The 144,179-nt window shown below is 40.1% G+C and overlaps 1 protein-coding gene across 1 annotated transcript; it reads left to right on the top strand.

Annotated features, from left to right (window-relative positions):
- Positions 1–47,955: 47,955 nt before the first annotated feature.
- Positions 47,956–116,966, top strand: RRAGC (Ras related GTP binding C). Its single transcript, XM_053707170.1, has 7 exons — positions 47,956–48,490; positions 51,620–51,823; positions 75,604–75,803; positions 81,133–81,247; positions 95,212–95,354; positions 112,641–112,789; positions 113,984–116,966. The coding sequence occupies exons 1-7, from the start codon at positions 48,305–48,307 to the stop codon at positions 114,133–114,135; spliced, it is 1,149 nt and encodes a 382-aa protein (XP_053563145.1). The 5' UTR covers positions 47,956–48,304; the 3' UTR covers positions 114,136–116,966.
- Positions 116,967–144,179: the final 27,213 nt, after the last annotated feature.

Below are 144,179 nucleotides of genomic sequence, written 5' to 3'. Positions count from 1 at the left end.
AAATGATTAGCTTCTAGTCACATTTAAAGGGCTATTATACATGTAAAAAAGAATCATAAATACATAATAGAAACAAAGCATAGGAGCTCATGGTTACAAAGTTAGTCTAGATATATGGCAAATAATATTATTACCTTTGTAGCAAAAAACACACCTAGACAAAATATTAAAGGATAAGCAATCATAAAGATACATTAATCCTAATTCATTTGAAACATTGAGTTTGCATATGCTATAAAGATGCTACAAAATGTGTAAATACATATATCGCAAAAAGAACCCATTTTCTTAGAGCATAATCTATGTTTGTCCTATGCTATGCTTTTCTTTTTACTATTCACTTAGGATTCTGATCAAGTTACTAATCAAAACACTGACATTAAATTGGCACTGCATTGAGAAAATTTCAAGAAGCAAAAAATAACAAATAAATGTTGTCATTTCTCGATACAATAGTGTCAAGAAAAAGAAGTGTCTCAAGGATACAGTATTAATTGTTCAAAAAACACTGATGAAAAGCCAATGTACATTGCTGAATAAACACCCCATAAGTATATTAATTCATAATATTGTAGTTAGACCATACTTTGAGGCCTATTTAACAAATGTCTTGCGGACCTGATCTGACAGTGCGGATCAGGTCCGCAAGACATCGCTGAATGCGGAGAGCAATACGCTCTCCGTATTCAGCATTACACCAGCAGCTCTTGTGAGCTGCTGGTGCAACGCCGCCCCCTGCAGACTCGCAGGGAGGTGTCAATCAACCCAATCGTATTCGATCGGGTTGAATTCCGGCGATTCCTGTCCGTCTGTGCTGCTCCATAACTTGTGTTTCTGGCAGGCCTGCAGGCTCGCCAGAAACATGGGGCGTCAAGCTCCATATGGAGCTTGATAGATAGGCCCCAAAGTATAGTACGTATACAGGATTAGTGTAGAGTGTAAACATTGGCATATACCTTCTAGGCTGGTCTACCTATATTCATGTACTCATACTTATACTTAATTTGTGGTATATGAGTGTTTATGTTTACTCTAGACATCAACCTATTCAAAGTCATATTTTTACAGAGAGGATGAGCTGGATATACAGTTGCAAGAAAAAGTATGTGAACCCTTTGGAATTATATGGATTTCTGCACAAATTGGTCATAAAATGTGATTTGATCATCATCTAAGTCACAACAATAGACAATCACAGTCTGCTTAAACTAATAACACACAAAGAATGAAATGTTGCCATGTTTTTATTGAACACACCATGTAAACATTCACAGTGCAGGTGGAAAAAGTATGTGAACCCTTGGATTTAATAACTGGTTGAACCTCCTTTGGCAGCAATAACTTCAACCAAACCCCTAGACTAATGACATCTCCAAGAGCTAATTGGAGTGAGATGTCAGCCAACTGGAGTCCAATCAATGAGATGAGATTGGAGGTGTTGGTTACAACTGCCCTGCCCTATAAAAAACACACACCAGTTCTGAGTTTGCTTTTCACAAGAAGCATTGCCTGATGTGAATGATGCCTCGCACAAAAGAGCTCTCAGAAGACCTACAATTAAGAATTGTTGACTTGCATAAAGCTGGAAAGGGTTATAAAAGTATCTCCAAAAGCCTTGCTGTTCATCAGTCCCCGGTAAGACAAATTGTCTATAAATGGAGAAAGTTCAGCACTGCTGCTACTCTCCCTAGAAGTGGCCGTCCTGTAAAGATGACTGCAAGAGCCCAGCGCAGACTGCTCAATGAGGTGAAGAATATTTCTAGAGTGTCAGCTAAAGACTTACAAAAGTCACTGGCAAATGCTAACATCCCTGTTAGCGAATCTACAATACGTAAAACACTAAACAAGAATGGATTTCATGGGAGGATACCACAGAGGAAGCCACTGCTGTCCAAACAAAACATTGCTGCACCTTTACAGTTTGCACAAGAGCACCTGGATGTTCCACAGCAGTACTGGCAAAATATTCTGTGGACAGATGAAACCAAAGTTGAGTTGTTTGGAAGAAACACACAACACTATGTGTGGTGAAAAAAAGGCACAGCAAACCAACATCAAAACCTCATCCCAACTGTGAAGTATGGTGGTGGGGGCATCATGGTTTGGGGCTGCTTTGCTGCACCAGGGCCTGGACGGATTGCTATCATCGAAGGAAAAATAAATTCCCAAGTTTATCAAGACATTTTGCAGGAGAACTTAAGGCCATCTGTCTACCAGCTGAAGCTCAACAGAAGATGGATGTTGCAACAGGACAATGACCGAAAGCATAGAAGTAAATCAACAACAGAATGGCTTAAACAGAAGAAAATATGCCTTCTGAAGTGGCCCAGTCAGAGTCCTGACCTCAACCCTATTGAGATACTGTGGCATGACCTCAAGAAAGCGATTCACACCAGACATCCCAAGAATATTGCTGAACTGAAACAGTTCTGTAAAGAGGAATGGTCAAGAATTACTCCTGACCGTTGTGCACGTCTGATCTGCAACTACAGGAAACATTTGGTTGAAGTTATTGCTGCCAAAGGAGGTTCAACCAGTTATTAAATCCAAGGGTTCACATACTTTTTCCACCTGCACTGTGAATGTTTACATGGTGTGTTCAATAAAAACATGGCAACATTTCATTCTTTGTGTGTTATTAGTTTAAGCAGACTGTGATTGTCTATTGTTGTGACTTAGATGATGATCAGATCACATTTTATGACCAATTTGTGCAGAAATCCATATCATTCCAAAGGGTTCACATACTTTTTCTTGCAACTGTAAATACATTACTGAGAAAACATTCAGCTAGATTACGAGTTTTTGTCGGTAAGGCTTGCGGGGCTAACAAGCCTTTTTTCCCACCTCTTACTTAAGACAACGCTGGTATTACAGGTTTTTTTAAACCTGGCGTTAGCCACAAAAAGGTGAGCGTAAAGCAAAATTTAGCTCCATATCTCACCTCAATACCAGCGTTGCTTAAGTCAGCAGTAAGCTGGCTAAACGTGCTCGTGCACGGTTAATTGTAATTAATTGTAGGTAGTTTAGGTAATTAGTTTAATTATAGTGTAGTGTTAGGTGTAATTGTAACTTAGGTTAGGATTTATTTTACAGGTATATTTGTCTTTATTTTAAATAGGAAGTTATTAAATAGTTAATAACTATTTAATAACTATTGTACCTAGTTAAAATAAATACAAAGTTGCCTGTAAAATAAATATAAATCCTAAGCTAGCTACAATGTAATTTTTAGTTATATTGTAGCTAGCTTAGGGTTTATTTTATCGGTAAGTATTTAGTTTTAAATAGGATTAATTTATTTAATTGTAGTAATTTTATTTAGATTTATTTAAAATGATATTTAAATTAGGGGGTTAGGGTTAGGTTTAGACTTAGGTTTAGGAGTTAATACCTTTAATATAGTAGCGGCGACGTTGGGGGTGGCAGATTAGGGGTTAATAAATGTAAGTAGGTGTCGGCGATGTTAAGGACGGCAGATTAGGGGTTAATAAAATTTAACTAGTGTTTGCAAGGTGGGAGTGCGGTGGTTGAGGGGTTAATATATTTATTAAAGTGGCGGCGATGTCCAATCGGCAGATTAGGGGTTAATATATTTATTTAAAGGGACACTGAACCCACATTTTTTCTTTCGTGATTCAGATAGAGCATGCAATTTTAAGCAACTTTCTAATTTACTCCTATTATCAAATTTTCTTTATTCTCTTGGTATCTTTATTTGAAATGCAAGAATGTAAGTTTAGATGCCGGCCCAATTTTGGTGAACAACCTGGGTTGTCCTTGCTGATTGGTGGATACATTCATCCACCAATACAAAAGTGCTATCAAAAAGCTTAGATGTCTTCTTTTTCAAATAAAGATAGCAAGAGAACGAAGAAAAATTGATAATAGGAGTAAATTAGAAAGTTGCTTAAAATTGCATGCTCTATCCAAATCACGAAAGAAAAAATTTGGGTTCAGTGTCCCTTTAAGTGTTTCCGATGTGGGGGGGGGGGGGTTTAGGGGATTAATAGGTAGTTTATGGGTGTTAGTGTACTTATAGCACTTTAGTTAAGAGTTTTATGTTCCGGCGTTAGCCCATAAAACTCTTAACTACTGACTTTTAAATGCGGTAGAAGTCTTGACAGGAGAGGGTCTACCGCTCACTTCTTCCAAGACTCGTAATACCAGCATTAGGCAAATCCCATTAAAAAGATAGGATACGCAATTGACGTAAGGGGATTTGCGGTAGCTTTGAGTCGCGGAAGAAAAGTGAGCGGTACACCTGTACCTGTCAGACTTGTAATACCAGTGTTAGGAAAAAAGCAGCGTTGGGACCTCTCAACGCTGCTTTTTAAGGCTAACGCAAGACTCATAATCTAGGCGATTGTTAATAAATTCAGAATAAAAATATACTATGTAACATATACTAGTGATGTAGAATGTATTATTTATTCTCAGTAATTGATAATGTCAAATACAGAGTTGTAACTCTTAGGTGTATGTGTACCTAATGTAATTATCCAAAACGCCTCTCTGTTGTGTAATAATTTCACTGTCACTACCTCGTGAGGGCAGATTAGTTTTTTCAATAACCATCCATTTAAGGGTATCATTTTTGTTGTCTTGTTTGGTAATGAAGTTAGTGGCCAGTTCAGAGGATTGGTGGGATCTTTTTATGTCGGACAGATGCTGTCTAATTTTTTCCCTGACCTCTCGCGTGGTACATCCCACATACTGTCTAGTATTGCAGGTGCAACAAATGAGATATACTACATTCTTACTTCTACAATTCACATAATCCCTGACTGTATATCTTTTGCCATTATCCAATTTCTCAAAGTAGTCTGACATGGTACTGAAACTACAGGGTATGCATCCCTTAGTAGTCAACCATGTTCTATCTCTGTAGTTTGTTGGTAATTCACTCGGAGAGATAATGTTTCCTATGGTAGCGCCTCTCCTATATAAGAAGCGACATCCTAATTTGGTGGCTTTATATAGTCTGTCATCCGCAACCAACATGGGGATGTGTTTGCGTATGATTTTACACGCTTCCTCATAGTCTGAGGAATATTGGGTCACAAAGGTTACTGGTTGATCTCTACTATCATATCCTGACCCTATTTTCCTGATTTTGTTTTTATTTTTACTTTTATCTTTAAGGAGTGAAGTTCTATTTATGGCATCTACCTCAGTCTTAGCTTTTGAGATCACTTCCTGTTTGTAACCTCTTTTTATTATATGTTAATTCTGTAGCTTGTTTGGTATAGTCTGATTAATTTGAACAATTCCGTTTTATTTGTATGAATTGACCTTTAGCTATTGAGTATGGTACCATCTTTGGGTGATTACTCTTCCCATGTAGTAGTGTATTGTCCGAAATGGGTTTACGGTATACTGATGACTCAATACAACCTTTCTCAGTGTCAGCTCTAAGTGTTACATCTAGATAGTTAATTGTAGTTGGATGGTACTCATATGTAAATCTAAGTCCCCACAGGTTGTCATTCAAATATGAAACAAATCTCTCAATGTTTCTGTGACTTCCAGTCCAAATAAAAATAAGGTAATCTATGAAACGATAAAAGATACCTATATCAGCTATATCAGCTCCATAAGGGTTACTATCTCCAAACACGTAGGCACACTCCCACATGCCCATGACCAAATTTGCATATGAGGGGGCAAATTTCGCCCCCATAGCCGTGCCCTGCATCTGGAGGTAGCAACCATCATTAAAGCGGAAAAAATTGTGAATTAAAAGAAAATGGGTTACTTGCAATATGTAATTGACAAATTCTTTACTATAGGTAGTTTGTGTATTTAAATACAACTTAATAGCCTCCAATCCCATCTCATGGGGTATTGAGTAATAGAGTGATACTACATCTATAGTGAGCCACCCATAATGAGATTCCCATTTAATGTGTTCAAGTTTCCGAAGAAGATGTTTAGTATCTCTAAGATAGCTCTCAAGTCTGACCACCATAGGCTGGAGTATGCTGTCGAGCCATTGTGAAAGTCGCTCACAAAGGGAACCAATGCTCGACACTATTATGCATCTTGGGTAAAATGTGAAATATTGGGATGACAGGTTTATCCACATAAATATAATTGACAATTTCTCTGTCTAGATGTCCTAGATGTAACCCATCATCTAATAAGGAATACAATTCTTTCTGAAATTTTAACATGGGGTTATAGGGTAATATTCTATAGTCATTGGGATTGGTAATTTGTCGCATAACTTCTTCTACATATGAGGACTTGTCCCATAGGACCACACTTCCTCCCTTATCTGTAGATCTGATCACTAGATCTTTATTATTTTTTAATTTCTCCGATGATTCTCGCACCTCTTTTGAGAAGTTAGAATGATTGTGATGTCTGGGTGTTTCTGATAAACTGATAAGGTCAGCCTCAACCCATTTTTGAAAGCTGACCAACGTATCACCTCTGTCTTGTACAGGATAAAAGACGGACTTGGGTTTAAAACCTATATGAGAGTTGATGGTAACCTCATCCATATACATTTCCATTTCTAAGGCTCTCAGACTAATTAGATCTCATTGTTCATCAAAGCTTAGAAGAACCTGTAGAATCTTCAGACTGTGAATAATAGTGTTTTTTCAGTGTGAGTGATCATATTAATCTATTGACATCAACTAAGGTCTGGAATAGAATAAACCTCAAAGTTGGAACAAAGCCAAGCCCATAACTCAAAATTTTAAGTTCTGTTTCACTAGCAAGATCACGCCGAAACATGTCAGACACTTCTGGCTAAACTTTTAAATTGGTAAAATAAATTTAGTTTTTTTTAATATGTAATTTAGTTTATTTAATTGCTAGTTTAATTTAATTGTAGTATGATAGTTAGGGTAGGTTAATTAATAGTTTAAAAACAGTTTATTTTAATTCTACAGGTAAGTTTAAATTTATTTGAAGATCAGGATGTTGTAATTTTAATTTAAAGTTAGTGGGTTGTTAGGTTTAGGGGTTAATAGCTTAATTTAGTTTATGGCGATGTGGGGGGCTGGCGGTTTAGGGGTTAATAGGTTTAGTTAGTGGTAGTGATGTGGGAGGCCAGAAGTTTAGGGGTTAATACGTTTATTTAGTGGCAGCAGGGTCAGGGAGAGGTGGGATATGGGTTAATAAATTTATTTAGGTTGCGGCGGGGTACGGGAGCAGCGGAATAGGGGTTAATAACATTATGTAGGTGGCGGCGATGTTGGGGGCGGCAGATTAGGGGTGTTTAGACTCGGGGCTTATGTTAGAGTGTTAGGTGTAAACGTTACTTGTTTTCAACCATATAAATCAATGGGATATCTGGCAGCATCGAACATAAGCTTTCGCTGCTTTCAGACTCCCATTGATTCCTATGGCATCCGCGGCCTCCAGGGTGGCGGATTGAAAACCAGGTACGCTGGGCTGGAATAGCCACGAGCGTACCTGTTAGAAATTTGATAAATGGGAAATGTGTAGTCGGAACATCTGTAATGACGTAAGCATCGATCTGCGTCGGATTGAGACTGGTGGATCGTATGTTATGTCACAAATTTCAACTTTTGCCGGTCTGTAGGCTTTGATAACTAGGTCGGATCAAGTTCGCAACAATTACACTGCGGAATTCCAGGGCGTATTTGCGGTTGACGGCTTGATAAATATCCCCCTAAGAATTCCAAATAAAGATCTCAAACTACTGAACAAAGGAATTAGGAATTTTGTCTGGAAAAAGAACAAATCAAGGATTAGTATTTCCAAATTACAAATGCCAGTAAATAAAATGGGTTGGAGCCTCCCAAATATAAAATATTATAATTGGGCAGCTCTAGCAAGATATAATCTTGAATGGATAACAGGCGTGGAAAAAATACACTAATATGAAACTAGAAAAAAATTGACTTATCCTATGACAATATCTTATTTGCCTCATGATGATATAGAAGAGATCCCCAAAAATATAAAAAAAAACATATTGCACCTATATACAAAATCTGTCTGATACCTTTTGTAGAAGTCTACGGTTTCTTGTCCCTCTTTTAACACAACTGTCTGGTTTCCACAAGCATTGGACATACATATCTTGAAGTGTTACAGGGACAAGAAACCGTAGACTTCTACAAAAGGTAGAAAGTTTTTATATAGGTACAAAACAATGCAGGACAGCGTGTGTACTAATCTGTACCGCACAATGCCAATTGTACTTGGCAGCTGTTAACATGCAGTGTGTGTACTATTATACAATAGTTGTATTGCGCTTGCTGATTGATGGCTACATTTAGTAGAAAGTCAGTGTTATCCAGCAATCACGCCAATGGTGTAAGCTCCAGGGAGTAACTACCAACCTCCCATGTATCAACAGAAGAAATAAAGGATTGAAGCTCACCAATATGCCAAAAAGTAATTCACTTTATTGTAGAGACAGGCAGGGTCCAAATACCACGACGTTTCGGAGCAGTATGCCCCTTAATCATGTGATAACAACCTATACAGGTACACCTGTTTAAATAGCTTACCTGGGATTAACCCTTACAATCTTTCTAACAATACAATAAGAGAGGGACAGCGCCATCTGGCGGCCCCCTGAGTGTATAATTTACCTAGAAAATAGTCAATACAAAATAAAAACAAAAAACAGCTATGAAGCCCTGATTACAGATTCAAACTATGTCAAAAAAGATTATTTTATTTATTATTTATTTTGATGGTTTTAACCCATCAAATTTAATCCACTATACAACTGTAGAAAATGGCAGAATCTTTTTTGACATAGTTTGAATCTGTAATCAGGGCTTCATAGCTGTTTTTTGTTTTTATTTTGTATTGACTATTTTCTAGGTAAATTATACACTCAGGGGGCCGCCAGATGGCGCTGTCCCTCTCTTATTGTATTGTTAGAAAGATTGTAAGGGTTAATCCCAGGTAAGCTATTTAAACAGGTGTACCTGTATAGGTTGTTATCACATGATTAAGGGGCATACTGCTCCGAAACGTTGTGGTATTTGGACCCTGCCTGTCTCTACAATAAAGTGAATTACTTTTTGGCATATTGGTGAGCTTCAATCCTTTATTTCTTCTATTGATACATGGGAGGTTGGTAGTTACTCCCTGGAGCTTACACCATTGGCGTGATTGCTGGATAACACTGACTTTCTACTTATTGTTTGACTACCATATCCGTGCACTGCCAAGCCATCATAAAGAAAATGACAAGTGAAGAGGATGTTGCAGGGTCCCAAACTTTCACCTATACAGAGTTTGAAGCCTCTAGAATTACAACTCTGGTTAAGGGCTCACACAATTTTTTACATACAGCCCCCAAACAAGTTGCAAGCAATCAATATGAGAAGTTCACTAAAAAACAACTGGCTTATGACCTGCATGCAACCACCCTGGCTGAATATCATCGGGTGAAAAGAATCCCCAGAGGATTACGAATGAATATTAGACCCACCTTGTTGAAGGACAATCCTGAATATTGCCGTAAGTTTGAGCAGATTCTCAATAAGTGTTCCTTTGACCTAATCGTTCTGACTGTGGAATATCTTCAGATCGATTTGGATAAATTAAAAGGAGAGATTGCTGCTTTAGAGGAGGAGATCCGGCAAACAATGTCATCAACTGATTCAGATAAGCTGCTTACGGCAAACAAGGAGTTATTGGCAGAGATGCGGTCGACCATTGAGGAGAGGAAACGGTTAAAATTTCAGAGAGACTCTGACGACTACTCCTCCAATAGAGTCTATAGGTGGGTCTACGATCCAATGGGGAAGGAGCGCCGCGTCACTTCCGGTTCACGGAGAAGGCAGCAATCTCGTCATGCAGTGTCAGGGAGCAGCTCCGATTCATCCACGGATTTTTCCCAGGGAGAGGGCAACGACAGCCCAGGAGAACCGGCCGCAGACACCACCGGGGCCCAAAGGGGAGTGAAAGCAAAATCACAGGTAACAGCCAAATCGGGCAAGGCATCCTCACAGAGGGTAACGCGGGCCCGCAACAAAATATAGTCTTTAATATCTCGGACTGTCCACTTGTTGAGAGAGAAGCATCTGTTCTCCAGAAGGGACTGTCTTTTTGTCCATTTAAAGACTGTGATTTCTTCCATTTGAATAGAGACATTCACAAATTTTTCCGCAATATAAGGTTAAAATTTTGGCACAATAACAAGACAAGTAATGTTTCTCAAATTGGTACAAGGTTGAATTGCAGTGAGTCTGTTGGGTCTAATACTATTGGAGATAATAAAGTTAATAACTTGAGCATTAAACAACTAGGGTTATTTAATAAAAGTTCTTTTTTTCCCTCTACCACTGACCACAGTATTGAGACCTTTGAAAAGTTGGTACTGTCCGATTTGAATGATTTGCAGGCTAAAACTAAGTTATGTAAATCTAAAGGTAAACCTAGGTTGTTCAACTTTACATCTGCAGATCATTCAGCCTTAAAATCATTAAAATCTAACAATAAAGTGATATTGAAGCAGGCTGATAAGGGCGGAGCAACAGTTGTTTTAAATAAGACCGACTATAGAACAGAGGTCTATCGTCAACTTGGTACTAAGGAGGTATTTAAGGTAATTGCAGGTAATCCAATTAACAAGATTTCCAGAGAGATTCAATCTATTGTCATATTTGCATTGAACAATGCTTTGATTGATGATAAAACAGCTAAATTTTTAATTGTGACTGATCCAATCACACCTGTGTTATATGTGCTGCCTAAGATTCACAAGTCCTTGACTGCTCCACCAGGGCGTCCTATTGTAGCGGGTACCAATTCCGTTTTTTCAAATATTTCCATTTTTTTGGATAGAGTATTGAGACCACTGGTGGAACAGTCAAGTACCTTCATTAAAGACACTAATGATTTTTTGATCAAGCTGAATAACTTGCAACTCCAGACTGATAAGTTTATTCTTTTCAGCTTGGATGTTTCCAGTTTATACACATCTATCACTCATGAGAGTGGCCTGGGAGCTGTGCAACATGCTTTGCTCACTGCTGGGTCACATTCAGAAACTCAGGTTGAACTTATCTTGCAACTGTTAGAATTAATTCTTTACAATAATTATTTTCTCTTTGAGGACTTATATTATTTACAGTTGCAGGGTACAGCTATGGGCTCGAACGTCGCCCCGAATTATGCCAACATTTTTATGAATCTTTTTGAAGAGAAGTTTGTTTTTGAAAATGCCCAATTTCGTCAGTGTGGCGCCACCTGGTGGCGCTACATTGATGATATCTTTGGGGTTTGGCTGGGCGACATTGGGGCCCTTGAGCTCTTTGTTTCTGAATTAAACCATTCAACCAATAATATCAAATTCACACTGACTTTCAGTGAGAGTTCTATTGATTTTTTGGATGTGACCGTGATCAAGGACGGATTCAGTTTTAAAACTGATATTTTCAGAAAAGAAACTGACAGGAATAATTTATTAATGTATGACAGTGCTCATCATCCCTCCTTGATCAGGTCACTACCTAAAAGTCAATTACTTAGGGTTAAAAGGATTGTCACAGAAGCATCCAAGGTTCCAATAAGATTGGCAGAGATGGGTGACAAATTTTTGGAATGTGGCTATCCACAAGATCTGATTTTGGACACCATTGATATGGTGTCCCAGTTGGATCGTGATGCCCTTCTAAAATCTAAAAAACTCTCAGATAAAAATCAAAAAAGGATGGTATTTGTATCTGAGTTTTCTAGACAGAGTGATCAGGTGTTGAAAATCATACAGAGACATTGGGGCATCTTGAAAAGATGCAATGTGGACGTTGAGGAGTTTGACAAGTTTCCCATGCCAGCCTACAAGCCTAGTAAAAGCCTTAGGGATTCACTAATACGGGCTGACATTGGTTCTGTCAAATCTACATCTCAACAGTTCATTACCAAAAAGAATCTTGGTTGTTTCCCTTGTCTCGGGTGCAGCAACTGCAGTTGCATAGTGAAAAGTCCCTATTTTTTACATCCACATAGTGGGCATAAATTTTATTATAGGGATTTTTTCACTTGCAACAGTAGTTATGTCATATACATGATCAAGTGTCCATGTGGGAAGGCCTATGTTGGCGAGTCCACTAGGAGGGTCCGTGACAGAATAACTGAGCACAAGAGCAACATTAGGTGTGGTAAAGTGTCAGCCCCAGTGGCCTATCATTTTTTGGCAGCAGGCCATCAAATAAGCCAACTTAGGTTTCAGGTGATTGAACAGGTGAAAGTCCCTAGAAGGGGTGGAAATAGGGAAGTTTTGCTTAAGCAAAGAGAATCCTTTTGGATTTTTCACCTTGACACCTTGGAACCAAAGGGGCTTAATAGAGAGATAGATTGGTCTGTTTTTTACTGATCTATCCCTCTATTATGTTCATACATAATGAGAAATCTATTCTGCCATTTTCTACAGTTGTATAGTGGATTAAATTTGATGGGTTAAAACCATCAAAATAAATAATAAATAAAATAATCTTTTTTGACATAGTTTGAATCTGTAATCAGGGCTTCATAGCTGTTTTTTGTTTTTATTTTGTATTGACTATTTTCTAGGTAAATTATACACTCAGGGGGCCGCCAGATGGCGCTGTCCCTCTCTTATTGTATTGTTAGAAAGATTGTAAGGGTTAATCCCAGGTAAGCTATTTAAACAGGTGTACCTGTATAGGTTGTTATCACATGATTAAGGGGCATACTGCTCCGAAACGTTGTGGTATTTGGACCCTGCCTGTCTCTACAATAAAGTGAATTACTTTTTGGCATATTGGTGAGCTTAAATCCTTTATTTCTTCTATTGATGGCTACATTTAGACAGCAATTAGCAAGCACTACCCAGGTGCTGAACCTAAAATGGGCCGGCTCCTAAACTTACATTCTTGCTTTTTCATAGATAATAGAAGTAAATTAGAAAGTTGCTTAAAATTGCATGCTCTATCTAAATCACAAAAGATTAATTTAGACTAGACTATCCCTTTAAGGAGCTGCACGGCAGCACTAGTAACGCTGATACTGAACCTGGAGATCTGGATACACCTCCAACCTTAGACACTGAATGAAAATCACAGTATAATTGGTTTCCTCTTAGAAACTCTGCAAAAGTTTCTAGAACGTGCTTAGAAAAATAAAGCAACTGTTAGCACTCTACTAATAACCTATAATAATAATAATAATAATCATCAACGTTTTATTAGAACAGTTAAAAATACTAGGATAACCACTCCACATACTATAGCTGTATAAAGTGATTACACAGCTATAGTGTGTGGAGTGGTGATTCTTGTATTTCTAACTACTCTAATAAAACGTTGCTTTTATTTTTCTTAGCAAGCTCTGGGAACTTTTGCAGGTTTGTTGTTCCTTCCTTTTACAGAAGCTGCATTTTCTTTGAGTACCATAATTTCTCATTTCCCTTTTGAGTCTGAATAAACAGTCCAGAATGCATTGCAGGTGACAATCTCAGACTTATTGGTTTATGCAGGGGTCACGTCCTACAAAAAAAAAAGTGTGGAAAGTCACCAAGAGTGCCACCCCCCTCACAATTTAAAGGGACACTGAACCCAATTTTTTTCTTTCGTGGTTCAGATAGAGCATGCAATTTTAAGCAACTTTCTAATTTACTCCTAATATCAAATTCTCTTCATTCTCTTGGTATCTTTATTTGAAATGCAAGAATGTAAATTTAGATGCCGGCCCATTTTTGGTGAACACACTTGGTTGTTTTTGCTGATTGGTGAATAAATTCACCCACCAATAAACAAGTGCTTTCCATGGTCCTGAACCAAAAAAATAGCTTAGATGCCTTTTTTTTCAAATAAAGAAAGCAAGAGAATGAAGAAAAATAATAGGCGTGAATTAGAAAGTTGCTTACATTTGCATGCTCTATCTGAATCACAAAAGAAAAAATTTAGGTTCAGTGTTCCTTTAATATTGTTTTATACACACACACACACACACACACACACACTGTATGTATATGCATATAATCCAAAAAGCTAACACCTAGATTACGAGTCTTGCATTAGCCTTAAAAAGCAGCGTTGAGAGGTCCCAACGCTGCTTTCTAACGCCCTCTGGTATTACGAGTCTGGCAGGTACAGGTGTACCGCTTACTTTTCTTCCGCGACTCGAGCATACCGCAAATCCCCTTACGTCAATTGCGTATCCAATCTTTTCCATGGGATTTGCCTAACGCTGGTATTATGAGTCTTGGAAGAAGTGAGCGGTAGACCCTCTCCTGTCAAGACTTCTACCGCATTTAAAAGTCAGTAGTTAAGTGTTTCATGGGCTAACGCCGTAACATAAAACTCTTAACTAAAGTGCTAAAAAGTACACTAACACCCATAAACTACCTATTAACCCCTAAACCGAGGCCCCCCCACATCGGAAACACTTTAATAAATATATTAACCCCTAGTCTGCCGACCGGGCATCGCCGCCACTTTAATAAATATATTAACCCCTAAACCGCTGCACTCCCGCCTCGCAAACACTAGTTAAATATTATTAACCCCTAATCTGCCATCCCTAACATCGCCGACACCTACCTACATTTATTAACCCCTAATCTGCCACCCCAACTTCGCCGCTACTATATTAAAGGTATTAACCCCTAAACCTAAGTCTAAACCTAACCCTAACCCCCCCTAACTTAAATATAATTTAAAATAATCTAAATAAAATTACTACAATTAAATAAATGAATCCTATTTAAAACTAAATACTTACCTGTAAAATAAACCCTAAGCTAGCTACAATATAACTAATAGTTACATTGTAGCTAGCTTAGGGTTTATTTTTATTTTACAGGCAAGTTTGTATTTATTTTAACTAGGTACAATAGTTATTAAATAGTTATTAACTATTTAATAACTTCCTAGTTAAAATAAAGACAAATATACCTGTAAAATAAATCCTAACCTAAGTTACAATTACACCTAACACTACACTATCATTAAATAAATTACCTAAACCACCTACAATTAATTACAATTAAATTAAATAAACTAAAGTACGAACCCCCCCCCCCCCACTAAATTACAGGAAAAAAAAAATTACAAGAATTTTAAACTAATTACACCTAATCTAATCCCCCTAATAAAATAAAAAAGCCCCCCCAAAATAATAAAATTCCCTATCCTATACTAAATTACAAATAGCCCTTAAAAGGGCCTTTTGCGGGACATTGCCCCAAAGTAATCAGCTCTTTCACCAGTAAAAAAAATACAATACCCCCCAACATTAAATCCCACCACCCACACACCCAACCCTACTCTAAAACCCACCCAATCCCCCCTTAAAAAAACCTAACACTACCCCCCTGAAGATCTCCCTACCTTGAGCCGTCTTCATCCAGCCGGGCACAAGTGGACCTCCAGAGGGGCAGAAGTCTTCATCAGATCCGGGCAGAAGAGGTCCTCCAAGCGGCAGAAGTCTTCATCCAGGTGGCATCTTCTATCTTCATCCATCCGGAGCGGGTCCATCTTCAATCCAGCCGACGCGGAGCAATCCTCTTCAAACGAAGTCCAAGAGGATTCTATCAGCCAATCGGAATTAAGGTAGGAAAAATCCTATTGGCTGATGCAATAAGCCAATAGGATTGAAGTTCAATCCTATTAGATGATTGGATCAGCCAATAGGATTGAGCTTGCATTCTATTGGCTGTTCCAATCAGCCAATAGAATGCGAGATTAATCCTATTGGCTGATCCAATCAGCCAATAGGATTCAACTTCAATCCTATTGGCTGATTGGATCAGCCAATAGGATTTTTCCTACCTTAATTCCTATTGGCTGATAGAATCCTATCAGCCAATCGGAATTCAAGGAATGCCATCTTGCCCCGCAAAAGGCCCTTTTAAGGGCTATTTGTAATTTAGTATAGGGTAGGGAATTTTATTATTTTGGGGGCTTTTTATTTTATTAGGGGGATCGGATTAGGTGTAATTAGTTTAAAATTCTTGTAATTCTTTTTTTTTTCTGTAATTTAGTGGGTTTTTTTTTCGTACTTTAGTTTATTTAATTTAATTGTAATTAATTGTAGGTAGTTTAGTTAATTTACGCCTAGATTTAGAGTTCTGCGTTAGCCGTCCACACCAGCGTTAGGGGGTCCTAACGCTGGTTTTTACCGCCCGCTGGTATTTAGAGTCAGTCATGAAAGGGTCTAACGCTCACTTTCCAGCCGCGACTTTTCCATACCGCAGATCCCCCTACACCAATTGCGTATCCTATCTTTTCAATGGGATCTTTCTAACGCTGGTATTTAGAGTCTTGGCTGAAGTGAGCGTTAGAAATCTAACGACAAGACTCCAGCCGCAGAGAAAAGCCAGGAGTTAAGAGCTTTATGGGCTAACGCCGGTTCATAAAGCTCTTAACTACTGTGCTCTAAAGTACACTAACACCCATAAACTACCTATGTACCCATAAACCGAGGCCCCCCCACATCGCCGCCACTCTATTAAATGTTTTTAACCCCTAATCTGCCGACCGCACACCGCCGCCACCTACATTATCCCTATGTACCCCTAATCTGCTGCCCTTAACATTGCCGACCCCTACATAATATTTATTAACCCCTAATCTGCCCCCCCAACATCACCGCTACCTACCTACAATTATTAACCCCTAATCTGCCGACCAGACCTCACCGCTACTATAATAAAGTTATTAACCCCTAATCCACCTCACTCCCGCCTCAAAAGCCCTATAATAAATAGTATTAACCCCTAATCTGCCCTCCCTAACATCGCCGACACCTAACTTCAAGTATTAACCCCTAATCTGCCGACCGGACCTCGCCGCTACTCTAATAAATGTATTAACCCCTAAAGCTAAGTCTAACCCTAACACTAACACCCCCCTAAGTTAAATTTAATTTAAATTTAACGAAATAAAATAAATCTTATTAAATAAATGATTCCTATTTAAAGCTAAATACTTACCTGTAAAATAAACCCTAATATAGCTACAATATAAATAATAATTATATTGTAGCTATTTTAGGATTAATATTTATTTTACAGGCAACTTTGTATTTATTTTAACCAGATACAAAAGCTATTAAATAGTTAATAACTATTTAATAGCTACTTAGATAAAATAATTACAAAATTACCTGTAAAATAAATCCTAACCTAAGTTACAATTAAACACTACACTATCAATAAATAAATTAAATAAACTATCTACAATTATCTACAATTATATCAACTAAACTAAATTACAAAAAAAAAACCCCACTAAATTGCAAAAAAAAACAAACACTAAATTACAAAAAATAAAAAAAAGATTTACAAGAATTTTAAACTAATTACACCTACTCGAAGCCCCCTAAAAAATAACAAAGCCCCCCAAAATAAAAAAATGCCCTACCCTATTCTAAAATAAAAATGGTAAAGCTCTTTTACCTTACCAGCCCTTAAAAGGGCCTTTTGCGGGGCATGCCCCAAAGAATTCTGCTCTTTTGCCTGTAAAAAAAAACATACAATACCCCCCCCAACATTACAACCCACCACCCACATACCCCTAATCTAACCCAACCCCCCCTTAAATAAACCTAACACTAAGCCCCTGAAGATCTTCCTACCTTGTCTTCACCACGCCGGGTATCACCGATCCGTCCAAAAGAGGGTCCGAAGTCTTCCTTCTATCTGGCAAGAAGAGCTCCTCCAGAGGGTCCAAAGTCTTCATCCTATCCGGGCAGAAGAGGACATCCGGACCGGCAGACATCTTCATCCAAGCGGCATCTTCTATCTTCTTCCATCCGGCGCGGAGCGGGACCATCTTCAAGCAGCCGACGCGGAGCCATCCTTCTTCACCGACGGACTAACGACGAATGAAGAATCCTTTAAGGGACGTCATCCAAGATGGTGTCCCTCAAATTCCGATTGACTGATAAGATTCTATCAGCCAATCGGAATCAAGCTAGGAAAAATCTGATTGGCTGATTGAATCAGCCAATCAGATCGAGCTTGCATTCTATTGGCTGATCAAACAGCCAATAGAATGCAAGCTCAATCTGATTGGCTGATTGGATCAGTCAATCGGATTGAACTTGAATCTGATTGGCTGATTCAATCAGCCAATCAGAATTTTCATAGCTTAATTCCGATTGGCTGATAGAATCCTATCAGCCAATCGGAATTCGAGGGATGCCATCTTGGATGACGTCCCTTAAAGGAACCTTCATTCGGTCGGCAGATTAGGGGTAAATAATTGTAGGTAGGTGGCGGCGACGTTGGGGGCAGCAGATTAGGGGGTAATAAATATAATATAGGGGTCGGTGGGGGTTAGGGGCAGCAGATTAGGGGTACATAGGGATAACGTAGGTTGCGGCGGTGTACAGAGCAACAGATTAGGGGTTAAAAATAATATGCAGGGGTCAGCAGATTAGGGGTTAATAAGTGTAAGGTTAGGGGTGTTTAGACTCGGGGTACATGTTAGGGTGTTAGGTGCAGACATAGGAAGTGTTTTCCCATAGGAAACAATGGGGCTGCGTTAGGAGCTGAACGCTGCTTTTTTGCAGGTGTTAGGTTTTTTTTCAGCCCAAACTGCCCCATTGTTTCCTATGGGGGAATCGTGCACGAGCACGTTTTTGAAGCTGGCCGCGTCCGTAAGCACCGCTGGTATTTAGAGTTGCAGTGGCGGTAAATTATGCTCTACGCTCCCTTTTTGGAGCCTAACGCAGCCCTTCTGTGAACTCTAAATACCAGCGGTATTTAAAAGGTGCGGGGGGAAAAAATACACGCGTAACAAACGCACCCCTTTGGCCGCAGAACTCTAAATCTAGCCGTTAGTTAATGATAGTGTAGTGTTAGATGTAATTGTAACTTAGGTTAGGATTTATTTTACAGGTATATTTGTGTAAGATAAATTGTATCTTTTAGAATTGTAGTGTGTTGCTAGTTGCAAACGCCAAGAGATACAAATTATAACCTGGCAATATGCTTCAAGCGTTTTGCTAAGAGTGAACTCACAGGAAATGCTGCTAGACAAATATGATTCTATTCAGACAAACAAGTGTGCAAGTCTGATAAATTCACAGAGGCAAATATGGATAGCTAGATCAAAAATAGAGTTCTTTAGCATAAGATTAATTGTTAATATAAAGACTGAGTAAGTACGGTTGATAATATGAACTAGAAACAACTTGAGAGAATCTGATTAGCAGAGTTATACTTGCGGTAGCCTGTGCTTGGCTTTCCCTTGCAGCATGGAACGCTGTAATGGCGGAGTGAGACCGGAATTCTTCCTGAGAGCTGAGTGGCTAGTTGCAGTACTGGTCAGGCTGAGAGATTGTTCTGTAGCTTCCGGAAGGAAGGTGAGTTGAAGTCCTAGCGAAGCAGGTGAATGAATCAGCTGCGGCTGGAGACGTGAGAAAATCCTCTGTAATACTGTGGTGGAGCTGCACTTTAGGAGAGAGACTGACAGGCAATCTATGAAATGGATTCAGATGGCTGTGCAGATTAAGTGTCTTTAGTAGAAAGCAGCAATTAGTTAGAAAGTTCCTTTTTGAGGGTTAAATTCAAATAAGCAAAAGTTCAATATCACTCAGTTTGAGATGATAGCAGGAGTGACTTGATTTCTGTGAAGTATTCCAATCAGAACAAACAAAATAATCAAGCAAAGTAGATCTCAGGAAGTGAGGTTTTATAGGCAGGTGAAAAGGTGGAAGTGGAATGTCTTAAAGGAACAATACAATTTGTCTTTATTTTAACTAAGAAGTTATTAAATAGTTAATAACTATTTAATAACTATTGTACCTAGTTAAAATAAATACAAAGTTGCCTGTAAAATAAATATAAATCCTAAGCTAGCTACAATGTAACTATTAGTTATATTTATATTGTAGCTATCTTAGGGTTTATTTTATTGGTAAGTATTTAGTTTTAAATAGGATTAATTTATTTAATTATGGTAAATTTATTTAGTTTAATTTTAATTATATTTTAGTTAGGGGGGTGTTAGGGTTAGACAGGTTTAGGGGTTAATAAATGTATTATAGTGGTGGCGACATTGGCGGCGGCAGATTAGGGGTTAATACATTTAATATAGTTGTGGCGACGTTGGGGGGGCAGATCAGGGGTTAATAAATATAATGTAAGTGGCAGCGATGTTGGGGGCAGTAGATTAGGGGTTCATAAGTATAATGTAGGTGGCGGCGGTGTCCGGAGCGGCAGATTAGGGGTTAATAATATAATGTAGGTGTCAACGATAGCGGGGGCGGCAGATTAGGGTTAATAAGTGTTTAGGGGTGTTTAGACTCGGGGTTCATGTTAGGGTGTTAGGTGCAGACATAAAATTCATTTACCTTATAGGAAACAATGGGGCTGCGTTAGAAGCTGGACGCTGCTTTTTTGCAGGTGTTAGGTTTTTTTCAGCCAGCTCAGCCCCATTGTTTCCTATGGGGAAATTGTGCACGAGCACGTTTAGCCAGCTCACCACTGACTTAAGCAACGCTGGTATTGAGGTGAGATGTGGAGCAAAATTTTGCTCTACGCTCACCTTTTTGCGGCTAACGCCAGGTTATAAAAAAAACCAGCGTTGTCTTAAGGGAGCGGTGGGAAAAAAGGCTCGTTAGCACCCCACCCCTGTTACCGCAAAACTCGTAATCTCGGTGTAAGAGCCTTATTAAAATTTTAGATGTTACTCCCTGGCTCTCAGATCGTGTAAGGCTCTCTAAGGTAAACATATGATATGATCTTGATAAGGTTTGTGTGTGCCCTCACTCTGCAGTAATAAACAATGATAATGTGATTTAAAGTGAAATTGTGTTTACAAGGCGTCTGAGTCTAAGGCCTCTATTTATCAAGCTGTCAACCGCAAATACACTGGAATTCCGCAGCGTATTTGTGGTGAGCCTGATTCGCCTTAGTGAACAAAGGCTAGAGACCGGCAAAAGTAGAATTTTGTGACGTAACAGACGATCCACCGGACTCAGTCCAACACAGATCGATGCTTACGTCACTCCAGATGTTCTGAACGCAAGCTCGGCACAATCTGACCACTTTTGGAAGTTATCAAGATCCTACCAGGTACGCTCGCCACTCTTCCGGCCCATCATACCTGGTTTTCAATCCGCCGCCCTGGAGGCAGCGGATGCCATAGGAATCAATGGGAGTCTGACAGCAGCGAAAGATCATGTTCGCTGCTGCCCGATATCTCATTGATTCCTTTGGGAAATGTCTACACCTAACACACTAACATGTACCCCAAGTCTAAACACCCCTAATCTGCCCCCCCTACACCGCTGCCACCTACTTTATACTTATTAACCCCTAAACCGCCGCTCCCGGAACCCACCGCTCCTCTAATAAACTTATTAACCCCTAAACCGCCGCTCCCGGATCCCGGCACAACTAAATAAAGTTATTAACCCCCTAATCTGCCCCCCTACATCGCCGCCACCTATATTATATTTATTAACTCCTAATCTGCCCCCCCTACACCGCCGCCACTATATTTATTTTATTAACCCCTAAACCTAAGTCTAACCCTAACCCTAACATCCCCCCTAACTTAAATATTGTTTAAATTAATCTAAATAAATTTACTATTATTAACTAAATTATTCCTATTCAAAACTAAATACTTACCTATAAAATAAACCCTAAGATAGCTACAATATAATTAATAATTACATTGTAGCTATCTCAGGGTTTATTTTTATTTTACAGGCAACTTTGTATTTATTTTAACTAGGTACAATAGTTATTAAATAGTTATTAACTATTTAATAACTACCTAGCTAAAATAAATACAAAAGTACCTGTAAAATAAATCCTAACCTAAGTTACAATTACACCTAACACTACAATTAAATAAATTAATTAACTACAATTACCTACAATTAAATACAATTAAATAAAATAAAATAAAGTACAAAAAAAACAAACACTAAATTACAGAAAATAAAAAAAATTTACAAGAATTTTAAACTAATTACACCTACTCTAATTCCCCTAATAAAATAAAAAAGCCCCCCAAAATAATAAAATTCCCTACTCTATACTAAATTACAAATAGCCCTTGAAAGGGACTTTTGCGGGGCATTGCCCTATAGTGTTATGACTGTTTTTATAATTCAATAAAATATTGAATTTGTAGCTGCTCCTTTACTTCAACTCACAATGTTTTTCTTTATGAGTGAAGACAATGTTAGAACAGCACTTTTATTTGTAGCAGTGAAATGTCAGCAAGACAGACTTAATTAATTTCAGTGAAGTTATTTGTAGCAATGTTTGCTTAAGATAGCTTGTTAAGGATATGCAGCAGACAGGAATTACAGAAAATAACTAAAAAACATTGTTATTAGCAACTGATGCAAGTAAGAGTAAAGGTTGCCTTTTAACACAGAAAAATAGCAGTCTCTTTTAAGCACACAGGTGAATGTGGAGACCAGTGTTAACCTCACAGAACAGCAGTGTTAATTGTTGCAGACAATGATTCAGATATAAACAAGGTAATGCTAGATGTATTTACAAAATCTATACAGGCTGTATCCAGAAGTTATTATAAAGAAATACTTGCGGTTCAGGCTGCTAGCAGTGTGAATTTAGTTGGCAGTTGATACAGGCGGCTTTAAATGTAGAAAACAAATGCAGGGCGGCTTGATGCTGTGGTTCAGCTGCAGAAATCAAGTAGCAGGCTTTAAGTAAAATAACTTCACTCTAGAATCCAGACCGGCAGAAGTCTTCATCCAGGCGGCATCTTCTATCTTCATCCATCCGGAGCGGAGCAGGTTCATCTTCAATCCATCCGACGCGGAGCATCCTCTTCCATCGACGTCTTAACGAAGAATGAAGGTTCCTTTAAATGACGTCATCCAAGATGTCGTCCCTTGAATTCCGATTGGCGGATATGATTCTATTAGCCAATCGAAATTAAGGTAGGAAAAATCCTATTGGCTGATCCAATCAGCCAATAGGATTGAGCTTGCATTCTATTGGCTGATTGGAACAGCCAATAGAATGCGAGCTGAATCCTATTGGCTGATTGGATCAGCCAATAGGATTGAACTTCAATCCTATTGGCTGATCCAATCAGCCAATAGGATTTTTCCTACCTTAATTCCGATTGGCTGATAGAATCCTATCAGCCAATCGGAATTCAAGGGACGACATCTTGGATGACATCATTTAAAGGAACCTTCATTCTTCGTTAGGACGTTGATGGAAGAGGATGCTCCGCGTTGGATGGATTGAAGATGGAACCACTCCGCTCCGGATAGATGAAGATAGAAGATGCCGTCTGGATGAAGACTTCTGCCGGTCTGGATGTCCTCTTCTGCCCGGATCGGATGAAGACTTCTGCCCCTCTGGAGGTCCACTTGTGCCCGGCTGGGTGAAGACGGCTCAAGGTAGGGTGATCTTCAGGGGGTTAGTGTTAGGTTTTTTTAAGGGGGGTTTGGGTGGGTTTTAGAGTAGAGTTGGGTCTGTGGGTGGTGGGTTGTAATGTTGGGGGGGTTGTATTTCTTTTTTTACAGATAAAAGAGCTGATTACTTTGGGGCAATGCCCCGCAAAAGGCCCTTTTAAGGGCTATTTGTAATTTAGTATAGGGTAGGGAATTTTATTATTTTTGGGGGCTTTTTTATTTTATTAGGGGGATTAGAGTAGGTGTAATTAGCTTAAAATTCTTGTAATTTTTTTTATTTTCTGTAATTTAGTGTTTGTTTGTTTTTTATTTTAGTTAATTTTATTTAATTGTAATTAGTTTTATTTAATTGTAGTTAATTTATGTAATTATTTTAATGATAGTGTAGTGTTAGGTGTAATTGTAACTTAGGTTAGGTTTTATTTTACACGTAATTTTGTATTTATTTTAGCTAGGTAGTTATTAAATAGTTAATAACTATTTAATAACTATTGTACCTAGTTCAAATAAATACAAACTTGCCTGTAACATAAAAATAAACCCTAACCTAGATACAATGTAACTATTAGTTACGTTGTAGCTAGCTTAGGGTTTATTTTATAGGTAAGTATTTAGTTTTAAATAGGAATAATTTAGTTAATAATAGTAATATTTATTTAGATGTATTTAAATTATATTTAAGTTAGGGGGTGTTAGGGTTAGACTTAGGTTTAGGGGTTAATAACTTTATTGTAGTATGGGCGTTGTAGGGGGGGCAGGATGGGGTTAAAATATATAATTTAGGTGGCGGCGGGCTCCGGGAGCGGCGGTTTAGGGGTTAAACGTTTTATTTAGTTGCGGCAGGGTCCGGGATCGGCAGGATAGGGGTTAATAACTTTATGTAGGTGGCGGAAGGGTCCGAGAGCGGCAGGATAGGGGTTAATAAACTTTATGTAGGTGGTGGCAAGGTCCGTGAGCGGCGATTTAGGGGTTAATATATTTATTATAGTTGCGGCGGGGTCCGGGAGCTGCGGTTTAGGGGTTAATATATTTATTATAGTTGCGGCGGGTCCGGGAGCGGCAGTTTAGGGGTTAATATATTTATTATAGTTGCGGCGGGGTCCGGGAGCGGCGGTTTAGGGGTTAATAAGTTTATTTAGTTGCGGGGGGCTCCGGGAGCGGAGATTTAGGGGTTAATATATTTATTATAGTTGCGGCGGGGTCCGGGAGCTGCGGTTTAGGGGTTAATATATTTATTATAGGTGCGGTGGGGTCCAGGAGCGGCGGTTTAGGGGTTAATAAGTTTATTTAGTTGCGGGGGGCTCCGGGAGAGGCGGTTTAGGGGGTAAAACTGTATAGTATAGTGTGGGTGCTTAGTGACAGTATAGCAAGAAAGCTGCAAATAAGCCGAAGAGCAGCGAGATCGATGACTGTTAGTTAACAACAGTCCGCTGCTCATCGCACCGTACTTAGTGTACGGCTTTTTGACAGCTTTCTTGATAAATTTGGCAATTGTATTCAGGTCCGCGGCGGCGATCTTAGGAGAGCGTATTGGGGCCATCGAATTCAGGTAAGTAGACAGCTTGATAAATAGAGGCCTAATTTTCTTTTACCATTAACACATATACCAAGTAAATGTGAAGCAAGTTACATTGGCAGAAGAAGTAGGAGGCATGAGGGCACGGTAAAATTGAAAGCAAACTAGGTCACTTTGCACATTGAGATGAAACTAGTAAGGTTGAATCGAAAGCAAATACATTATCTTGCACAGGTCAGCATTCTGCAGAGAATCTGGCCTGTTGACCATGAATTGAAAGACATACAGACACCAACATAAACACAAGATAAACAGACTGTACATACTAATGGTGTATGAAATAAAGTAATTGGGCTTATCCTACTACAAGATGTTTCACAAACACCTTTTATTGCAAGGACTATTTTCCTTTATGTGTACACTGTCAGCCATAAAGGATCAGCCCAGGATTCAACTCAACTGCTAGCGTGAAGAAGTAAAACACACGCTAGCACACTGAGAAATATCCAGGACGTGACCTACTCAGGAAACAAAATAAGCAGGATACAATGTATTCACAAAAGAAGTAGAATCTCTATAATTTCTAGAGGTCTGAATTGATACACAAGAGATAGCGAACTTTAAGTAGTAGAAAGGTAAAATGAAAATGTCCGTTAAAACAGGTTTGCAACAAACACATGATAAATGACCCTTTAAGCAGGTTTGTATCCAATAAATGATAAATGTCCCTTTAAGCAGGTTACAACCAATAAATGATAATGTCCCTTTAAGCAGGTTTGCAGCAGACAAATGATAATGTCCCTTTGAGCAGGTTTGAAGCAAACAAAAGATAATGTCCCTTTAAGCAGGTTTGCAGCAAACAGAAATAAATGTCCCTTTTAGCAGGATTGCAGCAAACAAATGATAATGTCCCTTTAATCAGATTTTGCAGCTAACAAAATATAAATGTCCCTTTAAGTAGGTTTGCAGCAAACAGAAATAAATGTCCCTTTAAGCAGGATTGCAGCAAACAAATTATAATGTCCCTTTAATCAGGTTTTGCAGCAAACAAAATATAAATGTCCCTTTAAGCAGGTTTGCAGTTTAACAAATGATAATGTCCATTTAAACAGGTTTTGTAGCAAACAAAATATAAATGTCTCTTTAAGCAGGTTTGCAAGGGTTAAGGCAAAAGCAAGGTCAGGCAGGCAAGGGTCAGTATATCCAGGCGACAGATTGAGGGACAAGAAAAAAGCAAGGTCAGGCAGGCTAGGGTCAATATAACCAGGAGTCAGTTTGAGGGACTAAGCAGAAGCAAGGTCAGGCAGGCAAGGGTCCAATATCCAGGAGACAGTTTGAGGGAATAGACAAAAGCAAGGTCAGGCAGGGTAAAGCAGAGTTCGTAGTCAGACAGACAAGGGTCAAATTCAGGTTCAGAAATAGTACTCACACAGCACCGGAGTAAGCAACACAAACGGGCCCCCGAGTAAGATCTCCCGCCAAGATTTAAAGGCAGAGAGAGAGGCTGATGTCAGGGAGGAGTGTGCTGAGGAGCGCGTCACGTTGCTAGGCAACGTGACGTGAGACACAGGAGATCCGGGAGCCGCGGCGACACGGCGATGAGCGGATCGAGTGTGACATACACATGTATTTCCCTTGCAAACCTCATCCCAGATATCTCTGGAAGAACTAAAAGAAATTCCAATCAGAGAGAAATCAGGAAGCTAGAAGGACGTGCCTCTTCCCTGCTTGATAAGCAAATTTGTTCTTTGTTGAAACACAAATTTTTTTGAAACAACTTTAAAATAACTAAACTAGACACACATGAACGCCTGTTGTTTAGAGATCACTTTTAGCACCTGCAGTCAGAATTTATCAAGCAGAGGTCAGCAGAATGCTGCTTCCCTTCCCTGTTCCCAACCTCCTGCCTGCATGTGAATGTCAAGATCCAGGGTGTCCATCCTTTTTTTTTACTCACATGGTGCATTGCCAGCTTAGCTTTAGTTCGTCACACCCTCCTTCCTTGCCAGGGTGGGCTGAAACCTCTGTGTCTGACAGCAACTCCAGACTCCTACTCTATCACAGAGTCTCACCCACTTAAGGTGCAATAGTACTATTTCTGCTAAGGGGAGTTAAATAACCCCAGAGCAAGCCACACAGAAATGTAAGCACCATGTGTTTCACACAGTGCAGGGTGATCACACTGCAGTATCGCTGACAGGCTTGTATTTAGTGTATTGTAGAAAGTATTACTGCCCATTACTAGAACATCTCACTATCCCTCTAACCAGACTGTGCTCCAGCTCCTCCCACCAGCAGCAGCAGTGTTTACTGAAGCGTTTCTGCTCTCTCTCCAGAGGGAACTTGGTTCCACCTGCAAAAATAGTGCAGGAACTCCGTTTCCACTGGGCTTGACCCCTGGGTTCATGACTTGATATCTGATATTTATTCAAGCATAAAGACAAGTAAATATGCAACGTTTCCCTAACGTTTTTGTATTACAAGTTGGGAGCTTATGCCGTTGTTCCAGTCTAATGTGTAACTATCCAGGAGGTACCAGGTGCTGAGCTGTGTATTATCTTATTGACAACTTACTGTGCTATGGGTGACAAGTGGACCCCACTTCTGCTGCAGGCCTACGTGCTAAACCAGCCACAAAATCTATTATTAACAATAAATAAAAAGAGAGAGGGGGGGCGGAGCTAGCCTGAGCTGTGAGCGGTCGCATGTTTGCAGAGCTCCTGCATACTTATTCTTAAAAACGGATTAAAAGACACTTTTTTCCCAAACTTTCTGCATTTTACTGGCTCATTGACACCGCAGAGCCGTGGGAAGCCGGTCACAACAACAACTCAAGGACCTAACATCAGCTTTCCAGACTGAGAATCTCAGCACAGGAGAAGCGGGAGCAGAGCATACTATCACCTTAGCCCACAAACTCTCCTGGGCTAGGTGCGGAACACCAGATAAGCAGGCAACCAGAATCGGAGACACAGGGTGAGCTACGGAAGCCCCTTATTCTGTTTTTCTCTCCTAAAATATCTATAAGCCACACTTAGCTACCGACAAGAAAAGGCGCGAAAACACGCCATTGCCTGGTGACGTCATCAGGCGTCTGCGGTGAAGAAGGTGCCCCCTGCCCTGAATCTGAGACACAGTGACCCGACAAGCTACGAGACAGGGTGAGACATTCTATATATATTACTACACGACCAGGACGGGGGTGTGCACCTAATCCCCCCAAAGACATAGTTCAAAACCAGCACTTGGATGGCAAGGTGTCCGAGAAGTGCACGCAGTCAGGACACACCAGTCTGTTCCGGAGGGTCGGGGCTCCGCTCCGGAACACTGTAAGAGCTAATCATTAGCTGAAGACACTGACTTTGCTCTGACTGCTGGCACTGACTATCTACTTACAACTAAGCGTAGGCCATAGCGCAAATACTGTACACCTACTCAGGCCTAGTTCTTCTTTGTTGCGGTACGGCTGCCACAGTAACCAGTAGATAACCTTTAGTGCCTCATTGCCCATATCTACCAACTTGACCGGCTGTGCAGCCCTAGCCTATGATCTGCTGGAGTGGCACATTAACGGAAATTGATCTCATATGCTTTTTGGGGAGTTCTGTACTTAAATACATTGTTCAACAGTGCCCTTCACCTCCTGTCCTTCATAGCCTTTACCATGCCACAGGGCTCTAGGAGGAAAACTGTTAACCCTCCAGAATACAGGAAATCAGTGGCAGATCATTTTAAAGCTAAACCTACTGCTGGGAGACCCACAACCGTACTTAATACCTCACAATCACTGCTAGATAGTGGTACTGAAATAACAGAAGCTTCAGAAGTAGAAAACAACATCTCGGGCTCAGTGGCCTCAGACATTGTCACCACTCTCACTCAAAGGATGAACTCCCTACAGGAATCTCTCACTAAGGCTATCAGGGGTTCTACTGCAGATCTCAGGAGAGATATTGGTGTTATCAGTGAACGTATTGATGTTCTAGAGAAAAAGCAAGAAGATTTAACAGTGGAGCAGGGGAATTTGGCTAGTCACTCACAAGTGCTTGTAGATATACTAGACTCTATCGAAGCTAAGATGGCTGACATGGAAGATCGTTCCAGAAGGAACAATTTGAGATTTAGAGGTGTTCCTGAAGAGGTGGCCCCGACTGAGTTAGGCAAATATCTAACTGAGCTCTGTGAAATTCTGCATCCTCCAGGATTCCCTAATGAGATCTTGATAGACAGAGTACATAGACTACCCAGAGGAAGGAATGTCTCAGCGGAAAAGCCAAGAGATGTGATTGCTAGATTCCACTATTTTACATACAAGGAACAAATCCTGAGAGCTATGTTTCAACACCCCACATTGCCCACCAGATTTGAGTCTATACAAATATTTCCTGATCTATCTCGGTACAGAAGAGAGCCACCTTTCGTGAGGTTACCAAATCATTGAGGCAGGCAGGCATAAAGTACAGGTGGGGATATCCCACTAAATTACTCATTCAAAAGGATGGCCGTTTCTACACTGCAGACACCCCGGAAAAGGGCCAACTTCTCCTCAAAGGATGGATCTCTAATATCAACCAAAGCAGGGAGAATGTCTTCCTCACTCCTAAAGCTGCAGAACAAAGCACCACATCATCTTCTGTTTTGAGACCCACAGCATTTGAGTGGAGACCTCTTGCTCAGAGGCTCACCTCTTCTAAAAGACAGAACTTATCATCTCAGCAGCTGCCATCTGATCGCACAGAAGATCCCTCAGACGACGATGACTGATAAGTATATGTTTCACTAATCACTGTTTTTTGTTGCCATACTTTGGAAAGGGGGAGGTAATTTTTGTTCATCTCTTAACTGCAACCCTACAAAAGGGAGGAAACGTATTGCTCTAGGACTAGAGACATTTAGCCCCACTCGAGGAAGTGGGACAAAATCATGGATACACCATGAGGGACTTTGCACTCCAGTTGTTATGTTCCTAACATGTTACCTATGATGAAAAAGACTTAATGATATGTCTAAGTTGCAATGTTTACAGTTGTTATTTTATTTTTCAGAAGTTTGCCACCTATAGAGGTCAGCCTTGCTTAACATATATATGGTAACTTAGGGCTAGGTATTGCAACGCTCCGACTTCACCTTGGTCTTAGCGACATACATAACTCACACATTCCCTTATTAATTGATGAGACTCCTACTTCTGATGTAAACACGACACTACGTGACAATAGCTAAAGCAGCAACACGCATACCTACTGGTAGAGATTTTAGATATTTGAATATGACACATTGACACCTGCACACTAACGGGCGATAGATTTTAGCTTTGCTGCAGTTACGATGGGACCTACCCTTGAGTCTAAGAGGAGACTGCGTAGTCACTAGCCAGAACATATTTATACATGACTGATCTCAGCTGCTATACCAAATAATATCTGCCATTCGCTTTAACTAATTAAGTTATTTAGTCTTATGCCCCCTAGTCTACTTAGATTATGATGGACACTTTGAGACATTACACTTTATTAACAATTCAGGGGACACCTGACAATAGTGACAAACCCTAGCAAGGTTGATTATGTTTTAATATTGTTGTTGTGGGCACCTATGTTTTTGGGATCATGCTGACGTCTTACCAGTTTTCTTTTTCACAGTCATTTCTAGTAAATGTTGTTATGGTCGACTATGTTGTTGAAGCCCTGAAGATATCACGCTAATTTTCCTAACATTTCCTGACACTGCTACTACTAACCAGACATGGTCAGATTTTACCTGTAACTCACACACGATCCTTACCTAACAGACTGCTACTTCTGTGACAATACTCCCCTATGCTCTGTGTCGTTTGCATAAACTGTTCTTTAACTTGCAAGATCCCTGCCTCTGCACTTGGAAATACAGGCTAGTTATAATAAAAATATTGCTTACACAGTCATATTTGTAAAAGGTCGTCACGGTCAAATACAGTGTTGCAGCTTTGATGACATCATACTAGCTTACCTATCATTTACTTTTACTTTTCTTGACACCTATACTACTGACCGGGTACAGACAAATCTTGCCTATAACATACGTACGGTCCTTACCTAACGAACCGCTGCTTGACTGACAATGTTCCTCCATGCTCTCTGTTATTTGCATAAGTTGTTATTTAACTTGAAATGTTTTTGTTTTTGCACTCTGGGACATAAGTTAGTTATAATAAAAATACTACTTGTGTTATAAATAGCTATGTATTTGAAATATTAGTGGCACCATGCAGGTTTATTTCACTGCCATGTTTGAAAGATGTCGGTGTGACGCTAACCTATCTAACATTAACTCTTTCTTTCACCAACATTTACACTACACATTAGGCACCGACAGATCTCACCCATAACCTACATATGATCCTTACCTAACGTAGCCACTCCTTTGACAATACCAACCTACTCATATACATGGATCTAATGGAGACATATGACATAAAACTGATACAATTTGGAAGCGAGCTGCCCTGCCGCATGGTTGGACAGGACTTTTCTTACTTCCATGCTCACAATCAGGGTAACAGATGGGAGCTATAAAATGAGCATATTGGACGATACGGACCCTCCTCCCCCCCCCCCTCCCTGACTACAGACTCATGCCCCGGCCCGGACCTTAATCCCTCCTTTCTATTTTCCCTCTCTTTTAAATATTAGTCTAGACGGTCGCTAGACTGTAATTTTCCGCCCCCCCCCGGGTAATACCATAGCTTACCGAAAGTAAGCAAGAGAACACAGATTCACTCGAACCCACAAGGTGACTCTTTGACCACATTCTCATCTCTGCGGGTCAAACAACAATTAGAAGAACACACTGGTAACAACCACCTGACCCCTTCTTCCTGGTCGTTACTGTGCCTATAATTTACACTTACCTCTCTACCCCCATCTCTCTATCTCTTACTCTTTTTCCTCCTCTCTTCCTCCCTCTTCTCCCCCCCCCTCCCTGACTACAGACTCATGCCCCGGCCCGGACCTTAATCCCTCCTTTCTATTTTCCCTCTCTTTTAGATATTAGTCTAGACGGTCGCTAGACTGTAATTTTCCGCCCCCCCCCGGGTAATACCATAGCTTACCGAAAGTAAGCAAGAGAACACAGATTCACTCGAACCCACAAGGTGACTCTTTGACCACATTCTCATCTCTGCGGGTCAAACAACAATTAGAAGAACACACTGGTAACAACCACCTGACCCCTTCTTCCTGGTCGTTACTGTGCCTATAATTTACACTTACCTCTCTACCCCCATCTCTCTATCTCTTACTCTTTTTCCTCCTCTCTTCCTCCCTCTTCCCCCCCCCCTTTTTTTTTTTTTTTTTTTGGACTGGTCTCCCCGCTGCAATGTGCCCTGATCTCAAATTTGTTTCCCTCAATACAAAGGGACTTAACTCGCCCACGAAGCGAAGTATGCTACAGTCATACTTGAGGACACTTCGATGCAATGTGTCCTTTCTACAAGAGACGCACTGGCCCTCAGTTAATACCCCAACCCTGAAATCTAAGCACTACCCAGTGGTACTCAGTTCCACTTATCATGAGAAAAGTAGAGGCGTCTCAATCTGTTTTAGTGCGGCGGGGCATATCAACAGATACATGTAGAGACAGACCCGGAACGGAGGTTTCTCCTGGTGATTTGTAAACTCAACTCACACCTCTATACCTTCGTAAACCTCTATGCCCCAAATCAGGGCCAGATAGCCTTCTTGCGCACGTTGTTGCACTTTATAGAAGGCCTAAAACAAGGTATGCTGATACTTGGTGGCGACTTTAATTTAGTTTGGGACCCCCACTTGGACAAGAAAATCCCTGACGGTAAAATCCTAGATACCTACTCTAAATCCATGGCCCCTAAATTTCGAAACCTTATTTACCAATCTGCATTGTATGACGTGTGGAGAGCATGCCACCCAGAATCGAAAGACTATATATTCTTTTCGCCTCCTCATCGGTCATACTCAAGGTTAGATTACTTCTTTGTAGATTCCTGGTCCATGAATAGTATCACCAACTCTAACATCCGCAGCTGTCCGTGGTCGGATCATGACGCTGTCATAATGTCCATTGACGTCCAGGGTACTGCACTGATCAGACCGTCCTGGAGGCTCCCCAAGTTTCTGTGGGAAGATGCCTCCTTTGTCCCTGAATTGACGGATAAGATTGAGGAATTCCTAGAGACTAACAAACCCAATCAGACTTCACACCAGATTAGGTGGGCGGCATTGAAGGCCTATATTAGAGGATTCTGTATAGCAAAGACAACTAAACTAAAAAAACAATGGGGCGCCCCACTCGGAAAGTTGACCTGCGACCTGAGGTCAAAGGAACAACAAAATAAATTGACCCCTACAGCTAGCCTGTCAGCTGAAATTCTGGACTTAAAGTCGCAGATTAAAAACCTGGAAACGGAAAAATTTAAACGTGCCCTTTCAAGATTTAAAATGGTCCTGTACTCCAAAAGTAACAAAGCTGGCTCGATGCTGGCGAACAAACTGAAACAGAAAGTAGCTGACTCCCGCATACCATTCCTCCATCACAAGGGGCAAAAGATCACTGCCCCGGACGAGATAGGGAAGGCTTTCGCTGACTTTTATGAGCGCTTATACAACATTGAATCTCATGAGAGTCCTGAGGTCATGCCCTCTCAGGCCATTTCCTCCTTCTTAAGAAAGTTGAATCTCCCCACAATTCCAGAGGAGGAAAGAGATAAGATTGCTGAACCTATCACTGAGATAGAAATAGGACTAGCTATTAAGCAATTAAAAACGGACAAAGCCCCGGGCCCGGATGGGTTCCCGGGACAACTCTACAAAAAATTCCAGACACAACTTAAACCTGTTTTATGCCACACATACAACGAAATTGGGTCGAGAGGTCAGATACTTAAAGAATACCTAGAAGCAACTATTGTTGCGATACCTAAGCCTGGTAAAGATCCATCCCACTGTAGCAATTTTCGCCCTATTTCACTGATCAACGTAGACATAAAACTGTACTCTAAGGTTCTTGCGGACAGATTGGCCCCCCTGTTGCCTTCCCTTATTGATACAGACCAAGTTGGCTTTGTATATGGTCGGCAAGGGCCAGATAATACCAGACGTCTGATATCTATTTTCTCCGAAACAAAAAGACAGGACACTCCCCTTCTGGCCCTGTCGTTGGATGCCGAAAAGGCGTTTGACAGGGTCAGATGGGAATATATGTGGAAGGTTTTGGAGACATTTGGCTTTCCACCTGAGGCTATAACCATGATCAGGGTCTTGTATTCTAATCCAAGCGCCAAGGTCAGAGGGATGGGCTTTTGTTCCCCGTCTTTAAACATCTCTAATGGAACCAGGCAAGGCTGTCCATTGTCCCCCTTGCTATTTGCGTTAGTCATGGAACCCCTGGCAGAAATGATACGCACGTCACCTACTGTTGAGGGACTGAAGATGGGCTCGACTCATGAGAAAATCGCACTGTACGCAGACGATGTCACTCTTTTTCTTACAAACCCTGCAAGCTCGGTCCCTGCGGTCTTTTCCATCTTAGAACGGTTTAGTACCTTGTGCTACTACAAGGTAAACCTGTCAAAAACTGAGGCATATAGTATCAACCTGCCTAGCGACCAGCTCTTATTCCTACAGGAAACGTATGATTTCCACTGGTCCACAACGTCTATTAAACACTTGGGGATCCACCTAAGCGCAGACCTGGAGAGTATCCTATCATTAAATTTTGGTGCACTAATTGCGGAGCTACACTCTCTGACACGCAGATGGGACTTCAGAGAGATATCTTGGATGGGACGTATAGCTACGGTGAAAATGTCGCTACTCCCTAAGGTATTATACCTGTTCCGATGCATCCCGTTGAACATTCCACACAGCACCCTACAGCAAATCCATCGACTCTTTTCCAAATATGTTTGGATGGAAAAGACACCCCGAATTAGCTATAAAGTCATGCAGAGAGAATTTTCTAGAGGGGGGGTGTCTTTTCCAAATATATTTCTTTATTATGAAGCTACCAGATTGTCACAAATTACGGCCTGGGGCCCCGCTAAAGAGAAACCGAAATGGTACAGACTTGAGGAACTACACCTACCTGATGGTTTAGACCTCCCGAGCACCCTGTGGGTTCACAGACATAAACAACTAGTCGGCAAGGTCGTTAACCCTATAGTGCAGCACAATATTAAAACATGGCATGAACTCAGACACCACACAGAAATTGCCCCACACCCCTCGCCGATCCACCAGATGAGAGGTCTCCTGTGGGACCTCCCAAATGTCCATGTAGAATTTTGGGCACAACGCAATATTCAGGTGGTGGAGCATCTGTTCTCTGATGGCAGACTTATGACGGTTCACCAAATACTCAATTCACTACGGGGCTGTCCCATATGGCTGTACTTTGAAAGTTGTAGGATACTCAGCCTGCTGCACTCCTGGAAATTTGGGGTTCAACCCTTAAGACCCCATTCTAAGTGGGAAGAGAGGTGGCTGCAGGAAATAGGAACGATGAAACCTCTTACATTCCACTACAAGGCTATCTTACAGGATCACTCGGTGGGCCTCCCGAGCCAAATCAAATTATGGTGTAGGGAGCTAACTTTGAATATTTCAGACACAGAGCTGAGCGATGCAATTCAGCTGACTAAGAAAACGATCCACTGTATAGCGATTTTTGAAAGTTATATGAAACTCATATTGTGATGGTACAGAGTACCTACCAAATTGTAAAAAATGTTCACTGGCGCATCCCCAAGGTGTTGGAGAATGTGCGGAGGAGAAGGCTCTAATTCCCATGTTTGGTGGGCGTGCCCGAAGATCCGAGATCTTTGGAGAGATGTTGAAATGCTCCTACACTCTATGAATCTGACTTTGATATTGACACCAGGCCTGGCCCTTTTCCACATCCTGGACAAGACCTTGCCTAAATGTAGCAGGCAATTTGTGATATATGTTCTGGCGGCTACCAAGCTCTGTATTGCCAGAGCATGGAAACAGATTGCCCCACCTACAATTTCGGATGTTTGCGAGGTAATACACTATCTGGCCAACATGGAGAAATTCGCATACAGGTCACTAGAGCGGATGGAGAACTACTGGGAGATCTGGGAAGATTGGATTCAGATCCAGTGACCCTGGACACTTCTACATGTTGTTGTTCCTTTTCCCAGACATCTGGGTCGGGAGCCGTTGCAGGCGGATAGATGTGACCAACCCCCCCCCCCCCTTTTTTTTTTTTTTCACTCTCTTTTCCCCCACAATTCCATCGCTGACACTATTTCCTTTTCTCTGCCCCCTCTTTCCCCACCCTCCCTCCTTTCCTAAACCTTCCTGACACCCCTCACGAGATGACTCCCTCACCCTCTTCCCTAAGACCTTCCCTTCCTACACAACACCCTTGAGTAGTTAGTGACGACCCAGACACTACTTCGCCATCTGAGAAGGGCAGTTAAACCTGAAGATATTTCTTAACAAATGCTAAGACATATATATGTTGTTTAAAGTTTTATTGGACGTTTACCACTCATTACTGTATCTAGATGCCACATGTCAAAGCTATGTAAATACTCTGATGTCTTAGTGGAAAATGATTTTTCACTACTGTTGATTGATTGTATGCACTTTTGGTTTTCAATAAAAATATTTAAAATTAAAAAAAAATAATAAAAATAAAAAAATAAAAAGAGAGAGAAGTGCTCAACCTGGGAACGAACAATAGCATAATAGCTTGTTCTATGACTAGTTACCACCCAAGAAGAGAGGGATTGCCTGGTATTTCGGGGCTGGACTGCACTGTGAAGTCAGGATCAGGCTGATATTCTTAAGGAAAGTTCTTCTCTGTGAAAGGCACATGTTGAGCAAAAAGAGGCTGCTTCTTGGGTGGTAACTAGCCATAGAACAAGCTATTATGCTATTGTTTGTTCTCAGGTTGAGCGCTTCTCTCTTTTAATTTATGCAAATTATGACACTTAGGGAAGTCTCCCTAAGTGTGATGCAGGAATCCAGACGTGGACCCATTGCTCAGTGTGCCTAGAGGGATATGGCTGCACCTCCCTGGTATTTCGGGGCTGGACTGCACTGTGAAGTCAGGATCAGACTGATATGCTTAAGGAAAGTTCTTCTCTGTAAAAGGCACATGTTGAGCAAAAAGAGGCTGCTTCTTGGGTGGTAACTAGCCATAGAACAAGCTATTATGCTATTGTTCGTTCCCAGGTTGAGCGCTTCTCTCTTTTAATTTATGCAAATTATGACACTTAGGGAAGTATCCCTAAGTGTGATGCAGGAATCCAGATGTGGACCCGTTGCTCGGTGTGCCTAGAGGGATATGGCTGCACCTCATTGATGAGGCCCACAATAGGCCGAAACATACGTCTGGGGTTTTGCTGTTTCTCTCGTTCAGAGAGGGATTGCCTGGTATTTCGGGGCTGGACTGCACTGTGAAGTCAGAATCAGACTGATATGCTTAAGGAAAGTTCTTCTCTGTGAAAGGCACATGTTGAGCAAAATGAGGCTGCTTCTTGAGTGGTAACTAGCCATAGAACAAGCTATTATGCTATTGTTCGTTCCCAGGTTGAGCGCTTCTTTCTTTTAATTTATGCCTATTATTACCAATGTAGCTTTATCTGTCATGAAGAGCACTTTTCACTGCTACATATAGAGCATGCATAAGGCTCAATCTTGAGCCGAGGCTCTATGATTCTAAGGAGCTCTATCTTACAAGTAGCGGAGTTACTCACTGGAGTTAGAAACTGGAGGTGGAAACTGCAGAACAACTAACTTAATAACTATGCTTCTACACAATGCTCTCTATAACTTTTCTGCTCTCTCTGCCTGCCCTTCTCCGAAAAATCACTGCATGTCCCTATAACAACAATCCCCACACTATCCATATCTCACCCTCCCTTCTCTCATCCCATATGCTGTCCTCTCATGAACTACTTTGTTTCCTTAGAAACACTTCCCTCTCTAACTCTCCTGTGTCTAGTCATACGCGCTCCTACAAATCTCACTCTCACCTTCTGTCACTCTCACTGCTACTACTGCTTGCTGCTGGTGATGTCTCTCCTAACCCTGGCCCTGCAGCAATCACCACACTTTTACACTCTCGCTCCATCTCCCACTTCAAAAAATTTAGGTCACGCAATACCAACAATCTCGTCTCCATTAACACACAGCTTATATCCCCTCCCTTTTCTTGTGCCCTCTGGCATGCTCGCTCCGTCTGTAACAAACTTACAACTGTTCACAACCTGTTTGTTTCCAACGCTTTCAACTTTTTAGCATTTATTGAAACCTGGCTATCTTCCTCTGACACTGCTTCCATTGCTGCTCTCACACAGGGTGGTCTCCACTTTAGCCACACACCTAGGCCAGGTGAGAGACACAGTGGCGGTGTTGGCATCTTACTCTCCCCCTCCTGCTTCCTAACAGTACCTATCCCCATTTCCATCTCTCTCCTTTTCTTCCTTTGAAGTCCACTGCATTCACCTTTTCTCGCCCCTCTCTCTCAGAGTGGCAGTTATCTATCGCCCCCTGGACCAATCTCCCAACTTTTCTGCCTGACTTCCTTACTTTCTATCTACAAATACACCTGCTCTAATCCTAGGAGACTTCAACATCCCAATTGACAACCCATCTGCCCCTGCTGCCTCTAAACTTTTCTCACTCACTAACTCCTTCGGCCTCTCACTATCCACCCTTTTCCCTACGCACCGCGATGGACACTCGATTGATCTGGTATTCTCCTATCTCTGCTCTCTCTATGATGTTGCCTGTCGCCCATTTCCCATCTCAGACCACCATCTGCTTACCTTTAATCCTAATATAGATGCTAAACCTACTACCCCCTCTCGCCCCCGCACCAGTAGAAATCTGCACACTGTGGATCCTCCCCAACTCTCCAATCTTATTCAAATACGCCTCCCCCACACTTCCACAATATCCTGCCCTGACCTTGCTATATCTCGCTCCGCCCCAACCTCGTAAAGCCCCACGTAGTCAGCTCCAGCCTTGGCACTCCCAACAAACACGCCACCTACAAAAATGCTCCCGCACTGCTGAACGTGCCTGGAGAAAATCCCGCTCTGAACCTGATTTCATGCACTATAAGTTCATTCATTACTCTTACACCTCTGGCCTTGGCTTAGCTAAGCAAACCTACTTCTCTTCTCTTATATCCACTCACTCCTCAAACCCTAAAAGACTCTTCTCCATTTTCAACTCTCACCTCTACCCATCTGCAGCACCCCCCTTATCTGCATTCAGTGCTCAAGACCTTGCTGACTATTTTTTCAATAAAACACTTGCCATCCGAAGAAATATCCCAACACAAACCTGCAATCTATCAACTCTGCTCCCAGTCACCCCCTCTGCCACTCTCTGCACCCTCCTCCCAACCACTGAGAGTGAAGTGGCTTCCCTTTTGTCTTCCTAACACCTCACTACCTGCCCACTTGACCCTATTCCTTCACATCTAATTCCTCCTCTGTCTCCCACCCTCACTCCAGCTCTTACTCACATATTCAACCTATCATGTTCTACTGGCTCATTCCCTGTCTCCTTCAAACATGTAAAGGTCACCCCCATCCTCAAAAAACCCTCCCTTGACCCTAACTCTCTTGCAAACTACCGCCTCATATCATTGCTCCAGCTAGCTTCAAAATTCCTTGAAAAACTAGTTTTCAATCACCTAACCCACTTCCTGTCCTCTGACTCATTGCTCGACCCCCTGCAATCTGGCTTCCATCCCCATCACTCAACTATGACTGCCCTCACCAAGGTTACAAACGATCTCCTTTCTGCTAAAAACAAAAGCTACTACTCTATACTCATCTTACTTGATTCTCTGCTGCCTTTGACACTGTTAACCATCCCCTTCCCCTACGGACTCTCAGCTCTCTTGGTCTCTGTGACACTGCCCTCTCCTGGATTCACTCTTATCTCTCTAACAGATCCTTCTCCGTCTCTTTTGCTGGTGACTCCTCCTCTCTATTGCCTCTGTCTGTTGGAGTACCTCAAGGCTCTGTCCTGGGTCCTCTACTCTTCTCTATTCACACTTCTTCACTGGGTAAACTTATCAACAGCTATGGCTTCAGCTATCACCTCTATGCTGATGATACCCAGATCTACCTTTCCACCCCTGCACTCTCTCCTTCTGTCAATTCTCACATCAGCGACTGCTTATCTGGCATTTCCTCCTGGATGGCCTCTCACCACCTAAAAATAAACATTGCCAAGACCGAACTACTTCTAATTCCCCCCTCTAACTCTACTCCAGTTTCTAATTTTTCTATCACTGTTGGAGGCACCACTATCTCCCCATCACCCCAAGTCCGCTGCCTCTGAGTCACGCTTGACTCAAATCTGTCCTTCATTCCCCACATCCAACTGCTCTCTTCATCCTGACGCAACAACCTACGCAATATCTCCAAAATTCGTCCGTTTCTGAGTGCTGAAACTACTAAACAGCTAATCCACTCCCTGGTAATTTCCCGACTTGACTACTGTAACAACTTACTAACTGTCCTCACTCATCAACAAATATACTCCTGCCAGCCCCCTAAGATCCAACAATGACCTGCTTCATGCGTCTTCTACCATCACCTCCTCTCTTGCTATACTACAGGACTTCTCTCGTGTGGCACCAACCCTCTGGAACGCACTTCCTCGAGCTGTCAAACTTGCCCCTAACCTCTCCTCCTTTAAACATTCCCTAAAGACCTTTCTGTTCAGGGAATCTTATTGCCCGCCTTATTAACAAACTAACTTCACTTAATATATAAACCAACGATGAAAAGCGGTTTGCTGTAAAAGTTTTCTTCTTTATTTGCTTCAATAAAACAATACAAAAAGTATGTGCTAGATGTAGCGGTCTTACGCGTTACGGCTGAACTGTTGTGCCGTAATTGGTCTATGATTATGGCACAACAGTTCAGCCGAAATGCGTAAGACTTCTACATCTAGCACATACTTTCTGTATTGTTTTATTGAAGCAAATAAAGAAGAAAACTTTTACAGCAAACCGCTTTTCATCGTTTGTTTATATATTACCTTATCCTGAACTTGGAGGAGCCCAGGAGAATATGCGGATATAAGCTGTCAGACCCAAGCGTGGAGAAAAAGAAGGGGATTTACAACAAAGTGCTGCAGTCCAAGATTCAACAGGTGCCCAATAGGAACCAATCCCAGGAACCCGTGAATACAAGCAAGCAGGCAGCTGTGGCAATAGCCGAATACAGTGTTAGTCGGTGTCTGGAGAAGCGGAAGGGGAGGTCGGGTGCCAAACCTTGTTAAAAGCTGGAGCCTGCGGGATGATTCCAACCCCAGGTAAGAGCCAGTGAGGCACCGATAAGGGGAGTACGCTCCGCACTCCTTCTAGGGAGGAGAGAGGTTTTTGGCTGATATACCCGTCTCCCACATCCACAATGCATATAATGATATGACAAAGTAGTAAGCTGCATACTACAGTGGGACATTGAATCATATGGGACTGATATACCCAGGACTGCTACATCTGGTTATGCCAATAAACAGAGTACTCTTAGCAGATTTCTTACTTAACTTCACTTAACTAACAGTTGCCCTCTATCTCCTCACTAATATCATTCTCACCTTTGCAGTCTATAAATGAAACACAAGGAAAGAGGCGCCGTATGTGTGAATCTGTAATCCCCAGTAACAAAGATAGAGCAAGTGCAGGGTACTCACAATATAGAAAGGCACTCAGATGTGCCTGTAGATGCAGGCTGGTTTTTTCAGCAGACCAGCTAGCTGTGCAAGGCACTCCAGGGTCCAGAAGTATAAATCTGTATGTCTTGACAAGCGGTAGATGGTCAATCCAGAAAAATAAGACCCAGGAGCTAGGTGCAAACAAAAACACACGACTGTGTGAATCTGTAAGGTAACAATGGTTAATTTACAACCTGTGCAGGGTACTCACATACTAGAGAGGCACTCAAATGTGCCAATAGAGGTGGGCTGGTTTTGACAGCAAACCAGCTGGCTGTATAGGATATGATGCAGGCCACTCCACAGTGTGCAGGATCACCAGGTAGCTCAGGATGTGGGATAATCAACAGCAATGAGGATATATGGTTTAAAAAAGGTTTAATAATAATAAAAACAATCATAAAATACATATATCACTCATGCCACATGAGTAAAAAAAATGCAACGCGTTTCTCGGTAACCACCGTTTCATCAGGCATGTACAATGTTCTAAATCCACATCTTATATAAGCCTGAGCTACCTGTACACTCCCACCCCAGATAACACCAAGAACCATTCAGAAAAGCCCTTTGTTTAATTGATCATTGATTGAAGCACCTGAACACTTCTCATAGTGTTCCTCTCAAGGGAACAAAAATAACAATTAGTTAACTTCATAATAATATACCCCAATGGGAAAGATTAATTAGATAAATAGATTTAAAATATACCCCCATGGGAGAGATTAATAACAAGTGGACTACTATAATGGATACAAAGTTTGCAAACTGTATAATTCTAAATCAATGTAACCATATTTCGTCTTAATAATCACCATAATTTGCTATTTTGTATTAGGCAGCCTACCTGTCAGTGTGCTGGCTTTACTGTGAGACCTAATTGTACCGTTAGTGTTTTCATATATTAGTACATGAATTTCTAACCTGGTTTCTCTATTACATGCCGGATCTTACATATAAATCCTTTACTAGATACCCGGCTAATGTATAGCATTCCTCCATTAGACAACAGTTTGCCAGGACGATCGTGTGGAGCATGGGATAATCTCTAATTGTATGGCGTCTGACGTATTGGCAGATCATAGGCTCAATCGCCACCAACGTCCAGCCTTCAAGTCTCGTCAAAACACAACCCTATTACGAGATCTATTGACATCTGCAGTCACGCAATATTAGTATAAGAGATTCCCTAGCATATACAGTGCGCGGTATAGTCACGTGGGGCTCCAATTCGTCAGTATCACTATATCCAATTGAAAGCATCCTCAAAGCGAGTTCGTCACAGAACTCACACCCTTCTTTCTACGTCATGTTCCTAACACCCACATACATTCGTGGGTATATCAGATCTAGAATCCCGTTCTTGAAACTCCGCTCTTTATAGTCATGACTAAATAACCGAACTATATACTACAGCCATATGTGTACAAACATAACTATATGTAACGCCCATATAAGAGGTATATACTATCCTGGATAATGTGGAAATTCAATATATAATGAAATAAATCGTGCTAACTAATCATACTAGATGCATATATATGCTAAATATAACTCATCACACTCCCAAATAAATAATGCTATACTATAATAATTGTGATATTCATATACGGAGATAATACTACCATAATCCCACTCAATACTATACCATAAAGACCATTGGTCAATAATATAAAGTGATATAAGATGTCTAATGTGATAAGAGCAAAAAAGGAAATTTACACTGGATACCATATATCGAGGTATTCCTGTTAATGGATTTGAAAAAAGCCAAAAAATATATAAATATATTGTGCTCAATATTAATGTAATGAAAAAACCACCCTATTGATGGTTGGAATACAATAATAGTACTACCAAATCCCTGTGAAATAATATATAGTGCTAATGCTCAGAATATAGAACCATATCTATATCGTATTATTTAATGTGCCAACATGCTACATAGAAATAATAATAAAATAATAAATAATAATTAAGCCAACCCTAATCCTGGTTGGAAAACAATAATGTTACCAATTCCTAGTGATAGTGTATGCTAATACTACTAATGTGAGTCAATCTATGTCAGACAATACCATGTGCCAACTATACTATAAGGAAATAGACTCCAATCTTGTGTTATAGCTCATAATCCTAATAATATCCTAGTAAAAATTATATTATAAAGACCAAATATCCATACTACCCTAAATAAATACCATGTATCCATAATAGTAATGTAAATTGTAATACGCCAACCAATTATGTTTGTATTTGTATGTTTATCTATTGAGAGAAGTAGGCAGATAGCGACAGTCAATTAAACTCCAGTTCACAATATTATGTGTGTTCATATGTATTGTCTCTATAACAGTCATAATATCTGGATTCTCAAAAAAGAAATCTGTCCCATCAGGATTCTGATAATCCTAACTATATACCTATTCATAACAGATGCCAGCCTCTGAGTCAGTTAGATGACAACTGCACTACACCTAGAGAGAGTATGAACAGGGATAATCTGCCATCCACCTCTGGTGGGTTTTTTTTTAGAGACCCCACAGTTGGCCCCCCTTTGGAGGAGACCAACACCTCAAGCATCAAATCAAAAAAAGAGACCATACCCAAACGGGGAAAACGAGGCAGAGGGAAAACCCACAAAAAAGCACAATTACAAAAGTTGAAAAGTGGGATTTTCAATCTATCCTCACATTTTCTCACTGATGATGAGGTGCGAATTTTAGGGAGGGGTCTATCTTATTGTCCCCCAAGTACACATAATCTATTCAATCTGTTTGTGGATTTGAATAGATATACACGAAAGTTGTCTTTACAAAGGTATTTTGCGCTAAAAATGATGAAGAACCACAATTTACATTACTATTATGGATAGATGGTATTTATTTAGGGTAGTATGGATATTTGGTCTTTATAATATAATTTTTATTAGGATATTATTAGGATTATGAGCTATAACACAAGATTGGAGTCTATTTCCTTATAGTATAGTTGGCACATGGTATTGTCTGACATAGATTGACTCACATTAGTAGTATTAGCATACACTAACACAAGGAATTAGTAACATTATTTTTTTCCAACCAGGATTAGGGTTGGCTTAATTATTATTTATTATTTTATTATTATTTCTATGTAGCATGTTGGCACATTAAATAATATGATATAGATATGGTTCTATATTCTGAGCATTAGCACTATTATTTCACAGGGATTTGGTAGTACTATTATTGTATTCCAACCATCAATAGGGTGGTTTTTTCATTACATTAATATTGAGCACAATATATTTATATATTTTTTGGCTTTTTTCAAATCCATTAACAGGAATACCTCGATATATGGTATCCAGTGTAAATTTCCTTTTTTGTTCTTATCACATTAGACATCACATATCACTTTATATTATTGACCAATGGTCTTTATGGTATAGTATTGAGTGGGATTATGGTAGTATTATCTCCGTATATGAATATCACAATTATTATAGTATAGTATAGCATTATTTATTTTGGAGTGTGATGAGTTATATTTAGCATATATATGCATCTAGTATGATTAGTTAGCACGATTTATTTCATTATATATTGAATTTCCCCATTATCCAGGATAGTATATACCTCTTATATGGGCGTTACATATAGTTATGTTTATACACATATGGCTGTAGTATATAGTTCGGTTATTTAGTCATGACTATAAAGAGCGGAGTTTCAAGCACGGGATTCTAGATCTGATATACCCACGAATGTATGTGGGTGTTAATTAGGAACGTGACGTAGAAAGAAGGGTGTGAGTTCTGTGACGAACTCGCTGTGAAGATGCTTTCAATTGGATATAGTGGTACTGACGAATTGGAGCCCCACGTGACTATACCGCGCACTGTATATGCTAGGGAATCTCTTATACTAATATCGCGTGACTGCAGATGTCAATAGATCTCGTAATAGGGGTGTGTTTTGACGAGACTCGAAGGCTGGACGTTGGTGGCGATTGAGCCTATGATCTGCCAATACGTCAGACGCCATACAATTAGAGATTATCCCATGCTCCCCATGATCGTCCTGGCAAACTGTTGTCTAATGGCGGAATGCTATATATTAGCCGGGTATCTGGTAAAGGAATTATATGTAAGATTCTGCATGTAATAGAGAAACCAGGTTAGAAATTCATGTACTAATATATGAAAACACTAACGGTACAATTAGGTCTCACAGTAAAGACAGCACACTGACAGGTAGGCTGCCTAATACAAAATAGCAAATTATGGTGATTATTAAGACGAAATATGGTTACATTGATTTAGAATTATACAGTTTGCAAACTTTGTATCCATAATAGTAGTCCACTTGTTATTAATCTCTCCCATGGGGGTATATTTTAAATCTATTTATCTCATTAATCTTTCCCATTGGGGTATATTATTATGAAGTTAACTAATTGTTATTTTTGTTCCCTTGAGAGGAACATTATGAGAAGTGTTCAGGTGCTTCAATCAATGATCAATTAAACAAAGGGCTTTTCTGATTGGTTCTTGGTGTTATCTGGGTTGGGAGTGTACAGGTAGCTCAGGCTTATATAAGATGTGGATTTAGAACACTGTACATGCCTGATGAAACGGTGGTTACCGAGAAACGCGTTGCATGTTTTTTACTCATGTGGCATGAGTGATATATGTATTTTATGATTGTTTTTATTATTATTAAACCTTTTTTAAACCATATATCCTCATTGCTGTTGATTATCCCACATCCTGAGCTACCTGGTGATCCTGCACACTGTGGAGTGGCCTGCATCATATCCTATACAGCCAGCTGGTTTGCTGTGAAAACCAGCCCGCCTCTATTGGCACATTTGAGTGCCTCTCTAGTATGTGAGTACCCTGCACAGGTTGTAAATTAACCATTGTTACCTTACAGATTCACACAGTCGTGTGTTTTTGTTTGCACCTAGCTCCTGGGTCTTATTTTTCTGAATTGACCATCTACCGCTTGTCAAGACATACAGATTTCTACTTCTGGACCCTGGAGTGCCTTGCACAGCTAGCTGGTCTGCTGAAAAAAAAAGCCTGCATCTACAGGCACATCTGAGTGCCTTTCTATATTGTGAGTACCCTGCACTTGCTCTATCTTTGTTACTGGGGATTACAGATTCACACATACGGCGCCTCTTTCCTTGTGTTTCATTTATAGATTTGCTGACCTTTTGAGGGTGAAGATTGAGTGCGGCCTGGAGGACTATTGAACGACTATACTTTGAAATATACTGGACTATATCTACTGAGTCTGATTTCCACCATTAATTTGGGACTCTGGTATTTGGTGTCTGATATTGTTATATATGACAAATATTGCAAGGAAATGTGTGGTTTTATGTAATTTTGCTTACACAGTGGCTTGTATATTTTTTGTATATATATATATATATATATATATATATATATATATATATATATATATATATATATAGATCTATGTGCTCATCCAACACAGGCTCTGTTAGAGTAAATTGCATTGTTGAATATACACACCTATATATATATATATATACTAAGTATTATACACATTATTAGTCTTAGCGCCCCCTATTGGGTGTATTACCCTAGTTATCTTTGTCACCTTTGCAGTCCCCACTTCCTGTTTCCCATCCTCCTACCCATCTAGATTGTAAATTCCCACAGGAATAGGGCCCTCAATCCTCCCTGTATTTGTCTGCAACATTTTGTCTTTTATCGTAGTTTCTCCATTACCCATGGGCAGCGCTGTGGAATCTGTTGGCGCTTTATAAATAAAGAATAATAATAAGAGCTGTCCCAGTTAGCATACTTACAGGCATATTGTCACATTTTTAAGTGGATTGGCAAATGCCTCAAATGTAAACCATTGAATAGTAAAGAGTTAAAACAAAAAGTATCTGCAAACGAAGCACTAAAAAGGTGCGGACTATTAAACTGCAGCCAATATATTATTTAAACCATTTAAAATATTTGAATGACAAATATGGCTTATTCCAATCATTTTCATATTTAAATGCTATTACAGTTGTACTGTACACTTTTTCAAAACTCTGTCATTTTGGAAAATCTCTCTAAATTATACAGGACATAGTCACTCTCACTTCATGATGCACTAGGCTAACGCAACATATGGATATGAGCAGGTGAAAGGTCGCACGTGACTACCCGCGCCCTCCTCCCCTGTATGCCTAATCAGGTGATTCTCAGCCACATGATCCAGCGACAATCTAGCTTGTTGGTCGCTAACAGTTGTGATTGACACTTCATCTCACCCAATTATCTTCGTAGCAGCCAACCTCTCTAAGTTACGCAGCTTGATATGGGCGTGTTCCACAAAAGTATGGTAGCACCGAAGGGAAAAAACCCCCTGCATTTTACAGTAGTGTGACACAGGCGACGATATTACAATAACAAAACGATAGAATTGCTTTTTAACCCTTTAGAGGCATATCCTGCCAAAGAAAGTGATAGGCGGTGTTCAACAGAAAGTGGTCATTTGTTTATATTAGCAGGTGAGGAATATTGGGGTGTGAGGACAACATCAGTTGGGGGACAAGTTGGATCGCTTGGGATCCCGTCCTGTCATCCTGGTGGTTATGGTGGCAGCGCGTGCAACATCCCCAGTGAGGTGGTGAAAGAGCGTCCGCTGTCCGGCACAGCCCCGTTCATCTCTTCCGCCGACAAATAGTGCCTGAAGTCGACATGTCCATCCAGTACACAGGGGAGGAGCAGTTGGCTGGGAGCTACGGAGTAGCGGATTCATTCCCCAAGGACTTTGGATACGGAGTGGACGAAACAGACATGGAGGAAAATTCTACCTCTTCAGATAGCAAACCACGCATTTTGTTGATGGGTATGAGGCGCAGCGGCAAGTCCTCCATCCAGAAGGTGAGCCCGCCCGGATATCATGTTGTGGCTATTATCGCATGGGGTCCATTCAGTATATCCTAAAACATTGTCCACGAATAGCACACCCTATGCTTGCCAATATTACTTTTCATGTATACTACCTTGTGCTTGTCCGTACTACTGCCCCTATATATTATCATAAGAGTGCCCATAATTCTGGCAATGTATAGTATTATTTGCATTCACAAATGTAGTAACCAGTATCCGTGTCTAGAATGCTGCCCACTAATAGCAGCACCCTGGGCTTAAATGCCCAGGACCCTTGCCCATATATATCACACTTGTAGTGTGTGCCCATTGTACTGCCCATTATCAGATCCTGGCCATATTCATAGGATCCTGTTCACATACATTTCAAATATGTGTCTAGGGTGTTTTCAATGTAGCTGTATTATGGCCACTCATCAGTAGCGGACCTACCCAATAGTGGGTCCTGGTGCAAACATTTTTTTTGGCTTTACAAAATAACTCAATAGTAAGTCATAATAATATACTTGCTGCTCTGTATAATGATTTGGAGGATGGATGAATGCACTTACAGACCTGCATCCTGCACTAATAAAAGGCTCTCCTGCATTAGGATTGTACACATTCTGCTCATGCTTTTGTATAGACTAGCTGCTATGGGCCCCCAAACACTTGGGCCCTGGTGCAACTTCACCTGCTGCACCAATGGTAGTTCCGCCCGCCACTCATACTGCTGTATGTTCATTGCCAAGACTCCAGCTACTTACCTGTTTTGTGTGGTTCAGAATACCTCCTTTATGCTCCTTTGTATAGGATGCTTCTCAAATACAACATACAGTGTGTTTTCAGGTCAATGGCTACGTATAGCAACATAAGTGCTTATCTAATGTCTTGGCCATGCGTAGCCTTTCTCTTTGGGGCAAATCTTTCTTTATCCAGGCAGGTAAAGTTCTTGTGTAAGGAACCTGTTCTTCCCAAAAAGCATGGATTGGGCAGAATTTGCTGCCCATATTTCTGAATGTATGAACAGTCGCTTGTAAAATGCCACAAGAGCAGGGCTTTTCAATCACATCAGTTAAATCATTTTGGAGTGATCTTAATTTGCAACTCTGAGGTGGTGTAGCAGTTTCATAGCAGCTGCCTTAACTAATTCCAGCGTCATACCCTGTAAGTCCCTGGTCTTTTAATGGGGCTTGTGTTTTTGATAGCGTGTCTTTCTCTGCCAGTGGCGAGACCACGCTATAAAGAGAGGGAGCGGCAAGATTGCACTATTACAGGCCAAAAATCCCTTAAAGTGATGGTAAAGTATGCAAATTCACAACGCTGCATTCAACTAATCTTTAAAATATGTCACTTTCATTTATCAATTATTAGTGAATACCCCCTTTTTTTTTTTTTTGTCACGTTTTTGCATCAACTGATTTTTTTTTTTTTTTGTCACGTTTTTGCATCAACCAATTTAAAATGTGGGCCAGCATGCAACTTTTGAATTCAGCCACATGCCCCTTCATCGTAGAGTGCATGTGATCAATATTTTGGACATCGCCATATTGTAATAATTAGCATAAAATGAGAAAAAAGCTGGGCTGAGGAACAGTGGAAAAAAAATAATAATTTTTAAAGGTATTCACTAATTAAATATACATGGATGAATTAAAGCCCATTATATTTTAAAGATTAGTCGAATGCAGTGTTGTATATTGGCATACTTTACCATCACTTTAAAGGGACACTGTACCCAAATTTTTTCTTTCATGATTCAGATAGAGCATGACATTTTAAGCAACTTTCTAATTTACTCTGATTATCAAATTTTCTTCATTCTCTTGGTATCTTTATTTTAAATGCAAGAATGTAAGTTTAGATGCCGGCCCATTTTTGGGGAACAACCTGGGTTGTCCTTGCTGATTGGTGGATAAATTCATCCACCAATAAAAAAGTGCTGTCCAGAGTTCTGAACGCCAAAAAAAGCTTAGATGCCTTCTTTTTCAAATAAAGATAGAAAGAAAACAAAGAAAAATTGATAATAGGAGTAAATTAGAAAGTTGCTTAAAATTGCATGCTCTATCTATCTGAATCACAAAAGAAAATATTTGGGTTCAGTGTCCCTTTAAGGACCAACAACGTACAGGTAACGTTGTGGTCGTTAAAGGGACAGTTAACACCATAATGTTTGTTGTTTTAATAGATAATCCCTTTATTACCCATTCCCCAGTTTTGCATAACCAAAACAGTTATATTAATATACATTTTACCTCTGTTATTAACTTGTATCTAAGCATCTTCTGACAGCCCCCTGATCACATGACATTTATTATCTATTGACTTTCATTTTAGCCAATTAGTGCAGTGTCTGCCACAATCCACGGATGTAATCACAGTGTTATCTATATGGTTTACATGAACTAGCTCTCCCCTGTTGTGAGAAGCAAATAAAAAAGCATTTGATCAGAGATGGCCTTCAAAGGCTTAGAAATTATCATATTAGCCTCCTAGGTTTAGCTTTCAACTAAGAATACCAAAGAACAACGCATAATTGGTGATAAAAGTAAATTGGACATTTGTTTCAAATTACATGCCCTATCTGAAACATGAAAGTTTTTTTTTTTGGACTTGACTGTCACTTTAAGGGGTTAAGAAGGCTGCTTCATAAATTGCACTTGCAGGCTTGAATGATAGAGCCTCCACCAAAAGGGTTATTCACACAGCTTAAAGGGATATAAAACCCAAAAAGATTTTATTTAGACGGCATACAATTTCAATAAGATACAAATAGAAGAACATTTGATATTAGAAGTAAATTAGAAAGTTGTTTAAAATTGCATGCTCTATCTAAATCTAAAAAAAATCAGTTTCATGTCACTTTAATAAAGCCTTTTGTTTGTGATTATGCTCACAATAGTGATATAATTTAGCACTCTCTTTCAGGATTGTTCACTATGTAGTGCTCTACACACATCCGTTTGCTCAGTGCACTATGTTTAACACCCTATGTTCTGGCAATGGGGTGTGTGTGAAGTGTCCCTAGGGTGCATGTTTGTGACCTTATTTAACCACAGTGCTCTTTATAAATAAATCTATAATTGATCACATGTGCATAGACTGTGTATTAATATACTTATGCATTATTTATTTTTTTAGGTGGTGTTTCATAAGATGTCGCCCAATGAAACCTTGTTCTTGGAGAGCACCAACAAAATCTACAAGGATGATATTTCAAATAGCTCATTTGTAAATTTCCAGATCTGGGATTTTCCAGGACAAGTGGATTTTTTTGACCCAGCATTTGACTATGAAATGATTTTCAGAGGAACAGGGGCATTGATATATGTGATTGATGCTCAAGTAAGTAGCGAAGGCCTTCACAGTGTAGTGTTACATTCCTACTGCTATTAATTTGTTTTGTAATGAAGGAAAATATAGAAATACATTATTTATCCTATAGTTGAGCAAGCACTTTTACTTAGATTCGGTTGCCTTGTGCATTTCTGTGGTCAAATAAATAATAGATACTATTCCTCAGTTTCTCTTAAATTATTTTAAATTTTATGTTTTGAAATGCAGATGTTTCTTGCACAATGTGGTTTATTACAAGACTGCATGTTTTGAGGGTATTTCTGGTAAAGTGGCTGATGTGTAATTTTTATCTGGTTAGAAGAATGTTGAAGTTAAAGGGACATGAAACCCAAATGTTGAAGCACTTGAAAGTGATGCAGCATAGCTGTAAAACACGGACTATAAATATCACCTTAACATCTCTATGTAAAAAAGGAAGATATTTATCGCAAATGTATTCACACCCCACTGTAAAGAGACTTTAAAGGGACATGAAACCCAAAGTTTGTCTTTCATGATTCACATAGAGAATACAATTTTAAACAACTTTCCAATTTACTTCTATTATTTAATTTGTTTCCTTTTCTTGTTATCCTTTGCTGAAATTTGTATCTAGGCAAGCTCCAGAGCAGCAGAGAACCTAGGTTCTAGCTGTTGATTGGTGGCTGTGTGTGTGTATGTATATGTGTATATATATATATATATATATATATTATTCAGCCAAAGAAAGATGCACTCACAGGACTTTCACAACAAAAGTGGAGTTACTTTATTTGTAACGTTTTCGGGGATCAGGTCCCCTTCATCAGTTGCTGATGAAGGGGACCTGATCCCCGAAAACGTTACAAATAAAGTTACTCCACTTTTGTTGTGAAAGTCCCGTGAGTGCATCTTTCTTTGGCTGCTGTATTGTGTTCAAGTTTGCACCCAGGCGGATGCCCTACAGGTGGGAAGAATCTGGTAATTGGAGATATATATATAGTGATTGGCTCACCCATGTGTTCAGTTAGAAACAATTAGTGCATTGCTGCTCCTTCAACAAATGATACAAAGAGAATGAAACGAATTAGATAATAGAAGTAAATAAGAAAGTTGTTTAAAATTGTATCCTCTATCTGAATCCTGAAAGAGGATAAAGTTTGGGTTTCATGTCTCTTTAAGCAGCTAATCAGGATACTAGTCCCAGGACTTACAATGGAGCATGCATCTGGCATGTGCAGCCTCAGTCATGTTATTTCCCTATTCAGTTTAAGGATGTTTGCTATGAAATCTCACAATATTTCAGTGAAATCTCATGAGATAACAGCAAAACATATGATGGCCTTGGCACTGCTGATACTGATAGGCTATTGTTTTTTTGTTTGCTGAAGTATAACTGTTACCAGAGCACTTTGGTGAGCTGAAGAAATGTTGAGGTAAAATATCTTCCTTTTTTACATCAAGATGTTCAGGTGATACTTTCTTGTCAGCATTTTATAGTTATGCTGCATCACTTTCAAGTGACTTAGCATATGGGTGTTATGTCTATTTAAGATGCTGTCTTAAAGGGACAGTAAACACCTTGTCATTTGTATATAAAATGTTTAGTTATGAATCATGAAACAACTTTGTAATATATTTCATTATTTATTTTTCCTCTTATGTAACTTGGCTCTGAAAATTAAGCAATTTCTAATTCTCAGAACTTAAAATACACTCTGACGTCTCAATGCTGACTCTGCTAAATATATGTCCCTAACTGGCTTTTTCAGATAAGTGTAAAACAATGCATTTTATGCTAACTTTCTGACAGTGGCTAGTTCTGTTATCTGTAGACTAAAGCTTAGATTGGCTCTTCCAATTAAGACAAATGGTGGGTGGAGTTTGGCTGTTGAAAAACAATTGCAATAAAAAGATGCTTATTTGTTTTTACAAACATTACAACTTGGCTGCAATGTTATTCTATGGCAGCACAACAGAAATGTCTTGTAATTAAAAGGCGTTTACTGTCCCTTTTTTAAATAGATCAGTTTGTTTGAGCTTGAATATTTTAACTAGTTTGGCTTTTGATTAAATGTGTAGCACAAGTCTTGAGTAGGGTGACCACGTGTCCCGGATTGCCTGGGACAGTCCCGCATTTTGTAGGTCTGTCCCAGGTCCCGGGCACCTTCGTTCCGGGACAATGTAGTGCCCTGGAATGTTAAGTAACAGGCAGCTGCAGAATGGATTGACTGATACTGACCACAGCTGAGCCGCTGCGCCACCATACAGGCGGCTAATAGCTAAGCAGCTTCCTCCCACACTCCCACAGGGCTGCACGCCAGCGTAACACTAAGTCTCAGAGCAGAGTCACATGTCAGTGTGTTGTTGCTGATGATTGATGACATGCTATAGACGTAATAAATCCCCGCTGGCCCCACCCCCTATGGTTTTGCACACCGCTGTGGGTCCTGTCCTGATCCTGAGGTTGTCAGGAGGAGACAGGGACTGTGGCAGCAGACTAGCAGTGAGTCAGACTTTCAGAGACTAGTGTGACACACTCTCAGTCAGTGACGGACCAGAATATCTTTAGTTTAGAGTTGAGAAGTAAAATACAGTTAATCAAACTGCCTACTACAGGTAGGTTAGGTATTTTATTATACTACTGAATTGAACGTGAGTGACTTACAGACTAAATATTTTGAACATAAGGACTCATTACCTGATGATGTTGAGACTGAGGGACTGGGCAATTACATTTTGTTTGTGAAATGTTTATTATAAAATTACATTTATAATATTAAACAAGAACCAATAAATGTAGGTAGTCTGCTAATCTTTTTATTGAACAGCTTTGGGGTTTCATATGTGTATATATAGTGTAAACAGATTTCCCCCCCCCCCCCCCCTTTCAAACATTTGGCAAAAAGAGGTATCAAAATAACCTTTTTTGTGTGTGTGTGTGTGGGGGGGGGTGTCCCTGAATGGCAGTTTAGAAATGTGGTCACCCTAGTCTTGAGTGGTCGGAAGAACGTAAACAAATGTAGTGCACATCAATAGAGGTCACTAATAAGCTCAGTTCTGATTGACAGCTCAGTAGAAACTCTTAAATAGTGTTTCATCTTTCAATCTAGCTTTGGTCACACACAAAAATCTAGTGTATTACATGAGTGTTTTCCCTTTATAACTGCCTAGGTGGCCATATCTTTGATTTTGTTAGACTCCTTTTTTTTTTTTTTCCCCTTGCTACTTTTTTTTTTTTTTCTTTTTCTTTCTAGTATAACACTGTTGTTCTTGGGTAACAACCCCTTAAAGGGACATGAAACCCAACATTTTTCTTTTTTCACGATTCAAATAGAGCATGCGATTTTTAAATCTTCCAATTTACTTATTTTATTCAGTTTGCTTCATTCTCTTGGTATCCTTTTTGAAGGAGCAGCTGTGCACTACTAGGCGCTATCTGAAAACATATGGGGAACCAATAAAAAAGGGCATTTTTGTGCAGCCACCAATCGGCAGCTAGCTCCCAGTAATGCATTGCTGCTCCTGAGCCTATCTAGATATGCTTTTAAACTAAGGATACCAAGAGAATGAAGCAATTTAGCTAATAGAAGCAACTTGGAAATTTGTTTAAAATCGCATGCTGTTTCTAAACCTTGAAAGAAAATTTTGGGGTTTTATGTCCCTTTAACTGCGTATGATGTGGTCATATCCACACAATGCTTTTAGCAACAACGGTGGCGACGTGCCCTAATCCTGTGGAGGGCCCCTTCTGGAGCTAATCGCAAACTCCCTTCCTCACACTAAAATCAGGCCATCAAAAAGGCCTTGAGACCTCATGACCCCCTGTTTTTAAGCCCACAAGCCCCTTTTTAAAGTGATGGCAAACTTTACATGTTTTAAAATCAGGTCTGGATTCTAAGCGATATTTTAGGATGACTTTACTTGATCACTTCTAATATATGTGCTGTATGCACTCACACATTTTTGTTTTTGTTGCTAGTCTGCTGATTGCAGAAAAGTTAAAAACATTTGTCTGGAAAAAAAAAAAAGTTTTGATGTGGGCGGCTGGAGAGACGGGTAATGGCATGTCTAGATTTAATATGTGTAAAATATTGCTTAGATTGCTTAGATTCCGGACCTGATTTGAAGACATGTTTAGTTTACCATCACTTAAAAGTAAAGCCCCTATATAAATTTTAATAGCCAGTGATCGCGTGGAGATCCCTACATGCACATCACAGTTATATAAATATACATAAAGACCCTAATCCACATGAGGATAACCCGCTCTCACTGTAGAGTATACACACTATATAGTTTACAACCTTGCTTATTACTTTTTTTTTCTTTCTAATGACATGGATATAGTTTACTACCTTGCTTATTACTTTTTTTTTTTTCTTTCTAATGATATGGTGAGTCCACGGATCATCTTAATTACTATTGGGAATATCACTCCTGCCCAGCAGGAGGCGGCAAAGAGCACCACAGCTGTTAACTATCACCTCCCTTCCCTCCAACCCCATTCATTCTTTTTGCCTACGTTAAGAGCATGGAGGTGGTAAAGTTTAGGTGTTGGAAGAAGATTCTTCAAGCAAGATTTTATTTTTCAGCAGTACAAGTTTGTTCTGTTTTGTCCTGGGGTGTAGCCTTAGTCCATGTCAGTCTCTTCAGTAGAGCAGTGGTGGCTTTTAATCAATGGGAACTTGTGGGGTACAATCCTCACTGCGCCTCCCATGTATTTAATGCTGCCCTAACATTAAAAGCCTGAGTAAGATTACTCAGTCTTTGTTTTTCTTCCACATGTCCATGTGAGGGAGCATGCCTCTCAAACCTAGTGAGCTGCCTTGCTGCCTGGCAGATTTCTGAAGGTAAGTGCTGACTTTATTTTTCTGGGAACATATGCAGGAAAACTATGGCACTTTAATATCAGTTGATGGGACAAGAGACATTCTCCTATAGAATTAGGGGATCATGTTAATATCGGCAGTAATGGCAGGCACTGGGGACGAGGAGATTTAGGCTTATTATGTGGTGTTTTTTTTTTTTTTTTTACTCCTGGCGGCTTTAATTTAGAGTACATTTCGCTGTCCGGGAGGTTAATTTTGATACGCCCACGATGGGCGGGGTTAGCTGAGGCGTCAAGTTTCTGATGCGCGCCTTTTTCTCCTTCACTTCCTGTGTTCCGGAGGGGAGACAGCTTGGTTGCAGCTTGTAAGCGGTGTTACGGTTACCGGACTGCATTTTACAGCATATAGAAGTTGAGTCCGGAATTCTCTAGAATAATATTCACTCCGGTGTCAGGAAGGCAGGTAAGCACCTCGGCAAAACTAAGCTCAGGTGTAGATGTTGTCCGGAGTGTTTTTGTGACAGTTTATTAATTTTATTTCAGAAAAATAAAGCAGTTTCGTTTTAAAATTTAAAGAGACAGTAACATTTTTTTTGTGTTAAAGGGACATTAAACACTTTGAGATGGTAATATAAAATGATAAATTTTATGTAATAAAACAACTCTGCAATATACTTTCATTATTTATTTTTGTGTTTAAATAATTTTTATTAGAATAGGGTTCACTAGGTTACAACAAATCAAAATGTAAATTCTTGACATAGTAGACAAATAAGCAATAATACAGTATTATCAGAATAAGCATTGTCAAACAACAGTAAACCAGTGGCCCAGCTTTTTTGTGGGTGGCGAGGGGGGGGGGGGGTTGGTAGGATAAATGAGGGATAAACAAAAAAGGGAAGTATAAAGACTATTAGGAGAGGAATGGAGAGAAAGGGGAGACATTCTGAATTCAATGAGTTGAGTTAGTACTGCACAGCTCGGTGATTTGCTCAAGGTGGCTTATGGGGATCGGAATGTGCGCTCAAGGGAGCCAGGGGTCTGGGGTAGAGGAGGGGAGAGAATCAGGTCATACACTGACAGGTTTGTACATGTAGAGTTGATAGTTAAGAACATAAAACCATCACTTTAAGCTAACAGCCAATAGTTCGTATGTTTGCTTTTTTAATGTTTAATTTTTAGTACTTGGTTTTTAAACCCAGTAAACGATTCAGAGTGTTCTTCTATTGGTTCCTAAACTGCTTTAAGGGGTACTATGAGGTCTTTGCTCCCAGATAAATTGTACATTAGTTATCATCTCTTGTTTACCTAGGTAGCAGTAGTGCATTTTTTCTAGCAGTATCACATGATTAACCTCAGCTATCCATTGGGCTATTGTGGGAGTTTTTGTTGATTTCCATAGCCTGGGGATTAATCTCTTGGCACATGTCAGCATTATTAAGAAAAGCTTTTTTCTATAGGCGCAAGGGAGTTTTGGAGTATGGTTAAGGAGAATGATGTGAGGGTTTAGTGTGATTTCTATGTTTAGCGTTTCGCTCATCAGTTTAGCCACTTGTTGCCAAAATATGGTTAGACTCGAGCAGGACCACCAGACATGTGTCATGGTGCCCGTCTCGCCACACCTTCTCCAACAGCTAGAAGAGGCCGTCGGGTAGATAACCCGCAGGCGGTGTGGGGTCAGATACCAGCGGGCCATGATTTTGTAATTTAGTTCTGATAACAAGAGGGAGGTTGAGGAGGCGTGTGTGTTACGGAAACAACGTTTCAAATCTTCATCGTCTAGGTCATACGGTATTTCCTCAGACCACCTATCTAGGTAGGAAGGGCGTGTCTCAGGAAATTTATTCCTAAGGATTTTATATGCTATGGACAGGTGTGCTCTCGTGATAACAGGATTGGTACATAGTTGCTCAAATGCGGTTAGTGGTCTAAGGATATCTCTCTTGTATGGGTTGTTATGTATAGCGTGCCTAATTTGCAGGTATGCATACCAGCTATGAAAGGGGGGCCCTAGTTCTTCTTCTAGTACAGTTCTGTCTTTTATGCCCATTGGGCCTACAAAAAGGTATAAAGGAAGGTTCTGCAAGTGTCTTACTGGGTTAGTGTGAGTAAATCTACTGTGTTGTAGAAACAAATGATTGTGAAGTAGTGGGGTAAGTGGAGAAATTACAGTCGATACACCTTTGGTATGCAATATGACATAATCCCACACTTCGAGTGTAGCTCTAATGTATTCATTACGCTGTGCCAAATGTGGTCTAGTGGCTTTAGGGAGCCAGGGTAAATCTCTCATGTGTCTGGTCTGTGTTAAGTGTCCCTCTGTCTGTACCCATAATTTTGCTGGAAGTGCGTGATTCCAAGAAATGATCCTTGCTAAATGTGCTGCTCTGTAGTAGTTGGTGATATTAGGAACATTAAGACCCCCGTCCTCTTTGCTAAAGTATAATGTGTTCTGTGCCACTCTTGGGCGTTTGTACGACCAGATGAATGAATTAATTAGCTTTTGTTGTGTCTTGAGGTATGAGTTTGGGAGAGCCAGTGGAAGTGTTTGGAAGATATATAGGTATTTAGGAATGATCATCATTTTAACTGTGTTAATTCTTCCAAACCAGGACAAATGTCCCTGTGAGTGCCACTTTTCCAGTAAGCTCTTGGTGCGCGATTGGAGTGCGAGGAAATTGTCTGTAAAAAGCTTGTCAGTATCATATGATATAGCTAATCCTAAGTATTGAAGTTTATCAGTTATGCTAAACCTTCCTATGTGCGCTAAATTTTCAACTTCTTGTGATGCTAAGTTGATCGGCATAAGGCCAGACTTATCCATATTAATAGAAAAGTTAGACTTGTTTATAGTTCTCCAACGTATCGAGAAGTGCTGGAAGTGTGGTCGACGGTGATTTTAAAGTGAAAATCACATCGTCCGCGAACAAGAGGCATTTCTGGTCTATGTCGCCTAGTTTTATGCCTTGGATATGTGGGTTATTCCTCACTTGTATTGCTAAAATCTCTACTGTTAATGCAAATAGCAAGGGCGAGAGTGGGCACCCTTGCCTTGTGCCATTCGATATAGGGAACGATTGGGAGGTGACATCATTAATCTTAACTCTAGCGCTTGGGTTATGATATAGGGCCTGTATTCTCTTAATGAACGTTTCGGAGAAGCCAAACTTCGACAGGGTGGCCCACATGAATTGCCAGTCCACCCTGTCGAAAGCTTTCTCCGCGTCAGTGGATAGTAGGAACATCGGAGTATGGTTGTCACGGGCAAATTGCAAAGTATGGAGCAGTCTTATAGAGTTATCTTTGGCCTCCCGTCCTCTAATGAAGCCCACCTGGTCCGGATGAACTATTTTAGGCAGAACTGTATTTATTTATGTGGTTCGCTAGGATTTTGGCGTATAGTTTCATATCTATATTAATGAGTGATATTGGCCTATAGTTGCCTACAATATCTGTAGCTTTATTTGGTTTCGGGATCACAGTTATTAATGCCTCTAATAAAGTGCTAGGGAAAACTTTACCTCGGTCTATGTCTGAGAAGAGTGAACAGAGATGAGGGCTTACTTGCTCTTGGAGGAGTTGGTATAGTTTTGCGGTAATGCCATCCGGACCAGGGGACTTCCCACCAGGTAGTGATTTGATTACCAGGACAACTTCTTTTAATGTAATAGGGGAATCTAATATTTGCCTGTCGTCTTCTGTAAGGGCGGGCGTAGGAATGTCCGCTAAGAAGGAGTTCAGCTTGTGTTGTGTTGTGCATCCAGCGCTGGGTCTTTTGTTATATTGTATAGGTTTGTGTAGTAGGAAATAAACTGGTTTGTGATCTCCTCAATTTTAGATGTGTGTTTATCTGATGCTACTTTAAGAGATTTAATAAAAGTAGAGTATTTCTGCTTTTTAAGTGACCTGGCTAGCATTCGACCTGCCTTGTTGCTGTCCGCAAAGAATCTAGATTTAGTTGTGAGGGCTCTCATATGCGCTCTTTGTGTTAGAAATTTGTTTAGGTTTTCTCTTGCTTCATTTAAGTCAGCGAGCTTAGCGGTGGACTTTGGATCAGCTTTATGCAAAGTTTCTTGCACGGTCAATGCAGAGGTTAACTCAGAGAATTGAGTCGTATATAATTTTTTCTGCTTGGCGTTGTGTTTTATTAGGATGCCACGTATGTAGCATTTATATGCCTCCCAGTTGTTCGCGGACGACGTGTCCTCTGGTTTGTTCAGGGAGAAGAACTCCTCTGATGACGCTCTGAGCTCATCTACTACCTCCTGGCTAGTAAGCAAGGAGTCATTAAGTCTCCAATTTAATGTGTTGCGAGTCCTACCTGTCCATTGGAATGTTGTAGTAACCATACTATGGTCGGACCAAGTTGTGTGGGTTATTTTGGAGTGTATCATGTTCGAAAGGAGAGCTTGACTGCTCAGGATGTAATCTAATAAGAGTATGAGTGTTGCGGGTGGGAAAAAAAGGTATAGTCCCTCTTAGTTGGGTGTGCTATTCTCCAGGTATCAAAGAGGTTTATGGATTGTAGGGCCATATAGTTATTCCTTAGGGTGTTTTTACGTAAGTATGATCTTCCTGTTGAGGTGTCTAATGCAGGTTGCATGGGGAAGTTGAAGTCTCCTCCAAGTATAATCGGGCCTTTAGCATTGTCTATAAGAATGTTAATTACTGATTTATAAAAGTGAATGGTAGGTTTGTTTGGGGCGTATATGTTGGCAAAAGTTACCGGGGTTCCGTAGCAAAGTCCAATTAGGACAAGTATCCTGCCTTCCTTATCTACGTACCTCTGCAAGAGTTCAAAGGGAGTATTGCGTCTAAATGAGACGCACACTCCATTTTTTCTATTTGGACCTGAGTTACAATAGTGCTGGTCAAAGTATCTCTTGGATAAGGTGGGTTCTTTGTGTCTAGTGAAATGGGTTTCCTGGGTCATTACTACGTCTATTTTCCTCTTGTAGAAGTCATGGAAAGCTATGGAGCGTTTCTCAGCCGAGAGGAACCCCTTAACATTTTGAGTTGCAATTTGGAGTGTGCCCGCTCTGTTGCTAAGCTTTTGGGCCATAGTGTGGTAAAAACGATGTACTATGATACTGAAAAAGAGCTAATCTAGTCTAGTCAGTGTACTGGCTTGAGTTAGAGCAATGAAGGTGCAGTGTATAGGAGTGTGGGTATTGGTAAAAGGGTGTAAGGGGGGAGACAGCTGTGGGAGAGTTAGGGATTGAAATAAAAATAAAAATGAGGGGAATCTAGGGGGTGGAAATGCTGGGGTAGAACCTGCAGTTCAGAGTCCGCAATCTGAGCTCCAAAGTGCAGGGACTAACAATTAAGGTCTGCGGTTGTAAGTTCTAAGTTGGGGGCTTTTTTACAGACCGGGTGTCTAGGTGCTTTTGTTAAAGTTCGGTAATGCGGCTATTGTTTAATGGGAAGTATTTAGCTTAACGTGGAGCTAGCTAGTGCAGTACTTTAATCATGGCCCTCGGTCGCTTTTTGGGTACTATAGGGGAATGGGACGTCATAGTGACGTACTTTGCTCCGTAGGGCAAAAATAACAATTTTAAGATGTTTGGTTATATATAATTAATTAAGGAACAAGATTTGGTATATTTCTTCGCTACCAGGAGCTTATGTGTTGTATGGAGCTGTCCCGTTTTATACATAGAAGATTATAATAACAGATATAACAGTTAGGTGATTATAGCAAACAATGGCAACAATAATACAACAGAGTTAGATAACAGCGTCTCCTAAGTGAAAACTTTTGTTTTTTTTTTTTCCCTTTTTTTAAAAAAAAAAAACTAGAGTTCTATAAGTAGAAACACATGTATTAATTCAACATAAGAAAACCAACATTCATTTCAGATCACATTATTAAATAATACGTTTATACAATGTGAGGGGTCTAGATGTTAAGGCAGATTAGTTGGGTCTAAGACCAGTTTGAGATCTAAGTAACTATGGTGGAAATCTATATGAGCTAGGCTAAGAGGTCGCCCTTCTAACAGCTGTATATATACTCAGCCTAGGAACACTATATATACATAAAAGTCTCTTATTGGGCAGTTCAGCCTTTTATGTTATATACGCAGCATGACTAGGGGCACAAATGGGTAATCAAAAGTACTTATCCAATTGAGTCTGTGTCCATTGTGTCAACCTCCGTCTGTAGTAGTTGTCTTCTTTTGTTCTGTTTATTTAGCAGGTCAGGGTTTGGACGCCTTTGTGATTTAGGGCTACCCTGGATTTTCTGGTTCTCTTTTTGTGATTGGGAGTCTGCAGTAGGGGGCTGTGGAATGTTCATCATGTTGCAGAATCTGTTTATTTCTGATATAGAGGTACACTCTATCTTCTTGCCATTTTTCATTGATATTACTGACGTGGGGAAACCCCATCTGTAGGGGATACGTAGTGATCTTAAATGGGATGTTAGAAACTGAAAGTCTCTTCGTTTTTGTAATGTTCTCACCGATAGGTCTTGGTAAACCTGGATTTTGTGGCCCTGGAAACTTATAGCTTGTCGTTTTCTGGTTATGTTGTAGAGCTCTTCCTTTTGTCTGTAGTTCTGAAAATGTACTACAATGTCTCTAGGCGGGGAGTCATCTGGGGGTTTCGGACGGAGAGCACGATGTGCTCGATCAAGTGGAATAATGGAATCTTCTGAGGTCTCCTCTCCCAGTATTTCTGCAAACAGGGCCTGTAGATAATCCTGGAGTTCGTTGTTTAGAACTGACTCTGGGACCCCCCTAAAGCGCAAATTACCTCTTCTTGAACGATTTTCCAAATCGTCAATTTTGTCTTCTAATTCATTTATGTGTTGGGATTGATGTGTTTGATTTGCTGCAATTTTTGCTATTTTTTGCGCCATCACATATTCGTGCTCCTCTAATGAGTCGACTCTGTGGCCAAGGTCATTCATTTCCTTTTTCAAGTCAGCGCATTCGTCTCTGATGCACGACTTTCCTTGCTCGATCAGGGCCACTATAGCCTTGTAAGTAATAGGGGGGTCATTCTCTAGTTCTTGCTCTGTGGGTGGTAAGCAGATAGGGGCAACCAAGGTGTCAATGTGGTCGCTATTGGTGGGAGCTTGTGGTGCGTTCACTGTTGTTTTTTGTACTGTCTGATCCATTTGTTTAAAGAACTCATGTACCGCTCCCTGAGTGACCTGCGGAGGTTTAAGAGCCTTATCCTGCCTGGTGTTTTTCCTCTGTGACATATTGTCTTGCTGTTGTTTTGGAAAAGTCCTCACTAAGCGGCCAGAGACCTCTGTACCCCCCGGGGAATTTACCCTCACAGGGTGATCACGGAGAAGGAGAGTTGGGTATGACCCGTCACCACGACGTGTGACAGGAAAAGGAGTAGGGGTACAGGGTACAGATAGATACGTGACCAACTCTAATAAGGCCTAGAAGACTGCAAGAATCTGTTTTAGAACCGTTCTGTAAGTTAGGCAGAGATTTTGTGAGAAGAGGTGTTTCTTGCTTATTGCGTGGTTTAAAGCTAGCAGATTCCAGACACTGTAGTGTTTCACAAGATGTTTCGTTCGGTGTCGGTATCAAGTATATCTCCTTATGAAGCTTTAGTAGTGTGTTAACATTGTCCCAGTATATCTATTGCGCCATTTTACTTCAATCAGTCACTTTCAGTTAGCCCAGAAAAAGTTTCTGCTATGCGGGTCTAACAACTCCTCTAGCTTGATAAAATGTCTCTACCAGTAAGGCAATGTGGTGTTCTTTGTTTCACAGTGGGCCCATGTGTTCAAGTAAACAGAGTGGCATTACTTATCTCCATATACTTTATATACATTGCACACTTTACATACGTTACCGCCACCGGTAGTCTCCGTATATCAGCGGTGTGTCGTAGCTGTCTCCTTGGGAGACTGTGAGTCTGCTGCCTGTTGCCGATAGTGACCCCGTCTAGGGAACTAGAAGCTTGTGAGTTCAGCTCGGAATCATCCGCAGGCATGCACAGTAGTTCAGCTTACGTCCCACGCGGCAAGTGTCATGCTCTCCGTGTTAGGCCGCAGTTCCTTCTGGTTGTGCCGGGATTCAGTGTTTTACTCGGCTGTTTGAAGGGTCACGTTGTAATGTCGGCTGGGGGTTCCGACTAGATTCTCCGCTGTGTTCTCACCAAATAAAGCATTTTGTGCCGCTTTTAGTGTCAAAGGCACCCAGTCTGTACACGGAGCCTCAGTGCAGTGCGGCCATCTTAGTCGGCCGTTCGCTCCGCCCTTCTTTCATTATTTATTTTGTCCTCTTTGCCTGTAATTCCATTCTGAAATTGTAAGCTTTTCAGTTCCTGGCAGAACACTGTTAAATCCAGCACAACCATTGGCTGCACACTCTAGTGACCTATTTATAACTGACCCTAATTGGCCACAGCAGAGAAGGTAACACAAGTTACAACATGGCAGCTCCCAGTGTTTTATAGACACTAAAACATTACACTTATTTTGTCACTTTTTAAACAACTAATGAAACTTTAAAAAATGCATCTACATGTTAGTCATGGACTAATCTTTTCTTTGAATGCATCATTCTATCTAGCATGTATTTAGTGTTTAATGTCCCTTTTAATTTCAAATTCAAATATAAGTTTATTTAATTCTAATTTGTTCAATTGTGAGTTTAGATGGACCAAGAGGCCCTGCAAAATGTTATGTGTTCTTTATGTTTTGATGCTAACGTGGAACCACCAATCCCTTTCTGTTCCTCATGTATTGAGAGAACTTTAAATTACAGGGTTAACTTTTTTTCTTTCATTTAATTGGCAAGAGTCCATGAGCTAGTGAAGTATGGGATATACAATCCTACCAGGAGGGACAAAGCTTCCCAAACCTCAAAATGCCTATAAATACACCCCTCACCACACCCACAATTCAGTTTTACAAACTTTGCCTCCTATGGAGGTGGTGAAGTAAGTTTGTGCTTGATTTTTATGATTTCTTCTATGATAAGCGCTTCTAAGCATTCTGAAGCCCAATTCCTCTCAGAGTACAGTGTTTGTCAGAGTAATGTGAAGATAGTATCGCCTATTGATTTTATGGTTTCCCATGCAGGAAATCTTTTCAAGGGTTCTCTGTTATTGGTCGTAGGGATTCATCTCCTGCCTCCCTTTTCAGATTGACAATATACTCTTATATACCATTACCTCTGCTGATAGTTTTCAGTACTGGTTTGGCTATCTGTTATATGTTGATGGGTGTCTTTCGGTAAGTATGCATCTTTATTTAAGACACTCTCAGCTATTATTTGGCACTTTATGTATTAATATAAAGTTTTAAATATATGTGTTTTACTTATATTTGCCATGAGTCAGGTTTATGTATAGTTCACTTTGCAGTCTAAACAGTTTCAGTATAGGAATCATGTTTGGGAAGTTTATTTGAAACTTTTTTCTTACCTGGGGTTCAGTCTTTTTTAAAAAAATAAATAAAAAATAACTTTTTGCGTAATGCGTCATTCTTGGCGCCAGATTTTATTTTACGCCTCTCCCTCTATTGCTTGCTGTTTTCATGAACCTTGAAAGCGATTATGCCTGCTTTTGTTTTTCTCTACTGAAACTGTTACAGTGTAGAAATTGAATGTTTTGCCTAACGTTATTTTTCTTTTTCTGTTACATTTTGCGAGATGTCTCATTCTGATCCTGATGTTACTGTAGAAACTATGATGCCCTGGAACACAATTCTACAAAGCTAAGTGTGTTCTTTTCATTTGTTAAGCTGTTATTTCTTCAGCTCAATTATGTGGCATTTATTTATCTTCTTTTATGCTAGCAATGTTTCTACTTTTACAATAACATTTACTGTTTCCATATTCAGTTCATGTACTTGATTTCATCTGCAAACATCACATGTTGTTGCTTATATCATAAAAGATTACAACTGCTATTATGCCTTTAAGTATACTTACAAGGTCTTTTCAAAATTAAGACTTAATTAATTTGGTCTGACCGACAGCATATTTAAGTTTATTCTACTGATAGTTTCTTTTGCTCAAAGGATCCTGTATCACACAGTTTTTTAAAATTCTCCTTATTTTTCATTTGAACATGTTTTGTTCTTTAAGGAAATTTTTCTATTTTATAGGTTTTAGGAGTCTAGTCCTTCTATTAACTATGTTAATAATCCTTTTCAAATCTGGATTTTAACATTTTTGCTTTTGAGGTTTTTTTTTTCTATTCAATATACTATCTGTATTATATTCTAGAGAATGGTTATTCTGATTCCCTCTTGGGACTGTACTACTATTTTTAAGGAAATTGGTACTTGTTTTCAGGATTCTTTAGAATTTGAATATAACCTTAGTAGAGAATATTCACGTCATGTTTATATTTTTAGCTCCGCTTTATCTGTGGCTGACATTACTGTTCTCTCAACCTTTGATGAACAGTTAGCATAAGCAGTTTCAGATTCTTAAGTATATAATTCTGTTTATTTACTTTAGGTGTATTCATTTAATTATGTTTACTATATCTATTATTATGATTTCAAATATATTTTATTATCTCTATCTTGTTAGGATAATAATTTGATTTCTATTATCTTCACTTTCTGGAGGTTTAGAGTTTTTTTTTTTTTCTGCCCTACTTTTAGTACGGTAATGTAGATCAGTTGGTGAATGTCCCAACTACAAACGCTTGTTCTAGATCTAAGGGTCATAGATTCATTTCCCGGCAGGGTTAATACAGCCCTTTGAGGTCAATTTTATTGTGTACCATTTATTTTGGTAATAATAACTACTGTTTTTATCAGTTGCTAATTTGGTTAACTCTGAGTGTAAGCACTGAAGAAGCGTTTTTTTTTTTTTTTTGGGAGAAAAACTCTATATAATTACTAGTTATTAGACTGCATGAAGGTGCGGTTCTCAAACCAGCCCTTCTGGTGGGGGGCAGATTAAATTGTTGTTGGATGAACTTTGTCCAAATTCTATATCATTCTTAGGGTTTGAATAGATTTTTAGAATGAGACCTATGGGAAGAAACTTTCTTTCTTTTTTTTCTTTTCCTTTCCTTTTGTTTCTTTCTTTTCCTTTCCTTTTTGTTTCTTTCTTTTTTTTTCTTTTTCTTTTTTTCTTTTTCTTTCTTTTTCTTTCTTTCTTTTTCTTTCTTTCTTTCTTTCTTTCTTTCTTTCTTTTTCTTTCTTTCTTTTTCTTTCTTTCTTTTTCTTTCTTTCTTTCTTTCTTTCTTTCTTTCTTTCTTTCTTTCTCTTTCTTTCTTTCTTTCTCTTTCTTTCTTTCTTTCTTTCTTTCTTTCTCTTTCTTTCTCTTTCTTTCTCTTTCTTTCTTTCTTTCTTTTTCTTTCTTTCTTTCTTTCTTTCTTTCTTTCTTTCTTTTTCTTTCTTTTTTTTTCTTTTTCTTTCTTTTTTTCTTTCTTTCTTTCTTTCTTTCTTTCTTTCTTTCTTTCTTTCTTTCTTTCTTTTTTTCTTTTTTTCTTTCTTTCTTTCTTTTTTTATTTATTTATTTTTTTCTTTATTTCTTTTTTTATTTATTTCTTTATTTCTTTCTTTCTTTCTTTCTTTCTTTCTTTCTTTCTTTCTTTCTTTCTTTCTTTCTTTCTTTCTTTCTTTCTTTCTTTCTTTTTTTCTTTCTTTCTTTCTTTCTTTCTTTTCTTTCTTTCTTTTTTTCTTTCTTTTTTTTCTTTCTTTCTTTCTTTTTTTCTTTCTTTCTTTCTTTCTTTCTTTCTTTCTTTCTTTCTTTCTTTCTTTCTTTCTTTCTTTCTTTCTTTCTTTCTTTCTTTCTTTCTTTCTTTCTTTCTTTCTTTCTTTCTTTCTTTCTTTCCGCAGGATTTGGGTTTCTGTTCTTTGTCCCTATGAAGGAAGGTTTATTCAGTCCATTCTTAGATCTGAAGACTTTTATATTGTTTTGTTAGTCTCAACTTTTAAGTTGACGATTATAAGGACTATTATGCCTTTTTGTTAAAGGTCATTTCATGTCCACTCCATTTTTCAGGATGTTTATCCTCATATTTTTTTCATTCAGACCACTTGTGGAGTGTTCTTGGTGCCCTTCTTCTGTCTTCAGACAGTAGGGTATTGTGATGCTTCCCTATTTGGGTGGTATCTTGGTATTAGCTTAAACTTTTCTTTTACTAAAGCCGGACAGATAGCTCAGCATGCTAATGCACTGTGGCTGAGCTCTGTAGCAACTCGAGGGTTGCAGGTTCGTTTTCCGGCGAGGTCCATTCAGCCTTTCATCCTTCCGAGGTCGATTAAATGAGCAGCGTCTTCAGTCCCTTACGGGTAATTAGACGCTCTTTACAAGTACCCAATACATACATATAAACAAGCAGTAATTAAATATATGGAATTTTCTTTTTTTTGGAATCCCTCAAGAATCAACTAAGCTTTGTTTTTTACTGAATCAATGATACAGGGATTGTTTTTAAGATATCACAGTTGATATTTTTAAATTCTAACACTCTTCTTTCTCTGTTTTGGTGATTAGTCTATCATCATTTTATTCAGGGGGCCTCCTTTTGTTAGTTTTTCCTGGACTGTATTCTTAATGGATGCAAGTTTTAGAGGTTGGGGAGCTGTCTGAGGGTCTTTTGACAGCACAAGGGGTTTGGAAACTTCAAGAGGCGAGGTTTCCAATCGATATTTTAGAACTCCGTGCTATTTTTGCAGTGCTCTTTCAGACTTGGCCTCTTTTAGGAGAGAACTTTTTCATTTTTTGCTTTCAGACAGACAATATCACAACTGTGGCATATGTCAGTCAACAATAGGGATTCGTAGTTCCTTAAGCAATTGAGAAGTATCTTGAATACGATCTTAGATGGAATTCATCTCCTGTCTATTTTCTACGATTTTAGACATTTTGGGAGGTGGATTATCTCAGCCTTCAGTCTTTACATCTGGGAGAGTGGTGTCTCTATACAGATGTGTTTTCTCAATTTCCCAGGTACCTTTTCAAGTCCAGGGATCCTCAGGTGGAGATGTTGGATGCATTAACAGTGTCTAGGTTTTGCAACCTGACTACATCCTTCCGCCTTTGTTTTTTTCTTCCAAAGGTGATTTCCAAGATCATATTGGAACAGTGCCATGTGTTTCTGATAGCATCAGCATGGCCTCACAGGTTTGGTATGTGGATCTTGTTCAGATGTCCAAGTTGCCATCCTTGGCCGCTTTCTCTTTGGCCAGCCCTCTTGTTCTAGGGGTTATTTTTCCATAGGGATCTCAAATTGCTAATTTGGAGCTATGGAAATTGATTAGTGTTTAGTCATAGAGGTTTATCTGACTTAGTTTTTATCGCTATGTTGCAGGCTTATAAGTCTGTTTCAAGAAACCTGTATTATCAGGTTTGGAAAACCCTATATTTTATAGTGTTCTCATAAATTCTCTTGGCATTCTTTTAGAATTTTACAGTTTTTCAGGATGGTTTGGATAAGTTTGCAAATTTTTTGAAGGAACAAATCTCTGTTCTTTCTGTTTTATTTTCTAGAAAGATTGTTTAAACTTCCTGATATTCACTGTTTTGTTGGTATTAAGCCTGTTCATTTATTAATTTCTCCTTTTTTGGAGTCTTATTTGGTTTCTCTTCTACTACAAGAGTTTGATTTATCAGCTCTCTCTTGTGTGTCTCCTTATCTGATTTTTTTTTTTAGATAAGTTGTTTTGTGGAATTCTTTTTTTTCCCAAGGTTGTGAATTTGAACAACATTAGTAGAGAAATTGTTGTTCCTTCTTTGTGTCCTAATCCTAAAGAATTCTTTGAGAGTCCTTTTACATCCTTTGGATGTGGTAAGAGCTTTCTAATTCTATATCAAGGTTACTAAGATTTCAGAAGACTTCTAGTCTATCTTCTGTTTTTCTAGTTCCAGAAAAGGTTAGGAAGCTTCTGCCATTTCTTTGGCATCCTGATTAAAGCTTTTGTTTTTCAAGGCTTATTTCGAGGCAGGGCAGACTAAGCCTCAGAGTTTTTCAGATCATTCTACTAAGTTCAGTCGCCATTTCTTGGGCTTTTTCAGAATGAAGCTTAGGTTGATCATTTGCAAATCAGTAATTTGGTCTTCTTTGCATACTTTCATTGTTTTTACCATTTTGATGTATTTGCTTCTTTTGAAGCAGTCTTTGGTAGAAAAAGTTTTTTCAGGCAGCTGTTTCAGTTTGATACTACTGCTTCTGATTTAAGTGTTTTCAAGGAAAGTTAATTGTGTGTATTTAATTTCTCAGTGGAAATAGCTATTTTATTCCTCCCTTTCTAGTGACTCTTCTGTGGACTTCCACATTTTTGGTATTTCTATCCCATACGTCACTAGCTCATGGACTCTTGCCAATATGAAAGAAATGAATTTATAAGGTAAGTTCTTACATAAATTATGTTTTTCTGAGCCAACATTGTCTAAGGCGGATCCTGTTCAGGAGTCTTCTGACAATGTTCAAGATATGCAGCAGCTTTCTCCTCAAGTGTCCCAAATGTTATCGTCTACACATGCAGTGCCCTGCGCTTCCTCTCTAGCTCCGCCTGGAGTTACGTTGCAAGACATTCCTTCCCTCATGTCCTCTGCGGTATCTGATGCGTTGTCTGCTTTTCCCATGCTGAAGGGAAAGCGCAAGAGGAAATGTAGGGTTTCTGACACAGTCGTAGCTATTTCGAATGTTCCCTCCCTGAAATCTGAGGAGGAAGATACTTCAGTAGCATCTGAGGGTGAAATCTCAGACTCAGACAGTGTAATTCCTTCTTCTGATACTAAAGTTGTATCCTTCAGGTTTAAGCTGGAACACCTCCGTTTGTTACTTTAGGAGGTTTTGGCTACCTTTGACGAGTCCGACACTGTCGTAGTCAATCCTAAGAAGTCTAGCAAGCTAAGAAAATTTTGATGTACCTTCCATGGTGGAGGTTTTACCTGTACCAGATCGGGCTACAGAGATTATTACTAAGGAATGGGAGAGACCGGGTATTCCTTTTTCTCCATCCCCTATTTTTAAAAAGATGTTTCCTATTGCTGACTCTATCAAGGAGTTTTGGCAGACGGTCCCCAAGGTGGAAGGGGAAATTTCCACTTTAGCTAAGAGGACCACTATTCCCATAGAGGATAGTTGTTCCTTTAAGGATCCTATGGATAAGAAGTTGGAAGGTTTTCTCAAAAAGATGTATGTTCACCAGGATTTAAAATGGCAATCTGCGGTGTGTATTTCTACCGTCACTAGTGCGGCAGAATACTGGTTTGATGCGTTGTCTGATTCTATTCCTTGACGAGATCCAAGATAGGATCAAGGCCCTTAAATTGGCCTATTCTTTTATTAGAGCCTTATGGTTGAAATCCTGGTCTGCGGATGTGTCATCTAAATCTAAGCTTTTGGCGATTCCCTACAAGGGTAAGACCTTGTTTGGGCTGGGCCTGGCTGAGATTTTTTCTGACATTTCGGGAGGAAAGGATAATTTCCTCCCTCAGGATAAGAAGAATAAGCAAAAGGGACGTCAGAGTAATTTTCATTCCTTTTGAAACTTCAAGGGAAAACCTTCCTCTCCCTCTGCAAAGCAGGAACAGTCCAAGCCTTCCTGGAGGTCCAACCAGTTGTGGAACAAGGGAAAGTAATCTTTGAAGCCCGCTAATGATTCAAAGTCGGCATGAAGGGTTTGCCCCCAATCCAGGACCGGATTTTGTGGGGGGCAGACTTTACTTCTTCACTCAGGCTTGGGTTCGGGATGTTCAGGATCCCTGGGCGGTGGACATTGTGTCCCAGGGATACAAACTAGGGTTCAAGACATTTCCTCCCAGGGGCAGGTTTCTGCTCTCAAGATTATCTGTAGACCAGATAACAAGAGAGGCGTTCTTACACTGTGTTCAAGACCTTTCTGACCTGGGATTGATTAGTTCCTGTTCCAATGCAGGAACAGGGTCTAGGATTTTACTCCAATATGTTCATGGTTCCCAAAAAAGAGGGAACTTTCAAACCAATTCTAGATCTCAAAAGTCTAAACAAGTTCCTTAGAGTACCGTCCTTCAAGATGGAAACTATTCGTTCCATTCTTCCCTTGGTTCAAGAGGGTACATTTTTGACAACAGTAGATTTAAAGGACATGTACCTGCATGTTCCCATCCACAGGGATCATCACAAGTTTCTGAGCTTTGCATTTCTAGACAAACACTTCCAGTTTGTGGTTCTTCCATTCGGCCTTGCCACAGCTCCCATAATTTTTTCAAAAGTCCTGGGATCCCTGTTGGCAGTGCTCCGGTTGCAGAGCATTGCAGTGGCGCCTTATCTGGACGACATTCTGGTTCAGGCACCATCCTTTCAACAAGTGATCTCCCACACGGAGATGTTATCCTTCCTGCACTCTCACGGATGGAAGGTGAATTTAGGAAAGAGTTCCTTAATTCCAGCTACAAGGGTAGTGTTCTTGGGAACCATAATAGATTCCCTATCAATGAAAATATTTCTGACAGAGGTCAGAAAATCAAAGATCTTCAATTCTTGTCTGGCGCTTCAGTGGGTCAATGTATGGAGATGATCGGTCTGATGGTAGCTGCCATGGACATCATTCCGTTTGCCCGTTTCCACTTCAGACCTCTGCAGTTATGCATGCTCAGGCAGTGGAATGGAGATTATGCGTATCTGTCTCCCCGATTACATCTGGACCAGACGACAAGAGATTCTCTTCTTTGGTGGTTGTCTCAGGAACATCTCTCCCAGGGAACCTGCTTCCGCAGACCCACCTGTGTGATTGTGACAACAGACGCCAGCCTGCTGGGATGGGGAGCAGTCTTCCGCTCTCTAAAGGCTTAGGGGACATGGACTTGGGAGGAGTCTGTTCTACCCATAAACATTCTGAAGCTGAGGGCAAACTTCAATGCTCTTCTGGCCTGGCCTCAGTTAGCTTCAGCCCGGTTTATCAGGTTCCAGTCGGACAACATGAGTTCCTCCCTAATGGTTGATGTAAGCCACTGAAGTTAAGAGTTCCTTTGCCATGACAGAGGTAGCCAAAATTATTCAGTGGGCGGAGACCCACAACTGCTGTCTATCTGTGATCCACATTCCAGGAGTGGACAATTGGGAAGCAGATTTTCTGAGCAGACAGACCTTTCACCCACGGGAGTATGAACTCCATCCGGAGGTGTTTTCCAGCTTGATTCACAAATGGGGACAGCCGGAACTGGATCTCATGGCATCTCCTCAGAATGCCAAGCTCCCGAGGTACGGGTCGAGGGATCCTCAGGCTGTACTGATAGATGCTCTGGCGGTCCCTTGGAATTTCAGTCTTGCATACCAATTTCCTCCGTTCGCTCTCATTCCTCGGGTCATTGCTCGAATGAAACAGGAGAGGGCGCCGGTGATCCTAATTGCACTGGCGTGGCTTCGCAGGATCTGGTATGCAGACCTAGTTGAGATGTCATCTCTCCCACCTTGGAGACTTCCACTGAGGAAGGACCTTCTACTTCAAGGGCCCTTCCTTCATCCAAATCTTGTTTCTCTTAAACTGATGGCTTGGAAATTGAACGTTTTAACCCTATCTAAGCGGGGATCATTGAGACCATGATTCAGGCTTGTAAGCCTGTTACCAGGAAGATTTACTAAAAGATATGGCGTAAATATCTTTATTGGTGTGAATACAGAGGCTATTCTTGGAGTAGAGTTTGGATTCCTAGAATTCTTTTTTTTTTTTTTTTTTCTCCAAGAAGGTTTGGAGAAGGGTTTATCGGCAAGTTCTTTGAAAGGTCATGCCTTGTCTATTTTGTTACATAAACGTCTGGCGGATGTACCAGACGTGCAATTGTTCTGTCAGGCCTTGGTCAGAATCAGGCCTGTGTTTTAAACCTGTTACTCCTCCCTGGAGTTTTAACCTTGTTCTTAAGGTTCTTCATCAGGCTCCGTTTGAGCCTATGCATTCCTTAGATATTAAATTATCTTGGAAGTTTTGTTTTTTGTTGCTATTTCATCTGCTCGTAGAGTCTCAGTACGAGTCCCCTTCCCTTATTCTGCATACTAAGTTAGGTTTTCTCCCTAAAGTGTTTTCGTATAGGGACATTAATCAGGAGATTGTTGTTCCTTCTTTATCTCCTAACCCATTTTCTCATAAGGAACGTCTGCTGCACAACTTAGACGTGGTGCATGCGTTAAAATTCTATTTACAGGCGACTTTAGATTTTTTCCAGTCTTCTGCTCTGTTTGTGGTTTTCTCTGGGAAACGTAAGGGGCAGAAAGCTACGGCTACTTCTCTGTCTTTGTGGCTGAAGAGTATCATTCGCTTGGCCTATAAAACTGCTGGACAGCAGCCTCCTGAGAGGGTCACGGCTCATTCTACGAGGGCTGATTTCTCTTCCTGGGCATTCAAAAATGAAGCTTCTGTGGAACAGATTTGCAAGGCTGCAACTTGGTCCTCTCTTCAGTTTTTTTTCAAAATTCTATAAATTTGATACTTTTGCCTCGGCTGAGGCGTCTTTTGGGAGAAAGGTTCTTCAAGCAGTGGTGCCTTCGGTTTAGGTTCCCTGACTTGTCCCTCCCTTATCATCTGTGTTCTCTAGCTTGGGTATTGATTCCCAATAGTAATTAGATGATCCGTAGACTCACTGTGTCATTAGAAAGAAAATTATTAAATTTATGCTTACCTGATAAATGTATTTCTTGACACGGTGAGTCCACGGCCCGCCCTGTTTTTTTGTAAGGCAGGTTTTTTTGCTGTATTATGAACCTCAGGCACCTCTGCACCTTGTTGCTTCCTTTCTCTCCTTTTACTTTAGTCGAATGACTGGGGTTGGAGGGAAGGGAGGTGATATTTAACAATTTTGCTGTGGTGCTCTTTGCTGCCTCCTGCTGGGCAGGAGTGATATTCCCAATAGTAATTAGAGGATCCGTAGACTCACTGTCAAGAAATAAATACATTTTATTAGGTAAGCATAAATTTAGTTTTTCACAAATTTTGTTGTAGAGTTCTCATGTCATGAAATTGCAATCTTCTTGTTGAAACCAATGTATTTTTAAATTATTGTTTGTAGATTATTGGGGTGGTATAAATTCCTATATAATTTGAATTTATTTTTAGGATGATTACATGGAGGCATTAGAAAGACTTCACGCCACTGTCTCAAAAGCTTACAAAGCAAATCCTGACATGAACTTTGAGGTTTTCATCCACAAAGTGGATGGCTTATCTGATGACCACAAAATCGAAACTCAGCGGGACATTCATCAAAGAGCAAACGATGATCTTGCTGATGTCGGCCTTGAAAAACTTCATCTTAGGTATGTAACTGACTTATATGTCCAGAACTTCAAATTTTAAATTTGTCTTTTATATTTATCCAATGTAAAACAGTCTTCGAAGTCTTCAAGTACAGGCAGTACAGGGTTAAAAGGTGCCCATCTAACTCGGCGAAAGTTTTTTTTTTTTTTTTTTTTACCATAATTTAACTAGCGACTGGTTTGGGTGCCCAATACTAGCTTCACTAGGATACTAGTAGAGCCTATGTACTGAGATAATAGCGGATAACTTAACCACATTTAGCATAAAGAGCATTTACAAATGTGACTCGTAGCATTAAGCAGAGACACAGGAATCGGTATAAACGTGCAATCGCTTATGATAAATCCTTTATGGTTTATAACCATTAACTTCTAATGCTATGGAACCTGTTGGGTATTAATTTAATTTGTGTAATCTAGTTCTCTGCTCCAACCGGATGCGATCTTAAATCGCTATTAGTACAGCTAAATTGATTTAACATCAGCACTGTAGTTGCTATATTAACATTCAGCTATCACTTCTGAATCTCTAATGTGTACTACACTGTATACTAACCACTTGAACAGCACTACTATACTGTGGTTAACTTAGGATGTTCACAATCATTAGTAGTTCATTTAGAGGGGTATATTATTAGCATCACAATTGTCATATCAATATTTAGTTTATACTCCTAATATTTAAATTTGTGGTATAGTGTACACGAATCCTTTTAAATAACGGCACCATATTAGGCTGAAATTCATATGCCTCAAGTTAAATGTTAAATGACATACTATCAGTACCACAATTGCTACAATACTATTACACTCCTAATATCGAGTGTGTGATACATAGTATAGTAATTTAGTGAACATAGTTATCATAATATACATTTTGTAACATACCTTTCTTTAAATACAGTGATCAATGCAAATTTACCATATTATACATGGAAGTTCTGATCTCTAATTAGCAGTGGACAAACCGCACCAATAACGGCTAGGATTTAAGCAGACAGCAGTAAAAGGCTACACAATTTGATATTTTCGAAAATGTAATATTCTAACTTGTACTATACGAAGATTAAGCAGTTAACTCGAAATTTAGAATATTTCAATTCAATTATTTAGGTATATATTCCCATGCAAATACAAGAACTAATCTGTGGCATAGGAAAACAGTTTTAACCCAGCAATATTTATTACCAATTGGGTTTTCCTAATCCATTTTATGATTTTACCCTCTGTGGGTACATAGCTTTTATACCACGCTATTTAGAGCCAATAAGGGTTAATTCTACTACTCACCTAGGGTTTCTTTAATTTAACCCGTATTGTAACTTGATTTTCTGCCAGCATTTTAGTTTTAACACACCAATTGTTTTAACACGTTCTAATAATAATAATTTTCATTATCCTCAGGCATGGTACCCCAGGATTGGCGTAAAGCTGATGTGGTGCCACTCTTCAAAAAGGGAAGCAGGGATGATCCAGGAAGCTATAGACCAGTTAGTCTGACATCAATAGTGGGGAAGATATTTGAAGGGATTATAAGGGATTATATTGATGAGCATATTCGTGTAAACAAGATTATGAGTTCTAATCGGCATGGCTTTAGGAGAAATAGATCATGTCAAACTAATCTAATTAGATTCTACGAGGAAGTAAGTCAAAATATAGATAAAGGGGAATCAGTGGATGTGATATACTTAGATTTTGCAAAGGCATTTGATACAGTGCCACATGAGAGATTAATGCACAAAATTAAGGGACTGGGAATAGCTGAAAATGTTAGCTCATGGATAAATAACTGGATAAAAGATAGGGAGCAACGAGTAGTAGTAAATGGATCATACTCAGATTGGACAAAGGTAATCAGTGGCGTCCCCCAGGGATCAGTACTGGGCCCTGTTCTTTTTAATATTTTTATAAATGACTTGGAGCAAGGATTAAATAGCGACATCTCTATTTTTGCAGATGATACTAAGTTAAGTAAGGTCATAAGGTCAGAGCAGGACGAACTGTCTTTACAAAGGGATTTGCTAAAATTAGAACTATGGGCAAGTGAATGGAAAATGAGATTTAATACGGAAAAACGCAAGGTTCTACATTTTGGAAGTAAAAATAAGCAGGCTACGTATTTTTTAAATGGGACAAGACTTAGCCAAACACAGGAGGAAAGGGATTTGGGATTAGTAATAGATAACAAGCTAAAGATGGGTGCACAATGCAGGGCAGCGGCTTCAAAGGCTAATAAGATACTAGCATGTATTAAAAGAGGTATTGATTCAAGGGAGGAAAGCATAATTCTGTCATTATATAAAGCCCTGGTAAGACCTCACCTTGAGTTTGGAGTGCAGTTCTGGGGACCAATTGCTAAAAAAGATATTGCAGAACTAGAAAAAGTTCAGAGAAGGGCCACAAAGCTAATAAGGGGATTGGAGAAATTAACCTATGAGGAGAGGCTAGCCAAACTGGGTCTGTTTTCTTTAGAAAAAAGGCGCTTGAGAGGTGACATGATTACTTTATATAAATATATTCAAGGCCCATATACAGAGATGGCAGAAGCTCTGTTTATTCCAAGAAAATTGTTTCTGACAAGAGGTCATAATTTTAAGGTTGGAGGAAAGGAGATTTAATCTCCTGCGACGGAAACGTTTTTTCACTGTGAGAGCAATAAAATTGTGGAACTCATTACCAAAGGAGGTAGTGAATGCCAATACCATAGATACATTTAAAAATAGTCTGGATAAGTTTCTGTATACAAACAAAATTCATGGATATGATTGCTAGTATTAAATGGGTCACATTTTAATGGGGTTATTTAAGCTTAACTGGAGCTTTTTGTAAGTATTTTAGATTTGTATAGGTTGAACTCGATGGACTTCAGTCTTTTTTTCAACCTTATCTACTATGTTACTATGTAATAAAGATTTATGTTTTAATTTGTGTGACTTTTTTCCAACTCTAATTTATTCAAGGGTCTTATTTGAGTGCTTATACAGTATCACTTCTTTGTTCAGTTCCTTTAACTGACAATTACCAATTGTTGTGTTTCTGATACTAAGCACCTAACCACACATTATTAATTTTATTTCAAGGCCATTTGACCTTATTTGAACGGTAATAGACCCCCCTTTTTGTCATTTCCAGCAAGTGGTGCCATCATTTCAAACTTACTCCAATGCATGCTCTGACACCAGCATCACTTGTAGCATGAGTTTGAATGCATGCTATCTATAGCTATATTTGTCTAAACATTTCATAGAAACATTTATGCTGAGAATAAGTAAATGGAATCAGCTGACAATCATCCTTCTATTCACATGGTACCAGATCCCACATTGTTATTATTGCCACTTTTGGTCAATTTTGACACTTGCCAGCCCAAGGCAGAACATGCTGTGATCTGAAATGTCATCGCAGGAAATGCAGCATGTCTGCAGACAGAATGGGACACATGCAGGAACTGTTAGTGCTATCACTTTGCAGCGCAGCTTCACATCAGGCTGTTCTCTTCAAACAGTGCTTGGCTCTGGCTGAACTGTGAAAGTTTTCCTTAACACAGTGCAGCCAGAGTGGACCTCTGTTTAAAGAGGACTGAAAAGCAGCAGCACGTTGATTGACTTGCTTTCAGTGATATATTTTTTTTTCCTTCCCGTCCTCTATCCTTTTATGATGCTAAGATGTTCTTGTGAGCAATGCACCCTTTTTATCTCACTACATTTTTACCTTTCTAATTTATGTGATATTAGATCATAAGCAAAGGAAACAAATCAAGAGATATTTTAAAAACTTAACTTTTTTTTTTCTCTGCAGCTAATTTGCAAAGCCATTTTCAACTGCCCCAATGTATTAAACTTTAAAAGTTACTTTAGTCTCCAATTGATCAACACATTGCAATTATCAAGTAGGTTGATACTTTTAAAGTGGGGTACACCAATTTGTATTTTATTATATTTTGTATATGGCTTGCTAGTACATTGCAAACTATAACTTGTGGGGAATGCTCCTAGTTTATTTATATTGCCGTGCTAGGTATTTATGGATTCTGTTTTCTTGTTTAGAATACGAGTGATAGTTGCCGGTTTATGAAGGGTCTAAATAAAAGTTTACATAGCTGTAAATTTATACAATTGCTTTACTCTTCTTTTGTAAGTGATTAATATACCTATGCAGTAAAAACCTATATATGCTCAATTTTGAGAGTAGCGTTTAAGACATTTCTGGAGATCTGTATATCCTATACATTTTAAAGGCACATTCAGCAATGGCTCTCTTGTTAATGAGAACAAAGTTAACTGCTCAGCCACCAGTCTAGGAAAAGCAGTACAGTTTAGTGAAGCATAACATGCTGGACATCTATAGCTTTGTAAGAGAAATATGTCAAGTATGGAAGTATAATACATTAAATTTGCACTTAAATCAGGGCTTGACAAACCCAGGAGTCAAGGAGCCACTGGCTCCTAGAGATTTACCCCTTGGTCCTAACTGTTTTGGTTTATCTTCATATTTCTATATACAAATACCACTGACTGTCTCCTAAAAGTATGTGTGACTTCTAAATATTCTTACTGTCTCCTAAATTTTAAATTGCATTGTTGACTCCTGACTTAAATACTTTAGATTGGCGTAAAGGACCAGAAAAGGAGAAAATGACATTTCACCTGTGATTACTGTAAAAAAAATAAAATAAAAAAAAAATAACACTAGGGGTAAACAGACTAGAACCTTGAATGAGTGTATTTGATATTTTTAGGTTGTTAAATTTGAAGGGAACAGTTTTGGTTTATGACTTAATGCTTCTAAGGAAAAATAAGTTCCTAAAATCTTATATCTAACTCTGACTTTTTCTGTGTTTTAGAACATGCTAAAGACCTTAGTGTTGCATTTAAAGGGACATGAAACATAAAATTTGTATTTCATGTTTCAGATAGAGCATTTAATTTAAAAAAAAAAACAAAAAAAACTTTCCTACTTCTATTACTTTTGCTTCATTTTCTTGGTATCCTTTCTTAAAGGAGAAGCAATGCCCTACTGGGAGCTAGATGAACACATCTTATGAGCCAATAACAGGCATATATGTGCAGCCACTAATCAGTAGCTTCTGAGCCTACATAACTATGCTTTATAACAAAGTATACCAAATGAATGAAGCAAATTAGATAATATAAGTAAATTAGAAAGCTGTTTAAAATTGTATGTTCTATCTGAATCATAAAAGGAAAAAAATCTGGGTTTTATGTCCCTTTTACTTAGTGTAATTTATATTTTGTTCAGTGCATACCTTTTTAAAATGTATTCCACTTACATTGCTTATCATCATTATTTTTTTTTTCTTTCTCAGTTTTTATTTGACTAGTATTTATGACCACTCAATATTTGAAGCCTTCAGTAAAGTTGTACAGAAACTTATCCCACAACTACCAACTCTAGAAAACCTGCTAAATATATTTATCTCTGTAAGTATAAAACACCTCAATTATTTTACAAAATATGTAATTTATTTTTTCCAACTCAAAATGTTTTGGTGTGAATCATTTGTTACAGGGAAATTTTTGGAGTAATTCAGAAATTCCACATATTAGTTTAATGGACATTTTAAACATTACTCTTTATTTTGGGTAAAAACTTGTGCTCTGTCTCACGCTCCCTAGAGAGGCCAGAAAGCGTTATCTGTTAGCTTGATTTTTAAAATGCTAAATATAAATTACCTAAACCATTTATTTGATTTGCAGGTCAGAAATCCCTGCTTTTTTCGCCTCCATGGGAGCTGGAAACAATTTTTTTTTTTATTTTTTTACAAAAACCCAAAAATTGTGTTTGCTGTCCTTTTTTAATAGTAGGGATAACCTGACCACCAATCAAATTCTGTAGCTTGCTTCTACTTTACTTAACATGGAGACAAATGAGCTCATTTTATTGTAATTCAACATGTCCATTTTCCTCTGTTTCCTTACAACTTTTATTTGCAGACCCTCTTCTTTGCAAAAACACTCCAAATCTGTCAGATTGTGAGGGCATCTATTGTGCACAGCCCACTTAAGACCACCCCACAGATTTTCGATTGGATTCAGGTCTGGGCTCTGACTGGGCCATTCCAAAACTTTAATCTTCTTCTGATGAAGCCATTCCTTTGTTGATTTGGATGTATGCTTTGGGGCGTTGCCATGCATAAAGATGAAGTTCCTCTTCATGTTCAGCTTTCTAGCAGAAGCCTGAAGGTTTGGTGCCAATATTGTCTGGTATTTGGAACTGTTCATAATTCCCTCTACCTTGACTAAGACCCCATTTCCAGCTGATGAAAAACAGACCCAAAGCATGACGCTTCCACCAAAATGCTTCACTGTGGGTATGGTGTTCTTTTGGTTATATGCAGTGTTGTTTTTGCGCCGAACATATCATTTGGAATTATGGCAAAAAGTTTAATCTTGGTTTCATCAAACCAGAACACCTTTTGCGACATGCTTTTGGGAGACTTCTGTCATACTCTGCAAGGGAGCAGGTTCAGGAGTTGGGAGCTGTTGCGCAGAGGTGTCAGGTTCTGGGGTTAAAGTTGTTTTGTTTGCGTGAGTCTTTCTTTTTTGGCATAATTAAACAGGTTCAAGGTTTTAGGAAATAAAGCTGATGGTTTTATTGATAGGATAATTAGCAATGCAGAGATATGCAAACTAGATAAGGCAAAGTCTATAGGCTGTATACTGGAACTCTGTAGTAACAGGCAGGAATACAGATCTTTTTAATAACAGACAGGATACTTGCATATGCTGTAGACTGGAACTTTGTAGTGAACTGCTGGTGCAATGCCGCCCCCTGCAGATTTGCGGCCAATCCACCGCTAGCAGGGGGTGTCAGTCAACCCGATCATATTCGTTCGGGTTGATTTCTGGCAATGTCTGTCCGCCGCCTCAGAGCAGGCGGACAAGTTATGGAGCAGTGGTCTTTAGACCCCTGCTTCATAACTTGTGTTTCCGGTGAGCCTGAAGGCTCGCCAGAAACACGGGGCTTCAAGCTCCTTACGGAGCTTGATAAATATGCCCCTAGGGGTTAATCTTCCCTTTATTGGGACGTTTTTCCTCTTTGGGCTAATTCTGTTGAAATACTTTATTAGTATGTGTGTGGCTTATGTTTTATACAGTGATTTATGTATAAACTTAAAATTTGGCAGTTGGTTTTCTTTGCTTGGTTGGCTAGAACAGGCTAACTGACAGACTGCTTGAGCGTTTGTGTAAATTAAGCTCTGGTGTTGTCGGCAGAGGGAAACGCGTGCCTTTTTTACTTGCGTAGTTTCCTCTCTCTGCCGGTCATGTGACTTCTCTCTGCTGTCGGATATTCACGAAGCGGAGCAGCGTCATTGAATTTCAGTCTCTTCAGTGCGATCTACTATATGATCGTTTTAGAGACTTCTGGCAGCCAAATTGTGTAAGTGTTACGGTAAGGCACCTCAACCTGAGGTGTAGGGGGCCTGATTGGTTTATTATTTTAAAGAAATTTTGCATAACGTTAAGCGGCTGTGGCATTAAAAATTCTTAAAGTGACAGTGTATTTAAAAATAAAAAAAATACTATTTGTGGAATTTTTTTATTTAGTATTATGGACATGGACTAAGACTGTGTCTTTTGACAAATGCTTGTTATTCTTTGAGGCACAAATTTTTTGCCTATTCAATTCTGTGCTGCATGCTTAGCTAGAACACTTCAATTTAAAGATATATTGTTGCCCTCTGAGCCCAATGTCTCTAAGGATGATGCTGTTCACGCAATGCCACAGCTTTCTCCTCAAACATCCAAAGCCTCTATGGCGTCACATACAGTGCCCTGCAGTTCCTCTCAGCCTCTTGGAGGAGTTTATTTGCCTGCAGAATTTGCTGCACAGGTATCTTCTGCAGCATTATCTGCTTTTCCTATGCTGGGAAAACGCAAGAGGAAAATTAGAGATTCAGATAGTAAGGTTTCTGTTCCACAAACTGCTACGCAAGTTGCCCTCATAAGTCTGATGTTGAGGATACGTCGGTAGCCTCTGAGGGGGAAATCTCAGATTCGGACAGTATTATTCCTTCATCTGATACTGAAGAAGTGAACTTCAGATTTAAGCTTGGACACCTTTGTGTACTGTTAAAGGAGGTATTGGCTACTTTGGACGACTCTCTAATACTTCTGTCGTCGTCAACCCTAAGAAGTCTAATAAACTTAATAAATACTATGATGTTCCTTTCTCTGTGGAAGTTTTTCCTGTCCTAGACCGTGTGACGGGGATTATTTCACAGGAATGGGAGAAGCCAGGGATTCCTTTCTCTCCGTCTCCTATATTTAAAAAGATGTTTACTGTTGCTGACTCCATTAAAGATTCTTGGCGCACGGCGCCTAAAGTAGAAGGGGCTATTTCTACTCTGGCTAAGAGAACTACGATCCCTATAGAGGATAGCTGCTACTTTAAGGATCCCATGGACAAAAAGCTGGAAGCTTATTTGAAGAAGATGTATGTTCATCAAGGTCTTCAATGGCAACCTGCAGTTTGTATTGCCACAGTACTCGGTTGGAGGAGATACAAGATGGTATTAAGGCTCTCAAACTAGCCAATTCCTTTATTTTTGATGCTAACATGCAAGTTATTAGACTGGGAGCCAAGATGTCTGGCTTCTCTGTCCTAGGCCATAGGGCATTGTGGCTAAAATTTTGGTCAGCTGATGTTACCTCTAAGTCCAAGCTTCTGGCGCTTCCTTTCAAGGGTAAGACCTTGTTCGGAACTGGTCTGGCAGAAATATTTTCTGATATTACGGGTGGAAAAGGATCTTTTCTACCGCAAGACAAGAAGAACAGACTTGAAGGTCGTCAAAGTAATTTTCGCTCCTTTTTTAACGTCAAAGGTCAAAAGTCTTCCTCTCCCTCTTCTAAACAAGAGCAGTCCAAGTCTTCTTGGAAGCCAAATCAGTCTTGGAATAAGGGGAAGCAATCAAAGAAACCCTCAGCTGAGTCTAAGTCAGCATGAAAGGTCGGCCCCTGGTCCGGGATCGGATCAAGTGAGGGGCAGACTTTCCTTATTTGGTCAAGCGTAGAGACAAGATTTCCCAGATCCTTGTGCTGTGGACATAGTATCTCAGGGTTACAAAATAGAATTTAAAACTTTCCCTCCTAGGGGCAGATTCCACCTCCAAGATTATTTGCAGACCAGTTAAAAAAAGGCATTCTTGAACTGCGTTCAGGACCTTTCCTCCCTCGGAGTGATTGTTCCTGTTCCAGTAAGGAAACAGGGTCTAGGATTCTATTCAAATCGGTTTGTGGTGCCCAAAAAAGAGGGAACTTATCGACCCATTTTAGACCTAAAGTGCCTCAAAAAGTTTCTCAGGGTACCGTCCTTCAAAATGGAAACCATTTGTTCCATTCTTCCTTTGGTCCAAGAGGGTCAGTTCATGACGACCATAGACCTAAAGGACGCATATCTTCATGTTCCCATCCACAGGGATCATCACAAATTCCTGAGATTCGCCTTTCTAGACAAACACTTTCAGTTTGTTGCTCTTCAGTTTGGCCTTGCCACAGCTCCCAGAATTTTCTCAAAGGTTCTGGGGGCTCTCTTGGCAGTGATCAGGTCTCGGGGAATTGCAGTGGCGCCGTACCTGGACGACATATTGGTTCAGGCGCCACCTTCTTAACAAACAAACTCTCATACAGAGATCTTGTTGTCTTTTCTACGTTCCAGCTACAAGGGTGGTTTTCTTAGGGACCATAATAGATTCCCCATCTATGAAAAATTTTCTAAAGGAGGTCAGAAAATCCAAAATTCTCTCCTCTTGCCTCTCTCTTCAGTCTACTGTTCGGCTATCAGTGGCTCAATGTGTGGAGGTAATTGGTCAGATGGTCTCTTCCATGGACATTATTCCCTTTGCTCGATTTCATTTAAGAGCTCTGCAATTATGCATCTCAAACAATGGAACGGAGACCATTCGGATCTGTCTCAGAGGATAGATCTAGACCAGTCGACAAGAGATTCTCTCCCGTGGTGGCTTTCTCAGGGCACATGCTTCCAGAGACCTTCCTGGGTGATTTTGACAACAGACGCCAGCCTGCTAGGTTGGGGAGCAGCCTGGGACTCGTTAAAGGTGCAGGGACTATGGACTCGGGAGGAGTTTACTCTTCCCATAAACATCTTGGAGTTGAAAGTGATTTACAATGCTCTGATGGCTTGGCCTCAATTGTCTTTTTAGCACGGTTTATCACCACCTCAGTGGCTTACATCAACCACCAGGGAGGAACTCAGAGTTCCTTAGCCATGAAGGAGGTGGCACGGATTATTCAGTGGGCATAAGCTCACAATTGTTGTCTATCTGCCATCCACATTCCTGGAGTGGACAACTGGGAAGCGAATTTCCTGAGCAGACAGACATTTCATCCCGGGGAGTGGGCTCTCCATCTGAAGGTGTTCTCCAAGTTAACCCTCATATGGGGGTGCCGTAGTTGGAACTGACGGCGTCTCTGCAGAACGCCAAGCTTCCAAGGTACGGTTCAAGGTCAAGAGATCCTCAGGCCGCTCTGATAGATGCTCTAGTGGTTCCTTGGGATTTCAGTCTAGCCATACCTTGTTTCATCCGTTTGCACTCCACGATTTATTACTCGTATCACACAAAAGAGAGCATTAGTAATTCTAATAGCTCTTGCATGGCCTCGCAGGATCTGGTATGCAGACCTAGTGAAGATGTCATCTCGGCTGCCTTGGAGGTTGCCTCTGAGGAAGGACCTTCTAACTCTGGGTCCTTTCCTCTATCCAAATCTCGTTTCTCTGAAGCTGACTGCTTGGAGATTGAATGCTTAGTTCTGTCTAAGCGTGGATTTTCTGAGTCGGTCATTGAGACTATGATCCGGGCTCGCAAGCCTGTTAATCAAAAAATGTACCATAAGGTTTGGCGTAAATACCTTTTATTGGTGTGAATCTAAGGGCTACTCTTGGAGTAGGGTCAGGATTCTTAGAATTTTGTCTTTTCTCCAGGAAGGTCTGGAGAAAAGGGTTGTCAGTCAGTTCTTTGAAAGGTCAGATTTCTGCGTTATCTGGCGGATGTGCCATATGTTCCATCCTTTTTATCAGGCCTGTGTTTAAACCTGTTGCTTCTCCTTGGAGCCTTTAATCTTGTTCTTAAAGTTTTTCAGCAGGCTCCTTTTGAGCCAATGCATTCCATAGATATAAAGTTTTTATCTTAGAAGGTTTTGTTTCTTATTGCTATCTCAGCTTTGCAGTGCGATTCGCCTTACCTTATCTTTCATGCGGATAAGGCGGTTCTTCTTACTAATTTGGGGTTTCTTCCTAAAGTAGGTTCGAATAAAAATATTAATCAGGAAATTGTTGTTCCTTCTCTCTGTCCCAATCCTTCTCATAAAGAACATCTGTTGCACAACTTGGATGTTGTGCGTGCTCTAAAATTCTATCTACAGGCGACTAAGGATTTTCGCCAATCTTCTGCCCCTTTTGTTTGTTTGTTTCTCAGGAAAGCGTAAGGGCCAGAAGGCTACTTCTACTTCTCTTTCCCTCTGGTTGAGAAGTATGATTAGTTTTGCTTATGAGACTGCTGGACAGCAGCCTCCTGAGAAAATTACAGCTCATTCCACTAGGGCTGTCTGATTTTCCAACTAGTAATTGAATGACAATGTGGACTCTCCATATCCGGAACAAAAGAAATTTATCAGGTAAGCATATATTTTGTTTTCCAATTTACTTCTATTAGCTCATTTGTTATGTTCTATTGGTATCCTTCGTTGAAAAGGATATCTAGGTAGGCTCAGGAGCTGCTGATTGATGGCTGCACAAAAATGCTTTGTTATTGGCTCACTCAGTGTGTTAACTAGTACATTGCTGCTTCTTCTACAAAGTATACCAAGAGACTGAAGCAAATTAGATAATTGAAGTAAATTGGAAAGTTTTTTTTAAATTGTATTGTCTATCTGAATCATGAAAGAACTTTTTGTGGGTTTCATGTCCCTTTTTAATGTGTTGTTTTTTCCCCTCTATGGCTTACACACAGTGTTCTGAATTTATTTCAGAGAAAGGATGGTTAGTTTTAAACTTGAAATATTGACCTTGATAGGTAAATAGTTATTTCTTTATATAACTTTAGTTAATTTAATTGTTTTTAAAATATAGTCACAGCTCCAAATATTGTTTTCCGTATTTTCCTGCCACTGGCAGATATTAGTAGTTTACAGGAAATCTGCAACTTTTCTCTTTAGAAAAGGCTGGTGAAGATGGACTAATATTTAAATAATTTGTGTTCTTTGTGGTACCATAAATTTGTCACACTGTATGCTTTATGGTGTTTGGAAACACTTCTAATAGTATAATAACACAGGTTTGCATATAAAAACAATTTTAGCTCACCATACTGCTAATCTGGAAGCACACATTAGATTACTAAATAAAATATTTATAGAAGGGGTTCATAAAAATGCTTTGCTCTATGTATAGCCAATTTTTCATTCTTCTTTAACACATCTTTGTTCATTGGAGATTTATTCCTTATTTATTTATTTAGGCTTTATTGTAATTGCTTAATTATACTTGGTGGGAACATTTTTAAAGGGACATGAAACCCAATTGTTTTCATCCAGAATTCAGATAGAACATACAATTTTAAACAACTTTGCAATTTACTTCAATTATCAAATCTACTTAAAGGGACAGTCTACACCAGATTTTTTATTGTTTTAAAAGATAGATAATTCCCTTATTACCCATTCCCTAGTTTTGCATAACCAACACAGTTATATAAATACACTTTTTCTCCTGTTAAGTGTGGTCAGTCCACGGGTCATTATTACTTCTGGGATATTAACTCCTCCCCAACAGGAAGTGCAAGAGGATTCACCCAGCAGAGCTGCTATATAGCTCCTCCCCTCTACGTCACACCCAGTCATTCTCTTGCACCCAACTAATAGATAGGATGTGTGAGAGGACTGTGGTGATTATACTTAGTTTTATACCTTCAATCAAAAGTTTGTTATTTTATAACAGCACCGGAGTGTGTTGTTCCTTCTCTGGTAGAATTTGAAGAAGAATCTACCTGAGTTTTTGTATGATTTTAGCCGGCGTAGTTAAGATCATGTTGCTGTTCTCGGCCATCTGAGGAGTGAGGTAAACTTCAGATCAGGGGACAGCGGGCAGGTTAATCTGCAAAGAGGTATGTAGCAGCATATTATTTTCTGACAATGGAATTGACTGAGAAAATTCTGCCATACCGATATAATGTAAGCTCAGCCTTAAATGCAGTAGTAGCAACTGGTATCAGGCTGTCATGTATGTATATTTTACACTTCAGTATTCTGGGGAATGGCACTTCACTGGGATAATACTGTATGCATAAGACTTTGGCCTAATTTGCACTAGCAACAGGCTTTATAATGACATTTCATTTATTTGATGTTAAACGTTTTTGCTGGCATGTTAAATCGTTTAATTTTCTGAGGTACTGGGTGAAAAAATGTTTTGGGCACTGTTTTTTTCCACTTGGCAGTCGTTTTATTTAATTTAAGACAGTTTACTGATCTCCCTCACTGTTGTGTGTGAGGGGGAGGGGCCTATTTTGGCGCTTTTGCTACGCATCAAAAAATTCAGTCAGAAGCCTCTTGTCTTCCCTGCATGATCCGGTTCGTCTCTACAGAGCTCAGGGGTCTTCAAAACTTATTTTGAGGGAGGTAATCACTCACAGCAGAGCTGTGAGATTGTAGCTGACTGTAAAAAAACGTTTATTTCTGTACTTTTTTTCTGCTATCAGGGTTAGTTATCCATTGCTAATGGGGGCAATCCTTTGCTAAAATTGTGTTTTTACCGGAAAAGATTTGATGTTATAGTTTCTCAGTTTATTATTTCTCAACTGTCATAACTTTTTTCTGTGCTTCTTAAAGGCACAGTACGTTTTCATATTATTTGTAAATTACTTTGAAAAGTTTTTCCAAGTTGCTAGTTTATTTGCTAGTGTGTTAAACATGTCTGATTCAGAGGAATATCTCTGTGCTATATGTGCTAAAGCCAAAGTGGAGCCCAATAGAAATTTATGTACTAATTGCATTGATGCTACTTTAAATAAAAGTCAATCTGTACAAATTGAACATATTTCACCAAACAACGAGGGGAGAGTTATGCCGACTAACTCGCCTCACGTGTCAGTACCTGCATCTCCCGCTCGGGAGGTGCGTGATATTGTAGCGCCGAGTACATCAGGGCGGCCATTACAAATCACATTACAGGATATGGCTAATGTTATGACTGAAGTTTTGGCTAAATTACCAGAACTAAGAGGTAAGCGTGATCACTCTGGGGTGAGAACAGAGTGCGCTGTTGATAATAGGGCCATGTCTGATACTGCGTCACAGTATGCTGAACATGAGGACGGAGAGCTTCAATCAGCAGGTGACGGTTCTGATCCCAATAGAATGGATTCAGACATCTCTAATTTTAAGTTTAAGCTCGAAAACCTCCGTGTACTGTTAGGGGAGGTATTAGCAGCTCTAAATGATTGTAACACCGTTGCAATCCCAGAGAAATTATGTAGGCTGGATAGATACTATGCGGTACCGGCGAGTACTGACGTATTTCCTATACCTAAGAGGCTTACAGAGATAATTACTAAGGAGTGGGATAGGCCCGGTGTACCCTTTTCCCCCCCCCCTCCTGTGTTTAGAAAAATGTTTCCAATAGACGCCACCACACGGGACTTATGGCAGACGGTCCCTAAGGTGGAGGGAGCGGTTTCTACTCTGGCTAAGCGTACCACTATACCGGTGGAGGATAGCTGTGCCTTTTCAGATCCAATGGATAAAAAATTAGAGGGTTACCTTAAGAAAATGTTTGTTCAACAAGGTTTTATATTGCAACCCCTTGCATGTATTGCGTCTGTCACGGCCGCGGCCGCTTTTTGGTCCGAGTCCCTGGAAGAGACTCTTGACTCAATAACTATAGATGAGATTTCAAACAAGTTTAAGACACTTAAGCTAGCTAATTCATTTATTTCGGATGCCGTAGTACATTTAACTAAACTTACGGCTAAGAATTCCGGATTCGCCATTCAGGCACGCAGAGCACTGTGGCTAAAATCCTGGTCAGCTGACGTTACTTCTAAATCTAAATTACTTAACATACCTTTCAAAGGGCAGACCTTATTCGGGCCCGGGTTGAAAGAAATTATCGCTGACATTACAGGAGGTAAAGGCCATGCCCTGCCTCAAGACAGAGCCCAACCTAAGGCTAGACAGTCTAATTTTCGTTCCTTTTGTAATTTCAAAGCAGGAGCAGCATCAACTTCCTCTGCACCAAAACAGGAAGGAGCTGTTGCTCGCTACAGACAAGGCTGGAGACCTAACCAGTCCTGGAACAAGGACAAGCAGGCCAGGAAACCTGCTGCTGCCCCTAAGACAGCATGAATTGAGGGCCCCCGATCCGGGAACGGATCTAGTGGGGGGCAGACTTTCTCTCTTCGCCCAGGCTTGGGCAAGAGATGTCCAGGATCCCTGGGCGTTAGAGATCATATCTCAGGGATACCTTCTGGACTTCAAATCCTCTCCCCCAAAAGGGAGATTTCATCTGTCAAGGTTGTCAACAAACCAAATAAAGAAAGAGGCGTTTCTACGCTGTGTACAAGATCTTTTACTAATGGGAGTGATCCATCCGGTTCCGCGGTCGGAACAAGGACAAGGGTTTTACTCAAATCTGTTTGTGGTTCCCAAAAAAGAGGGAACTTTCAGGCCAATCTTGGATTTAAAGATCCTAAACAAATTCCTAAGAGTTCCATCGTTCAAAATGGAAACTATTCGGACAATCTTACCCATGATCCAAAAGGGTCAGTACATGACCACAGTGGATTTAAAGGATGCTTACCTTCACATACCGATTCACAAAGATCATTACCGGTATCTAAGGTTTGCCTTCCTAGACAGGCATTACCAGTTTGTAGCTCTTCCATTCGGATTGGCTACGGCTCCAAGAATCTTCACAAAGGTTCTGGGTGCTCTTCTGGCGGTACTAAGACCGCGAGGAATTTCGGTAGCTCCGTACCTAGACGACATTCTGATACAAGCTTCAAGCTTTCAAACTGCCAAGTCTCATACAGAGTTAGTACTGGCATTTCTAAGGTCGCATGGATGGAAGGTGAACGAAAAGAAGAGTTCTCTCTTTCCACTCACAAGAGTTCCCTTCTTGGGGACTCTTATAGATTCTGTAGAAATGAAGATTTACCTGACAGAAGACAGGTTAACAAAGCTTCAAAATGCATGCCGTGTCCTTCATTCCATTCAACACCCGTCAGTAGCTCAATGCATGGAGGTGATCTGTTTAATGGTAGCGGCAATGGACATAGTACCCTTTGCACGCCTACATCTCAGACCGCTGCAATTGTGCATGCTAAGTCAGTGGAATGGGGATTACTCAGACTTGTCCCCTACTCTGAATCTGGATCAAGAGACCAGAAATTCTCTTCTATGGTGGCTTTCTCGGCCACACCTGTCCAGGGGGATGCCATTCAGCAGGCCAGACTGGACAATTGTAACAACAGACGCCAGCCTACTAGGTTGGGGCGCTGTCTGGAATTCTCTGAAAGGTCAGGGACAATGGAATCAGGAGGAGAGTCTCCTGCCAATAAACATTCTGGAATTGAGAGCAGTTTTCAATGCCCTTCTGGCTTGGCCCCAGTTAACAACTCGGGGGTTCATCAGGTTTCAGTCGGACAACATCACGACTGTAGCTTACATCAACCATCAGGGAGGGACAAGAAGCTCCCTAGCAATGATGGAAGTATCAAAGATAATTCGCTGGGCAGAGTCTCACTCTTGCCACCTGTCAGCAATCCACATCCCGGGAGTGGAGAACTGGGAGGCGGATTTCCTAAGTCGTCAGACTTTTCATCCGGGGGAGTGGGAACTTCACCCGGAGGTCTTTGCCCAAATACTTCGACGTTGGGGCAAACCAGAGATAGATCTCATGGCGTCTCGACAGAACGCCAAGCTTCCTCGTTACGGGTCCAGATCCAGGGATCCGGGAGCGGTTCTGATAGATGCTTTGACAGCACCTTGGACCTTCGGGATGGCTTATGTGTTTCCACCCTTCCCGATGCTTCCTCGACTGATTGCCAGAATCAAACAGGAGAGAGCATCAGTGATTCTAATAGCGCCTGCATGGCCACGCAGGACTTGGTATGCAGATCTAGTGGACATGTCATCCTGTCCACCTTGGTCTCTACCTCTGAAACAGGACCTTCTGATCCAGGGTCCCTTCAAACATCAAAATCTAATTTCTCTGAAGCTGACTGCTTGGAAATTGAACGCTTGATTTTATCAAAACGTGGTTTTTCTGAGTCAGTTATTGATACCTTAATACAGGCTAGGAAGCCTGTTACCAGAAAGATTTACCATAAAATATGGCGTAAATACTTATATTGGTGCGAATCCAAGAGTTACTCATGGAGTAAGGTTAGGATTCCTAGGATATTGTCTTTTCTACAAGAAGGTTTAGAAAAGGGTTTATCCGCTAGTTCCTTAAAGGGACAGATTTCAGCTCTGTCCATTCTTTTACACAAACGTCTGTCAGAAGTTCCGGACGTTCAAGCTTTTTGTCAGGCTTTAGCTAGGATCAAGCCTGTGTTTAAAACTGTTGCTCCACCATGGAGTTTGAACTTAGTTCTTAATGTTTTACAGGGTGTTCCGTTTGAACCCCTTCATTCCATTGATATCAAGCTGTTATCTTGAAAAGTTCTGTTTTTAATGGCTATTTCCTCGGCTCGAAGAGTCTCTGAGTTATCTGCCTTACATTGTGATTCTCCTTATCTGATTTTTCATTCAGACAAGGTAGTTCTGCGTACTAAACCTGGGTTCTTACCTAAGGTGGTCACTAACAGGAATATCAATCAAGAGATTGTTGTTCCATCTTTGTGTCCTAATCCTTCTTCGAAGAAGGAACGTCTTCTACACAATCTAGATGTAGTCCGTGCCCTGAAATTTTATCTACAGGCAACTAAGGATTTTCGACAAACGTCTTCCCTGTTTGTCGTTTATTCTGGTCAGAGGAGAGGTCAAAAAGCTTCAGCTACCTCTCTCTCTTTTTGGCTTCGTAGCATAATACGGTTAGCCTATGAGACTGCTGGACAGCAGCCTCCTGAAAGAATTACAGCTCATTCTACTAGAGCTGTGGCTTCCACTTGGGCCTTTAAGAATGAGGCTTCTGTTGAACAGATTTGCAAGGCTGCAACTTGATCTTCTCTTCATACTTTTTCCAAATTTTACAAATTTGACACTTTTGCTTCTTCGGAGGCTGTTTTTGGGAGAAAGGTTCTTCAGGCAGTGGTTCCTTCCGTATAAAGAGCCTGCCTGTCCCTCCCGTCATCCGTGTACTTTAGCTTTGGTATTGGTATCCCAGAAGTAATGATGACCCGTGGACTGACCACACTTAACAGGAGAAAACAAAATTTATGCTTACCTGATAAATTCCTTTCTCCTGTAGTGTGGTCAGTCCACGGCCCGCCCTGTTTTTTATGGCAGGCCTAACATTTTTTAAATTATACTCCAGTCACCACTGCACCCTTTGGCTTCTCCTTTCTCGTTGGTTCTTGGTCGAATGACTGGGTGTGACGTAGAGGGGAGGAGCTATATAGCAGCTCTGCTGGGTGAATCCTCTTGCACTTCCTGTTGGGGAGGAGTTAATATCCCAGAAGTAATGATGACCCGTGGACTGACCACACTACAGGAGAAAGGAATTTATCAGGTAAGCATAAATTTTGTTTTTTTACCTCTGTGATTACCTTGTATCTATGCCTCTGCAAACTGCCCCCTTATTTCAGTTCTTTTGACAGACATCCATTTTAGCCAATCAGAGCTGGCTCACTGGAACTCCACGTGCGTGAGCACAGTGTTATCTATATGACACACATGAACTAACACCCTCTAGTGGTGAAAAACTGTCAAAATGCCCTGAGAGAAGAGGCGACCTTCAAGGGCTTAGAAATTAGCATATGAACCTCCTAGGTTTAGCTTTCAACTAACAATACCAAGAGAACAAAGCAAAATTGGTGATAAAAGTAAATTGGAAAATTGTTTAAAATTACATTCTCTATTAGAATCCTGAAAGTTTATTTTGGACTAGACTGTCCCTTGATAACCTTTGCTAAAGGAGCAGCAATGCACTTCTTGGCGCTAGCTGAAAACATCTAGTCAGCCAACCACAAGAGACAAATGTGTGCAGGCACCAATCTCCAGCTAGTTCCAACTAGAGTAGGAAATGTACATATTATTTTTCAACAACTGATACCAAGTACATTTTTAAAATAGAAGTGAATTTAAAAGTGTCTTAAAATAACATGCTCTATCTGAATCATTCAAGTATAATTTTGACTTTGCTATCCTTTTTTAATCTTTTTTTAAAACATTGGTCATTTCTTTCTATTTTTTTCCTCCTTTTTTAGAATTCAGGAATTGAAAAGGCTTTTTTATTTGATGTTGTTAGCAAAATCTACATAGCCACAGACAGTTCCCCTGTAGACATGCAGTCATATGAGCTTTGCTGTGATATGATAGACGTGGTCATTGACGTATCTTGCATTTATAGGTAAGTTTGTTCGCTTACAAATGAAAGACATTTATTGTATACAAATAGTTGCTACATGTTTTCAAGTAAAGATGCTGCTCATTGAGACTGCTATATGCACATAATGCTATTTCTCCAACATTGGTGTGTCCGGTCCACGGCGTCATCCTTGTGGGAATATCTCTTCCCCAACAGGAAATGGCAAAGAGTCCCAGCAAAGCTGGCCATATAGTCCCTCCTAGGCTCCGCCCACCCCAGTCATTCTCTTTGCCGTTGCACAGGCAACATCTCCACGGAGATGGTTAAGAGTATGTGGTGTTTAGTTGTAGTTTTTTATTCTACTATCAAGAGTTTGTTATTTTAGAATAGTGCTGGTATGTACTATTTACTCTGAAACAGAAAAAGATGAAGTATTCTGTTTGTGAGAGGAAGATGATTTTAGCAGACAGTAACTAAAATCCTTTGCTGTTTCCACATAGGACTGTTGAGATGAAGTAACTTCAGTTGGGGGAAACAGTTAGCAGACTTTTCTGCTTAAGGTATGACTAGCCATATTTCTAACAAGACTGTGTAATGCTGGAAGGCTGTCATTTCCCCTCATGGGGACCGGTAAGCCATTTTCTTAGTCTCAAGCAGAATAAAGGGCTTAATATGGGCTATAAAACTGGTAGACACTTTTATGGGCAAAATCGATTGCTTTATTTGGGCATTTTATACATGTTTATGCTGGTATTTCACACTTATAAACTACGTCAGGCACTATGTTAGACACCTTTTCCAGTCAGGAAGGGCCTTCCCAGTTGTAGGCTGAGCCTCATTTTCGCGCCATTACTGCACAGTTGTTTTTGAGAGCAAGACATGCAGATGCATGTGTGAGGACCCGAAAATAGTTGGAAAAGTTCCTAGAAGGCGTCATTTGGTATCGTATTCCCCTCTGGGCTTGGTAGAGTCGCAGCAAAGGCTGTAGCTGGGACTGTAGAGGGGTTAAAACTGTAACCGGTTTCGTTATTTTAAGGGTTAAAGCTCTGAAAATTGGTGTGCAATACTTTTAATGCTTTAAGACACTGTGGTGAAAATTTGGTAAATTTTGAACAATTCCTTCATATTTTTTCACATATTCAGTAATAAAGTGTGCTCTGTTTAAAATTTAAAGAGACAGTAACGGTTTTGTTTTAAAACGTTTTTTTTGTGTTTTACTGACAAGTTTAAGCCTGTTTAACATGTCTGTGCCTTCAGATAAGCTATGTTCTATATGTATGAAAGTCAATGTGTCTCCCCCTTCTAAATTATGTGATAATTGTGCCAAAGCGTCCAAACAAAGTAAGGACAGTACTGTCACAGATAATGAAGTTGCCCAAGATGATTCATCAGATGAAGGGAGGAGACATGGTTCGACATCATCTCCTTCTGTGTCTACACCAGTTTTGCCCACGCAGGAGGCCCCTAGTACTTCTAGCGCGCCAATGCTTATTACCATGCAACAATTGACGGCTGTAATGGATAACTCCATAGCAAATATTTTATCCAAAATGCCTGCATATCAGAGAGAGCGTGATTTGCTCTGTTTTAAACACTGAAGAGCAGGAGGGCGCTGATGATAATTGTTCTGTCATACCCTCACACCAATCTGAAGGGGCCATGAGGGAGGTTTTGTCAGATGGGGAAATTTCAGATTCAGGAAAAATTTCCCAACAGGCTGAACCTGATGTTGTGACATTTAAATTTAAATTAGAACATCTCTGTTCACTGCTTAAGGAGGTGTTATCTACTCTGGATGATTGTGACAACCTGGTCATTCCAGAAAAATTATGCAAGATGGACAAGTTCCTAGAGGTTCTGGTGCACCCCGACGCTTTTCCTATACCCAAGCGGGTGGCGGACATAGTGAATAAGGAATGGGAGAAGCCCGGCATACCTTTTGTTCCCCCTCCTATATTTAAGAAATTATTTCCTATGGTCGACCCCAGAAAGGACTTATGGCAGACAGTCCCTAAGGTCGAGGGGGCAGTTTCTACTCTAAACAAACGCACTACTATTCCTATCGAGGATAATTGTGCTTTCAAAGATCCTATGGATAAAAAATTGGAGGGTTTGCTTAAAAAGATTTTTGTACAGCAAGGTTACCTTCTTCAACCCATTTTGTGCATTGTTCCTGTCACTACAGCAGCGTGGTTCTGGTTCGAGGAACTAGAAAAGTCGCTCAGTAGAGAGACTCCATATGAGGAGGTTATGGACAGAGTTCACGCACTTAAGTTGGCTAACTCTTTTATTTTAGATGCCGCTTTGCAAATAACTAGATTAGCAGCGAAAAATTCAGGGTTTGCAATTGTGGCGCGCAGAGCGCTTTGGCTAAAGTCTTGGTCAGCGGATGTATCATCCAAGACAAAATTGCTTAATATCCCCTTCAAGGGTAAAACTCTCTTTGGGCCAGAATTGAAAGAGATTATCTCAGACATCGCTGGGGGAAAGGGCCACGCCCTCCCACAAGATAGGCCGATGCAAGGCTGGAACAAGGGTAAGCAGGCCAAGAAGCCTGCCGCTGCTAACAAAACAGCATGAAGGAGTAGCCCCCGATCCGGGACCAGATCTAGTGGGGGGCAGACTCTCTCTCTCTCTCTCTCTCTCTTTGCTCAGGCTTGGGCAAGAGATGTTCAGGATCCCTGGACGCTAGAAATAGTTTCTCAGGGTTATCTTCTGGAATTCAAGGAACTACCCCCAAGGGGAAGGTTCCACATGTCTCACTTATCCTCAAACCAAATAAAGAGACAGGCATTCTTACATTGTGTAGAAGACCTGTTAAAGATGGGAGTGATACACCCAGTTCCAACGGCGGAACAAGGAATGGGATTTTACTCAAATCTGTTTGTAGTTCCCAAAAAAGAGGGAACTTTCAGACCAATCCTGGATTTAAAGATCCTAAACAAATTTCTCAGAGTACCATCGTTCAAGATGGAAACCATTCGAACGATTCTACCCACAATTCAGGAAGGTCAATTTATGACTACCGTGGATCTAAAGGATGCGTATCTACATATTCCTATCCACAAAGAACATCATCAGTTCCTAAGGTTCACCTTTCTGGACTAACATTACCAGTTTGTGGCCCTCCCATTCGGGTTAGCCACTGCTCCAAGGATTTTCACAAAGGTACTCGGATCCCTTCTAGCGGTTCTAAGACCAAGGGGCATTGCAGTAGTACCGTACTTGGACGACATTCTAGTACAAGCGTCTCTTTCAAAGGCAAAGGCTCACTCAGACATCGTTCTGGCCTTTCTCAGATCTCACGGATGGAAGGTGAACATAGAAAAAAGTTCCCTGTCTCCGTCGACAAGAGTTCCCTTCTTGGGAACAATAATAGATTCCTTAGAAATGAGGATTTTCTTGACAGAAGTCAGAAAGTCAAAACTTCTAAACGCTTGTCAAGTTCTTCATTCTATTCCTCGTCCTTCCGTAGCTCAGTGCATGGAAGTAGTAGGATTGATGGTTGCAGCAATGGACATAGTTCCTTTTGCGCGAATTCATCTAAGACCATTACAACTGTGCATGCTGAAACAGTGGAATGGGGACTATACAGACTTGTCTCCAGTGATTCAAGTAGATCAGAAGACCAGAGACTCACTCCGTTGGTGGCTAACTCAGGATCACCTATTCCAGGGAATGAGCTTCCGCAGTCCAGAGTGGGTCATTGTCACGACCGACGCCAGCCTAGTGGGCTGGGGCGTGGTCTGGGAATCCCTGAAAGCTCAGGGACTGTGGTCTCGGGAAGAGTCTCTTCTCCCGATAAACATTCTGGAACTAAGAGCGATATTCAATGCTCTCAGGGCTTGGCCTCAACTAGCAAAGGCCAGATTCATAAGATTCCAATCAGACAACATGACGACTGTTGCGTATCTCAATCATCAGGGGGGAACAAGGAGTTCCCTGGCGATGAAAGAAGTGACCAAAATAATACAATGGGCGGAGAATCACTCCTGCCACCTATCTGCGATCCACATTCCAGGTGTGGAAAACTGGGAAGCGGATTATTTGAGTCGTCAGACATTCCATCCGGGGGAGTGGGAACTCCACCCGGAGATCTTTGCCCAGTTGACGCAACTATGGGGCATTCCAGATGTGGATCTGATGGCGTCTCGTCAGAACTTCAAGGTTCCTTGCTACGGGTCCAGATCCAGGGATCCCAAGGCGACTCTAGTGGATGCACTAGTAGCGCCTTGGACCTTCAACCTAGCGTATGTGTTTCCACCGTTTCCTCTCATCCCCAGGCTGGTAGCCAGGATCAAACAGGAGAGGGCCTCGGTGATCTTGATAGCTCCTGCGTGGCCACGCAGGACTTGGTATGCAGACCTGGTGAATATGTCATCGGTTCCACCATGGAAGCTACCTTTGAGACAGGACCTTCTTGTTCAGGGTCCATTCGAACATCCAAATCTGGTCTCCCTCCAGCTGACGGCTTGGAGATTGAACGCTTGATTCTATCAAAGCGTGGGTTTTCAGATTCCGATAGATACTCTGGTTCAAGCCAGAAAACCGGTAACTAGAAAGATTTACCATAAAATATGGAAAAGATATATCTGCTGGTGTGAATCCAAGGGATTCCCATGGGATAAGATAAAGATTCCTAGGATTCTTTCCTTTCTACAAGAAGGTTTGGATAAAGGATTATCTGCGAGTTCTCTAAAGGGACAGATCTCTGCTTTATCTGTCCTACTACACAAACGACTGGCAGTTGTGCCAGATGTTCAAGCATTTGTTCAGGCTTTGGTTAGGATCAAGCCTGTTTACAGACCTTTGACTCCTCCCTGGAGTTTAAATCTAGTTCTTTCAGTTCTTCAAGGGGTTCCGTTTGAACCTTTACATTCCATAGATATTAAGTTGTTATCTTGGAAAGTTTTATTTTTGGTTGCTATTTCTTCTGCTATAAGAGTTTCTGAGTTATCCGCTCTACAGTGTACTCCACCCTATCTGGTGTTCCATTCAGATAAGGTTGTTTTGCGTACTAAGCCTGGTTTTCTACCAAAGGTTGTTTCCAACAAAAATATTAATCAGGAGATAGTTGTACCTTCTTTGTGTCCGAATCCAGTTTCAAAGAAGGAACGTTTGCTACACAACTTAGATGTAGTCCGTGCTCTAAAATTCTACTTAGAAGCTACAAAAGAGTTCAGACAAAGTTCTTCTCTGTTTGTCGTCTATTCTGGTAAAAGGAGAGGTCAAAAAGCAACTTCTACCTCTCTCTTTCCTTTTGGCTTAAAAGCATCATCCGATTGGCTTATGAGACTGCCGGACGGCAGCCTCCTGAAAGAATCACAGCTCACTCCACTAGGGCTGTAGCTTCCACATGGGCCTTCAAGAACGAGGCTTCTGTTGATCAGATATGTAAGGCAGGGACTTGGTCTTCACTGCACACTTTTGCCAAATTTTACAAATTTGATACTTTTGCTTCTTCGGAGGCTATTTTTGGGTGAAAGGTTTTGCAAGCCGTAGTGCCTTCCGTTTAGGTAACCTGATTTGCTCCCTCCCTTCATCCGTGTCCTAAAGCTTTGGTATTGGTTCCCACAAGTAAGGATGACGCCGTGGACCGGACACACCAATGTTGGAGAAAACAGAATTTATGCTTACCTGATAAATTACTTTCTCCAACGGTGTGTCCGGTCCACGGCCCGCCCTGGTTTTTTAATCAGGTCCAATGAATTATTTTCTCTAACTACAGTCACCACGACACCCTATAGTTTCTCCTTTTTTTTTTCCTCGTGTCCGTCGGTTGAATGACTGGGATGGGCGGAGCCTAGGAGGGACTATATGGCCAGCTTTGCTGGGACTCTTTGCCATTTCCTGTTGGGGAAGAGATATTCCCACAAGTAAGGATGACGCCGTGGACCAGACACACCGTTGGAGAAAGTAATTTATCAGGTAAGCATAAATTCTGTTTTTCAGCTGCCACCATTTGTAATGCCTTCAAAGCAAGACCTAAAACACGCAATACTGAAATGTTGCTAAATGCTTTAAGATTTATCAGCTATAATTTTATATTTTTATTTAACATGGACTGTAGAGAATTTTCTAAAACAAAACTGCTGAAATGAATGTGCTGCAGCTGTACTTGTTTTCTTTTAAAGAGAATGTAAATTTGAATCAATGAGTGCCCATTTTTTAAAAATACTATTAAAAACAGGGTCACTTTCATTCCTTAAAATTTACATTGAAGCGTTTTTTTAAAAATACCTTTTTTCTTTATGAAACCAGACTGGCGATCCTCTGCCCGCTTCTCCTGCTGTACTTGGCATATTGATGACGAAACCGGCTTCCGACAATCGTTGTGCGGCATCACGAGCTGGATGCCTTGGGGTGCACGCCATGATTGGAGGAAGCTGGTTTTGTCATTGCGGTACTAAGTACAGAGGAGCTGCGGGTGGAAGATAGCAGCTCTGGATTTCCTAAAGAAAAAGGTAAGTATTTAAAAAAAAAAACCCCCAAAAAAACGCTGCAATGTAAAGTTTAATTAAAATGCCCCTGTTTTTTAATAGTATTTTTAAAAAAATGGGCACTCATTCATTCAACTTTTACATTCACTTTTAACTTTACAATGAACCTTTTTAAAAATACTTACCTTTGCATTTTGGAAAACAGACCGCCGATTCTCCACCCGCATCTCCTCTCCCGCTTTCATTAGCATATCAATGAGGAATCTGTCTTTCTCCAATCCTTGCGTGCCCCATAAAATGGACACCAAAGAGGGCATGCAATGATTAAAGGAAGCCACTGTGCTAACTACAGCAGGAGCTGCGGGTGGAGGATCGGCGGTCTGTTTTCCATAATGCAAAAGAAGCATCATTGTAAAGTTTAATTAAAGTGCCCTTGATTTTTAAAATTATTTTTAGATACCGGGCACTTATTCATTAAAATTTACAATCACGGGGGGCGTGTCCTAGCAGCCGCCATGTCCAGACATGAAACTCAGAAGCTCTAGGCCTTATATAGTTGGTATACTAATTATCCACTTTCCAATTGGAACCGAATGATATATATTTTGTGCAGTCTGTAATTAAGGAACCGTCTCTTAAGCTGTCTGGACAGGCACGGTGGCTGCCTTCTACCATCAGCATACCCCCCCCCCCCTGCTGGGTAAAGCAGAGCCATTTCACTGCTAATAGGAGGGGGTACAACCACTTGTCAATATGGATGTGATATCACATAACGAAATACAGGCCCTCCTGGTTGCGCTAGCCCAGAAAATGGATAATAATTTGGAGCACCTAATGTCTGCCACGAGAATTCGCCCTCACGTGGAGCCGTCTATGGATTTACAATTGGCGATCGCATTTGAACATTACTTTCAGCATAACTGCTCACGACCTCCTTTCAGCTGAGTCTACTCTGCTTACTCCTGCTCCGCGGGAGATACCGCCCATGGAACTGCAGGAAGTTAATACCCTGTACCAAAGAAGTGGAGGCTTGGAAGACGCATTTGTCAATATCTCTCTAGGGATTGAGAGAACACCTGAGGAGAAGCGGCTTCATGCGTGGGTGGCTGTGATCAAACACCTGATGTGCCGTATTGTTTTAACTAGGGCTCCGGTGATGACCGGAGACCTAATTTTCTTCTGTTAAGTGTGATCAGTCCACGGGTCATCATTACTTCTGGGATATTACTCCTCCCCAACAGGAAGTGCAAGAGGATTCACCCAGCAGAGCTGCATATAGCTCCTCCCCTCTACGTCACTCCCAGTCATTCTCTTGCACACAACGACTAGATAGGATGTGTGAGAGGACTATGGTGATTTTATTTAGTTTTATTTCTTCAATCAAAAGTTTGTTATTTTTTAATAGCACCGGAGTGTGTTATTCCTTCTCTGGTCGAGTTTGAAGAAGAATCTACCAGAGTTTTTACTATGATTTTAGCCGGAGTTGTTAAGATCATATTGCTGTTTCTCGGCCATCTGAGGAGAGGTAAACTTCAGATCAGGGGACAGCGGGCAGTTTAATCTGCAAAGAGGTATGTAGCAGTTTTTATTTTCTGACAATGGAATTGATGAGAAAATCCTGCCATACCGACATAATATCATGTATGTATATTTAACATTTGAGTATTCTGGGGAATGGTACTTCACTGGAATTACACTGTGTATATAAGACTTTAGCCTAATTGCAAAGCAACAGGTTTTTTAATAACTCTTAATTTATGTTAAACGTTTTTGCTGGAATGTAAAATCGTTTTCATTTTCTGAGGTACTGGGTGAATAAAATGTCTGGGCACTATTTTTCCACTTGGCAGTTGCTTGATCTAATTATGACAGTTTACTGATCTCTCTCACTGTTGTGTGTGAGGGGGAGGGACCTTTTTTTGGCGCTTTTGCTACGCATCAAAAATTTCAGTCAGAAGCTCATTGTTTTTTCCTGCATGTTCCGGTTTATCTCTACAGAACTCAGGGGTCTTCAAAGCTTGTTTGAGGGAAGTAATCTAACAGAGCTGTGAGATTATAGTTGACTGTGATAAAAAACGTTTATTCTTTAACTTTTATATGCCATCAGGGTTAGTTTTTCTTTGCTAATGGGAACAAACCTTTGCTAAATTGTTTTTTGTTTTTCAAAGTTTATTGATTTCAACTGTTATATATCTTTCAGTGCTTCTTAAAGCACAGTACGTTTTTTCATTGTGTTTTACTTGAATAATATTTCCAAGTTGCAAGTTTATTTGCTAGTGTGTTAAACATGTCTGATTCAGAGGATGAGACCTGTACTATTTGTGCCAACGCCAAGGTGGAGCCCAATAGAAATTTATGTACTAACTGTATTGATGCTACTTTAAATAAAAGTCAATCTGTACAAATTGAACAAATTTCACCAAACAACGAGGGGAGAGTTATGCCGACTAACTCGCCTCACGTGACAGTACCTGCATCTCCCGCTCGGGAGGTGCGCGATATGGTGGCGCCCAGTACATCTGGGCGGCCATTACAAATAACATTACAAGATATGGCTACTGTTATGACTGAGGTTTTGGCTAAATTACCAGAACTAAGAGGCAAGCGTGATCACTCTGGGGTGAGAACAGAGTGCGCTGATAATGCTAGGGCCATGTCAGATACTGCGTCACAACTTGCAGAACATGAGGACGGAGAGCTTCGTTCTGCGGCTGACGGTTCTGATCCAAACAGATTGGATTCAGATATTTCAAATTTTAAATTTAAGCTGGAAAACCTCCGTGTATTACTAGGGGAGGTGTTAGCGGCCCTGAATGATTGTAACACAGTTGCAATACCAGAGAAAATGTGTAGGTTGGATAAATATTTTGCTGTACCAACAAGTACTGACGTTTTTCCTATACCTAAGAGACTAACTGAAATTATTACTAAGGAGTGGGATAGACCCGGTGTGCCGTTTTCACCCCCTCCGATATTTAGAAAGATGTTTCCAATAGACACTGCCACACGGGACTTATGGCAAACGGTCCCTAAGGTGGAGGGAGCAGTTTCTACTTTAGCTAAGCGTACCACTATCCCGGTAGAGGATAGCTGTGCCTTTTCAGATCCAATGGATAAAAAGTTAGAGGGTTACCTTAAGAAAATGTTTGTTCAACAAGGTTTTATATTGCAACCCCTTGCATGCATTGCGCCGGTCACGGCTGCAGCGGCATTCTGGATTGAGTCTCTAGAAGAGAACCTTAGTTCAGCTACGCTGGACGACATTTCGGACAGGCTTAGAATACTTAAGCTAGCTAATTCATTCATTTCGGAAGCCGTAGTACATTTAACTAAACTTACGGCTAAGAATTCCGGATTCGCCATTCAGGCGCGTAGAGCACTGTGGCTAAAATCCTGGTCAGCTGATGTAACTTCTAAGTCCAAATTACTTAATATACCTTTCAAGGGACAGACCTTATTTGGGCCCGGTTTGAAAGAAATTATCGCTGACATTACAGGAGGTAAGGGCCACGCCCTGCCTCAAGACAAAGCCAAATCTAAGGCTAGACAGTCTAATTTTCGTTCCTTTCGGAATTTCAAAGCAGGAGCAGCATCAACTTCCACTGCTCCAAAACAAGAAGGATCTGGTACTTGCTACAGACAAGGCTGGAGACCTAACCAGTCCTGGAACAAGGGCAAGCAGGCCAGGAAACCTGCTGCTGCCCCTAAAACAGCATGAATTGAGGGCCCCCGATCCGGGATCGGATCTAGTGGGGGGCAGACTTTCTCTCTTCGCCCAGGCTTGGGCAAGAGATGTCCAGGATCCCTGGGCGCTAGAGATAATATCTCAGGGATACCTTCTGGACTTCAAATACTCTCCTCCAAGAGAGAGATTTCATCTGTCAAGGTTGTCAACAAACCAAACAAAGAAAGAAGCGTTTCTACGCTGCATACAAGAACTATTGTTAATGGGAGTAATCCATCCAGTTCCACGGTCGGAACAGGGACAGGGGTTTTACTCAAATCTGTTTGTGGTTCCCAAAAAAGAGGGAACTTTCAGACCAATCCTGGATTTAAAGATCCTAAACAAATTCCTAAGAGTTCCATCATTCAAAATGGAGACTATTCGGACAATTTTACCCATGATCCAAGAAGGTCAGTACATGACCACAGTGGATTTAAAGGATGCTTACCTTCACATACCGATTCACAAAGATCATTACCGGTATCTAAGGTTTGCCTTTCTAGACAGGCATTACCAGTTTGTAGCTCTTCCATTCGGATTGGCTACAGCTCCAAGAATCTTCACAAAGGTTCTAGGTGCTCTTCTGGCGGTACTAAGACCGCGGGGAATTTCGGTAGCTTTGTACCTAGACGACATTCTGATACAAGCTTCAAGCTTTCAAACTGCCAAGTCTCATACAGAGTTAGTACTGGCTTTTCTAAGGTCACATGGATGGAAGGTGAACGAAAAGAAAAGTTCACTCGTTCCACTCACAAGAGTTCCCTTCCTGGGGACTCTTATAGATTCTGTAGAAATGAAGATTTACCTGACAGAGGACAGGTTAACAAGACTTCAAAGTGCTTGCCGCACCCTTCATTCCATTCAACACCCGTCAGTGGCTCAATGCATGGAGGTAATCGGCTTAATGGTAGCGGCAATGGACATAGTGCCATTTGCTCGCTTACACCTCAGACCACTGCAACTATGCATGCTAAGTCAGTGGAATGGGGATTACTCAGACTTGTCCCCTTCTCTGAATCTGGATCAAGAGACCAGAAATTCTCTTCTATGGTGGCTTTCTCGGCCACATCTGTCCAGGGGGATGCCATTCAGCAGACCAGACTGGACAATTATAACAACAGACGCCAGCCTTCTAGGTTGGGGTGCCGTCTGGAATTCTCTGAAGGCTCAGGGACAATGGAGTCAGGAGGAGAGTCTCCTGCCAATAAACATTCTGGAATTGAGAGCAGTTCTCAATGCCCTCCTGGCTTGGCCCCAGTTGACAACTCGGGGGTTCATCAGGTTTCAGTCGGACAACATCACGACTGTAGCTTACATCAACCATCAGGGAGGGACAAGGAGCTCCCTAGCAATGATGGAAGTATCAAAGATAATTCGCAGGGCAGAGTTTCACTCTTGCCACCTGTCAGCAATCCACATCCCGGGAATGGAGAACTGGGAGGCGGATTTCTTAAGTCGTCAGACTTTTCATCCGGGGGAGTGGGAACTTCATCCGGAGGTCTTTGCCCAAATACTTCGACGTTGGGGCAAACCAGAGATAGATCTCATGGCGTCTCGACAGAACGCCAAGCTTCCTCGTTACGGGTCCAGATCCAGGGATCCAGGAGCAGTCCTAATAGATGCCCTGACAGCACCTTGGGACTTCACGATGGCTTATGTGTTTCCACCCTTCCCGATGCTTCCTCGATTGATTGCCAGAATCAAACAGGAGAGAGCATCAGTGATTCTAATAGCACCTGCATGGCCACGCAGGACTTGGTATGCAGACCTGGTGGACATGTCATCCTGTCCACCTTGGTCTCTACCTCTGAAACAGGATCTCCTGATACAGGGTCCTTTCAAACATCAAAATCTAACTTCTCTGAAGCTGACTGCTTGGAAATTGAACGTTTGATTTTATCAAGACGTGGGTTTTCTGAGTCAGTTATTGACACCTTAATACAGGCTAGGAAGCCTGTTACCAGAAAGATTTACCATAAGATATGGCGTAAATACCTATATTGGTGTGAATCCAAAGGTTACTCTTGGAGTAAGGTTAGGATTCCTAGGATATTGTCTCTTCTACAAGAAGGTTTAGAAAAGGGTTTATCTGCTAGTTCATTAAAGGGACAGATCTCAGCTCTGTCCATTCTGTTTCACAAACGTCTGTCAGAAGTGCCAGACGTTCAGGCTTTTTGTCAGGCTTTGGCCAGGATTAAGCCTGTGTTTAAAACTGTTGCTCCGCCATGGAGTTTAAACCTTGTTCTTAACGTTTTACAGGATGTTCCGTTTGAACCCCTCCATTCCATTGATATAAAGTTGTTATCTTGGAAAGTTCTATTTTTAATGGCTATTTCCTCGGCTCGAAGAGTCTCTGAGTTATCAGCCTTACATTGTGATTCTCCTTATTTGATTTTTCATTCGGATAAGGTAGTTCTGCGCACTAAACCTGGGTTCTTACCTAAGGTAGTCACTAACAGGAATATCAATCAAGAGATTGTTGTTCCTTCTTTGTGTCCAAATCCTTCTTCGAAGAAGGAACGTCTTCTGCACAATCTGGATGTAGTTCGTGCCCTAAAGTTTTACTTACAGGCAACTAAGGAATTTCGACAAACATCTCCCCTGTTTGTCGTTTACTCTGGTCAGAGAAGAGGTCAAAAGGCTTCTGCTACCTCTCTTTCTTTTTGGCTTCGTAGCATAATTCGTTTAGCCTATGAGACTGCTGGACAGCAGCCTCCTGAAAGAATTACAGCTCATTCTACTAGAGCTGTGGCTTCCACTTGGGCCTTTAAGAATGAGGCCTCTGTTGAACAGATTTGCAAGGCTGCAACTTGGTCTTCGCTTCATACTTTTTCCAAATTTTCCAAATTTGACACTTTTGCTTCCTCGGAGGCTATTTTTGGGAGAAAGGTTCTTCAGGCAGTGGTTCCTTCTGTATAAAGAGCCTGCCTATCCCTCCCGTCATCCGTGTACTTTTGCTTTGGTATTGGTATCCCAGAAGTAATGATGACCCGTGGACTGATCACACTTAACAGAAGAAAACATAATTTATGCTTACCTGATAAATTCCTTTCTTCTGTAGTGTGATCAGTCCACGGCCCGCCCTGTTTTTTAAGGCAGGTAAATATTTTTTAAATTATACTCCAGTCACCACTACACCCTTGGTTTCTCCTTTCTCGTTGGTCCTTGGTCGAATGACTGGGAGTGACGTAGAGGGGAGGAGCTATATGCAGCTCTGCTGGGTGAATCCTCTTGCACTTCCTGTTGGGGAGGAGTAATATCCCAGAAGTAATGATGACCCGTGGACTGATCACACTACAGAAGAAAGGAATTTATCAGGTAAGCATAAATTATGTTTTTGCTGTGGGTCCCTCGCTAGCAGGGTCAGATGCGACACTGATCTTTTATACTCACCTGCAATCTTCATCTCTAGCGGCTCATATTTGCCTCGGGGAGCGCTCTCGACGGCACCCTTTTTTCAGATTCTCCATTATGAGCCCTTCTGATATCAGTAGCAGGTTCAGTCACACCCGAAGAGGGATTGGGTAAACTTACCCCAACGTGGACAGTCTCAATATACTTTGCAGATTGCCGTAAGAAAAAGTTGACTCTTTGGTGTCATACCTAGCTATGGGGTTAAATTACTGGCTGCTACTCACTCTGCTCAGATAGAGGAATTATCACCAAGGTCTTCTTTTGGACAATCACACTATTCTGGACACTATGTAATATTTAAACCCAAATATGGGGTTTGTCTCATTTTTCCTTATAGCTCTCCATCTGTCAAGGAAGACAGTTTTTGGGCTGATGTTTAATTGAGAGTCCTGGTTTTTAGTTCGATTCACCCTACTTACTTTGTGTTTTATATATATATTCACACGGGCCATTTTTTGCAGTACAGCGGTCCCACCCCTTGCGCTCTGTCCTTCCCCCTCTCTCTTGCGCGCGCTCTCTCTCTCTCTCCCCCCTCTCTTTTGCTCTCTCTCCCCCTCTCTCTTTTGCTCTCTCTCTCCCCCTCTCTCTTTTGCTCTCTCTCTCCCCCTCTCTCTTTTGCTCTCTCTCTCTCCCCCTCTCTCTTTTGCTCTCTCTCTCCCCCTCTCTCTTTTGCTCTCTCTCTCCCCATCTCTCTTTTGCTCTCTCTCTCCCCCTCTCTCTTTTGCTCTCTCTCTCCCCCTCTCTCTTTTGCTCTCTCTCTCCCCCTCTCTCTTTTGCTCTCTCTCTCCCCTCTCTCTTTTGCTCTCTCTCTCTCTCCCCCTCTCTCTTTTGCTCTCTCTCTCCCCCTCTCTCTTTTGCTCTCTCTCTCCCCCTCTCTCTTTTGCTCTCTCTCTCTCTCCCCCTCTCTCTTTTGCTCTCTCTCTCTCTCCCCCTCTCTCTTTTGCTCTCTCTCTCTCTCCCCCTCTCTCTTTTGCTCTCTCTCTCCCCCCTCTCTCTTTTGCTCTCTCTCTCTCTCCCCCTCTCTCTTTTGCTCTCTCTCTCTCCCCCTCTCTCTTTTGCTCTCTCTCTCTCTCCCCCCCCTCTCTTTTGCTCTCTCTCTCTCTCCCCCCCTCTCTTTTGCTCTCTCTCCCCCCCCTCTCTTTTGCTCTCTCCCCCCCCCCTCTCTTTTGCTCTCTCTCCCCCCCTCTCTCTTTTGCTCTCTCTCCCCCCCCTCTCTCTTTTGCTGTCTCTCTCCCCCTCTCTCTTTTGCTGTCTCTCTCCCCCTCTCTCTTTTGCTGTCTCTCTCCCCCTCTCCCTTTTGCGTTCTCCCCCTCTTTTGCGCCCTCTTCCCCCCTCTCTCTTTTGCTGTCTCTCTCCCCCCTCTCTCTTTTGCTGTCTCTCTCTCCCCCTCTCTATCGCGCACCCGGCCACGCCCCTTTCACGGACATCCACGCATGACCATGCCCCCTTCACGATGGCCACGCCCACTTCTGCCGCGGCTGCAGATCAGCTAGGGAGTAGGGACTCTCAAAGGCCAGGTGTGTTTGTCCTCGTGCTGTCTCTACTGCGCATGACAGCTTCGGACAAACACACTTGGCGTTTTATTATATAGGATATATATAACCTGTCAGAAGAAATACGTTAATGTTCCATAAATATCTGTACCTTTAGAGCTAACTATACATTGAGTCTCTCTACTCAGAAATCACAGAAAAGGGCTATTACAGCTTGTACAATCTATTTAGTTACTCTTTAGTTGGATATAAGAGTATACACCTCTGTTTCAATATCGCATTTACTTTAGCACACAATTTATTCTAGTTTTTGGAGGGAATGCTGTACTATATTTCACTTCATGTCTTTAATTCTGTGAGCAGGGTTATAGCACTAAACTATAGAGAGTTGTTGTTCACAAAAGATTGGGAGCTACTAAGGGGGGACATTTCTTACTTATTTAAATCTCCCAAAACTTTTTGAATTTACATTCACCTCCTATCTCAACTCCTCTCCCTTATCTGCATTCAGCAATAGTAGCCAAGATACACTCAGTGTATTTCCTCTACCATAAGAAACCACAGTATACACATTCCTATGAACTAAACTTACAAGCTTTCCCATGCTCTCTTAGACTCTAAATCGCCCCAATGCTCAGGTATTTGATTTAAGGCTTATGTATTTATGGTCAATAGTTGTGTGCCTGGATGCAACAGACTTTACAGGTATACCTCACTTTACAGCGCTTCGCTAATACAGCGCTTTGTGGAGCTGAAGTTCAACCTCCAAGGATTTTGAAACAGTGCTGTAATCATTGTGAGATTGTGAGAAAAGTGACTGGCACCATTTTGTTATGTGCAATTCACCCTTTTTACAGCATTACAGTGCAATCTGTGTCTCAGTGCTATAGTCTGGCACATTTTACTACAGTAATTGTCACTATTTTACAGGTACAGTATTTATTGAATACTGTGCTGTGCTAGTGTTAAACTAAACATAGCACTATTGCACCACTAATTTATATTGGTTAAAACAAGTTTTCAAGTTTTTAAACACACTGGCAAGTGAAAAGAAAGCTCAAACTGTCTTGTTTCACTTTAAGGCGGTTTTCACTTTACAGCGGGGCTCCGGTCCCTAACCCGCTGTATGAGCGGGGTATAACTGTATTTTCATTCTCATTTAAAAGGGCTGTGTTGCTATTAGACACCTTCTACTTTTGCTTAAATGAAGATCTTCTGGTTTGAAATACTTATACAGTTTTGTCACTCCATTTTCATCCATATGTTTGAGATTATTTATAGTTAGCTATAATTCTATATCTTGATCCCTGCGTATGCAAGATTATGGAGCATGGCCGGCATAAGCAACACAATTCTACTCCCTTTCTCAACACTTTAGAAGTCTATGTGATTTAGCCAATGTATAAGGCACTATCCCCTCTAATACACATTTCAGATGTAGTTGTCAACAATATATAGCTCTAATCTTCACGTCTGTCTTGTAAAAGAGCTGCATTGTTGGTTTATAGTTCTTTGTACGCTCAGCATAGTCTACACGGAAGTTGCATTTGTTAGTCAACCTTAATCTATAATTTTAGCCCAGTCTTCCTTTATACATTTATTAATACATGAGGCTCTTGACCTTAAGATAGGTATACAGTCCATACAACCATGCATCTATTTGTGTGCAGTTTCCCTCATTCATTGCAATATACCCTTAGTTTTGCAAGTGTGGCAGAGATCCTTAGGGACCACAGATTACATTGATTATCCTATAGTTAATTGCTAATCCCTCTTCCCTCTCTGGTTAAACGTATATTACTCTAGTCCAATAACTCATATTTAGAGCGGTGCTTACCCGCTGATTGTTATTGGCTATTTGAAAGCCCATAAGTGGCTACCAATTTGGTTACGATATGCCTTTTCAGTTCCTGGTGCTTAAAAGGCCCATAAGGGGCCATCCAACTAACCAACCAATTAAGCTATTGTATTCAGAAAATGGAGGTTTGAGAAGCATATTTGTTGTTATACATTATGTCTCTTTTTAATTTATGATTCTTTTTATTTTTTGTTTTATATACGACAATGTTTACTGCATAATGATACACCTATCTTTATTGTTACAAGGCTACCATTGTATGTTATTCCTTATCGCAAAACCTCAATAAAATTATTTCAGAAAAAAAAAAAAATGCAATCACTTTAAATGTGTTTTGTTTTTGTTTTTTTTACCTTTGACATTAGTTACTAATTTTTTATTTTTTTTATTCTCCTGCAGCTTGCATGCAGACTGTAATGGAACTGCCTATGATAAGGAATCAATGGCAATCATCAAACTAAACAACACAACTGTTCTTTATTTAAAAGAAGTTACAAAATTTCTATCACTTGTATGTATTCTTAGAGAAGAAAGTTTTGAAAGAAAAGGTGAGCATACTGTTGCTTAGTCTTTGATTGCAGCAGTTTTCTATGCGCTTATAATTTATTAGTTATTTCAATATTGATTAAATAAGTAACATTTTAGTCTCCATAAAGAAATGAGTGCTGCTGTGTTGTAACTTGAGTTAGGAGACTGCAAACAATGGTTGTGTGGAATTTACCGGTGTTAGGTTTGCAAAGTCTTGAGTTTGCATTTCCAATTGTTGAAGTAATTAGAAAGCCCACAGTTTTCAAAAATAAATTCCAGGAAAAGGGAATAAAATTTATATTGCAAAGTTGTTTTACTACAAATAATTATACATTAAATATTACAACAATATCAGTGTTTAATGTCCTTTTAATATTTTGTTGTTGTGACCCATGGTTTAATATTGCCTTTATACTCTTCTTAGTATTATTTTTTTTATCATTGTAATACATTAATCCTGTTCTAGTACAGTGTTTCCCAACTCCAGTCCTCAAGACCCGTAAAAGGCCAGCTATTCATTGTATCTTTACAAGAGCATGTGACATAATCAGCTGATGGGTTAACTGATTATTTCACGTGTGCTCTAGAATTTCTGGCCTGTTAAAGGTCCTGAGGACTGGATTTCAGAAACGCTCTTGTAGTATCACAGGGATACAGAAGTATTTAATTAATTTTACTATTCAAAAGATGTTGCAAAGTTTAAAAAAAATTAAAAAGGAGACACTGGAGGGGGACAGGATTTTCTATAGAGAAAATCCATTGTTCAAATGGTGTCTCTTCTCTTAAGCAACTTCACAGTATGTACTTTATTGGGGGAATATATAATTGAATCATTCTGTCTCAAGGGAAAAAAATATACATCCTCATATGAGGTCCTTCACAGTCCTGTATTGTGGCAGAAGAGTGGGGCACCTACAAAAGAACGTGATGTAACTGAATCAAAAAGAAAATTTGATGCTCACAGACAAGAAAAAGCATGTGCACATACAATTTTATTGTTATATAGAATCAGCTAGATATATACAGATTTTTTTTTGGCGGGGGGGGGGGGGGGTTGGGTTAACTTGTTGAGTCTAATGAATAATATTTTTATTTTATATGACATACACTGAATGATTACATTTGTCTTACTACAATGAATGACCGTTGCAGTTTACCAACTACAAAGACTACACCATGCTTCTATGTAATCTACTTTTTTTTTCTGTGCACAGGTCTAATTGACTACAATTTTCACTGCTTTCGCAAAGCTATTCATGAAGTTTTTGAAGTGGGAGCTTCCACCCACAGGACCTTCAGTCAGCAAGCCAATAGCCCAAACATTAACTCAGTAACTCACAATGGTACACCTGCAAATGCAGTCTAGTGGGTATCTTCCCTCAATGCACAGTCGGAAAAAACTGCCTGAAAGACAGAGTTTGTCTCTGTTACCGTAAAGCTAGTGTTGGAAATTCAAGATACTTTGGATGGAACGAATCGTTATGAATTTTCACAGATGACTCTGTAGCAACACCACCTACAAGTTGACAAAAGAAGTGCCAGACTGACTGGATATAAGACTTGTGTTTGTAAGGTTAAACTTACTTGTATTATATGAACAGTTTGGCTTTTGTAGTTCTTGTATTTATGGGATGATCCTCAAACACGATGCCTCATGATAGTAAAGTGCTGGGCTGGACTCTTCTTTTTTTTTTTTTAATTGCTGGCAGTATGAAATACCCTTTTCTCTTTTGTTTTGTTTGTATGCCAAAAGTTAGCTATTTGACGTGGGAAACCTTAACGCATCTTGCATTTGGACATTGTTGTGGAGCCTGCAGTTTTCAAAAATAATGAAACATTCCAGAAGGAAATGGTTACCCTGTTATGTTTTGTTAATAAACTAAAGTCTATCTTATGAGTAATTGCACCAGTGGGGATCAGCCTAAAATTATTTGTAGACATTCCAGCAGAAGCTGTTGCTTTATCATAGGTAAACCATTATAAACTGTTCTGCCACACCTTTCTGCTTCTAAACTATATAGATGCTAGAATAAAGTGTCATTTTTATCAACTGAACTGGGTTATTCTGATATGTCTACCAATTGCTTTACTTCAAATGCCTCCTATGGCAAGTGCTGTTATTTATCGATTTCATATATATGCAGTGGTGAGGGGGAGAGGAAAAAACAAATTGAAGGTGCCATACTAAATGTGATTTGAATTATCTTTGCTGTGTGTACCCCAGATAAAATAATTATTAGATGATATAAATATTTTTAAACTTTTGTGTCACTGTATTAGAAGTTATTACATTAAACTGAGTATTTATCAAACCTTGAGAATGCAGAAGACAAAAAAAAACACCATTTAGAGCTGCTAATCTAAACTTGTGAATACCAAGCACAAAATGTTTGTGTAAATATGGAATGCATTTGCCTTCCTTACAATGTCAGATTGTCGTGGTGCTAGCAAGTACAGCGTAGTATTTCCTACCAAGAGTGGCACTCAGTGCAATTTTATAAATGTATATGTCCCATTGTTTTGGCTCACAAGGTACAGGCCTAGGTTCTTAAGCAGTACAGTTCACAAATTTTCATGGCACAGATTATACCACCATCCTGTGTTTAACATTGGAATTGCAGATTCAATGTAATTTTTTAATTAAAGGGACACTGAACCCACATAGAGCATCCAGTTTTAAGCAACTTTCTAATTTACTCCTATTATCAATTTGTCTTCATTCTCTTGCTATCTTTATTTGAAAAAGAAGGTATGAAAGCTTTTTTTTTTTTTGGGTTCGAAACTGTGGACAGCATTTTTTTTTTTTATTGGTGGATGAATTTTTCCACCAATCGGCAAGAACAATCCAGGTTGTTCACCAAAAATGGGCCGGCATCTAAACTTACATTCTTGCATTTCAAATAAAGATACCAAGAGAATGAAGAAAATGTGATAATAGGAGTAAATTGGAAAGTTGCTTAAAATTGCATGCTCTATCTGAATCACAAATGAAACATTTTGGGTTCAGTGTCAATTTAATACGGTTTGCTAAATTTTGTCTTCACTTTTTCAAATGATCTTTTTGTCAAGTTTTATCCCTTAGTAGAAAACTTATGAAAGGTTTTACCATCACTGCACTAATTGATAAATTCACTGCACTAAAGGGCCAAATATGCTTTCTTTTTAGAATAAAAAAGAAAAAAAACATTTTTCCACATGCTACTATGGTCAAATCACTGGCATTTACACGTGAAGAAATATAATGAATCTGCATATCAATTTATTACAATACTTAGCTGTAGGTGTGAGGTCTTTTAACACATGGCATTCCACTAAAAAAAAAACTACACATTTTTAAGGAAGGATATTGCAGTTTCTATGTTATAGTGGCAATAATATTACTGTAATTTTATTATTTTACTTTTGTTTAACCTTGAGGAGGCGATCATCTTTTAAGCTGCAGTATGTTATATGAAATTGGATGTTTTCTTGTTATTGCGACAAGTTTTGATAGTGTGCATGCATTGTCTGTCTAAGACATAGATATCTTACACACTTTGTGCTAAGTATTCACAAGTCTTACTGTCACTGGTTGTGGATTATGCACTTGTTACTATTGAGCAATGTTTTTTTTCAGTTTTATGTGAGTGGAGATAATTTTCTTGATTCTCATAATGATCCTTATAGTATACAGCAACTAACGTGCTATTTGTTTTTTTGCCGTTTTCTAACTTGTCTTACTAACGTTTTCCAATTTGCCGCAGCATTGCTTCTTGTAATGGATTTCACTTAAAATTAAGTATTTTAGCTCATTGTAACTGTAGTTTGCAGACAATTGCCACAAAACAGTTACTTAACAGCTGTGGGTATAAGGACGGAAATAAATGTAGTAACACTACCATATTGGTTATTTAAAAATAAAAAGTGTGCAATGAATCCCCCTTTTTCCCCCACTCATTCAAACCTATCTGGTGCATATAACAAAATTAATTTACTATTTTAAATACCAAAGCCCTTGAATTGCTGGCAGTCACTGGATCACTCACAATAAAGTGCCACTATAAAATGTTTTTGTATATGAAGCTTTAAATGGAGTTTATTTACTCAGAAGATAAGGGATTTGTTCTCATGGACCATAATGAAAAATGGATTCTTTTATGTTTTCTATCACTAAATTATGTATAACAAGGTTTATCAATAAAGATTTAGTCATGACAATGTTTGCTTATTCCTAGGTACAGACTGTTTTGTTATAAATGTGTCACTGAACATTGCACAAAGCTTTAGAAATAGTATTGTCGATACCCTGGATATTTCCTTTGTTATTAAATTATCTTCATCTTCCTTTAACATCGCTTATTTTTCATATTTACATGTTTGGGCAGGGAAACTGTTTTACTGTGGTTTATACACGTCCTTGGTTAGTTAGCCCTATTGGATAAATCTGTCTTATTACTCTGCTAGGAAGCATACCAGCGCCATCTAACATAGGCGGATTGGATTTTTATATTTCTAATACAGTATTGGTGCACTTATAAGGTAGAACTTCATTAATGAGAGATGTTAAGAATTCTAAGGAGAAAAAATAATAATATAGTGACCATTGAATTCAGCTTTAAAGAGCTGCTTGTAATAAGTAATCCTATGTTGAAATAACTTCAGTGCTGTTTTCTTTCGTAAGGAGGCGAGACTCCATGAGCCATTAATCCTGGGATTTGACTTCTGGCCACTAGGAGTCGGCAAAGATTCCCAAAGCTATAAATGCACTTAAAGGGACACTAAGCCCCAAATTTTTCTTTTATGATTCAGGTAAAGAATACAATTTTAAACAACTTTCCAATTTACTTTTATTATCGAAGTTGGGTCATTATTTAGATATTATTGTTGAGAAAATAGGAGTGAACATGGCTGAGCCAATCACACGAGGCATTTGTGCAGCTACTGAGTCTATCTAGATATGCTTTTTAGCAAAGGATATCAAGAAAATTAAGCAAATTAGATAATAGAAGTAAATTAGAAAGTTTAAAATTGCATGCTCTTACTAAATCCTGAAAGAAAAAAAATGTGGGTTTCATGTCCCTTTAATCCCTCTCACGTCTCTTGTGTTCCAGTCTTATCTTTGCCTCTACAGAAGTAGGTGAAGAATTGAGATGCTCCAGTTTTCGTATCTGGATGGGGTTTCTTACCCATTAGTTCCCCTTTGAAAACTAAGAAGGAAGGGGTATGGAGGAGTATTAATGCTGTATAAAATAATTCTGCAGGAGTTTTTGTTAGGAGCCTTCCACAGGTGTCACAAGGACAAGTCCTTAGCCTCCTTCTGTTTGGCCTTTGTTTAGTTACCATACTGTAGTTAAAGGGACAGTCAAGTCCAAAAAAACTTTCATGTTTCAAATAGGGCATGTCATTTTAAACAACTTTCCAATTTACTTTTATCACCAATTTTGCTTTGTTCTCTTGGTATTCTTAGATGAAAGCTAAACCTAGGTAGGCTCATATAATTTCTAAGCCCTTGAAGGCCACCTCTTATCACATGCTTTTTTATTTGCTTTTCACAACAGGGGAGAGCTAGTTCAGGTAAACAATATAGATAACATTGTGAGCACACCCATGGATTGTGGCAGACACTGCACTAATTGGCTAAAATGAAATGTCAATAGATAATAAATAAAATGTTGTGATCAGGGGGCTGTCAGAAGATGCTTAGATATAAGGTAATCACAGAGGTAAAATGTATATTAATATAACCGTGGTGGCTGTGCAAAACTGGGGAATGGGTAATAAAGGGATCATCTATCTTTTAAAACAACAACAATTCTGGTGTTGACTGTCCCTTTAATATACTCCTAGTATAATTACTCTAACGCCTAGATTTAGAGTTTGGCGTTAGCCGTCAAAAGCAGCGTTAAGGGGTCCTAACGCTGCTTTTTACCGCCCGCTGGTATTTAGAGTCAGGCAGGAAAGGGTCTAACGCTCACTTCCTTATCGCAACTCCAGGCTACCGCAGATCCCCTTACGCCAATTGCGTATCCTATCTTTTCTATGGGATCTGCCTAACGCCGGTATTTGGAGTCATGGAAGAAGTGAGCAGTAGACCCTCTACCGACAAGACTCCTACCGACAAAAAAAGTCAGTAGTTAAGAGCTTTGTGCTAACGCGGGAATATAAAGCTCTTAACTACTGTGCTATAAAGTACACTAACACCCATAAACTACCTATGTACCCCTAAACCGAGGCCCCCCCCCCCCACATCGCTGCCACTATAATAAAAATTTTTAACCCCTAATCTGCCGACCGGACACCGCCGCCACCTACATTATACCTATGAACTCCTAATCTGCTGCCCCTAATATCGCCGACACCTACATTATATTTATTAACCCCTAATCTGCCCCCCCCCCCGTCGCCGCTATCTAACTACAATTATTAACCCCTAATCTGCCGATCGGACCTCGCCGCCACTATAATAAATGTATTAACCCCTAAACCGCCAGACTCCCGCCTCGCAAACACTATTATAAATATTAACCCCTAATTTTCCCTCCCTAACATCGCTGCCACCTACCTACAATTATTAACCCCTAATCTCCCGCCCGCAATGTCGCCGCTACTATAATAAAATTATTAACCCCTAAACCTAACTAACCCTAACACCCCCCCTAACATAAATATAATTAAAATTAAACGAAATAATATTCCTATTATTAAATAAATGAATCCTATGTAAAACTAAATACTTACCTAGAAAATAAACCCTAATATAGCTATAATATAACTAATAATTACATTGTAGCTATCTCAGGATTTATTTTTATTTTACAGGCAACTGTGTATTTATTTTAACTAGGTACAATAGCTATTAAATAGTTATTAACTATTTAATAGCTACCTAGTTAAAATAAGTACAAAATGACCTGTAAAAAAAATCCTAACCTAAGTTACAAATACACCTAACACTACACTATCATTAAATTAATTAAATAAACTACAATTAGCTAAACTAAAATACAATTAAATAAACTATTCTATAATACAAAAAAACCAAACACTAAATTACAAAAAATAAAAAAAATTACAAAAAGTTTAAACTAATTACACCTAATCTAAGCCCCCTAATAAAATAAAAAATCCCCACAAAATAAAAAAATGCCCTACCCTATTCTAAACTACAAAAGTAATCAGCTCTTTTACCAGCCCTTAAAAGGGCTTTTGCTGGGGCATTGCCCCAAAGTAATCTGCTCTTTTACCTGAAAATAAAAATACAATACCCCCCCAACATTACAACCCACCACCCACATACCCCTACTCTAACCCACCCAAACCCCCCTTAAAAAAACCTATCGCTAACCCCCTGAAGATCATCCTACCTTGAGCCATGTTCACCCAGCCGGGCCGAAGTCTTCATCCGATGGGGCAGAAGAGGACATCCAGACCGGCAGAAGTCTTCATCCTATCCGGGCAGAAGAGGACATCTGGACCGGCAGACATCTTCATCCAAGCGGCATCTTCTATCTTCATCCATCCGACCAGGAGCGGCTCCATCTTCAAGACCTCCGGCGCGGAGCATCCTTCCTTGCCGACGGACTGACAACGAATGCCTGGTCCTTTAAATGACGTCATCCAAGATGGCGTCCCTCGAATTCCGTTTGGCTGATAGGATTCTATCAGCCAATCAGAATTAAGGTAGAAAAATATAGCTACAATATAACTAATAATTACATTGTAGCTATCTCAGGATTAGATAGCTACAATGTAGCTATCCGGATGGATGAAGATTGAAGACGCCGCCTGGATGAAGACTTCTACCGGATGGAGGACCTCTTCTTGCCCCGCTTGGATGAAGACTTCTACCGGATGAAGGACCTCCTCTGCGCACCTTGGATGAAGAATTCGGCTCAGCTGGGTGAAGACGACTCAAGGTAGGATGATCTTCAGGGGGTTAGCGATAGGTTTTTTTAAGGGGGGTTTGGGTGGGTTAGAGTCGGGGTATGTGGGTGGTGGGTTGTAAATGTTGGGGGGGTATTGTATTTTTATTTTCAGGTAAAATAGCTGATTACTTTGGGGCAATGCCCCGCAAAAAGCCCTTTTAAGGGCTGGTAAAAGAGCTGATTACTTTTGTAGTTTAGAATAGGGTAGGGCATTTTATTTTGGGGGTATTTTTTATTTTATTAGGGGGCTTAGATTAGGTGTAATTAGTTTAAACTTCTTGTAATTTTTTTTATTTTTTGTAATTTAGTGTTGTTTTTTTATATTATAGAATAGTTTATTTTATTGTATTTTAGTTTAGCTAATTGTAGTTTATTTAATTTAATGATAGTGTAGTGTTAGGTGTATTTGTAACTTGGGTTAGGATTTATTTTACAGGTAATTTTGTACTTATTTTAACTAGGTAGCTATTAAATAGTTATTAACTATTTAATAGCTATTGTACCTAGTTAAAATAAATACAAAGTTGCCTGTAAAATAAATATAAATCCTAAAAAAAGCTACAATGTAATTATTAGTTATATTGTAGCTATATTAGGGTTTATTTGATAGGTAAGTATTTAGTTTTAAATAGGATTAATTTATTTAATTTTAGGAATAGTATTTTGTTTAATTTAAATTATATTTATGTTAGGGGGGTGTTAGGGTTAGAGTTAGGTTTAGGGGTTAATAATTTTATTATAGTAGCGGCGACGTTGCGGGCGGGAGATTAGGGGGTTAATAATTGTAGGTAGGTGGCGGCGATGTTAGGGAGGGCAGATTAGGGGTTAATATTTATTATAGTGTTTGCGAGGCGGGAGTGCGGCGGTTTAGGGGTTAATACATTTATTATAGTGGCGGCGAGGTCCGGTCGGCAGATTAGGGGTTAATAAGTGTAGGTAAGGTAGCAGCGACGTTGGGGGGGGGGGCGGGGCAGATTAGGGGGTAATAAATATAATAAAGGTGGCGGCGATGTTGGGGGCAGTATATTAGGGGTTCATAGGGATAATGTAGGTTGCGGCGGTGTACGGAGCGGCAGATTAGGGGTTAATAATAAAATGCAGGTGTCAGCAATAGCGGGGGCGGCAGTTTAGGGGTTAATAAGTGTAAGATTAGGGGTGTTTAGACTGGGGGTTCTTGTTAGGGTGTTAGGTGTAGACTTAGAAAGTGTTTCCCTATAGTAAACAATGGGGCTGCGTTAGGAGCTGAACGCTGCTTTTTGCAGGTGTTAGGTTTTTTTCCAGCCCAAACTGCCCCATTGTTTCCTATGGGAGCACGTTTTGCCAGCTTACCGCTACCGTAAGCAACTCTGGTATTGAGGGTTGAAGTGGAGCTAAATTAGGCTCAACGCTCCCTTTTCTGAGCCTAACGCAGCCACTCAGACAACTCTAAATACCAGCGTTGTTTGAAGTATGCGCTGGGAAAAAAAAGCAGCGTTAGCTTTACAGACAAAACTCTCAATCTAGGCGTAAATATTTCCTACTCAACATGCTAATTTCTCAGTTTCATAACAGTGGGTCAAGCAGGAGATGATTTTAGACAATCTGATCAGTATTAAAGGGACACTAAACACCTGCTTAAGATTTTCTGAACTAATTGTTTCTGAGGAATCAAAATAAACTAATACACTGTTCTCAATGCTGTATATTCATCTTACTACAAGCTCTTCAAGAAGACTCTTCATATTTTCTGTGCTTATCTACAGCTTGTATTTTCCTATCTATGGTGCCATTTTGTAGCGTGCTTTCCACACAGGCACTGCAGTCACATGACACGTGTGCACGGCAGCTTCTTCTCTCACTGATGTAACTTATTGAAGGCAGCCAAATCGTCAATGCTCATTCACTGTAATGCATTGCAGTATATGAGGACAAAGTTTAATTTTATATTTAATACAGTAACTGCTTCTTATTTTATAAAACATGTTTTCAACATGTTATGTACCCTGAACAGATCTCCACAGTCTTTGTTTCACTCACTGTTTATAACTGAAAGAAGCAATCGTATCAAAAATCTACCAGGTACACTCGCCACTATTCCAGCCCAGCGTTCCTCGTTTTCAATCGATGCCCTGGAGGCGGCGGATGTCAGGAATCAATGGGAGTCTGAAAGCAGCAAAAGCTCATGTTCACTGCTGCCCGATATCCCTTTGATTTCTATGGTATAATAAAAGTTACGTTTACACCTAACATGTACCCAAGTCTAAACACCCCTAATCTGCCGCCCCTACACCGCCGCCACCTACATTATACTTATTAACCCCCTAATCTGCTGCCCCGACACTGCCGCCACCTAAATAAAAGTTATTAACCCCTATCCCACCACTCCCGGAGTCCACTGCAACTAAATAAAGTTATTAACCCCTAAACCCCTGGCCTCCCACATCATTAGCACTTACTAAACCTATTAACCCCTAAACCTAACAACCCGCTAACCTTACAATAAATATTAACTCACCCCTATCTTGTAATAAATTTAAACTTACCTTTAGATTTAAATTAAACTATATTAAACTATTAATTAATCTACACTAACTGTTATACTAAAACTATATTAAACTAATTAATTTAATCTACACTATTACACTAAAATTACATTAAACCATATTAAATTAATAATTAACCTACCCTAACTTTTAAACTAAAATTACAATAAACTGCAAATTAAATTAACTATATTATATATTTAAACACCTAACCCTACTCAAATAATTTAAATCTACACTAAAAAATTACAAAGTTACAAAAAATAACAAACACTAGCGGCTAGATTTCTCCAACATTGGTGTGTCCGGTCCACGGCGTCATCCTTACTTGTGGGATATTCTCTTCCCCAACAGGAAATGGCAAAGAGTCCCAGCAAAGCTGGCCATATAGTCCCTCCTAGGCTCCGCCCACCCCAGTCATTCTCTTTGCCGTTGCACAGGCAACATCTCCACGGAGATGGTTAAGTGTTTTTTGGTGTTTAAATGTAGTTTTTATTCTTCTATCAAGTGTTTGTTATTTTAAAATAGTGCTGGTATGTACTATTTACTCTGAAACAGAAAAGGATGAAGATTTCTGTTTGTGAGAGGAAGATGATTTTAGCAGACAGTAACTAAAATCTATTGCTGTTTCCACATAGGACTGTTGAGATGAAGTAACTTCAGTTGGGGGAAACAGTTAGCAGACTTTTCTGCTTAAGGTATGACTAGCCATATTTCTAACAAGACCATGTAATGCTGGAAGGGCTGTCATTTCCTCCTCATGGGGACCGGTAAGCCATTTTCTTAGTCAAACAAACAGAATAAAGGGCTTATTATGGGCTAAAAAACTGGTAGACATTCTTATGGGCTAAATCGATTGCTTTATTTGGGCATTTTATTCATATTTATGCTGACAATTTGCATTTATAAACTTGGGGAACGTTTATTAAACGGCAGGCACTGTGTTAGACACCTTTTCCAGTCAGGGGGCCTTCCTAGTTGTAGACTGAGCCTCATTTTCGCGCCATTACTGCGCAGTTGTTTTTTTGAGAGCAGGGCATGCAGATGCATGTGTGAGGATCTAAAAATTGCTGGAAAAGCTTCTAGAAGGCATCAATTGGTATCGTATTCCCCTCTGGGCTTGGTTGGGTCTCAGCAAAGACTATAGCTGGGACTGTATAGGGGTTAAATTAATAAACGGCTCCGGTTCCGTTATTTTAAGGGTTAAAGCTCTGAAATTTGGTGTGCAATACTATTAATGCTTTAAGACACTGTGGTAATTTTTGAACAATTCCTTCATACTTTTTCACATATTCAGTAATAAAGTGTTTTCTGTTTAAAATTTAAAGAGACAGTAACGGTTTTGTTTTAAAACGTTTTTTGTGCTTGTTGACAAGTTTAAGCCTGTTTAACATGTCTGTACCTTCAGATAAGCTATGTTCTATATGTATGAAAGCCAATGTGTCTCCCCATTTAAATTTATGTGATAATTGTGCCATAGTGTCCAAACAAAGTAAGGACAGTACTGCCACAGATAATGAAATTGCCCAAGATAATTCCTCAGATGAGGGGAGTAAACATGATACTACATCAGTCTCCTACTGTGTCTACACCAGTTTTTGGCCCATCGCAGGGAGGCCCCTAGTACATCTAGTGCGCCAATGCTTATTACCATGCACCAATTAACGGCTGTAATGGATAACTCCATAGCAAATATTTTATCCAAAATGCCTATTTATCAGAGAAAGCACGATTGCTCTGTTTTAAACACTGAAGAGCAGGAGGGCGCTGATGATAATTTTTCTGTCATACCCTCACACCAATCTGAAGGGGCCATGAGGGAGGTTTTGTCAGATGGAGAAATCTCAGATTCAGGAAAGATTTCTCAACAAGCTGAACCTGATGTTGTGACATTTAAATTTAAATTAGAACATCTCCGCACACTGCTTAAGGAGGTGTTATCTACTCTGGATGATTGTGACAACTTGGTCATTCCAGAGAAATTATGCAAGATGGACAAGTTCCTAGAGGTTCCGGTGCACCCCGACGTTTTTCCTATACCCAAGCGGCTGGCGGACATAGTAAATAAGGAGTGGGAAAAGCCCGGCATACCTTTTGTTCCCCCCCCCCTATATTTAAGAAATTATTTCCTATGGTCGACCCCAGAAAGGACTTATGGCAGACAGTCCCTAAGGTCGAGGGGGCAGTTTCTACTCTAAACAAACGCACTACTTTTCCTATCGAAGATAGTTGTGCTTTCAAAGATCCTATGGATAAAAAATTGGAGGGTTTGCTTAAAAAGATTTTTGTACAGCAAGGTTACCTTCTACAACCAATTTCGTGCATTGTTCCTGTCACTACAGCAGCGTGTTTCTGGTTCGAGGAACTAGAAAAGTCGCTCAGTAGAGAGACTCCATATGAGGAGGTTTTGGACAGAGTTCACGCACTTAAATTGGCTAACTCTTTTATTTTAGATGCCGCTTTGCAATTAGCTAGATTAGCGGCGAAAAATTCAGGGTTTGCTATTGTGGCGCGCAGAGCGCTTTGGCTAAAGTCTTGGTCAGCGGATGTGTCATCCAAGACAAAATTGCTTAACATCCCTTTCAAAGGTAAAACTCTATTTGGACCAGAATTGAAAGAGATTATTTCAGACATCACTGGGGGAAAGGGCCATGCCCTTCCACAAGATAGGTCTTTCAAGGCTAAAAATAAGTCTAATTTTCGTCCCTTTCGTAATTTCAGGAACGGACCGGCCCCTAATTCTGCATCCTCTAAGCAAGAGGGTAATGCCTCACAACCCAAACCAGCCTGGAAACCGATGCAAGGCTGGAACAAGGGTAAGCAGGCCAAGAAGCCTGCCGCTGCTAACAAAACAGCATGAAGGAGTAGCCCCCGATCCGGGACCGGATCTAGTGGGGGGGCAGACTCTCTCTCTTTGCTCAGGCTTGGGCAAGAGATGTTCAGGATCCCTGGGCGCTAGAAATAGTTTCTCAGGGTTATCTCCTGGAATTCAAGGAACTACCCCCAAGGGGAAGGTTCCACATGTCTCACTTATCCTCAAACCAAATAAAGAGACAGGCATTCTTACATTGTGTAGAAGACCTGTTAAAGATGGGAGTGATACACCCAGTTCCAATAAAGGAACAAGGAATGGGATTTTATTCCAATCTATTCGTAGTTCCCAAAAAAGAGGGAACTTTCAGACCAATTTTGGATTTGAAGATCCTAAACAAATTTCTCAGGGTACCATCGTTCAAGATGGAAACCATTCGAACGATTCTACCCACTATCTAGGAAAGTCAATTTATGACTACCGTGGATCTAAAGGATGCGTACCTACATATTCCTATCCACAAAGAACATCATCAGTTCCTAAGGTTCGCTTTTCTGGACAAGCATTACCAGTTTGTGGCCCTCCCATTCGGGTTAGCCACTGCTCCAAGGATTTTCACAAAGGTGCTAGGGTCCCTTCTAGCGGTTCTAAGACCGAGGGGCATTGCAGTAGTACCTTACTTGGACGACATTCTAATACAAGCGTCGTCCCTGTCAAAAGCAAAGGCTCATACGGACATCATTCTAGCCTTTCTCAGATCACACGGATGGAAGGTGAACATAGAAAAAAGTTCTCTGTCTCTGTCGACAAGAGTTCCCTTCTTGGGAACAATAATAGATTCCTTAGAAATGAGGATTTTTCTGACAGAGGTCAGAAAATCAAAACTTCTAAGCTCTTGTCAAGTGCTTCATTCTGTTCCTCGTCCTTCCATAGCGCAGTGCATGGAAGTAGTAGGGTTGATGGTTGCAGCAATGGACATAGTTCCTTTTGCACGAATTCATCTAAGACCATTACAACTGTGCATGCTCAAACAGTGGAATGGGGATTATACAGACTTGTCTCCAATGATTCAAGTAGATCAAAAGACCAGAGATTCACTCCGTTGGTGGCTGACCCTGGACCATCTGTCCCAGGGAATGAGCTTCCGCAGACCAGAGTGGTTCATTGTCACGACCGACGCCAGTCTAGTGGGCTGGGGCGCGGTCTGGGAATCCCTGAAAGCTCAGGGTCTATGGTCTCGGGAAGAGTCTCTTCTCCCGATAAACATTCTGAAACTGAGAGCGATACTCAATGCTCTCAGGGCTTGGCCTCAACTAGCAAAGGCCAGATTCATAAGGTTCCAATCAGACAACATGACGACCGTTGCATATATCAATCATCAGGGGGGAACAAGGAGTTCCCTGGCGATGAAAGAAGTGACCAAAATAATTCAATGGGCGGAGGATCACTCCTGCCACCTGTCTGCGATCCACATCCCAGGAGTGGAAAACTGGGAGGCGGATTTTCTGAGTCGTCAGACATTCCATCCGGGGGAGTGGGAACTCCATCCGGAGATCTTTGCCCAAATAACTCAATTATGGGGCATTCCAGACATGGATCTGATGGCGTCTCGTCAGAACTTCAAGGTTCCTTGCTACGGGTCCAGATCCAGGGATCCCAAGGCGACTCTAGTAGATGCACTAGTAGCACCTTGGACCTTCAACCTAGCTTATGTATTTCCACGTTTCCTCTCATTCCCAGGCTGATAGCCAGGATCAATCAGGAGAGGGCCTCAGTGATCTTGATAGCTCCTGCGTGGCCACGCAGGACTTGGTATGCAGACCTAGTGAATATGTCATCGGCTCCATCATGGAAGCTACCTTTGAGACAGGACCTTCTTGTTCAGGGTCCATTTGAACATCCAAATCTGGTCTCCCTCCAGCTAACGGCTTGGAGATTGAACGCTTGATTCTATCGAAGCGTGGGTTTTCAGATTCTGTGATAGATACTCTGGTTCAGGCCAGAAAACCGGTAACTTGAAAGATATACCATAAAATATGGAAAATATATATCTGTTGGTGTGAATCCAAAGGATTCCCATGGAATAAGATAAAAAATCCTAAGATTCTCTCCTTTCTACAAGAAGGTTTGGAGAAAGGATTATCTGCAAGTTCTCTAAAGGGACAGATCTCTGCTTTATCTGTCTTACTACACAAAAGACTGGCAGCTGTGCCAGATGTTCAAGCATTTGTTCAGGCTCTGGTTAGGATCAAGCCTGTTTACAGACCTTTGACTCCTCCCTGGAGTCTAAATCTAGTTCTTTCAGTTCTTCAAGGGGTTCCGTTTGAACCTTTACATTCCATATATATTAAGTTACTATCTTGGAAAGTTTTGTTTTTGGTTGCAATTTCTTCTGCTAGAAGAGTTTCAGAGTTATCTGCTCTGCAGTGTTCTCCGCCCTATCTGGTGTTCCATGCAGATAAGGTGGTTTTGCGTACTAAGCCTGGTTTTCTTCCTAAGGTTGTTTCTAACAAAAATATTAACCAGGAGATAGTTGTACCTTCTTTGTGTCCGAATCCAGTTTCAAAGAAGGAACGTTTGTTACACAATTTGGACGTAGTCCGTGCTCTAAAATTCTATTTAGAGGCTACAAAAGATTTCAGACAAACATCTTCCTTGTTTGTTGTTTATTCTGGTAAAAGGAGAGGTCAAAAAGCGATTTCTACCTCTCTTTCCTTTTGGCTCAAAAGCATCATCCGATTGGCTTATGAGACTGCCGGACGGCAGCCTCCTGAAAGAATCACAGCTCACTCCACTAGGGCTGTGGCTTCCACATGGGCCTTCAAGAACGAGGCTTCTGATGACCAGATATGTAAGGCAGCGACTTGGTCTTCACTGCACACTTTTGCCAAATTTTACAAATTTGATACTTTTGCTTCTTCGGAGGCTATATTTGGGAGAAAGGTTTTGCAAGCTGTGGTGCCTTCCGTTTAGGTAACCTGATTTGCTCCCTCCCTTCATCCGTGTCCTAAAGCTTTGGTATTGGTTCCCACAAGTAAGGATGACGCCGTGGACCGGACACACCAATGTTGGAGAAAACAGAATTTATGCTTACCTGATAAATTACTTTCTCCAACGGTGTGTCCGGTCCACGGCCCGCCCTGGTTTTTTAATCAGGGTCTGATGAATTATTTTCTCTAACTACAGTCACCACGGTACCATATGGTTTCTCCTATATATATTTCCTCCTGTCCGTCGGTCGAATGACTGGGGTGGGCGGAGCCTAGGAGGGACTATATGGCCAGCTTTGCTGGGACTCTTTGCCATTTCCTGTTGGGGGAAGAGAATATCCCACAAGTAAGGATGACGCCGTGGACCGGACACACCGTTGGAGAAAGTAATTTATCAGGTAAGCATAAATTCTGTTTTAGAGTTTTGTCGGTAATGACCCGCGTAGCTAACGCTGGCTTTTTTCTGGCCGCACCTTTAAAATAACTCTGGTATTGAGAGTCCACAGAATGGCTGCGTTAGGCTCCAAAAAAGGAGCGTAGAGCATATTTAACGCAGCTTCAACTCTCAATACCAGAGTTGCTTACGGACGCGGCCAGCCTCAAAAACGTGCACATGCACGATTCCCCCATAGGAAACAATGGGGCTGTTTGAGCTGAAAAAAAACCTAACACCTGCAAAAAAGCAGCGTTCAGCTCCTAACGCAGCCCCATTGTTTGCTATGGGGAAACACTTCCTACGTCTGCACCTAAAACTCTAACATGTACCCCGAGTCTAAACACCCCTAACCTTATACTTATTAACCCCTATTCTGCTGACCCCTGCATATTTTTTTTAACCCCTAATCTCCCGCTACGTAAACCGCCGCTACTTACATTATCCCTATGTACCCCTAATCTGCTGCCCCTAACACCGCCGACCCCTATATTATATTTATTAACCCCTAATCTGCCCCCCACAACGTCGCCTACACTTATTAACCCCTAATCTGCCGACCGGACCGCACCGCTATTATTATAAAGTTATTAACCCCTAATCCGCCTCACTAACCCTATAATAAATAGTATTAACCCCTAATCTGCCCTCCCTAACATCGCCGACACCTAACTTCAATTATTAACCCCTAATCTGCCGACTGGAGCTCACCGCTATTGTAATAAATGTATTAACTCCTAAAGCTAAGTCTAACACTAACACCCCCCTAAGTTAAATATAATTTTTATCTAACGAAATAAATTAACTCTTATTAAATAAATTATTCCTATTTAAAGCTAAATACTTACCTGTAAAATAAATCCTAATATAGCTACAATATAAATTATATTTATATTATAGCTATTTTAGGATTAATATTTATTTTACAGGTAACTTTGTATTTATTTTAACCAGGTACAATAGCTATTAAATAGTTAAGAACTATTTAATAGCTAAAATAGTTAAAATAATTACAAATTTACCTGTAAAATAAATCCTAACCGAAGTTACAATTAAACCTAACACTACACTATCAATAAATAAATTAAATAAAATACCTATAATTATCTACAATTAAACCTAACACTACACTATCAATAAATTAATTAAATACAATTCCTACAAATAAATACAATGAAATAAACTAACTAAAGTACAAAAAATAAAAAAGAACTAAGTTACAAAAAATAAAAAAATATTTACAAACATTAGAAATATATTACAACAATTTTAAACTAATTACACCGACTCTAAGCACCCTAATAAAATAACAAAGCCCCCAAAATAAAAAAATGCCCTACCCTATTCTAAATTACTAAAGTTCAAAGCTCTTTTACCTTACCAGCCCTGAACAGGGCCCTTTGCGGGGCATGCCCCAAGAAGTTCAGCTCTTTTGCCTGTAAAAAAAAAACATACAATACCCCCCCCCCAACATTACAACCCACCACCCACATACACCTAATCTAACCCAAACCCCCCTTAAATAAACCTAACACTAAGCCCCTGAAGATCTCCCTACCTTGAGTCGTCTTCACCCAGCCGAGCCAAATTCTTCATCCAAGCGGAGCAAGAAGAGGTCCTCCATCCTGTAGAAGTCTTCATCCAAGCGGGGCAGAAGAGGTCTTCTATCCGATTGAAGTGTTCATCCAAGCGGCATCTTCTATCGTCATCCATCCGGAGCGGCAGCATCCTGAAGACCTCCGACGCGGAACATCCATCCTGGCCGACGACTGAACGACGAATGATGGTTCATTTAAATGACGTCATCCAAGATGGCGTCCCTCGAATTCTGATTGGCTGATAGGATTCTATCAGCCAATCGGAATTAAGGTAGGAATATTCTGATTGGCTGATGGAATCAGCCAATCAGAATCAAGTTCAATCCGATTGGCTGATCCAATCAGCCAATCAGATTGAGCTCGCATTCTATTGGCTGTTCCGATCAGCCAATAGAATGCGAGCTCAATCTGATTGGCTGATTGGATCAGCCAATCGGATTGAACTTGATTCTGATTGGCTGACTCCATCAGCCAATCAGAATATTCCTACCTTAATTCCGATTGGCTGATAGAATCCTATCAGCCAATCGGAATTCGAGGGACGCCATCTTGGATGACGTCATTTAAAGGAACCGTCATTCGTCGTTTAGTCGTCGGCCAGGATGGATGTTCCGCGTCAGAGGTCTTCAGGATGCTGCCGCTCCGCTCCGGATGGATGACGATAGAAGATGCCGCTTGGATGAACACTTCAATCGGATGGAAGACCTCTTCTGCCCCGCTTGGATGAAGACTTCTACCGGATGGAGGACCTCTTCTTGCTCCGCTTGGATGAAGAATTTGGCTCGGATGGGTGAAGACGACTCAAGGTAGGGAGATCTTCAGGGGCTTAGTGTTAGGTTTATTTAAGGGGGGTTTGGGTTAGATTAGGGGTATTTGGGTGGTGGGTTGTAATGTTGGGGGGGGGTATTGTATGTTTTTTTTTTACAGGCAAAAGAGCTGAACTTCTTGGGGCATGCCCCACAAAGGGCCCTGTTCAGGGCTGGTAAGGTAAAAGAGCTTTGAACTTTAGTAATTTAGAATAGGGTAGGGCATTTTTTTTATTTTGGGGGGCTTTGTTATTTTATTAGGGGGCTTAGAGTAGGTGTAATTAGTTTAAATTGTTGTAATATATTTCTAATGTTTGTAAATATTTTTTTATTTTTTGTAACAGTTCTTTTTTATTTTTTGTACTTTAGTTAGTTTATTTCATTGTATTTATTTGTAGGAATTGTATTTAATTAATTTATTGATAGTGTAGTGTTAGGTTTAATTGTAGATAATTATAGGTATTTTATTTAATTTATTTATTGATAGTGTAGTGTTAGGTTTAATTGTAACTTAGGTTAGGATTTATTTTACAGGTAAATTTGTAATTATTTTAACTATTTTAGCTATTAAATAGTTCTTAACTATTTAATAGCTATTGTACCTGGTTAAAATAAATACAAAGTTACCTGTAAAATAAATATTAATCCTAAAATAGCTATAATATAAATATAATTTATATTGTAGCTATATTAGGATTTATTTTACAGGTAAGTATTTAGCTTTAAATAGGAATAATTTATTTAATAAGAGTTAATTAATTTCGTTAGATTAAAATTATATTTAACTTAGAGGGGTGTTAGTGTTAGGGTTAGACTTAGCTTTAGGGGTTAATACATTTATTACAATAGCGGTGAGCTCCAGTCAGCAGATTAGGGGTTAATAATTGAAGTTAGGTGTCGGCGATGTTAGGGAGGGCAGATTAGGGGTTAATACTATTTATTATAGGGTTAGTGAGGCGGATTAGGGGTTAATAACTTTATTATAGTAGCGGTGCGGTCCGCTCGGCAGATTAGGGGTTTATAAGTGTAGGCAGGTGGAGGCGACGTTGAGGGGGGCAGATTAGGGGTTAATAAATATAATATAGGGGTCGGCGGTGTTAGGGGCAGCAGATTAGGGGTACATAAGGATAACGTAGGTGGCGGCTCTTTGTGGTCGGCAGATTAGGGGCTAATTATTGTAGGTAGCTGGCTGCGATGTTGTGGGGGGCAGGTTTGGGGTTAATAAATATAATATAGGGGTCGGCGGTGTTAGGGGCAGCAGATTAGGGGTACATAAGTATAACGTAGGTGGCGGTCGGCAGATTAGGGGTTAAAAAATTTAATCGAGTGGCGGCGATGTGGGGGGGGCTCGGTTTAGGGGTACATAGGTAGTTTATGGGTGTTAGTGTACTTTAGAGCACAGTAGTTAAGAGCTTTATGAACCGGCGTTAGCCCAGAAAGCTCTTAACTACTGACTTTTTTCTGCGGCTGGAGTTTTGTCGTTAGAATTCGCTCACTTCAGCCACGACTCTAAATACCGGAGTTAGAAAGATCCCATTGAAAAGATAGGATACGCAATTGACGTAAGTGGATCTGCGGTATGGAAAAGTCGCGGCTGAAAAGTGAGCGTTAGACCCTTTTTTGACTGACTCCAAATACCGGCGGTAGCCTAAAACCAGCGTTAGGAGCCTCTAACGCTGGTTTTCACGGCTACCGCCAAACTCCAAATCTAGGCCTAAGAAAGTTACACAAAAAAAATAAACACTAAGTTACAAAAAAGAAATTATCAAAGCTTTAAATTAATTACACCTAATCTAAGGGCCCTATGAAAATAAAAAAGTCCCCCCAAAATAAAAAATAAAACCGTAGCCTACCATAAACTACAAATAGCCCTTAAAAGGGCCTTTTTCAGGGAATTGCCCCAAAGTAATCAGCTCTTTTACTTGTAAAAAAAAAATACAAATACCCCCCCAACAGTAAAACCCACCACCCACACAACCAACCCCCCAAATAAAAAGCTAACTAAAAAAACCTAAGCTCCCCATTGCCCTTAAAAGGGCATTTGGATGGGCATTGCCCTTAAAAAGGGCATTTAGCTCTTTTGCTGCCCAAAGCCCTAATCTAAAACTAAAACCCACCCAATAAATCCTTAAAAAAATCCTAATACTAACCCCAGAAGATTTACTTACAGTTTTGAAGATCCGACATCCATCCTCTAAGAAACCAGGAGAAGTCCTCAACGAAGCGGCAGAAGTCTTCATCCAGACGGCATCTTCTATCTTCATCCATCCAGCACGGAGCGGCTCCATCTTCAAGACATCCGATGCGGACTTCCGGATGGGCGTAGTCAGCGAGTACACGCATGCTGACTGTGGGCTCTGAACCTAGGAAGGGCCAGAAAAAACTCCCCAAGACGCCTGGATCCCTTGGCTGTAACTGCTGATCACAGCGTGGGTAGCGGGCCGACGCGGTCTGCCTACAGGCAAGGAAGTCGCACATTGCTGCTGGGCTCACAGCAGAGCCAAATCATTTACAGCACCGAGGAACAGCTAACCTCAATGGGAGTGAGGTGGACCGGAAGTGGGTCGCGCCGCCGGTTGGGGACGAGGTGCTGGTACAGGAGAACGAAGAGAGGTGTGGAGACGCATATCACCCTAGCGAGTACAGACGGTAAGACGAGGCTACTTGAGACATCCAGAGCCTGAGATCCCCTCCCTGGGACTAGGGAGTTGCTGCATCCACCTACCTGGCCTGGTTCAAGTCTTCTCCATGACACCCGGGATCAGGAAACATTTTCCAAGGGCGTAGAGGAGTATGCCTGCAACAACAAGGTGACTTTTGCAATTATTATAACTGTGTTTTTACTACTGTGAGGAACCAGCTGGTAGTTTAAATGCATGTTTAAAACTGACTGACAACAAGATTGCTACAATTGGGGCCTCCATGCTAATGGTCTGAGGATGATCCATGCTGAAAATAATTCCCTAGACAAAGATTGAATACCTTGCATACTATTGGGGGCTAGCCTTGACTTTGTGCAGTACATTTTCTGTCTAGGAAACATAGCAGTTGGAGAGATCTACTTCTTTGGATTCCCTGAACCTAAGTGAGGAGATCTTACGGATCACATGGTTTAGTCTGTACAATCTGAAGGTGCATTAAAAATTGACTGCATAGACCAAGTCAAAACCCTGGTCTGGGTAATTTATGGATGTTGCTTTCTCATGATTGCAGTCTCTAGAGGAGGCCAGAGGTATTACTCCTATGAGCAGAAGATAACCTGGGACTGTGCACTGATTTCAAATTTAGCTCTGAAAATATGTAAAAAAATTCCTAAGTTGTAATCATTCACTACAGCTGCCCCTCACGTCCGTCAGTTGGAGCTCCCTATACGCACCAAACAAGGAATATAGTATTTCTCTTGAGTTAGGTGGTGCATAATAACTTGGAAATATCCTGATAGTAGTGGGAATACAACTATACAATTTTGTTTCTTATTTTTTTCTTTTCATGCTGTAAAATCAGAGTAGCTACACTATACAACAAGTGGCCTAAAAGGAATGTTACTCATTTTGAAAAAGTTGATGTATTAAGATAGTGGCAAGTGTTAAGTTAACTTTGTCTATATAAGTGCAACCCAGAAATTAAGGTGGTTGCATTCCATTTAGCCTCTCTTATCGGTATATTTACTGTACAAAAATAAGAGTAAATGTTATGTAATGCTAATTATTATTGAATTTCTGTAGAGTAGCAATTGCTGTTATTATAGATATTTATAGCTTGTGGACATAATATAGTTAGTAGTCTGTATCTTGGTGACGTGTGAAAGTTCTGAAGTAAGATACTTTAGAATATACTATTGTGTGCAGCCTTGTAGATATTTAAGAACATAGGTCGTGTATTTAACGCAAAAAGCTAAAACTTTTTGTGGAAATTCTGTTGGTTTTTTTTTCTCCCCTTGATTCCTTTTTTCACTTTATAACTCCCACTTTTGCTCTTCATGGTCTATATGACCATATACACTTTTGCGGTATAATGCTATGTATGTTTGACTTCACAAGCTTTTCACAGGCCTCTTTTTTTCCCTTTCACAATTGGTGAAAATAATTAATTCCTAAATCTCTTTTGTGTGGCACTGCTTCTTTTCAACACTATTACCACAAATAACTAATCTTTTACTGGTGCTATTCACATCTATTCACTTTTCGGGATCACTCGTGTTATATATGGAAAAATTTGTTGTACACTCTAAAAATAACTCGCCAATAATGGCGCCTAAACACAAGGAGAAAAAGGCTAAACAGATTGATACTAGTATTGAAAGTACTAATGACCCCTCAGTGGGCACTGCAGACAATACTAAGTTACTGCAACAGATTGCTGAACTTTTTATGCCCCAGTTTGAATCTCTTAAACAGGATATTGCGAGTCTCTCAGGCGAGGTAAGGCAATTTGCAACAAGAATGGCAGAGGTAGAAGCGAGAGTCTCGGACATAGAGGATCGAATTAATATACAAGAGCACTCTACTTCAACACATAGTAGTCAGATTTCTTTATTACAATCAAGATTGGAGGAGTTAGAGGACAGGGCCCGCCGCAACAATATGAGAATTGTGGGTCTCCCAGAAACAATTGAATTCCAGGACTTACTGTCCTTTGCCTCTTCCAAACTTCCCCAATTGTTGGGGCTAAATGCGGAGGATCTGCCAATACAGATAGAAAGAGCTCATAGAGTTGGTCCAATCAGAAATAATCCCGATGGTACCCATAAAGTAAGATCTGTACTCATAAAATTTTTAAATTTTCAGGACAAAGCTAAGATTCTTAGATACTACCGTAAAAGTAATATGCTTCTGATTGGCCAGCATAAAATTTTAATTTTTCAAGACTTCTCCTCAGAAACTCTATCCAAAAGGAGGGAGATGTCTCCATTCTGCTCTAGATTGATTAAGGCAAATCTCAATGCAAGATTAGTGTACCCAGCTAAAATTATCCTTGAAAAAGACGGTAACTCAGTAACATTAAGTAATCAGGTGGAGGCCCAAGAATTTTGTGCTAAACATTTACGAGGTTAGTAACTTTAGAGCTGAATTTGTAACAAATGATACTATACTTAATGATCTTAGATGACCAGACTACATATGAGATCCATGCGGCTCCAAGGAGTACGGGGAGGGATGCAGGCTTTTTCCCCTGTACATACTATTTTACTAGCTTTATTTTATTTTTGCTTTTCTGTTTATTTGGTTGATTGGAATTGGTATCGTGCGGGCCTAATTTTCCTTTTTTTTTAAATGGCAAACAAGTTAAAATTAATTTCCTGGAATGTTGGGGGTATATCCTCCCCAATCAAGAGGAAACTTATTATAAAGGAATTGGGGAAACATAAGCCCGACATTGCATTTATCCAAGAGACACATTTGAAACCCCATGAAATACCCAAATTAAAATCTAAATGGGTCAGAGATATATTCGCAACAGCATATGAGAAAAGGAAAAGAGGAGTGGCCATATTGATTAATAAACAGCTCTCCTACCAGATTGTATCGCAGGAATTAGACACAGACGGAAGATTCCAGATCTTAGAAATGATGATTAATAAATGTCCATTCATTTTATGTAATGTATATGGCCCAAACTCCTTGGATAGAGGATTCTGGGAGAAGTTGAGTCTGAGGTTGCTTCCATTTATTGGGAAGAATATTGTCTTGGCCGGAGATTTGAACATGGCATTTAACCCCACTTTAGATAGGTCCAACTCAGTACAAAGATCTCGGTACAACAGGGAAGCCAAGGTATTACAGAATTTTGAAAGTGGATTGTTAAGCTTTTTACGGCTTACAGATAGAGAGGGCGCCAAGGGCTAAAGGTATCAGACACCAATGTAGTGTAAAAAATATATTTAATAAAAATCAATATACAATCATAAAATCAGTACAAATTAGGGACGTCTCCCTAGATATTAAAAATCCTAAGTCACAGTTAATTGCTACAATGTGGTAGACAAATATGAAAAATAAAAAATAAAGTGCATATACGATCTAATTTAAATGCATTAATCAGTAGAAAATGAGCAAAGGTTACTAAAATATAAAACAATACACGTTATACTAGAGTCTTAAATATGTATATTTCACAGGGGATACGGCAGTTATTCCCAAGTATACTGAGGGATATATGATAGCGTGGGACTTTCAAATGAAAGGAGGTTAGTCCTGAAAATGTTCCATACACTTGAAATCGTAGTATAATGCTTGTTTCAAAGAGTACAATAGTGCTAAAGCAGTATTTTACTTTACTTTACTTTACCGCCTGTGAAATCTTCAGTCACACCAAGGACCGCTACGTTAGCCAAGGCAGTCTCTCCCGAGCTGCAAACACAGATCACACACGTGTGTACGGACGGCGTCTGACGTCACTTCTCGTCCGTTTGTTTCCTCTGTGGAAGTTTGACAGCGTGCTGTTATCGATGTTACAAAGTTGTGGATGTTGTTAACTCCTTCAGTATACAAGCACTCTGTTGTGCTTATACTTGCAAATACAGTTGGATATTTGATTTCATCCACACTGTCAGAGCTTTAAAGTTGTGGTAACAAAATTAACCCGGGTTAGAAGATAGCAATGTTGTTCACAAATAGGGTGACATTTAACCACTCCTGGTACACTGCTACAAAGTCACAAGGTAATCTTTACAGAATTTTGGTTATAAACTAGCATTAAAGGATATATGGAGATTACAACACCCAGATAACAAAGAATACACATGTGAATCTAAGACGTTCAAGTCTTTCTCTCGAATCAACTACTTCCTCCTATCTAGTAATATGTTGAGCCTGGAGATTAAATCAGATATAGGCGAGATTGTCATCTCTGATCATGCAATCGTTATTCTGGAGATTAACGCAATTTGTTCACTAGATCAAAACAAACCCCGTTTCTTTTTTCCCCAATACCTAGTTAATAATCCCAAATTTAAGAACTGGTTACAAGATAGATGGAAAGAATTCTATCAGTTTAACACCTTGTATGTTGATAAACCAGAAACCTTCTGGGAAACGGCGAAGTGTGTTTTGAGGGGGGAGATTAAAGCCTATCTATGTAAATGGAAAAAAAAAATTAAAAACAGAGAGGAACAATTAGCTAACCAGGTTAAAAATACTTATAGGAAATATTTAAATATTCCAACTCAGACTACCTGGGGTAAATATACCACCGCACGAGTAGAGAGAGACCTCTTCCTGAAACAAGGAGTAATTTTGGAAGATCAAAAGCAAAAAGCTAAGTTTAGAGGGTACTACGGTAAATCTGCAAAATTTTTAGCTAAACTATCTAAAGGTTGGTCCCAGAAGAATTTTATAGCCTCAATTAATAGTGGTGATAAAAGAATTACTAATATTTCGGAGATAAGGCGTGAATTTGTTAAATATTTCCAGGAAGTGTATTCAGCAGGAGAAGTTAATGCTGAGAACAAAAATATATTCTGGCAAAGTATAATATTACCCAAAATTGATACACAGGATCTACTTAGCCTAAATGAACCTATTTCAATAGATGAGATCTCAGAAGCTATTAATCAAGCTAAATTAAGTAAGACGCCAGGCCCGGACGCTCTCCCATCGGAGTTTTACAAACTCCTGCATGATCAAATTCTTCCGATATTAGCGGCTCTCTTCAATAAATATTACATCCAAAACCAAATGCAATCGAAATTTTTTACAGCATCTAACGTGGCATTGATCCTTAAAAAGGACAAAGACCCAGAAGCTTTATCCTCCTATAGACCGATATCCTTATTAAACCAAGATTACAAGCTTTTAACTGCCATTATTGCAAACAGATTAAAGCATTATTTAAAATCTTTAATACACATGGATCAAGCAGGATTCATGATGGGAAGGAACCCGGTGAAGAATTTACGGAAAACTATGTTGGTCATTGACCACTTTTGGAATAGATCAATAAGGAAAAAGTCCCATATTAGAACAGATTTAGCCCTACTTACAGTCGACGCTGAGAAAGCATTTGACTGTATAGTATGGGACCATCTGTTTAGTGCGCTTGAAGGATTTGGTTTTACAGGAAACTTCTACCAATATATACGTGTATTGTATCAGGCTCCATCCTCTGCTATCATTGTTAATGGTGAGGTAACCGATAGATTCATTTTGCAACGAGGTACACGCCAAGGTTGCCCCCTTTCCCCTTTACTCTTTAATTTGTCACTAGAACCTCTTGCGATTTTGCTGAGAAAAGAGTTAAAAGGGATCAAATTAGGAGATAAGAATCTAGTGACTTCGCTATTTGCAGATGACATATTACTTTTTTTAAGTAATACCAAACAATCTATACCTCATTTATTACAGATCATTGAAATTTTTAGTTCCATCTCAGGTTACAAAATTAATTGGGGGAAATCAGAGCTGCTTTGGATTTATAAACCAAAGAACCCCATCCTCCATCCTTTCAAAGAAGTACAGGAAATTAAGTATTTAGGTATTTTCTTAAGCAAGAATCCCTCACAATGGTACAACTTAAATTTCCTGAAATGTTTTACTATGTTTGAGAGGAAACTATCAGCATGGGACAATTTACCTATTTCATTGTCGGCGCGTGTAATGTTAATAAAAACCATCCTATTCCCAAAGTTATTATATTTACTTCAGAATCTACCTTTATTACTCCTGAAGAAAGATATAAAATTCTTGCAAAAAATATTTTCTAAATTTTTATGGCATGGGAAGAAAGCTAGGATTTCACTTGTTAAACTATCTTTCTTTAAGACACATGGTGGATTGGCTCTTCCCAATATTCAATTTTACAACTATGCTACACTTACTAAATTCGTGCTGGATTGGCTATCAGAAAAGGAATATGTCTCTTTTTTTTATTTAGAATCACAGTTGATAGCTCCTTTTTCACTTAAAGCATTGATTCATATTCCATTTGCAAGATTACCAGCAAATGTGTCACATTTGTACACTTTTAAGTACATAATCCTGGCATGGCAGAAAGTTTGCTCTGAGATCCAAGTTAATTTTCGTAAATCAGAGTTTTTACCTTTGTTAGGGAATCCGGATTTTCCACCTGGGCTCATGCATGAAGCTTTCTCTATATGGGCCAGGAAAGGTCTTAGAAACTTAAAGGACATTTGTGTTAATGAGTCATTAATGATAAGGACATTTACGGAGTTAAGATCTAGTTTTAATCTACCAAAAACCTCTTTCTATGCCTATCTTCAGACTCAGCATTGGATTGGAACACTATCTGTGGAGACTGGGACCAACCTTTCTCTTGGGGGTTTGGATGATATTATTAGACTATATCATTGTGGGAAGGTTTCTATTTCACTTCCCTATAATATGCTTATCAAGTATCATGGGTTAATGCATATTGATAATTTAGTGAGGAAGTGGAACAAAACTCTTCCAAACCTTACTAAAGAACATATTCTCCAAAGCTTTAAGCTAATTGATCAAACCCTGGTCGCTACAGACTGGAGGGAATCACACTTTAAATTAATAAATTTATTATATATCACTCCAAGTAAGATGACAAAATGGTATAAAAAAAACAGACAACTGTCCGAAATGTAATTTCATTGATGCAGATGAAATGCATTGCTTTTGGACCTGTCCTAAAGTTTCACAGTTTTGGAGTAAAGTTTGCTTTTGGATAAATAAGGTATTTGCTTGTAGTCTTATTCTCCGACCAAGACATGTTTTCTTTCTTATGAGTCATGATGAACCATATAAGAACATCAGGCTTATAAATACGGTAATCCTCGTTGGACGTAATGTCATCCTTGGAAACTTGAAAGCTACTCGGGAACCTAAATTTAAGGAGTTTGTAAAAAAAATTCATAACCAGATAATATTGGAACAATTCAGTTTGAGAAATCCTAATGACAAACAAATACAAAGATTTTTCCTTAAATGGGAGAAAATAATATTAACTCTTCCCTTAGAGGCTCAATTACAATTAATTGCCCCATTAAGGGAATCTAGTTGGTTTATGCAACAAGTGGAACTTGGTTTATTTTCATCTAAGTGGCAATTATAATTGAGTGGAGGGGGGTTTCCCCTTTTTTTTTTCTCCCTTCCCCTACCCTAGGAGCTGGTTGGTCATCTTAAGGTGTCATATGGAGTTAGTTGTAATTATTATAGAAGTAAATTATTATTATTTCATACTATTGACAAGATAAGGTCTCCCTATGTAAAAGGTTCTGTTTCTGTTTTTTGTTTTTTTATATACACCTAATAAGTTTCTTTAGGTGTCCAATTCTTTGTGCTGTGGTTACTTCTCCCCCCCCCCTCTTTTTCTTTATTTACTTCCTCCTTTTTTAGGAGGGTTTGATACATAATTAGAAATGTATTTTTCCCCTAATATGTATTCATTTTGATAATAACTCAACCCCTTTCTTTTTTCTGTACCCTGAAATGATATTTCAATAAAACTTGGAAATTTAAAAAAAAAAATTCATCGGGATTTGCATTTCACTCCTGTTGAGAAGGAAGGCTTGCCTTTTGGTCTTGGCAGCGGCTCTAGCTTCCTCCGGTCGTTGCGGGCCATTTCTGGTGTCAGAAGTGATGGATGGGTCATCCTCCAATCACGGCTTCCCCCCCCCCAGGGGAATCAGTGTCTGATTCAACGCTGTGATTGAAGGAGGCCGGATTCCTCATTTTAGACCCAGGAGGGGGCTTTGCGACGGGTGGAGGAGGCTTGAGCGGCTGTCGGGTTTGAAGGGTGGGTTTTTTTTTCTCAGCGGGAGTGAAATGTAGATTTTGATGAATTAAACTGCCCCTGTTTTTAATCGAATTTTTAAAAACCGGGCACTTTAGCATCAAAATTGTCATTCACTTTAAGGAGCAACCTAAGCGGTCTTAGTAAGAGAAACTATAAAGAAATACAGTGTGTTCCTGTTCCTGTTGAGATCTTGCTGAGACACTTGCTTATAGGGTGTTTGTCACCTGATTATAAAGTTTCTTCGTTGTGATTTCCCACCTTGGGTTCAATACTCAGAAGGTTAAAGGGATAGGAAAGTCAAGGTAAACTTGTATGATTCAGATAGAGCATGTCATTTTGAGACACTTTTAAATTCACTTCTATTTTCAGATGTGCTTCGTTCTCTTAGTATCCCTTGTTATAAAATGAATATGCGCATATCATACACTAGTGGGAGCTGCTGCTAATTGGTGCCTGCACACATTTGTCTCTTGTGATTGGCTAAATAGATATTTTCAGCTTCCTGTCAGTAGTGCAATGCTGTTCCTTCAGCAATGAATAACAAGAGAATGAAGAAAATGTGATAATGGAATTGAGTTGGAAAGTTGCTGGGGATTGTATGTTCTATCTGAGTCATAGAATAACATTTTGGAGTTTACTATCCCTTTAATTACAAGCAAGTTGCAACTATTGGATACATTTATTTAAGAATGTTTGGAAGTTTCCTACTTACATCAGAGGCATTTAAAGGTTTCTTTATCATTATATACACAAGGGTTATGTGCACAGTTTATTTTCATATTGGTTTTTTTGTTTTTGTTTTTTCTTTGTAATTATATTTTGTGAATATACACTGATTGTGTTTGACTTATATCTTTATATAACAGAAGTGAATTAAAAAGACTTTTAAAATTGCACACTCAAAAAAAAAAAAAAAAAAAGACATCCGATGCGGAGCATCCTCTTCTGACGACGACTACAGACAAATGAAGGTTCCTTTAAATGACGTCATCCAAGATGGCGTCCCTTAGATTCCGATTGGCTGATAGAATTCTATCAGCCAATCGGAATTAAGGTTGAAAAAATCCTACTGGCTGTTGCAATCAGCCAATGGGATTGAGCTGTCTTCCTATTGGCTGATCCAATCAGCCAATAGGATTGAGCTTGCATTCTATTGGCTGATTGGATCAGCAAATAGGATGAAAGCTCAATCCTATTGGCTGATTTCAACAGCCATTAGGATTTTTTTCAACCTTAATTCCGATTGGCTGATAGAATTCTATCAGCCAATCGGAATCTAAGGGACGCCATCTTGGATGACATCATTTAAAGGAACCTTCATTCGTCGGTAGTCGTCGTCAGAAGAGGATGCTCCGCGTTGGATGTCTTGAAGATGGAGCCGCTCCGCGCCGGATGAAGATAGAAGATGCTGTCTGGGTGAAGACTTCTGCGGGCTTGGATGAAGACTTAGGCCGCTTCATTGAGGACTTCTCCCGGCTTCTTGGAGGATGGATGTTGGATCTTCAAAACTGTAAGTAAATCTTCTGGGGTTAGTGTTAGGATTTTTTAAGGGTTTATTGGGTGGGTTTTAGTTTTAGATTAGGACTTGGGCTGCAATAGAGCTAAATGCCCTTTTAAGGGCAA

This window comes from Bombina bombina, chromosome 3 (genome assembly GCF_027579735.1).
Source record: "Bombina bombina isolate aBomBom1 chromosome 3, aBomBom1.pri, whole genome shotgun sequence".
In the NCBI taxonomy this organism is placed as follows: Eukaryota; Metazoa; Chordata; class Amphibia; order Anura; family Bombinatoridae; genus Bombina; species Bombina bombina.
This window is presented reverse-complemented; position numbering and strand designations above follow the sequence as displayed.

Bases quoted from the DNA above. Each gene is read 5' to 3' on its own strand.
- RRAGC (XM_053707170.1), top strand. From the start codon at position 48,305: ATGTCCATCCAGTACACAGGGGAGGAGCAGTTGGCTGGGAGCTACGGA. The intron at 48,491-51,619 runs GTGAGCCCGCCC...TTATTTTTTTAG, and splicing joins GCAAGTCCTCCATCCAGAAG to GTGGTGTTTCATAAGATGTC. The intron at 81,248-95,211 runs GTAAGTATAAAA...CTCCTTTTTTAG, and splicing joins TGCTAAATATATTTATCTCT to AATTCAGGAATTGAAAAGGC.